This window comes from Magnolia sinica, chromosome 11 (assembly GCF_029962835.1).
Source record: "Magnolia sinica isolate HGM2019 chromosome 11, MsV1, whole genome shotgun sequence".
In the NCBI taxonomy this organism is placed as follows: Eukaryota; Viridiplantae; Streptophyta; class Magnoliopsida; order Magnoliales; family Magnoliaceae; genus Magnolia; species Magnolia sinica.
The window spans coordinates 76,504,848-76,649,026 of record NC_080583.1 but is presented as its reverse complement, the minus strand read 5'-3'; the positions used below and the strand labels follow the sequence as shown (position 1 = coordinate 76,649,026).

Genomic DNA, 144,179 nt, shown 5'->3' with positions numbered 1-144,179 from the left:
ATTCAAAAAATGAAGTAGATCCAAATCTCAGGTGGACCATAGTACAGTATATTGATGAGCTGTCGAGTACAATGAGGGCCACCTTATGCACTCATAAATATCAGACTCTGCAATGTATGTGCTGCATCCAACTCGTCCAAAAGGTGATACAAACAATGAAAAACATATATATAAAAAATCAGATCAATCCATATATCATATGGGCCACAAAATAGAAAACAATGGACGACTGCCAATCTGTTTTGGAATAAATGATGAGCAGATGGGGATTATTTTTGAATTGGATGATCTTATCCGTGATTTTTACCTGTTGGATGGGTTGGATTTCATATGCACAAGATAAATAGATAATTTGCATTGGTTGGACGCCAACACTATCGTCCAACTGGTTGTGCGGGAGACCGTATAAAATACGATTTTAGCATATTGTTCCGCAACTGCAACTAAATTATAGTTTATATTAGGACAAAACAGCTCCCGACAGAGGCACACATATTCCCTCATTTCAAAGATTGAAAAATAAAATAAAAAATAAAAATCTAAACACACTCGTCAGGTGGGACCTACCTTAGATGGGTCATGTCCATCCAACCCTTGGAATGTGCACATGTATTGTATGATCTAATAGAACGGTCAGGATTGCATGATCAGTGTGGTGATAATGATTAGAGCTTAGATGAGGATATTAGCTTCATATTCTAGGTGTATATTCATCCCGAGAAATATTTGTCGAGTGGATGATTAATTTGGAATATTGAAAAGTAAAATTTGGACGGCTTATTTCTCAAATCCAAAATTCAAAGGTTAGGATCATCCATGAAGCGTGATTATAAGGTCAGCTCCCTGTAAGCCAGTGATGAGAGGTTGGGATTATAATATGTTAAAAAGGATTATGTGGATTTCCCGCTAAAGTCACTGCAAGTTCCTACCATGTATGCCCGTTGTGATGTCTGTGAGAAATCTCTTATGTTCTGTTCTTCTGTCAAGAAATCATATCTCTCAAGTGTAGGACATGAAAAAAAATAAAAATGAGACTGATCCAAAACTCAAATGGACCAAACCAGATGAAAAACTCAAATAGACAAAACCAGATGAAAAATTAGGAAAGTAATATCTAAACTGATATAAAACTTTTGTAGTCATAAGAATATGTTAGCAATGGTCATTAAATCATTACTATTTCCTGTCTTGTGGATCGCTCTAGTTTTCAATCCCTCTCATTTTTTATCAAATGTTTTAAAATAAGCTTGCAAATCAGATGAACGAGTGTATTTCACACAAACATCGTAGCGAGCCCCACTTAGCATACCATCGCAGAAACTTCCATTGGTTTACCGCAATTTTTGTTTTAGAGAGTTCCTAAAACAGGAAGCTACTTTGAGAAATCTGACTTGTTCATCAGCTTTATTAGCTTATGGTATTATGAGAGCAAAAAAAATGAGGCAGATCCCAATCGCAAGTGGGTTACACCATAGGAAAAATTGAGGATGGAGACGCAGACTATTGAAATCATCCAAGGGCTCTTCATGACGTTTAGATGCCGTCCAACTCATTTATAAGGTGATTTCCACTTGGATGAAGTGAAAACATATTATTAGCTTGAGCTAGAACTTTTGTACACCCCAATAAAATTTCAAGGATGAGAGCTCAATCCCCACGGTTACTTATCATGTGGCCTGCTTGGGCCTTGAATCTGTCTAATTTTGGATCTCATCCTAACATGAATTAGCAAGATTGATGTATGGAGTGTATTTTATATGGACATCACAGTAGGCCTTAGAGAGCTTCATATTTTAATTTTGAATTTAAGAGAGATTTCGTATCTCATCTCTTATTTAAAATCCTATAACTAGTTTCATATCTAATTTTAACTTATTATTTTATTTATTCTTAATTTATTTCTCTTTTATCTCTGTAATGCATCTCCGTATCTAGGTCGGTCGATGTGTTGAGTTAGGGCTGGTCCGAGCTTTGTCCAATCTCTGCCTACAATTCTAAACCTAAGCCTAGATCCAGCTCGATCCGTGACGGGCTGAAATTGTTTGGCCCAAGTCCAGCCTGGGACATTTACGCAAAGCCCAACCTAGAGTCCAAGCCCTGAATATCTACGTGGATAAACGATATTTTGGTGTGCCTCATGTGTGAAAGAGAGGGAGAGAATGAAAGAAAAGGGGAGAAATTCTGTTTAGAAAAGACCTATTGGGCTGGGCGGAGTTAGGTTTATGGGCTTTTAATGTGCTAATCAGGCTCCAAATTTAAGCTCAAGCTCGACCATTGGGCCTGATACACCACCCCAAACCCAGCCCAATACGGGCCAAGCCTGAAGGCTTGTTGGGACTACCTAATCCATTGACAACTATATCTATATCTCTCAATCTCCTAACGTTTCTCTCTTAAGGAAGGAATTGTAAGAGGAATTATATTGCAACCCAAACACAACCAAAAGGTGTGACAACTTAGAAAAATTCTGCGAAGGGGGAAAGAGAGAGAGGAGAAATTCTGCAAAGGGGGAAAGAGAGGGAGGAGAGAGAGAGAGATCATGAGAATCTTGTATATGGTAAAACGTTACTTAATTTGAATTCCTTTTATTTAATGTAATATGTGGCCAAACGAGTGTGATGGACAGTCCGGATTAGTCATCTGTCCATTGTACATGCTTGGATGAAGATGATCAATTATTTACACAATTAATCTATGGTTTCAGCATAGAGAATTGCTCCTTACATATGATGATAGATTTATCTGTGAAAAGTAAATTATTTATGTTTGAGGAAGGAGATTCGAGGCTTATTTAAATTGGTAAAACTCTATCTTTTGTAATTTATGCTTTCATAATGCATTACTTATCGCTTTGTGCTCTACTTTAAAAAAATAAATAAATAAAAATTCAAAAGGATTTTTTCATTTAAAATTTAGATTGTTATTATTTGAACTTGATTATACGATTGCATGTACTTTACTTGATTTGTCTCTATGTGCTTTCACGGTTTCCCAACAGCTCATCCAAGTTTTAAAATCCAAGGAGAATTTATAGCCCTGAAAAACTTGGTTGAAATTTTCTGACCCCTTTACTTGTTTCCAATATTGGGCCAACATGCTAATGGGGTCCGATTTACTTTGGGAGAACGTGTAAAAGGTTGTATTGATCTAATGGATGGATTAGATCCTCACGTATGTGTCATGGTGCACATGTGTGGAATGTACATGAGCTTGTTGCACATGCGTGTGGATTTAGCAAAACTCAAAAACATGTGATACGCAGGGTGAGATATTTGGGTTCGTTTTGTTCTCTCTCTCTCTCTCTCTCTCTCTCTCTCTCTTTAATTTTTTTTTTTTTAAATTTTTACATACACACTTAGTGTGTGGTGAAACTATCATTTCACCTTCTTGGTATGATATCTACTTATAATTTCTCTCTTTTACATGTACATGAAAAATATAATATAATTGCTATATAGGTTTAGATCAGACGAGGTGAGGACGTTAAGTTTTTGAAAGGTATGGAAATTCTTTTAATGTGTATATGGGAAATGATACTATGAGGTCCAGCTACGTGGGCCCCACCATGATATCTGTCAAACATCTGCCCCTTGATTAGTCATATGCACCATTCCATAGTGGGCTATGGGCTTAAAAATCAAGTCAATCCATGACTTCGGTGGGCCACACCACATACAACAGTTGAGAGGGGTTACCTCTCATTAAAACATTCACAATCCTCTACTAAGAACTTTTATATGTTTTAAGTATGCCTTCACATGAGTTTAGATGTATCTCCCACCGGAGTTACGGCTGCTTTTCGGTACATCCTATCATTTAAAAAGGACCCATTAAATGCACTGTGTTGATGTTCGGCACAGGTAAGGCCACACAGCTCTACCCCATAGTACCATTTCCATATATATATATATATATATATATATATATATATATATATATATATATATATATATATATACATATCATGGGAGCTTCACATGAGTTAGAGCTTCGTGGATCCCACCATGATCTATATTGGACATTCACCCCATCCATCATATGCACTTTCGTAGTAGGTCATGGGCTTAAAAATAAGTCAACAATGAACTGGCCTACACTGCAGGTAACGATTGAAAGTAGATACCCACACATTGAAACCTTTATGATTATTTATAGGGCCCAATGACATTTGATTAATTAGACATCTAGCTCATTCATTCTATTCACCTCACTTGGATGAGGGGTCACGTTAAGTTTCAACCATATCAAAAACTCAGGTGGGCCCACTAAATAAAACTTTTTTGTGATGTTTTAGGCATAAATTCACATGGTTTCAGATGGTATGACCCACCTGAGTTGAATATGACTGATTTTTGGGATATCCCATAACTTATAAGGTACCCACCAAATGCTTGGTATGTAAGAACTCTATTTAGTGGGCCTTACTGATCAATGGTCTAGATTGTCATTCAGTTGGACTAGATGATTGAGTAGACCAGTGGGTCCCACTTCAGGTGATGCATTGCACAGTCTATCTACGCAACTTTGCGTACTAGGGCTGGAATGCTATAACTGTCTTACGCAGACATCAATTTGAGTTGTACTAGGATGCTACAATGTGGAGCGTGGGGGAGAGAGAGTTATGATGGGTTTCAAACTCTCTCTCCATAGATTCTATAAAAGAGAGCTGGGTCCCCGATCCTACACCACAGCAGAAATTCTAGTCTCATCTACTGATTTGCAGAAAGAGTGTGAAGGAGAGGAAGATCCTAAGCTCTACAGGTATTCTGGTATTCTTATCCGGCTCCCATGGCGGCGTCTCAGCTAGGTAAGCTATCCGACCCCTGATCGCCATGTCCCATGCACAGACAGATCCGTGGGCTTATTCCGCATATAGATTAAGTCTCACAGTTGGTATCAGAGACAAGTGTGCATAGGTATGGATGATCGAATTCAACTATTATAGATTCAATTCGATTATTAGGGTTTTCCAAAATTGGAACTCATATCAGCAATTAGCAGATTCGAAATTAGAATCCCATATTTGCAGAAAGGGATTTTGATATTCGAATCCCACATCTAGAGATTCGGGATTTTGAACCCTTAATTAATTTTTGGGAATTTCAAATCTAGAAACCCCAAATCTGGACCATAATTAGGGTTTCCAAAAATCTCAAATCTAATATTGGGGATTTTCGAATCCTTGAATTCAGAGACCATCAATTAGGGATTTCGAGTCCCAAATTCAGTATATGGGAATTCCAGAAATCCCAAATCCTTAATTAGGAATTTTCGTAATCAAATCCCCAAATACAGATTAATTAGGGATTTTGAAATCCAGAAACCCTGAATATAGTTAATTAGGGATTTTGGACTCCAATCCCCAAATCAAGCTGCATTGGGAATTTCAGCTTTAAGGAATTCCAATTTTCAGATATCATACCCGATTCCTGATTGCGATTAGGATTTGATCCCTAAATCTATACAGTTGAAGATCAAAGTCTCATATCTGAACATCAGGGAGTTCATTGCTCCCAAGGATGTTAGTAAATCCAATTAAAGATATCATCAATCGAGGATTTGGGATTCATATCACATCTTCTTTCTTACCAAGGAACTTCTTGACGCCATTAATGGCTAACGTCCATCGATATCCTCCTCCATTGCTCTGGCAGCCATTACTGACGATTGCGATCTCTTTAGACAGTGGATGATCGACCGCCAATGCCTATCTTGTTCATCTTCCTTGTCCGCGGTCGCTGGTGGTCTCAATCCTCCGACGTCCTCTTTCTTTTTCTTCTCCCTTCCAACATCTGATCGATGAGAGAAAGAGAGAAAGAGACAGTCACATTAGGGATTTGTTTCCCCTTTTCGATCAGAGCTCGGGAAGAGTCTAGGGCATTCTGCCCTGTTGAGACGCAAAAGTCGGGATTTCTTCCGTTTTAACTATCGGGTAAGCGGACCCAATTTAAGTCTATTCGGTTCCGCCTTGTAGACCCGTGAATGGATCCGGCGGAATTATTTTTTTTTGGGTTGGGCCCAACACTCATGCTGGCCCATTCCATCATTCAGGTTCCACTCGAATATTCCGCTTGGGCCTGATACATGCGCTGGGCCCATCACTTTTATCATGGGATTTTAGATCCATTGCATTCGGTGGGCCACATCGGTACATCATTCGCATATAATCCTCAACAGGCCCACATATTATCCATAAGTTCAGTTTACAATGAGCATGTAGTCTGGTTCACTCTTTAGATAGATAATTAATGACATATTAAGATTATGCACTGATCCGTCCATCTTATAGCCACCCATGGATAGATCTGCACATCAAACTATAAATGTAAGATACTAACTATCTGTCATGTGAATATCAGAGGTCAGACTAGTTATGCTCATTATATATGCACTGATCACATTAAAGTTCTAATTCGGCCCTATAATTGGCCCATCACCCATCATTGGAGTTGATATGGACCATTGGATTATATAATGTGAAAAGTATCCACATGTTTCACTTTAAGATTCCTATATTTTCCAATAATCAATACCAACTATCTTGTGTGCCATATTAGACTAATTAAGATATAATCCATTGAGAGGCAGGATTATAATTGCAATCCTAAGTCTATATTTGTAATGTTGGATTCGGTTGTTTTAGCCACCATAGTGACCTCAATCGATGAAAATTTTACAAGTACAGACTTATGACATTGGGATAAGGAGGATTGCATACAGTTGCGTTCACATTTTCATGCGTACGGTAACGAAAACACAAACGATTACCGTTTAGCAAACACGTGAACAAGTGAAGTAAAAGGTGCTGGTGATGTAAAGCTGAAAGACTCATCTCACCCACAGGTATTGAGTGTCTCAGTTTTACATGACTGACATCACTTAGCTTCATATTCAGGAGGATTACTAGCATGTCATTATTACCACCGACAGGAGGAATGATGATGATGTAACAGATTCTCACCAGGATGTGATGGTTGGGCCCATCTTCATCCTAGATGATTTAGTTGATGTCTCCCTTAACAACTGAATTGATTTAATTTGTCTGATATTCTTTGTTTATAATCACGAAATTGATTTTTGAAACTATGAACTAATGTGAGTATATATGTATCTCCTTTATTTCAGTCTCAATTCCAACCAATCAGAATCAAGTCCCCGCCCTTAATGGATCCAGTTACGCTCAATGGAAGAACGCCATTGAAGTTGTACTGGGCTGTCTTCAATTAGATCTTGCCCTGATAACACCTGAACCGCCACAACTATCTGATAATGCCACTGAAGCTGAATATAATCGATGGGTGGCATGGTTTAGATCAAATAATATATGCCCTGAAAGTCATTAAGTATTCAATTTCTAAATCGATGAGGGGTGCCATGCCTAAAATAGATAAGGCTAAAGTTTTCCGACCGAAATGAGAAAACGATTCAAGAAATCGAATAAAGCTGAGATCGAAAAGGCAATATTCGTGAATACATTGTAGAGCAGATCAAAGTTGTTTCTAAGATCCACGCTCTAGGGCTTGTACTCACTGATGATCAACTGATTCATTTGATCATGAACAACCTACCTCTCCAATTCGGCACGTTCCTGGTAAACTATAACACTCTGAAGGACATGTGGACATTGGATGAACTCATCACTCGGTGCGTCCAAGAAGAAGACAGGATTAGACAGATGGTAAAAGTTCAAAATGTTAATATGGTGACTTCAGGAAAAGGGCATGGGCAAGGGAATAAAGGTAAAAGGAAAAGAAAACAAGGTTCTAATAAAGGATTCTCTGGTCCTCCATTTGGAAACCATGATAATCAATCTGGAAATGGATCTAAACGCAAACAGGTTACAGGCAAACCGTGCTTATTTTGCAAAAAGGCGAGTCATCTAAAGAAAGACTGTGAAGGTTTTAAGAATTGGCTCATAAAGAAAGGTAATCATTCTGTTCTTGTCTGTTTTGAATCTAATCTGACCAATGTGTCAGCGGATTCCTGGTGGATAGATTCAGGAACTACTATTCACATATGCACTTCTATGCAGGAATTACTACAGGCCAGGCCACCAACTGATGCGGAGCGCTCAGTATACGTATGCAATGGGGTCAAAGTTGACGTGGAGGCAATATGAGTCTATAGGCTTAAGTTGAAGTCTGGTCATTTTTTGAATTTAGTAAATACATTCTGTGTGACGTCTATAAGACGTAATTTAGTTTCAATTTCTTGTTTGGACAAGTTGGGATATTCGTTTCACTTTAAAAATAAAAGTTTTAGCATTTACTTTAATTCGATAAAAGTTGGAACCGGCCCTTTAGTAAACAACTTATACCAGTTAGACTTGATTGCCTCTCACGTCTATAATATTAATACCTTGCATAGAAATGTAGTGGGATCCAAGCGAAGACTAGACTATGAGAATTCCTCCATATTGTGGCACAGGCGGCTATGCCATATATCTCGTGAGATACTGGACAGGCTTGTGCGAGAAAGAATTTTACATTCTCTAGACTTCTCTAACTATAAAGTGTGCATTGATTACATAAAAGGAAAACAGACCAGAACTAGAAAGAAAGGTGCAACCAAGAGTATAGGTCACCTAGAGGTGATACATAAGGACATTTGTGGACCATTCCCTACAGCTTCATGGAGTGGACACAAATATTTTATCACATTTATAGATGACTACTCTCGTTTCGAGTACCTCTACCTTAGCAATAAGCAATCAGATGCCTTGGATGCTTTTAAAATCTATAAGGCTGAAGTTGAAAATCAACTCGATAAGAGGATTAAAGTTGTCAGATTTGACCGTGGTGGTGAATACTATGACAGATATGACGAATCAGGACGTAATCCAGGGCCATTCGCTAGATATCTGCAGGATTGTAGCATTGTCACTCAGTACACTATGCCTGATACTCCAGAGCAGAATGGTGTGGCTGAGAGACGCAATCGCACCCTTATGGATATGGTGTGAAGCATGGTCAACAATTCGACACTGCCACAATTTTTGTGGAGTGATGCGATCAAAACTGCAATTCATATACTAAACAGGGTTCCTAGCAAAGTAGTAAGTAAAACTCCTTTTAAGTTGTGGAATGGGAGAAAACCAAGTCTCCGATATCTACATGTTTGAAGTTGTCCTACTGAGGCCAAAATTTATAACCTGTATGAAAAGAAGCTTGATCCTAGAACCGTAAGTTGTTTATTCATTGGATACCTAGAAAGATCAAAAGGCTATCGATTCTACTGTCCTTCCCACTCTATTAGGATTGTTGAGACTGAAAATGCTAGATTCATTGAGGATACTAAAAATAGTGGGAGCTCGATCATTAAAAATTTTGTATTTGAGGAAAAAAGGGTTGTGACCCCAGTCATAGTCACTTCGGATCATGTGGATATTAATAATGCAGATGATCCTGCAGTTACTACAGAACACCACGTAGTACCTCATATATAAACCACTGATGAGGAAAATCAAGATCAGACCCAATAAGCTGAACCATCGAGAAGATCTGAAGGAGCGAGAAAGCTTATAAATCAAGACAATTACATCGTATACTTACAGGAACACAACTTTGACATAGGGGTGGAAAAGGATCCTGAATCCTTTACACAAGTTAAACAAAGTGCTGATCCTTCTCGTTGGTGTGATGTAATGAAAGATGAGTTGAAATCCATGAGGGACAATAAAGTATGGGATCTTGTAGAGTTAAAGCCGATTAGTTGTAAATGGATATTTAAAACTAAGAGAGACTCTAAAGGTTATATTGAAATATATAAAACCAGACTTGTGGCCAAGGGTTTTAACCAATGTGAGGGCATTGACTTTAAGAAGACTTTCTCACCAGTATCTAAGAAAGACTCATTCAGGATCATAATGGCTCTTGTAGCTCATATGGATTTAGAGTTACATCAGATGGATGTAAAGACTGCATTTCTCAATGGGGATCTGAATGAGAATGTGTACATGTTGCAGCCCGAAGGTTTTGTAGCTACTGGCTCAGAACATTTGGTTTGCAAACTTAAGAAATCGATATATGGGTTGAAACAGGCATCGTGACAGTGGTACTTAAAGTTTCATAAAGTAATTTCCTCATACGGCTTTTTAGAAAACACTGCAGATGAATGTATCTACATTAAAATCAGTGAGAGTAAGTTTATTATGATGATTTTGTATGTTGATAACATTCTGCTGGCTAGCAGTGATACTAGGATGTTGAGCGACACCAAGAAATTCTTATCTCAAAGGTTTGAAATGAAAGACCTTGGTGAAGCTTCTTACGTCATCGGCATTGAGATTCGCCGTGACAGAACACTTGGACTGCTCAGCTTGTCACAGAGGGCCTATATTACTAGGGTACTCGAAAGGTATGGCATGCAAAATTGTGCTTCAAGAAAGTCGCCCATTATGAAGGGTGACAAATTTGGTTTATTTAAGTGTTCAAAGAATGATTTAGAAAAGAATCAAATAAAAGAATTTTCGTACGCATCAGTAGTAGGGAGCATCATGTATGCTCAAGTCTATACGCGACCGAATATTGCCTTTGTCATTGGAATGTTGGGAAGATATTTATCTAATCCAGGAATGCAACATTGGATAGCTGCAAAGAAAGTATTACGGTATCTTCAGAGAACGAAAGACTTCGGACTCACATACAGAAGATCTGATCAGTTAGAGTTGATCGAATATTCAGACGCAGACTTCGCAGGCTGTTTTGACACTAAGAAGTCTACTTCAGGATACATCTTCATGATGGTGGGAGGAGCTGTATCGTGGAAAAGCGTGAAATAATCTACCATAGCTTCATCCACTATGGAAGCTGAATTTATTGTCTGCCATGAGGCATCTAATCAGGCACTATGGTTACAAAGTTGCTTTTCAGGTTTGCGGGTACTGGAGCATATCCCGAAACCATTGAGAATATTTTGCGATAATTCGGCTGTTATTTCCTTCTCTAGTAACAACAAGCATTCGTCAAGGTCGAGGCATATCGACATCAAGTATCTTGTTGTAAAGGAAAGGGTTCAGAATCATCAAGTGTCTGTGGAATTCATCGGCACTAAGCAGATGATTGCAGATCCGCTCACTAAAGGGCTCTCTATCACGCCATTTCAGGAGCATGTAACATCCATGGGAGTCATTGATCCCATAGATGTTTTCAGTTAGTGGGAGTTGAGCGTACTTTGATTTTCACAGACACTTAGAGATCTCGTTTTATACAGTTTGTTTGGATGATTTTGATATAAAGATTTATTTCTACTTCTCTATATATATGCGCAAATTTTGAGTAAGTAGAACTACAGTCGTGTCTCGTTGGAGACATGTAAAAGCTTCAGGACCTCTTAAGGATAGACACATATCATCACACTAAAGTGTGTAATCCTTATACCACATTTCCTAGTTCATGATCTATGTCGTTAAGATTGAAAGTACTTGTGATCGCGCTTAGTCTCACTTCGCCTAAATTAAATGTTGTGACGACTACCTCGTTTCGATACTGACAGTCTTAATGGACCAGATTGAATAGCATTACTCATATTGTCCAACTGTTTTCATTGGTTAACCATTTGGATATTTTCTTAAAATATCAAAACTTGTTTACAAAATTATTATATATATGACTATCATTGACGTTGCTCAATGAGGCCCAAGTGGGAGAATGTAAGAACTCTATTTAGTGGGCCTTACTGATCAACGGTCTGGATTGTCATTCAGTTGGACTGGATGATTGAGTAGACCAGTGGATCCCACTTCAGGTGATGCACTGCACAGTCTATCTGCGCAGCTTTGCGTACTAGGGCTGGAATGCTATAGCTGTCTTACGCAGACAGCAATTTGAGTTGTACTAGGATGCTACAATGTGGAGCGTGGGAGAGAGAGTTGCGATGGGTTTCAAACTCTCTCTTCACAGATTCTATAAAAGAGAGCTGGGTCCCCGATCCTACACCACAGCAGAAATTCTAGTCTCATCTACTGATTTGCAGAAAGGGTGTAAAGGAGAGGAAGATCCTAAGCTCTACAGGTATTTTGGTATTCTTATCTGGCTCCCATGGCGGCGTCTCAGCTAGGTAAGCTATCCGACCCCTGATCGCCATGTCTCATGCACAGACAGATCCGTGGGCCTCTTCCGCATATAGATTAAGTCCCACATGGTATAGATACCCAACATATCACAATAGGGCCAATAAACCTTGACCTAATGGGAAGCTCCCATGAGATTAACCTCATACTACCTTCTCACGTGCACACACAACAAATGCACAATAGTGCTTCCCTATACCCATAACACATGGAAGCTACGATCACTCTTAAATGCCTGTGGACTAGATTTTGAATGACGCCACTATGAGCTGTTTTCGAAAACCACTCAAACCATTACATGTGTCATTTCATGTTAGGCCCAGTGGATCCTTGCCCTTGCTCGGGTGGTAGACTCTACCGAGTTTCAACACTCGGTCAAGGGTTCGAGTATCCATAGGTGGTGAAAAGCCCACTACAGAGTAAGTGTGTGGAGGTCTGTGTAAAAATAAAATTTAAATAAAAAAGGCTGACCAGTGATTTAAATTGGCCCCACTAAAAGAAACAGTTGGAAGAGAAACAGTCATGGTTGATCCGTGATTCAGGTGGCCACACCAAGGGGAACAGTTTGGAGGTTGGGCATTACTCTATACACTCTTGTTGATCGTTTGGTCCACCTGAATAATAGATGGAGCCAGTTTTTCAGCTCCAGGACTTAAACTGAGTCACACATCTGATAGTAGGAATGGATTTGGAAAAGACATCCCGCTGGGATCCACTACCAACATTCCTATTTACTACCTAGATCACCTTTTGTTTACGTCTAGTAAAGCTTTGTTGAGGGAACGTAACATTACTTGTGTTGAAGCAAACAAGAAAGTGTGCTCACACCACTAGTATGAAATTAAGATGGTTTTATGTGGTGGCCCACCCTATTTGGGCCATGATCACCATATGAATTGGATAATTCTCACTTTAGATTGGAGGGCCCAGCAGCTACCTTTGAGGTTTTTCCTTTTTCCTACATTAATAAATGAGTATTTGCAAATACCCACATAAAAAATTAACTTTACAAATAGCTGTATCATAATTATCAGTTATTGCAAATACTTACATTCCATTAAAATTTCACAATTTCTGTTAACAACCGTTAAATAATGCTAAAAATACTCATATTTATGAAATGACAAAAATGACTTATTAGTATAAACAGTTAAAAGCAACAACAAACCTCACTACTATATATATATATATTCACATGCACTATTGATTGTGTGCCTTATAGATGAATGGTGTGGATTGCGTGGATGAGCCCCCACAAATAATTTCCCTAAATCCTGAGAGAGAACATTTATATTTAAAACCTATTCTTCTTCACCATCTTTGACTTGTGTTATCCCTTGTTCATCTTCTTTGTTCATGCCTGTTCTTTGTGAATGAAAGAAAGAAAATTTATAGTTGGAGTGAGAGAGAGGAAAAGTAAGAAGAAAAAGCAGAAGAAGAAATGAAGAGATTGAGTAGCTGTATCTTAAGTTTTTCATTTTTCATTTTTTTCAAATGATAGGGTTTGATTATTTATTATTATTATTATTATTTAATTTTAATAGTAAAAAACTAATAAAAAAAATATATCTACAATAATGACTTAGTAATTACATATTAGCAAAGTTAACTTTTTGAGGAGAGTATCTATGCCCTATTACTATTAATTAACGTAGTTATTTGTAAAAAAATTCTTTTAAAACATATAAAGTACATGTTGACTTACAAAGCTATCTTTTAATAATAAGATAATTATTGGAATAATTGAGATATTATATTAACTTTTTATTTAAATTTAATATAACTAGTAGATTTTGCTTCTTTATGAGATATTGGAGGAAAATAAAGAAGCGGTCACTTCAAACAATCAAGTCTTGTAAGTCATAATAACCTCTTTAAAGTTGAAACTTGGGGTGGGTTGGCTCCACAGGATGCAGAATGGCCACAAGTGGGCTAACCGTGGGCTCATGTTAAGATACTCATTGCGGGAGTGATTAATGCAGAGGCAAGGATTGAATGGGATAGCAAGTGGTATGATGGGGCACAATCAGGGTGGCTATGGGGCTCATGGTAGGTTCAGTGGAGAACTTAACCTATGGGATGTAAGCCTGTGTTATGAGATAAAGGGAATAATTCGACACACTTTATTAATTAGAATATTTTTTAAAATAAGTGTTTAGTTGTCCTACATTAGAATGGAAAAAGTCTCATTATCCCGATTAATTGTGATTATTGGTTCAGCATCAGAGCAGCAGGTATCATGTTCTACATTACTCAGCAAGCATTCCAAAGTTGCTGTGAATTTTGTAACCCAACATATATTTTTAAGAACTCTTTTTAGACCATGAAATCAATTAATTTTACTATAAAATCATTTGGTTTGCTTTCCTCGTTGTGAAAGTAATGTATTTTGTTTTTGTCACAGTGTATCACAGTGTATAAAATAAATTGAAAGTAAAATTGATATTTTATATTTGTGAATGCGTGCATGTGCAAACATTATCTAGATATGAAGTCATGCTAAATTTTATTATTTGGTAGTAGTTTGTACTTCCTATGCTTGTTATATTTCTGCAAGCCTTTTAATGGATCATGATGAGTTGAGTAATCAATCAAATAAGTTTAATGTTACATCATGAATTAGAGTGATTGATCAATGTGGTCGGCCAAACTTACTTTTTGTAAATTCTTTTAATTAAATAATTGATTTTAAGATCATCATATACATAATGTGTAATCATCATATACATAATGTGTAAAATCAATGGCATTGATTTATTTTTTATTTATTGATCAATAATAATCATGGAACATGGATTGATCAAACATAAAAAACTAAACTAATGAAAAACTTAAGTCAGCCACAAGCACATGTAAAAGTTAGGATGGGACGCCCACCATTAAAAACCTTGAAGATAGTATGTGGGGCCGCCATGCTTTGCATCCATGATTTTACATTGAAAAATCAAACCATTTCAAAATCGAGGTGGGCCACAAGATGTGATTTTAGAGGTTTTAGGTATGATCTATGGTGTGTAGCCCATCCAAGGAGAATTGGAGGGGTCACACACGATGAACGGATTGGATGTCCCTAAAACATCATAGTTGACACCATATGTGAGGTTTATCCTAGATGCATTTGCATTGGACCGTCCTATATATAAATAGCATGTAAATATTATCAAGTTTTAGCTAGTTGGGTCAAGCTTTTTGCTGAACTGAGTGCAGTTTTTTCCACTCATATGAGAGGGAGAGAAGGAGAGAGAGGCGCTCCAATGCTCTCATAGCACTGTATAAGTTATAGTGCTCTTAGTTGCATTGATTCCCTTGTACAGTCCAATCAACTGATCTGAGTTGTCCCCATTAAGTCCAGAACATACATCAAGCACTCCCATCCAAAAATTTCACTGATCCATTTCGCACCTCCTTTGAAAAAGTCTGGAAATCGCCTTAAATTTACGCAGTCCATGCGTGGGCTACGTAACCCTCGAGTAGTCGAGCTAGGACCTCGACTGGTCGAAGGACCCCTTCGACCGGTCGAGCCTGACCCTCGACTAGTCGAGCAGCTTGGATCTCCAAAAAACTACTTCGAGTCGAGCGAGCCTCGACTGGTTGAACAGCGCGGTGAAACCAAGATTTAAGACATCTATTTTTCAACAATCTCCACTATGCCTTCAATCTTCAACCATGTAACTTATTGACCTCTTCTCTTATCTCTGCATCACATTATAGCTTCCTGTGCACACTCCGTCCTTCTTTTCTGCCATTGCCAAGCCCAGAGAAGTTGCACATAACTTGAACTTCTCTACAAGAACGACCTTTGTGATCATATTTGCCGGATCTAAATCCACATGTCAATCACCTTTACTCCTATTTTTTCAAAAGAAAAGACGTGGTCTTCTTACCATCTCACTACTACCCAATATTACTTATCGGGGTACTTGCTCACAACACTGATAGCCTGTGAAATAACCGATCTAATCCAGATCATGGCATACACTACCAACCGCATTCGGATAAAGCTCATGAGACATATCCTGTTTTTCCTCATCCATTTTAGGACATATCCTAAGGAAAATTTGGGGAGAGACGCATAGGGAACGCTCTTCGGCTTTGCCTGGTCCATCACATATTTGATCAATACCAACCCAAGGTATTCTACATGAGATAACCAAAGCCTACTCTTCTTTCAGTCTCAATGCCAAGAACCATCTTTGCAGCCCCCGATCCTTCATCCTAAATGTCTCACTTAATCGAGTCTTCAGTACATTGATTTCAGACACGTCATAATTGGTGATTTATATGTCATCAATTCTTGACTCACCATAAAGGAATCAAACCACTGCCTATGTGACAGTCCTGCAAACTTTTTTCTCAACCCCTTTAATTTCGAACCGCTCTAGTTGCTTCATGTAGATCTGTTCTTCACTTTCTCTTGCAAAAGTGCAAATTCCACATCCATCCTTCCAACTCAAAATCACATTGGCCAACCAGCGCCAATCACGGATCTAATAGACATCTGTTATACCGTGGGCACGAATATCTCTCAGAAGTCGATCCCTTCTCTCTGAGCATAACCGTTCACTACCAACCTCGCTCTGTATCTATGTTGTATCCTCCTGAAGATCCACCTGCATCCAACCGCTTCCTAACCCACTGGAAGCTCCACCAGCTCCCATGTGTCGATCTGGTACAACGAGTCCATCACATCACCCATAGTCACCTTCCACTTCTCAGCACCAGGCTCACCTAGAGCCATCTGAATAGAAGACGGATCCCCTGTGATATTGGAGTCGTCCATGTACCTCGCCGATATCCTGCGATTATGCTGTGTGATTCTTCTCACAGGTAGCTGCTCCACCTGGTTTATATCCCTATCCACGCGCCTCAGCCTTCATGCCCCACCCACTCATGTGACCATGCCTAACATGTCACACACGTGCAAAGGTGAAATCCGTTATAACTACTGCAGCTTCACCTTTTAAAGTGCTCCTGATCAACCTGTAAACATTATCGAGTCGTTACGCTTTCATGATTACCTGTGCCCCCTTAGATACTTTAAGGACACCATCAATACTTATGAACTAATACCTTATAGCCTCAAGTGCATCGAGAGAAATCAAGCTCTTCTTCATGTTAGGAACGTGCCTTACCCCAGTCAGGGTACGCTCTATCCCATCAAACATCTTAACACGCACTGTACCAATGACCACAACATTACCGACACTGTCATTGCCCATAAATACCTGTCTACCATCGCACTCTCTATAGCTGGTGAACTAACTCCGATAAGGAGTCATGTGAAAAGATGCCCCTGTGTCTAGAATCCACTCGCCCCTACGATTATCGTATGGCCATTTGATCGTAGACATAGACAAATCATCACCATCACATCCACTCGATCCATCTAACATGGCAGCGTTGGCCTCTCTATATGAAGCCTCAGATTCTTCTCTCTTAGATTTAGGATTTGTACAATCCTTCTTCATATGTCCTTCCATCCCACAGTTCCAGCACTTTACTTTTCCTTTGCCCTTGCCCTTGAATTTGGATCTAGAACATGAAGAACATATACCTTGTTCAGAATTCCTACCCCTTGTAAACAGTGCATCAGAAGATATCCCCATGTCGCCCTTAAGCTTTCTCATAGCCTTTCCTTGAAGGGTTGAGATAACGATGTCGATACTCAGGATTTTATTTATGGTGCACATTATGTTCTTGAATGATTCATATGATGCCGGAAGAGAATTCAGTAACATACATGCTTGTTCTTCATCTTTCATCACTTCATCCATATCCAACAATTTGCAAACCAATTTACTAAAGTTGCTAATATGAGCCTCCAGATCTCCACCCTCTGCCATCTTGAAGTTATACTACTGCCGCTTCAAGTGTATGCGATTTTCAGAGGATTTTTTCACATAAACATCATCTAACTTCACCCATAACTTAGCCACAATTTTCTCCCTTATGAGGTTGTAGAGAACCTCATCCATGAGACATAAACGGATCGATGATAAAGCTTTCTTAGCAAGAGTATTCCAATCATCACCAGTCATAGTGAAACTTGGGAGTCGAATGTATGCACGACCCCCGATTCTGGATAGGAAGGAGCAAGTCTTACGCAACAAGGTCATCCTGTTGGTCAAAGTATTATCGCCTCCACGAGCATAACCTCCCTTCCACAAGTTTCCTTTCTCTCTTTCTCTCTCTCCCACACCTTTGATAGCCCTAAACCCTTTGGCAAACCTTTGCAAAGCTTTAAGAAACTGTAACATCATGTCCAAACATAATAGTGTCCTAAGGCGTCCACATAAGATTTGCCGCAAGACCATTCGCTGAACCGCTCATGTGTGGGGTACCGCCAACAAATTAACCCAGGTTAGCCCATTAAGGTGAACCAGTCTGTTTAGGTTCGAGTTAAGTGCGGGCCGTCAAGCCAGATAACCTGTTTGTACTTGACAACAGCTAGTGTGGGCCGTGCAGTGGCCAAGATGGTCAGAAAAATCTAAAAATTGGGGAAACTACAGATCTCTCTGGGCTTGTGGTCCATCGTGGACCATAGACTCAGTAGACACCTAGAAATTAATTATCCACGCCGTCCCAACGGCACTCTCCAAATGCAACTCACCCAGCCTTAACCCAAGGGCTAGAATTGAAATCTGGCACTTATAAATAAAACTGAGATACTAGGCTTTGCAGTCATCGGATCTCTTCTACATTTATGGTGAGGGCCTAAAGTATTTTTCTACCCCTGTCCACAAAATCTGCAAATTGATCGTGAAACGGTGACCATTGATCACAAATCGGACCCATACGGTAAAACCCCGCGACCGTTTGCCTACAAACTTCGCACGGCCCTTCATCAGGCCATAAAGAACCTACCCTATAAATTTTATAACCAGGGGGCCATCAGAACCACCCCAACAGCCTGAATGGACCCCACAGGGTCATTTATAGATCAGAATCGTACGATAAAACCTCGCATCTATTCGCTCCCAAATTTTGCACAACCCCTCATCAGGCCATGAGACACCTATACACCAAATTTGATGGCCAAGGGGGTGACAAGGCTATCCTAAAGCTAAAAAGGGACCCCCACAGGGCCATTGAGGGCAATTGTTGAAACTTAAGGCCAATGGGCCTAAACCCAAGAAATAAAGCCCTAAGTCTTTTTCTCTCATATCCCCACCATTATTCCAACAACCAAGGAGAAAGGAGAGAGTAAAGAGAGAAGAGAGAGAGAGAGAGAGAGCAAGGTGTGAGGGAAGAAGGGAGATGGTGGATCACAGTTGAAGTGGGGCCCAAGATAGTTTAAGTCTTGTAAGTCCTTACCTCCTCCTGAAGGAATCCCTCACCCACAATCGGAAGAATCCCTCTCCACCGATTGGGTAGGTAGATTCCTCATCCTTTTGGAAACCCCTCTTGTTGAGGGAGGATTCGCATGACATTCTAACATGCAAATGCATTTCTCAGGATTCTGGCCAATCTACCCCAAATTCGACACTCCTAGGTCATTTCCCAAGATCTCAATGATCCATAGGTGCGGACTATTACCCTTAGGTGGCCTAGCACCAATTTTAGTATGAATCTAATGATTATGTTGTTGGATGATGTATTTGCATAATCTAGAGAAACCCTAAGCAAGACCTTACATTTTAGATCCTCGCAATCAAGATGGAATGATTATGGCATGTTTGTTGTTCCTCAACATGATTGGGCATGAATTCGGTGATTGCATGTTTGTTTATTACTTGATTCTTGTGTGATGATTCCTTATAGCTTGTATGATACATTAATCCTTATTGTATATGTGTGCTTGCATAAGTCCTTGAAGCATGTTGTTGCTAGCATTAATCCTCGTTGTATGTTTGTGCTATGAATGATGTCTAACTCTTGATCTCTGCACTAAACCACACGACACATACATGTTTATTTTGTAGTTATTAGAAATCACATTTATAGAGAAATCTAAATTTTTGGGTGGTTGTATGAGCGCATGATGTCACTTATGTTAAATGATGGATTCTGATTTGTTGGAGCGTATTGAATACCTTCGAACCCCCTGGTTGGTCAGGAAACTGAGGTAAGAAAGGGTGGTCCCGTTGGTAGGACCATCCTGTGGCGGAACTAGCGGATTTGGGTGGATGCGAACGGGCGACAGTAGTTGGACTACATGGGTCACTTGTACTTGATGTCATTCGTCACGTGCTCGCCTGAACTCGCAAGGTCTAGCCCACGTACTGACCAACCATATTTTTTAACCCTGTCTACTCATTCCTGTATGGAACTTGGAACACCCTTCAACCATTGAAGCTCATTGATAACCATTTAAAACTGATCCACTGACTTGAGAGTCGGGCATAGTGGAATGGGACACTATGTCCGATCTGTCGGCCTACACTAGGGTGACCAGCCTCCCCATAGTGACCGCGAGCGATCCCTCTTCTCCGTAATCCCCATGTGCATGAAATTGGAGATGAGGAACCCAATGGGATCAAGGATCGCGGGGTCCTGGCCTCGCATGCTGAGGGGCCTTGGCCTCGTAGCCAGTTAAGAGCATTGATATGTGGGCTGTACTATTTCCCCAATCTGCTAAATGAACGGAATTAATAAAGAACTCGGTTAACATGATCACGATTGCATCGCACTAGTTAGGTTGGCGACTTGACAGTTGAGGTCGCAATGAGGAAGTGTTGGTCATACGCGCACTCGAGAGAGTGTTGTTGCAAGGTCATGCATCATATCATAATACATGTATATGCATTAACAAGACTAGTTAGAGATCTATGAATGTATGCCTTTTATTAAATTCATAATATAATTGATGTTTGTTGTAACTTAAGACTAATAGCACCCACTGATTTGATCACTCACTCCCACTCTAGGACGATGTTTTAAAACACCAACCAGACTCTTCAGTAGTTGCAGGCGACGCTGAGTACAAAGAGCCTTGCGGCGCGAGCCTAGATGAGGAGGACAAGTTGTCCTATTTCCAGTTGATAGGCGGTTCGCCGTAGATTTCGCGGGCTTGGATCGCTGAGTAGGGGACTCAGCGCATCATTCTTTTGGACATATCATTTTTTATAATTTTGTTGGGTAATCCCTTGTGCGACCCATTGTTATATCTTTTGGACTTGTATATATTTAGTCATTTTCATTTCAGTAGACTAGTTGTGTTTGTGATTCATGTTTCAAGTAGTTCCATATTGCGCGTTAAGCTTAATTAAATGCAAAACAGTAAAAGTGGTTATAAGTAATACCTAGGAACTTAGAAGTCGAGTGCATGCACGACCTCCAATTTTCAGGGCGTTATAATTTTGCAAGGGATTAATCTATAAAATCCATCTTCACCTTTCTTAATTAAGGAACTGATCATCTTGATCTTTCATAACTCAAATTATTTTTCCTTGAGTACTTTTCAATATCATACCTAGTGTTTGCCATTATTACTAATCTATCAGATTCAGATCTGTGCCCCAACAATTGCTCTGATATCACTTGTTGGAGATTTTTCCTGTAGAATCACACAGATCTAGATTTAGGATGGCAATCCAATGGCACCAAGCAATCATAAGAGACCACAACGATTTTAACGTGGAAAACCTTTGCGGGAAAAAACCACGGCACAAAGCAACAAAAATTAACTATAAAAGCATAAATTACAAATAGAGAGGACTTATCCGATTCGAATGACTTCGAATCTCACCCTTGCTACACCCTTTAGAAACCCTAAAACTCTTTTAGGAACCCTTGAAACTCCTTTAGAAAATCTTAACATACCTTAAAATAGCCCTAGGGACCCCTATTTTTAGTTTAGGAAACTCCACTTATACATCCCCTTTGAAATAGTCTAAAAACCACCTCAAATTTACACAGTTTGCGCGCAGTCTGCATAACCATTAACTAGTTGAAAGAGGGCCTCAACTGGTCGAGCACCACGGGACTCCAAAAAACTTCACTGCTGGACTTCAAGTCGGGATGTCCCTAAAACATTACAGTTGACCCCATACGTTGATCTACACGTGAGGCTTATCCTAGATGCATTTTCACTGGACCGTCCTGTATACATAACATGTAAATATTACCAAGTTTTAGCTAGTTGGGTAATCTGTTTTCTGAGCCGAGTTGAGTTTTTTCCACTTGTTGCCGAGTTTGAGCAGTCTGTAAACATACGAGAGAGACGTGCTCCAATGATCTCAGAGCACTGTATGAGTTATAGTGCTCCTAGTTGCATTGATTCCCTTATAATGTCCGTTCAACTGATCTGAACTGTCCATTAAGTCCAGAACATACATCAAGCACTCCCATCCAAAAATTTCACTGATCAGATGTTCCAATTCATCCTTGATTTGGCATTTTTTTTACTTTTCCAAGCCATGGATGGGATGGTTATGATTATTGCCTAACAAAAGTGATTCTTTAGGGTCACAAACAATCCATTATAAGCCCTAAAAAATAGATGGATCAAATTGCTAGCTAATTGGACTTATTTTTGTATAAATGATCATTAACCGTCCACATTAAAGGCCATTGATCAAATGGTTAATATTTGTCAAATCAGTGCAATATTTTCATGGTAGTCCATGAAATATGCGTTTGACCTGATGAACAGTACGTCTAGATTAATGGATTGGAGAAGTATAGAGAGCACTTGAGTATTTCTATTAAAAAAAAAGAAAAAAAAGAGGAAGTAACAATAGCCACAATATTTTATTCACGCTTAGCAATCTCTTACATCAAAGGCGCAACACCCACTTCAGGAATGCATACAGATATGAGCCGTTGGTTTCTCTGTCTCCCTAGTTCTAAGGTGGGCGACAGAAGGTACATATAACATTCCATGTCACTGAAAAAGAAAAGGATAGAATTAATAAACCATGACTGAAAAACCTAAGTATCTTTAAACTACGCATGTATGATGACTAAGAAGTGCTCACATCTGGCTATAAATCCTTCATTTTTTGTATGATGGTGGCCCACTTGATTATTAGACCAGGCCTGGCCTGAACACTGGGTTAGATTTGAAGCCCAAGCCCCGCCTAGAGCCGAGTTTAAGGGCCCATGCCCTAGCCCTATAAGGTTGGGCCATAGACATTTACTTAAACTGATCAATGGTCTATAAAATCTCCGTAAAATCCCAAAACAGACTTGCCCATTTGAGCCTGGCGTTTGTAGATGTGCCGGACCCAAGCCAAGCCAAACCAAAATTTTGAATGGGAAGGGATGGAACAGTTCAAAATCAGGGCCGAAAGAATTTTAAAGAATTTTTAAAAGAGTAGGAGTTGGATATGTTAAAAAAGAATTTTAAAAAGAGAGATAAGAATAGAAAGAGGAGCTTAAACTCTAGTCTTCAACAAAACCCATTAAAGCTTGTTTGTATTTATTGAAGTATAAACAAGGAAAGCAGTTTCTTTTATTAAAAATGACATTTTCATTGTTTATTTTTGTAAATATTTTAGAAAAGCCTTTTTCATTTATCGAAAACTATCCCTTATTTATTTTCTTTGCACAAACTCGATATAATTGATAGAAATGAGAGGAAATGACTCCGTTTTTGTGAAGAACCATATTAGCACTAGGGCGTCAATGGGCCACGCTCGGGCCTATTCATCAAAATTTTGAATAGGCCCAGCACAACAGCCCAACTCCAAACGGTTCAAAATCCGGGTCGAGACCAAACCCAGCCCTAGCCCATTGACAACCCTAATTAAGATATGTCATCAACCATCTTCTAAAATACTCTACATGTGCAACCATCTATCTCCAAATGCCCCACATGTGTCATTGTAACACATGTAGCATGTATCACCATCTATCTTAAAGCACCACACATGTGTCATTGTTCCGTACATTCAATATGTGATATCATAGTGACCCACGTTTGTATTACAAATCCCAATATGCCATTAGGGTTGTCAATGGGCAGGACTTGGGGTATGTCTCAGCCTGGATTTTGGACTATTTCGGGTTGGCCCTATTCAAAATTTTTATTTTTTATGCACGAGCTTGACCAATTGACATCCCTATATGCCATGTTCAACATGTGTCATCGTCATCTTCAAATATGCTACATGTGCCACGTGCTATTGAGCCACCTGTGCCACAAAATTTCAATCCATCTTTAAGTGCTTCATATTCACAGCACGTGTTACTGTGTGCCAATGTGAAATGGTGCATGGGCTATATACTAATTGGAATTAGATCAAGTAAACTGTGGAACTATTTTGTGTGGCCCACCATGTTTTATGACTCAGATTTGGTAGTGACCCCTCCAGTATTAAGTTGGCACAGGTTAATGTCGGAAAAGCTCAGTGCGCCCCACTATGATATTTATGTTTTATCCATGCCATCCATCCATTTGCCAGCTCATTTTAGAGCGGGAACTAAAAAATGAGGCAGATCCAAGTCTCAAGTGGACCACACCACAGGAAATAGTGGTGATTGAAGGGGGCCACAAAAGTTTTGGAAATAGTAGTGACCTGTGACCCCTCCAGTATTAAGTTGTGTGGCCTAATCTATAGATTGGATGGCAAATAAACATTACAGTGAGCCCTAGAAAGTTTTTAATAGTCGGCATTCAATCACCACCGTTTCTTGTGGTCTGGTCCACATGAGACTTGGATCTGCCTTATTTTTGGGCTCATAACCTAAAATGAGCTAGCAAAATCGATGGACCGGGTGGATAAAAAACAGACATTATGGGGGGCCCTACAAAGCACTAACCAATCCGAGTTCATGCTTTATATACATTCCATCCATTCATGAAATGAGATTCATCAAGATCAATGGAGACCTAAAAATTCACGTTTCAGGCCATTCAAAAACTTAGGTGATCTTGCATGCGGATTGACATGATTTTTTTATTTTTTTTTTCTGCAAAGAGAATATGAGGGGGCATACACGATGGATGGGGTGAAATTTCATGCACACATCATGATGGGCGGCCCCACACACCTCTAACAAATATGGTTATATTAGAATAGATAGCTCAAATTGTTTGTCGGGCCTATTTCTTCGTAATAATATAGACTGTTCATTTTATGGGCCATTGATCATATGGTTACAAATGTTGTCTCTGTGAATTTTACATGGTCTCCCATGACGTGTGTTGTACATAAAGGACGGTTCAGATGGACTGGATGGATTATAAAAGTGTCAAACATGAGCACTAGATGGAGTTGTAATATTTTATTTTCTTGTGACAGCATGAGCTTTGCTAAGCCCACACGCGTGTGCAGTAAAGCTTATGTAGATGTCACACATGTGCCAGCATGGCATGGTAGATTCAAGATCCAATCCATCCATCAAAAAGACAAAACTATATTGATGCCGTAACCCAAGAATCAGGTTGATCCAATGGTCAGGTGGGCCACAGGTTGAAAACAAACGTACAGCCCTGAAAAACTTGGGTGAAGTTTTCTAACCCCTCTACTTGTTTCCACTACTGGGCCAACATGCTGATTGGATGAGAGAACGCATCCCTTTTATAGGAAAGGAAGGAGAAATCGGATGAGATAGGATGAAACCATATTATCCTGGCCAAATCCCTATCTCTTATCATATTTCAAATTCAAAGTTGAATTTGAAATCTCAACCGAATGAAAAAGAAGGCCGGAGAAAGCCTAAACATGTGGGACCCACCCACTAGTGATTGCTCACCAGTGGGCCCCACTGGCCTACGTCCAACATCTCCCACTCAATCACATTGTGGGATAGGCACAAAAGATTTGTCCATCTAACTTGCCTAATAACAATCAAAAACCAAACATCGCGATCAAAAGAATCAGAGGCGTGGGACCAGCTGGATCACCATAATCTTCTCACAGGTGCTTAAGTACTAAGTGACCACCTGACTAGTACTCAATAACCCAAGCTTTGCAATGCCTGTCCTAGTCCGCATGACCACACCGGATGGAGTTAACTCCCGACCTGGAGTACTCGGCCAACATACGCACTTATCCAACTTATCGAGTTATTCTGAAAACTTGATTTTTCACAAACTTTTACTAAAATCGATTTAAAGCAATACTTATATATATGCTTTTAAGAAAAAATATTCTTTGCAAAAGTCTATTAAAAACAACTCGATACTGCAGACGGATAAGTTTTCAAGTGCGTATTTATAGTTCTAGAAACTTGGTGTAGCTGTCACGGGATCTTCCCCATGCAGATGTGTAATTTGGAATTAATCAAGCTGCTTTCCTAGCGTAACTGAGTCTGGCCAATCAAGGACCTTTCGTCATAGTACACTAAAGTAGCAACACTCAATCTCATCCTCATATACACAAGATGAGGGTAGCTAAGGACACAAAGAGTCACCTACGGGACTGGCTACTCGCACGTTGTAATGATTAGATCAAATCAAAACAATCTGTAGGTCGTCGTAAAGTAGACAATACTAGGTGAATGTCGGGTCTACAATACACAGGTCATTTTACATAAGGTACGACTCATCTCATAACCTCATAACCTGGCTTTAATTTCAGGCCATAACATTGATCGCATATAACGGAATGGTGCGATTATGTTATTCGACTTTATCAGTCTCATCTTCAATCTTTATAAGATTGTAGGCGGATACGACTCACTCATATCCTCATCCTTTATTATTCACAATAAAGGGAAGTTCATACCTCAATGTATAAACATAGCCCCAAATGTACCTCTCTTGTACATTCAAGGTTGGTCAACCCGTGCGAGTGGGTGACCGGCCTGCCGACAAAAATAGAAATCCTACATGATTTCAAGGTAAATGTTGATGATCTTCTTACCTAGTTATATTAGTGTTCAATACTGAATAAAAAGGAATATAATATTCATTAATGAAATATCAAAGGTACTACAAAACAAGTACATCAGTCAAGCTTTCCTCAATCCCATCTGCCTGACGTGAACCTGAAATAGATCTCTAGCTATAGGTTTCGTCATGGGATCAGCCATCATCTCCTTAGTAGGAATGTAGCTGAGGGCGACCTTCTTATCTCTCACTTGATCACGGACGTAATGATACTTGATCTCAATGTGCTTAGATTTCTGGTGGTGTTTAGGGTCCTTTGCCAAGTCAATGGCAGAAGTATTGTCTATCTTCAGCGATATAGGCTGAGAACACTCGGTACAATAGCCAGACTCAATAGAAATCTACGAACCCATACACACTCCTGAACCGCAACACAACATGCAATGTACTCGGCCTCCATAGATGAAAGAGCTGTGGATGTTTGTTTCTTACTCGACCATGAGATAGCTCCTCCTCCGAGTAAGAATACATACCCTGAAGTAGACTTTCCCTCGTCGGCGTCATTACCCCAAGCAGCATCAGAATATCCTTTGAGCTCGAGGCTTGTGCCTTCATAACACAACATTAGGTCTTTTGTTCCTCTGAGATAGCGGAATATACGTTTGACGGCTTGCCAATGAGACTATCCCGAGTTACTCTGATAACGGCTAACTATGTTAACTGCATAGCTAATATCTGGTCTGGTGCAAAGCATAGCATACATTAAGCTCCCTATTGCACTTACATAAAGTACTGAGGACATACCCAATTTCTCGGCTTCAGTCTGGGGACACGATTTCCTGTCTAGCTTGGTAGCTTTATCCATAGGGGTTTCAACAGATTTTGAATTTTCCATCCTGAACCGCTCTAAGATCTTTTGTATATAGGTTGCTTGAGACAAGCCTAAAAATTTCTTAAGGCGATCCTTGATAATTTTTACCCCAAAAATAAAGTTGGCTTCACCGAGGTCTTTCATCTCAAAGTTCGAGAATAGTCAATCTTTAGTCAATATCAACAATTGCATGTCATTACCAGCTAACAGGATATCGTCTACATATAGAGATAGTATCAGAAAAGATCTTCCAGACCGTTTCATGTATACACAATGATCTTCTTCACTCATCGTGAATCCAAAAGTGGTGATGGCCAAGTGGAACCTCATGTACCACTGTCTTGAAGATTGCTTCAACCCATAGATAGATTTTAACAACTTGCAGACTTTCTTTGGATGCTTTTTGTCCACATAACCCATGGGTTGTTGCATGTATATCTCTTCATCCAAGTCACCATTTAAGAATGCGGTCTTTACATCCATCTGATATAACTCTAAGTTTAAACTTGCGACAATGGACAAGATCATGCGGATTGAGGAGAACTTTGCAACAGGTGAAAAGGTCTCCTCGTAATCAATGCCTTCTTGTTGTGTAAAACCTTTAGCAACTAATCGTGCTTTATACTTGTCCACTGTACCATCTGCCTTTCTTTTGATCTTAAGTACCCATTTATTACCTATCGCTTTGCGATTGGAAGACAGATCAACAAGTTCCCAGACTTTATTCTTCTCCATGGAGGCGATCTCTTCGTCCATAGCATTTACCCAATCGGCCGAGTTAGAAGATAATAATGCATCCTGATATGAATCAGGTTCATCATCATCAACTGCAACGCAAGAGAATGTTTGCCCCTCAATATCGAAGTATCTTCGGGGAATCAATCCTCTTTCGCTTCGACGTAACTCAGGAGCCTGCTGAGATGTCCTCCCACCGTCCTGACGAACGATAGGAGCATCATCATCGTGAGAAGCAGAACTCCCACTCTCCTGAGATACATCGGGTATTTCAAAAAGTTCTATTGGAACCTTTTGCTTCATTCGGCTTGGGTATCTATCTTCAACGAAGGTCACGTCTCGGGATTCTATCTCAATCCATCGTCCATGGTTCTCATAAACTAGAACGTATCCCTTTGAATGCATAGGGTACCTAATGAACACGCATTCAATGGTTTTACTATCAAGTTTACCTCTATGTTGAGTAGGTAGCAAAACATATCCCAAAGATCCCCAAGGGCGTAGGTTGGCTAAAGAAGGAGTCCTCCCAGACCACATCTCATATGGAGTCTTAGGAATGGTTTTGGATGGGACTCTATTAAGGACGTAGACGGTTGTTAACAGTGCGTCTCTCCAGAATGTGGTAGAGAGATTGGCTTGTGCCATCATCGATCTAACCATGTCCAATAGTGTCCTATTCCTTCTCTCTGCAACACCGTTTTGTTGTGGAGTGTAAGCCATTGTGTACTGCCGAACAATTCCAACGTTTTCACAATATGATTTAATAGCCCAAGAATCAGGTTGATCCAATGGTTAGGTGAGCCACAGATTGAAAACAAATGTACAACCCTGAAAAAGTTGGCTGAATTTTTCTAACCCTTCTTGTTTCCAATATTGGGCCAACATGCTGATTGGATCAGATTTACTTTGAGAGAACATGTAAAAGGTTGTACTGATCTAATAGATGGATTAGATCCTAACTTATGTGCCATGGTGCACATGTGTGGAATGTACATGAGCTTGCTGCACACGCATGTGGATTAAGCAAAACTCGAAAGCATGTCATACGCATGGAACTGAGATATTTGGGTTTTTGTTTTTATAGATTTATACATACACACTTACTGTCTGGTGAAACTATCATTTCACCTTCTCGGTATGATATCTACTTATAATTTCTCTTTTTTACAAGTACATTCAGGTAAAATTGTGTCTTTTATATATATATATATATATATATATATATATAAGTTCACATTATGGGAGCTTCACATGAGGTCAAGATCTATGGGTCCCACCATGATCTATTTTGGACATGCACCATCCATCATATGCACTTCCATGGTGGGGGCCATGAGCTTAAAAATAAGTCAAATAATGATTTGAGTGGGCTACACTACAGACACCCACCCATTGAAACCTTTATGATTGTTTATATGGTCAACACAGACATCCGGGCCATATATTATATGCGTCTCAATTGAGCGAGAGGTCACAATAGTTAACTTTCAACCATATCAAAAACTTAAATGGGCCCACCAAATGATTTGTATTTTTTTTAATAAATGTTTTAGGCATAAATTCACATGGTTTTAAATGGTATGGCCCACTCAAGTTCCGAATATGACTGATTTTTGGGATATCCCATGACTTAAGAGGGTACCCACCAAATAGATCACAATAAGCTCATGAACCTTGAACTAATGGGAACCTCCCATGAGGTTGACCTGATATTACCTTCTGGTACGCACACACAACACATGCTACTCTATAACCATAACACATGGGAGCTACGTTCCCTCTTAAAAGCATGTGGACTTGATTTTGAATGGGCCCGGTACGATGGATTTTCAAAAGCCACTCGGACCATTACATGTGCCATTTCATGGTAGAGCCGGTGCAAAAAAAGAAAACAAAAAAAAAAAAAAAAAAAAAAACCTAGGCTGACAAATGATTTAGGTTGGCCCATTAAAAGAAACAGTTGGGAGAGAAATGGAAATGGTTGATCCATGATTCAGGTGGCCACACTAAGGGAAACAGTTTGGAGGGTGGTTGTTGCTCTGTACATTATTTTTGATCGTGTGGTCCACCTGAATAATAGATGGAACTAGTTTTTCAGCTCCAGGACTTAAACTGGGTCACACATCTGATGGCAGGAATGGATTTGGAAAAGACATCCCGGTGGGATCCACTACCAACATACCCATTTCGCCCATAGATCACCTTTTGTTTACTGCTAGTAAAGCTTTGTTGATGGAACGTACCATTACTCGTTGTTGACGCATACAAGAAAGTCTGTGTCCCCTAATCTCTAATTGTGCTCACACCACTTGTATAAAATTAAGATGGTGTTATGTGGTGGCCCACTCCATTTGGGCCATGATCACTATATGAATTGGACAACTCACGTTGGATTGGAGGGACCAGCAGCTATCTTCGAAGTTTTTGCTTTTTCCCACATTAATAAATGAGTATTTGCAAATACCCACATAAAAAAATTAACTTTACAAATAGCTATATGATAATTATCAGTTATTGCAAATACTTACATTCCATTAACTATTCAAAATTTCTGTTAGCAACAGTTAAATAGTTACTCATATAAATCACGAAAATGCCTTATTAGTATAAACAGTTAGAAGCAACAACAAACCTTACTAATATATATATATATATATATATATATATATATATATATAGAGAGAGAGAGAGAGAGAGAGAGAGAGAGAGAGAGAGAGAGAGAGCTGAATGCTCGGCTGCGCACTAGTTCGCACTAAACCTGTGCAAACTTTTATGAGAACTCATCATACGTGATGTGACTCCAAAATCCTAATGGTCCACATGAAGAAGCACCTCATGAAATCCTTCCAGCCCAATTTTTACTTTGAACCAAAACTTTGGTGGGCCATGAAAAATGAAAACAGTTTCCTCCCTCAATTTGCATTAATTCGAGCCACCAGAATTTTAAATCAGGGTGAAAATTTGTCCCTTGGGGTTTCATGGGATTCCACATCCTATGGACCATTAGGAGTAGAAGTCAATGACACATGTGCAAAGGTGCTTACACCAAAACCCACCCCCTCTCTCTCCCTCTCCCTCCCTCTATATATATATATATATAACGCACTATTGATTGTGTGCCTTCTACATGAATGGTGTGGATTGCATGGATGAGCTCTAGAAATAATTTCTATAAATTCCGAGAGAGAATATTTACATTTAAAACCTATTCTTCTTCACCATCTTTGCCTTGTGTTCTTCCTTATTTATCTTCTTTGTTCATGTTTGTTCCTGGTGAATGAAAGAAAGAGAAGTTGTAGTTGGAGGGAGGGAGGGAGGAAGTGGAAAAGTCAGAAAAAAAAAAAAGAAGAAGAAGAAGAAGGAGAAATGAAAGTAGTTATTTTTTGAGTTTTTCATTTTTTTTTTTTTCCAAATGATAGGTTTTTCTTATTTATTTATTTATTTTTAATATTAGTTAGTTTTAATAGCAAAAAACTAATAAATAAATATGTACTTACAATAATGACATATTAGCAAAGTTAACTTTTTGACGTGGGTATTTGCAAATGAACTATAACTGAGGTAGGTATTTTTAAAAAAAAAAATTAAATTAAAACTTATAAAGTAGATATTACCTTACAAAGCTATCTTTTAATAATAAGATATTTACTGGAATAATTGACATCTCATAGTGACTTTTTATTTAAATTTAATATAACTTGTAGATTTTGGATCTATATGAGACATGGATCGGAGGAAAACCAAAAAGCCACGAGTTCAAAGAAAAATCAATTCAAACTTCTAAATCATAAGAATCTATTTAAAGTTGTACAATATGATGCAGTTGCATCTCCACATTGGGATGGGCAACCTATGAAGTGGGATCCGTAAAATGTAGAATGGCTAAAGGTTGGGGCTATTCGTGGCTCGTGTTTGAGACTCCTCGTTGGAGGTGATTAATGCAGGGATATTTTCATACTGAGCTCGAGTGGAGTGGCATGTGAGATGCATGATCATACTTTGGGTGGGCCCCGCCATTGTGAGGCAAAGTGACTTGTGTGAGGAAGAATGCACGTGATGTGGGGCCCACTGCAGGTTCGGTTGAGGACTTAACTCATGAGATGGGAGTCTAGGTTATGACATAAAGGGATTGTTTCACCACACTATCAATTGAAGCTTTTATATTAATTGGTTAGTTATCATACATCAATGGGAGGTATCACGTTCCAGATTCCTCGTGGTTAGTTGTTGTGCATCAGAGCGGGAGGTCTCATGTTCCAGGTTCCTCACTGGTCATTTTCATGCTTTTGTCGATACTCGAAAGAAAGTATTCAAAATTTGTTGTCAATTTTAGAAACCAACATATATTTTTAAGAACTCTATTTGGTCAATGAATTAAATTAATATTTTATATTCATCAAATTTTTTTTGTGGCCAATTAAAGGTGTGAAATAGCATGGTTTTTAAATAAACGAAACTTTGCCATATAAATTGCATATACATAGAATAAACAAGTTTAATGTGAAATACAATTTAATATCTAAAGTTTACAATTTTTTCATAAATCTAAAACATTGTCATAGATAAGAGAGAAGTTGAGATGATTTATCTCTATGACACTATGTATGGTGTGACCATTGGACATGTTTTCATATATCTAAAACATTGTCATGTATAAAAGGTAAGTTGTGATGGCTTAACACCCAGATCCATAGCTCAAGTGGTAGACTGAGTGAAAGATACCTCGTTTCAACACTGAGGTCTTGGTATCGATTCCCTAGAGGGGGTGGCTAACAGTGAAGTGTGAATTGACAATGGATGTACTAACAAGCTAACAAAAAAAAAGAAGTTGTGATGGCTTATCTTTGGGCCACTATATGTGGTGTAACTATTGTACATATGATGTTTCTCTACAATGAAATATTGTCCCCACACTTATATGATGAGTTTCTACCATGAAATATTGTCCCCACACTTGTAAGTGTGTGCATGGGCACACATTTCTAGATCTGAAGTCATGCTAAATATTATTATTTGGTAGTAGTTTGTACTACACCCATATTCTTGATCCATGTCATTAACGCTATTGGTATTCGTGACTATGATTCATCACACTTTGAAAAGTATAAATATTGTGTTGACTATTTTGATACAGTATCAGTGGTTTTGATGGACCAGATCTGACAAGAATTGCTCATAATTATACAATGACATTACTTTGAAATTTAGTAGGCATCCATTAGAAACTTTCAAAATCAAATACATTTTATAAAAGAAAATTTTCAAATAAAATAAAATGTTTTATTTTCTTCTAGAGATCAGTGTAGCCTAAGTGAGAGAATGTCATACTCTCATTAGGTGGGCCACACGTGATCACCAGTATAGATATGACTGTTTGATTATTCATATCGAGCGATTCAATGGGCCCCACTACAGTTGTGATCATTATAAATAGGTTTGGGGCGGGACACTTGAACCATGGTCCCTATACACGGTTATTAAGTTGGATATAAAAACCTACAGTGTGGAGATTCTAAAAGGAAAAAGTGTGATGGGTAAGCTTCTTTAACACTCTTTTCTATAAATACATGTCTTAGTCTCCTCACCCACGTAAAAGAGAGAAAACCCCGAGTCCCATTGAATGTTCTCCTAAGAGTATAAGGTGTGAAAGACCAAGATCCCTTCTCAGTGATAACATGGTATCAAGAATGTCTTCCCAAGCAGGTACGCTTTTAAGATTAAAGCATAGAATCTCTCTACTATTGATGCATAAACGATCCATTAATTCCATAATATACAATTCACAATCATTTCAAAATTGAGGTGGGCCACAAGATTTGATTTTAGAGGTTTTAGGCATGATCTATGGTATATAGCCCATCCAAGTTTTGGAATCCGAGGAGAAGTGGAGGGGTCACACATGATGAACAGATTTGGATGTCCCTAAAACATTACAGTTGACCCCATACGTTGATCTACACGTGAGGCTTATCCTAGATGCATTTTCATTGGACCGTCCTGTATACATAACATGTAAATATTACCAAGTTTTAGTTAGTTGGGTAATCTTTTTCTGAGCTGAGTGGAGTTTTTTCCACTCGTTGCCGAGTTTGAGCAGACTGTAAACAAATGAGAGAGACGTGCTCCAATGATCTCAGAGCACTGTATGAATTATAGTGCTCCTAGTTGCATTGATTCCCTTGTACAGTCCAATCAACTGATCTGAACTGTCCATTAAGTCCAGAACATACATCAAGCACTCCCATCCAAAAATTTCACTGATCAGATGCTCCAATTCATCCTTTATTTGGCCTTTTATTTTCTATAGCCATCCTTTTTCCAAGCCATGGATGGCATGGTTATGATTTCCTAACAAAAGTGATTCTTTAGGATCACAAACAATCCATTATGATCCCTAAAAAATAGATGGATCGAATTGCTAATTGGACTTATTTTTGTGTAAATGATCATTGACCATCCACATTAAAGGCCATTGATCAAATGGTTAATATTTGTCCATTCAGTGCAATATTTTCATGGTAGTCCATGAAATGTGTGTAGGACCTAATGAACAGTCTAGATCAATGGATTGGAGAAGTATAGAGAGCACTTGAGTATTTCTCAAAAGGGAGGAAGTAACAATAGCCACAATCTTTTATTCAAGTTTAGCAATCTCTTACATTAAAGGCCCAACACCCACTTCAGGAGTGCACACAGATATGAGCCGTTGGTTTCTCTGTCTCCCTAGTTCGAAGGTGGGCCACGGAAGGTACAGATAACATTCCATGTCACTGAAAAAGAAAAAGATTCAATTAATAAACCATGACTGAAAAAACTAAGTAAAAATGATTGTTTTTGTAGGAGCTATGAAACAGTACGCTCAAGTAATAGTTCATACGTGAGACCCAAATGGGCCCACCTATGATCATGTGAGAGTAATGGGTAGGATTGTTCCTCTCTAGATTGGATCATGTACCCGTCATTTAAAGGATCTCTGCCCATTTAATTTCCAACTTTTTAGTCCTCAAGAATCCTCCAATCAGCAACTAAGATCAATGAATATTTTGTTTTTATCAGTAGGCCCAATAGATGAAAGGTCCAGATCTCATAATAGTGGTGACTATTCATGTTGTTGAGTAGAGCTGTACACGAACCAAGTTAGCTTGGTTAACTCGCTTGGCTCGACTCGGAAAAGCTCGATTCCACTTGGTTCGAAAATGGGTTCCAGCCGGAGTCAGAGCTAAATTTTTAAGCTCGTACAAATTTCGAACCGAGTTTGAGCTAGACCAATCTCGAATTGACTCAACTCGGAACTTGACTTCGTTCGATTCAACTCACCTCATGGGAACTTCCCATGAGGTTGAGCTGTGTGGGCACCACAGTGATGTGTGTCAAACATCAACACCATGCATTTGATGAGTCCCCTTTAGGTTATAGGATATCTCAAAAATCAGCCATATATGGAATTCAGGTGGGCCATACGATCTAAAACCATGTGAAGATATGCCTAAAACATATAATAGCACTTGGTGGGCCCACCTGAGTTTTGGATGCTAAGTTTCACACCTCATCCAAGTGGGACACACACAATGGATGGGATGGATTTGTGAACCACATCTTGGTGGGCCCAATAAATGATTATGAATATTTTAATGGGAGGGTAGCCCCTCTCAACTGTTGTATGTGGTGTGGCCCACCCAAGTCATGGATTGAATTGATTTTTAAAAGCATGGCCCACCATAGAGTAGTGCATCTAACTGATGGGGTAAATGTTCGACACACATCACGGTGGGGTCCACACAGCTTGACCTCATGGGAACCTCATGGGAAGTTCCCATGAGGCAGACCTCATAGTACCATTTCCCTTATATATTATATATATTATATATTATATATTATACATTATATACATTAAAAACCCTCAAATTTAAACTCGAACTCAGCTTGTAGGCTCGAATTCGAACTCGGCTAAAAAAGATCGAGCTCAAGCTCGGCTCGAACTTAGCTCGAGCTAACCCGACTTACGACCAAACCGAGCTGAGCTGGCCAATCAAGGTTGAGGATTGAGCCGAGCCGAGTTTGAGCTGGGGTAGCCAGCTGGCCGAGCCAAGCCGTGTTGGGCCAAGCTCTACTCGTGTACAGATCTAGTGTTGAGTCCCCCTCTATTCTCAGTACTGACTCATGGTGCCGAACCAGATTAGACTCAATCGAGTTGACTCGGACGAGTTGCATCTGACTCACCTAAGTTGTCAATCCATAATCAAATCACAAAAGAAAATAATCAAGAACTTTCAACTATCAATGAACTTACTCAAAGCTTGAGTGAATCTTCTGCCATCAGCTGATATAAATCGGCTCGGTTTCGCACTCTTTGCTGGTCCACATTTGTATCCAGGTCCCGGCGCCATGATCGTGAAGCTCTGTGGAAGTCGCACCGTCGTGTTTGTGGTCCCCTCGGCACCAACTGAAATCTGGAATGCACTCAGCGCATTCGCTGGATCATGGTCCCATGAATCAAGTACACCTCCTTTGCAGCAATTTGCAACTTGCATGTTATAAGGCGTCGTCGGTAGTAAATCCACTACCTGTGGATCGATTTTGCAGGAATGTGGGATGTTCCCTTTGAATTTGGAGCAATCACCCTGCTCAGTAGTCTGCGCCCCGATCATGGACCAGATTACCTCCCTCCTGGGCCATGTCCATCCAAGCGTCCATCCCGGCTTCTGGATTTGACGGTGATGCTGGAAGTTGTAGATGGATACGACGGCCTGAAACCGACACAAGTTGATAATTTTTACTGTATTTGGTTACACCCCAAATCAATGTTTTTTTTCTTCACATAAATGTAGCCCATGTGATGACCAGAGTGGACCGCCTGATGAACGGCCCACTTCTTATCCCGTGCTTCACATCAGACCTGAAGCTATTTGAATTGAGATTTCGGCAGAATTTTCCAAAAATGGGAGTTGGATCGATGGCAAATCAAATTCCAAAAAGCCAATTACACCATTGAAAAATGAGTAGACCAAACAAGATGGTACTTGTATTTTATACCATCTATGATTTCCTGAATAGCTGTTTTTGTGATTTACAAAAACAGTTTCAAAATTTCACATTTCCTATCTCGATTAGTGAATGTGAATCAACACAGGCAGTACATACGACACCTTCTTCTCTCTGTCACCGTACAAATTTTAAAAATGAATCTGCGTTTGGATCAACTATTGAATTGAATTGCAATTTCATTCCTTTCAAGTCCAATTTGAATGTAACATAATTGCAATTTCAGGCCATTTCCACTCTATCGAACTGATAATCACAATTCAATCAATTAGCGCAGCCAAACACGGCCATCTGGAATACATGTCTACATTGTAACAAAATCCAGTTCGTATTCTAATTTGGTATTATATGATCTATACTCAGGGATATGCAAGCACTCTTCAACCCCAAACCCCAACTAAGATATCAATGTAGAACCCTCAATGGTATGGGCCCCACAGTGGATGGACCATGCCCCAAAATGAGAAATTAGGTGGAATGGATAGATATTGGGAAATCAGGACTTATGAGCGTATTGGTTGTTAGATATTTGTATATACATCTAACAACCCATAAATGTGGGACCCACTATATAAGTGGTTCTGATCATGGAAATGTGATAATTAGTGTGAATTAGTATAGTTATTGTGTTTGGGAAGGTGTATTTGGATTGAATTGGAATACAATATAGAACAAATACACCAAAAGCCTTTTGTTTTGAAAACATATCAATACTGCGATTTCAATTTACATCAATTCCAATTCGTATGGAATCCAATACATATCAAATGCACTCCCAAACGACCATTTGTATATACATCTAACAACCCATAAATGTGGGACCCACTATATGAGTGGTTCTGATCATGGAAAGGTGATAATTAGTGTGAAATAATATAGTTATTGCGTTTGGGAAAGTGTATTTGGTGTGAATTGGAATCCAATTTAGAATAAATACACCAAAAGTCTTTTGTTTTGAAAACATATCAAGACTGTGATTTCAATTCACATTAATTCCAATTCGTATGGAATCCAATACATAGCAAAAGCACACTCCAAAACAACCATTTGTATATACATCCAACAACCCATAAATGTGGGACCCACTATATGAGTGGTTCTGATCATGGAAAGGTGATAATTAGTGTGAATTAGTATGGTTATTGTGTTTTAGCAAAGTGTATTTGGAGTGAATTGGAATCCAATTTAAAACAAATACACCAAAAGCCTTTTGTTTTGAAAATGTATCAAGACTATGATTTTAATTCACATCAATTCCAATTCGTATGAAATCCAATAGATATCAAATGCACGCTCCCAAACAACCCCTTATATCGTTGAGAGAATTTTGCGATGACCTTACCACATAGCCGTCTGGGGTCCATTGTATTACATCCCATTTCACTGTAATGTTTCCACTCCTATCTTTTGAATGGTAAGCTTCTGTGATAAGAAAACACAGTGCAAATTAAGTCAAACAGATTCTTCATTTGGGACACTACAAATTCTACAATTTGCATGGATTTTCAGCTTTATACAAGAGGTCCATGGTCCAATAATCCAAACCATTGATATTCAAGTCCCACTCTGGATGGCCCATGCACAAAATTCTACCCATGGATTTCTCATATCAGAGGATTTCCATTCCTTGACCATCTACAGTGCAACCAAAGAATTACCAACGGTTCTGATCGACTAATCACAAGCCAAACTTGTATTTTCATTGAAGAGGAAGAAAATCTTTTATAGAGAAGATACAAGCTTAATGTTAGAATTAGCTGTATAAATCACAAAATCTAATTAAAAATTATCAAATCTAATTTAACAGACTATATACAATCTAATAAATTGGAGTGAAATGCATATATTATAAATGATCACATACAACCATAGTATTGTAAGCTTACACATGCTACACCATTTTTCTGGCAAATGTATCACATTTTCAGAACATCCAAGCTAGCCCAATAAGGAAGATCATCATATAGTGGACCACTAATCAAGTCTGCTTATTGGGTCAGCTTATTTTTGTGCAAGTTGATGTGTAGCATGATTTAGGGTTACCATGCTTTGGTTGTGTGTGACGGAGAGTGAGGAGTACCAGTTTGGGTAGAAGTGAAGGAGAGAAGCAATAAGAGAAACAGAACGTTGAAATTGGTGAGCTTTGAATGAAAGAAATCCATTGGGTTTGATGGTTTGTGTATTTTCATTTCCTCTTCTTCTTTTAAAGACCTCGCTAGACTCTGTGTTAGTTTTCCACCGTTTAAAAAAGACAAGGTCTGATGCTACAGTCCACTGATGGATGACTTCCAATATCTTAACTGCGTGTGACATCCAACCCTTCCAATAGATTGGACCCACCATGAGGATCAGCTAGTGCAAAAAATCAGCCATATGTATTCATCAGGTAGGCCCCACCATAGAAAATAATGTTTATTGATAAATAATAAAGTACAAGTGTGGTCACCTAGCTAACTTGATATATTAAAAAAATAAAATTTTCCTAAGGTAATAATCGTAGTGGGTCCAACCTACTTAAAAGTTTAGATGTCGCACACACATGAAAGGTTGGAGGTTATTCACTTGGCGTACTGTATATACAGTCCAACAGAGTCTAGACGATGGCCCTTTAAGTTTATATATATATATATATATATATATATATATATATATATATATATATATATATATATATATATATATATATAATTTTTTTAAAAGACCCACGTGAAATAGTTGTCCAACTAAAATTGCAATTAGATGATAGTATTAATCATCTCTTTTTTCTTTCTTTTTTTTTTACTTTGAATTTAGATCACTTACTACTTCACTTTTAACCATCTATTCGATAGTGATTAATTAGATGGTTGGGATTGCTTCATCCACAATGAGACCCACAGTTTGGATGGTCTGGATGGTTGCTCATGAGCATGTCCAGAGAAGACGATGAGTCAACATCATGTATTAAATAGTTTTAAACTCACAGAGAGTCTGGGTTTCAAGAAGGAGCTGGAAATTGAATTGAGATCCAGTAGGAAGGATTCAAAGTCAAACTTTGACTATGGTATGCAGCTGGAAATGTTCATATGCAACTTATTGTATGTAAGCTTTCACATAGGATTAGGAATATAAGATGTTGTTAATATCCTGGGGAACATCTGAACCATGAAAAAAGTGGGCCAGTAACATGAAAATCACTTGAAATGACAATCAAAACAGCCCACTAATTAATTAGATGGGCCATTTAAATACATTGAATCAGACCATTGGTTGTCTATCCAGCTAGCCTGATGAACGGATGATCTTGATTTTCACCTTGGATAACCTTTATAGTGAGGCCTACCTTTCTAATGGCTTGGATGTTGTGCACAAGTGATACATTGGTGAGAAAGACGATGCTGCCGACACTGATGCAAACATGAGAAAGACAATGCTGCCGACACTGGTGACTTGTTAGCAATTTTGAGTGGATAAGGTGTTAACCTTACCGTGGAGCCCACCTTGATGATATGTTGTATATCTAATCCGACCATCTGTTTTTCGAGCCCATTTTAATGCATGGTCTAAAAAATTAAGCAGATCCAAATCTCAGGTGGACCACACCATAGGAAGCGGGGTTTACTTAATACCCACCATTAAAAACTTCCCACGGCCCACCATAAGAAGATCTATAATGTTTATTTTCCATCCAACCTGTTGATGAGCTCAAGCTGATCTGGATGAAGGGAAAAATACAAACATCAGCTTGATCCAAAACTTGTGACCAACAAAAAGTTTTAAATGGTCTTTCATCACTTTTTTCAGTAGTGTGGTCCACCTGAGATTTAAATCTACATAATTTTTGGCATAAAGTCCTAAAACGAACTGAAAATACAGATGCGTGGCATGGATATAAAAAAAGCCATCAAAGTTCCAAAAAAATCATCAGAATAGGTCTCAATATCGTTTTCAACTAATATAAACATATTTTGTAATTCTCCTGGCACAAAATACAGGGTAATTATTATTTAATTCAATTTTTTTTTTACTTATAAAATATACAAAATCTTAAAAATAAAATTCATTTTTTAATAATATAAATAAAAATAATTGTTATAAAAATTAAAATTTCTCCTCTTTAGTTGATGGATTTGTCTAAATAAAATATTATATAAAATATGTTGTTTTACATAAAATGCTCACGAGGTTGGATCTTCTAAAGAATTTCTAAAAATGCTTACGTTGACCCTAATTCACTTGATTGTAATAGTTATTTACATGCATGTAAACGTTAGAAACATGCATGATCTTGTTCTCTTACATAATTTGATTGCTATGTGGGGTCCATTGTATTGTGTGTGCGCTATCCTAACCGCACATCAAGTGAGTCTCAGTCCCACAATGAGATGACTTAAAAATCAGGTTTATACAATCATTATGTTGAACACTCAATAGAAAATAATAAATTTTACCAAAAACTTCCAAGTGAACCTGGTGGCCCACGTTGATGGTTAGATCTCAACCTTTTGTTTGAGGCATCCCACTTTTTCGATGGGGCAACTATTATGGATGAGTTGATTTTGTACACAAATATAGAGGGCCCCATAATCAAAGTTATAGGAAAGGCTTTATTTTATTTTATTTATATATATTTTTAAAAAAAAAAGAAAAAAAATCGGCTATCACCGTTTTGTTAGCTCATTTGAGGACTTGAAATAACAAAAAAAAAAAAAAGAGCAGATGGGCCTCATTAAAGGAAAAGGTGGGTAAGGAAATTTTTTACCATTGAAAGCTTCCTAGGTCAAAAGTGATGTTTAGCGAGCCATCCATGCCATTCATAACGTCATTCCTATAGGGATGCACTGAAAACAAAAATATTAGCTTGATTCAAAACTTCCGTGGCCCCACAAATATTTCAACTGTGGATGTTCAATCCTCACGTTTTCGGCCCACTTGAGTATTGTATTCAGCTAATTTTTGGCTCCATACTCTAAAATGATCTCACAAAACAGATGGACAGGTTAGATTTCTCACAAACATCACAATGGGGCCCACCTAGGTTCCTAGCACAGGAACTCCCTGTCAAAGATCATACAACCATAGGATGCCAAGATTAGTATTCTACATCTCCACCATATACTGGCATATGTCTAAAATGGTTAGATTGGCATTGTAGTGGGCCACCAGAGTATGGGAACTTCCTTCAAATTGGACGGTTGACAATTATTTGCTCCCATGTGCAAACCATAAATGCAAAGAATACCGTTATCTGGCACTTTATAACTTTTTACCATTTATTTATGTGGTCCACTAAATAGATGTTATTGTCAACCCAATCTTTTGCTAAAAAGCAATCTCGTCCTTGCAGGCCGGCTGCTAAAATACAAAAAACTGCAGCTGGGCTTTGATTTGCAGTGAATAGGTGGGCCACCCACATGATATCAGCTGTTTTGGTTGCTTGGATGTGGGAATGGGACCGATTAAAGCCGGCCATAGCTGGGCCCCATTATGATCATTGATTTAATCATCTGGGAGAAAAAAAAAAATGCATGGCCCACCTTTGGCCTTATTTTCTATAGCCATCCTTTTCTGAAGTCATGGATTTGATGGTTATGATTTCCTAAGAAAAGTGATTTTTTAAAATCATGATTTCTAATCCATCATGATGGTTATTGATTAAATGGATAAGATTGGTCAGATTAAATTCTTGATTAGACCTATTTTTGAGTAAGTGATTTTCACAACCATATGAAGGTCATTGATTAAAGGGGATTGGTCAGACTAGTGTGATGTTTTCATAATAGCTCAAGAAATGTGTGATGGACCTAATGAACAGTCTGGATCAATGGATCAAACCATCTAATCTAAGTGTCCCAATGCAACTCTCATAGAATTTCTCAAATAGATGATAGATGGTCTCGCTTTTAATTCTAGAAATAATAGAAGATCGAGTGTGTGACGTTGAGTCACCGGTCATTGTGATTGATGACTCGACGAGTCTTGTCAACTTGGAACTGGGTTGCACCCGTGAAGAATTGAAATCCTGACAAGCTGGGTTGAGTGGGCTGAGCTTTGAGTTAAGACTTATATCAACCAGTTTTCTAATTGATGTAAAGCTCTTGTAGCAAAGATAGACGAGAGAAGGGTTTCTACTTGATGTAAAGCGGGTCGCAGGTATTTTCATAGCAAAGACAGACCAGAGAAAGCTATCTAATTGCTGTAAAGTGGGTCACAAGCACTTTCATGGCAAAGATAGACCAAAGAAGGCCCGAAAAGAAGCAAAAATGAACCAGATTGTCAAAACCTTAAATTAGTTGTATTTCGCAACCAGGGATGAGTTTTTCAACATATCATATATGATTTTGGGTAGGAGGACCTACCAACCTCACTATGTTGGGTTGCTCATGCCGGATTTGCAAGATTCCATCAAATTGACAATCAAAAGTCCATTTAGTTTCATTTTTACTATAAATAATAAATTTTACTATAAATAGGAGCAGTGATCGACATTAAAATAGCTTAGAAAAGTTAGGAGAATGATATGATTGAACCAAATTAGACACTATTTTTGGCCCGAAACCACTAAAAGTCTTATAGGAATATAGATCGTTATAAATAGTAAGTTTATTATTTATAGTCAAAACAGGGTGTTTGAGTTGAAGTCTTAAGTCCAAAGCTTCTCTTAAGTTTGAGTTATTTATTTAAAGAGTTATATTTTTTTTTTATCACCAATTATTTTGAATTTATTAAGAATTATTCCTGCTTTCATCCATCGTGGATTCGAGGAAGCTCTCTGAGGAGTCTAATATAGAGTAATTATCTCCTGCTGAAGCCGGTGATTGACCTCATCATGTACCACTCGTGACTCGGAATTAAATCTTGTCGAGTTGAGTTGACTCAGCTGAGCTTTGAATTGAGTCTCACACCCATGAACTGACTCAAACTTGAAATCTTGTCAAATTGAGTTGACTCAGCTGGCTTTGAGTTGTACTTGGAACTATGGAAAACTTCTCATGTATGCATACTTGGAACTATGGAAAACTTCTCATGTATGCATGGATCTCTGTTCAAACTACACATCCAAATGGTTAATCAGTTTCTTTATAACCGTCCGTTTTTCTTGTCCACATGTGACCGACCTGAAGAATGGCCACAGATAAGAAATATTTCAATAGGTGGCCAACGAATAATGGATTGGAAACGGTTCCAATTCAACTAATATTTTGTAGCTTGGATCTTCCAATCTGGGGCCGAATTTTGGTGCATTCGCCATCTAAGGTGAGCTCCATCATATCAACGTCATGGATCATTGAATCATGGGCCCACTTGCTAAAGCTGAAAACCCCAATTTATTGTGCGATATCCCCCTCCAAGCATTGTGTAATACATACAAAGATATAGGAAGAAGTTCCATAGTAAATACCACCACCCAAAATTTTAGTCCTCAGTCCTTCTGCATGCATATGAGGCCCACCACCCCTCATGATCAGAACCGTTCATAATGTGGTCTCCTCCACAGATGGCTTATAAAGCGAAGAAAGTTACCAGTAATGCCTTCAAAAGGACAGATAAAACTGAGAAGGCCAACAACCGATGACTGGACGGTCAGGATCATCAAATCGGTAAAATTTTCACAGAACAAGATATACCTTACAGCACCCATAGAATGAACGGTTCTGATCACTGAGGAAGGGCCCATGTGGGGGCAGAAGCACCTACAAACTCCAACTTCAGGTGGGTCCCACCTATCAGATATCAACCCTTGGATTTCAAATCTGCCAATCTCCTGCTCAGCTCTTCCTCAGAAACGGCCACCCCTTTCTCCTTCAATCCAAGAGCCTGATTCCCAGCCTGTGGAAGCTTCACAGAAACCTCCAGCCCATAATCGTCGGCCACCTGCTGCATCAGGGACCCCACCTCCCCTTCAGGTGTGGACAGCGACGTCGTCCCGGCCATCGCCTTCTCGGTGAAGCTAGACTGCACTTCCATGTTCACGAACACCTTCTCGAATCGATCCATCGTCTGCGACACCTTCTCCATGTTACCGACCGATAGGGACCCCTCGAGTGCCTTCACGATCCCGCCCATCGACTTCCCGACGGCCTGGAAGCTGCCCTGGCTCCCGAGGCGGGCCACGACTGCATCGAGGCGGGACGCAAACCGTAGGTAGTTGAGCTGCTCGTTCCGCTTGCGGATGGCATTCTGCGCGTAGATCCGTGCTCCGTCCATGTTCCCCTTCTCGATTGCCTTCTTCACCTTGGCCTTCTCAGACTTCTCCTCCTGCTCGCATTTCTTCGCCTGGCGGACAAGCGATTTGGAAGTGAGCTTGAGGTGGAAGATCTGCTCCATCAGCTTCTCCTTCCCCATTTGAGATGAGAAGATGGTTATGATCTGAGATGAGAAAGCCTCAATCTCCAATATGTGATTCTTGCAAAGGGGAGAGAAATGGAAGGGCAATTCAAAATTTCATATCACAACTAGCCGTTATGTGTTAGGCCAGACGGGAACTTTTGGAGGCGTGAAGACAATTTGAAGTTGCTAATAGCCGTTGGGAACCCAATGCTGGCAATTCGAATTTTCAAATCACAACTAGCCGTTATGGGTTAGGCCAGATGGGGATTTTTGGAGGTCGTGAAGGCAATTTGAAGTTGCTAGTAGCCGTTGGGAACCCAACGGTAACAAACAAAACATTTAAAAAAAAAAAAAAAAAAGATCCGAATGAATTGGCGTTCTCAATCAGGGTAATCAAGCACTTTATCTGTGTACACCTGGCTCAAAATCATGAAATCTAGACCGCTCATCTGTTGGGTCCTACCTTGGATCGGCTGTGCACCAATAATCACAAGGGTCCCAGGATCTTAACTGCCGGTTGTAGGATTTCCTTCTTTCCCGTTGAATGTGAGCCACTGGTTGGTTGGACTATCTCTAACGGCTCTATCCAATCAGCGGAAGGGACGCAGCTCAGAAATGGTGGGGAGTAGCAGATGTGCAGTCCAGATTCATACTTGTGTGGCACGTGTGTACCGAGATAGAGCCCTTGATTAGGGTATACTCATGTGATAGTTTACCACCATATTCGTGACAGGTAGCACCACGCTATCCAGACAAACCAAAATTTTGTGGGTGCTATTGATGGAACATCTACTAAATCACATTGATGAAGCAAATCCTAACCATGTAATTTGATAATGCCAAATGGATGGTTAAAAGTAAAATTGCGAGTGGACCAAATTCCGAGGGCAAATCAGATGGTTAATAATATCTTTCCTGGTGCAAATTTTCAGCTATGCTCCATCTACAGTTGAGTAAGGAGTCACCACCATTCTTAAAACTGTGGTAAACTTATCATAAGAGTATAGACCTTGGCATGTTTGGATATAACTAATTCCATAGAAACCAATTTTCCCCTTGATGTGATAGTTTGAAAATGTTTGAATGGTAGAGGAAAGGTAGGTTTTCACAGAGCTCTCATTACACTTTTCTAAGGTTTGTATTCTTTTACTATATATAAAAAATCAGACGATCGTTGTCTCATAAATATAAGATTTTCAATTACAATCCAAATAAGACTCCTAAAAACAAAATCCATGCTTCAATAATACTCATGAAAATAGTCATTCCCTTATATCATTATCCTTTCTTTTTTTTCCCTTAGAATACATGCATCCAAACATGGCCTTAATGGTCGATTGCTTACCAAAAATCTTAAAACATAAAGATAGAGTGTCAGAAAGGCTTCCTAACGAATTTGGAAATTGTTTTTGGGCAGCAGGTGGGTACGCAGAGAGAGATGAGGGGTGATGAATTTCAAGTATCGCTTGGCTTTATAACATTTCCAAAATACGAGTCAGAGGAGAATAAATTCGCCAAGAATTTTCTCCCCAGCTTTTACCAAGGAGTCATAAAATGGCTCTTTACATGAAATGGATTCCCACAAGAATTCGCTTCCAGCCATCTTCTAGAGCCTACAAACGTGAGAAACCACCCTTATTAACAGATTTTGTTTCCATGGGGGCTACTTTCCAAGTAGCCAAACAACCCGTAAGATGAAAGTGATATCAACCTATACTTTTCAGGGACACAATGGTAATGTGTAAGCTCAAAACATTAGGAAAAAAAAACTTCGATACTCTGAAAACTGTGATGGATGATACTCTGAAAACTGTGATGGATGATACTCTGAAAACTGTGATGGATGATACACAGGCGCTTAGAAATTATGCATGTAATACACATAATTCAAATGAAACCATCAATATTATGTGTACCAGTTTAGATATGTCATAACCCAAAAATTAAGCTTATTTGATTGTCTGACTATCATATTGGTGGACATTTATTGGACACAAACAAGTGTTTTCATGCGACCAATCTGAGTTTTTGAACTTTTTAACTTGACCACAATGGTTTCCATGATTTAGTTGGTTTGAATTAATACATGCCACTTGTACTACATCTATGCCACTGCATATCAAGCATCACACAACAGATGAGAGTATTAACTAACTCCCTGTTAATAAAATTCACCCCTTACTCATGCCTCAGTGGTAGGCTGACAAGAGTTTCAACACTAGGTCATGGGTTTGAGTACCCATCATGGTATAAAAAAGCCACACGTGCGATTTCATGAGTGTGTGCGTGCGCAGATGAGTGAGGGTGCATGTGCTAAAAATAATAATTAATAAATAAAAATAAATAAAATCACCCCCTTAATAATTCATTAAAACAAGATTGAAGGGACCAAGGCCATTGAATTGGGGTGACAACCTGTTGATATGTTGATAATCCTCGGAGACACGTAGTTGATGGATCAGGCCATAGATTGGGAATGTGACATCTTCTTCTTTCTTTCATTCGAAGTAAAGCAATGCTCCCATGGTGGGGCCCCTCGGTGAGGTGCATGAGAGGAGGAAAGAGAGAGGAAGTGGGTGGGCCACCAATCATGCATACACCACATGAACACATGGGGGAGAGAAGAGGAGGTTCTATTGTCAGTCCAGGTTGTCATTTTGGCAAGGTCAAACTACAAAGAGGCCTATCGTGCAACCGTTGGCGCCATACCCGAGGATCATAAAATTCCTTTCTATTTTGAAATAGATCGGAGGATGAAGAGGTGTAAATCCTTACCTTAAAAAAGTCACAACCATGGTAAGCAAAATACCATACTAAAAAGAAGGCATGGGAAATGTTCACATTTTGGTGAGTGTTTGTTTCATCAAAGCTTTTTCTTGACTTCCATCAAGTCAAGTTTTTCTCTGATCTTTATCATATTCTTTTTAGTCATATGACCAAATTGAGTTTTTCTCAAGTCATGATCAGAGCTATTCAAGTCGAGTCATTTTATTTTTTTTTAGTGTTTAAGAGATGATATAAAGGTAATAGTTTAGAACTTTTATATGCATGAGTAACAATGTATATAGGTAATTATTTAGTCGGCTGATATGATTCTTTACCTCTCAGGCCTTTCCTTTCAAGTAATCCCTATATAAATTGATCCATCTCCACTAAAATTCCCCACCAACTACTCCATTCTATCAATGGATGCGACCACCAACTTCTGTTTTTTAAATCACCTACAAAAGTTAAGAAAACGTGGTTGATTCAATTTGCCCAAAAAAATGAGTCATTTCTTCTTCTTCTTCTTCTTCTTCTTTTTGAAGCTCACAGAGTTCCATACGTTGAAGTCTTAAAAAATATGGAGTTCAAAAAGGAGTTTGGACAAATGGCTAGCGTCGTGGGTTTTGTTCCCCACCACTCCTCGTGATTTACCCAATGCACATGGTTTGCGGGTGATTGCGTGCATCCGCAGGGATTAATCCTGCCTTAAAAGGGGGTGGGGACACCCTGTTGTTATCAAAAAAAAAGAAAAAGAGGAGAGAGTTTCCTTTTAATTTCAACGGATTCTTGGAACCCTGAAGATGACTTAAATTAAAATATGAAAGGAAAAAAAAAATGAGGAATTATACGATCCATAAATACTAGGGTTTCCAGTATGTACAAGTGGGATCACGGTTTGGTGATCCAGGCCATTGGTTGGTGGGCCTCAATGTTGATGGACCATGCCCTGCAGCCCTTTGGATAGAACAATCCAAACGTTTTCAATTTGTCACCTGCACATGGATGGTGAAGATACAACAAAGGAGTAAGGACCACATTCAACTGAAAAAGGGCACAATATTGGTGGCTGGGATCTTCCAATCGAGGAGATCTTTTAGACATGGTCCATCCATTCCACGGTGGGTCCCAACAGATCAAATGATCTGGAACGCTGAACCTGAGAACACTTCTGCATATTCCCAGGCCATGGACCATGTCATGAGGCATAAGACAATTGCTTACCAAATCATCAATGAGTTTTTCTCTGCTTCAACAATGCATCACAGACCCTTGCAGCATCCAAATTATCCTTGACATTATGCACCCTGATGATGTTAGCGCCAGCCAAAATCCCAGCCGCAACGGCTGCGACGGTAGCAGGATCTCTCTCCAAAGCATCTGGTCGATCACAGATCTCACCCAAAAACCCCTTCCTCGATGGCCCGATCAACATGGGTGCATGAGAAGCAGCAAAGCTCTTTGAAGCAAGCTCTCTTCGGATTGCTGGTAATCCCATGAGAATTTCCAAGTTGTGTTCGGTTTTCTTCGAAAATCCAATCCCGGGATCGATGATAATCCTCCAAGCAGGGACACCCGACAGTTCAGCATCCCGCACCCGCTCATATAACTCAGAAGCTACTCGCTTGCACACATCTTCGTAGATCAAATTCTCAGTATTTTGCATCGTCGATGGGTCCCCACGCATGTGCATTGCAACATAAGGGACCCCGAGTCCCGCAACTGTCTTAAGCATGTCAGGATCTAAATGCCCACCAGAAATGTCATTGACAATGTGGGCCCCTTTACTCACTGCCTCTTTTGCAACTTCTGAGTAGAAAGTATCGACGGACAAGAGCTTTCCTTCAATGCCAGGAATCTGAAGAACAGCCTCTAAAATGGGAACTAGTCTATTCAATTCTTCTTCTGGAGAAATCCTAGATGCTGCGGGCCTAGTTGATTGTGCACCAATATCGATAATGTCCACTCCTTCTGAGATCAACAACTTGACCTGAGAAACTGCAGCTTCTACCAACTGAAACTTTCCCCCGTCGCTGAAACTATCAGGTGTCAGATTGAGGACACCCATGACATGGGTTTTCTGCGACCAGTCCACCAAGCGACCGCTGACTGGTAAAACCCGTCTTAGCCCTTCTCTCCTGACTAGGGACTCACCCCCAAGCTTCTCCCATAAGCCAAAGATCCCGCCATTTTGTTCAGTAAAAGAATGCCAGCTCGCAGCAGTATCATTATCTATGGTGGACCCCAAAAGATCTACGAGAGGAGCCATCACGAACGATCTTTCCCATATGCATTCATGTGGGACACAAAGAGTCTCTGAGTTGATCTTGAACTTCCCATAGAACAAAATATCTAAATCCATCGGTCGTGGACCATATCTTATACCATCCGTTCGACCCAAATCCTTCTCGATTTGCTTGAGTACTCTCAGCAATTCATGGGGCCCAAGTTTTGTAATAGCTCTAACAGCAGAATTGAGAAATAAGGGCTGATCAGTCACGTAGGCGGGCTCAGTCTCGTACAAGCAACCATGTCTAATGATGCGGATGCCCCATTTCTTCATTAAGGAAAGAGCTTCATTGAAATTGTGAAGTCTGTTACCCACATTGCTGCCCAAAGCAATCACTACTTCGTGTTCGGGTGAATGAACCTCCACCGAGGGATCGGCCGGTGTGTGAAGAGAAGAAAAACCCGTCGCTGCATGGATTCAAGTAGTGGAAAGTCCATAAGTTCAAGTATACAGTGACAAAGGAAATATTTGAACAGGATATTCTGCTTGTTTGAAACATAGTTCTAAAACTCAGTAAGTCTACTCAAAACTCAGCCAATTATACCCGACTCGATGGGCTCTCGACCAAGTCTCATGGAAACTCACAAAGTGGTGTGACTTGCTTAAATCTCAACAAGAATTGCCAAGTCAGCTCGGAAGATTGGCCGACTCAAGATGACTCCAAATGACTCAACCGAGTCACTCACCCAGTCAGCTGAGTTTTGTTTTAAAACAAAAGATGTTTGGGGCAAGAATCAAAGAGGCGACCTTAACTGTAAAAGCAACAACATGTTACCACTGCACTACAATGTATAGTTGTTTGTTGTTTGGGTAAATTATTTTATCCATTTCCAACTGTTCTCAATGCATTAAATAATAAACATTCAATTATTAAAAGGATCGAGTTGAGTTGATTAAAGACTCAGTCAAGACTTCGAGTTGACCCGAACAGGCCAGACAACAAGTCGAGCTGAGTTTTCAAGTTTTTGAACTATAATTTGCAACTACGGATAGTTGCAGAACAAATGGTACATGAAGTGCATATCAAAACAACTGTACTGTGCATGTGGCACTTTAGTATCAGATCAGGACCCTCGGTTTGGTCGGCCACGACATGGACAGGCCAAATCATAAAAAAGCAAGCAATCAGGCTTTGTAGTCATCTAACGATTAGCCTAAAAATGAGATGGCTGAATATAAAATAATAATAATAATAATAATAATAATAATAATAATAATAATAATAAAAGAGCAACAGACCACAACCAATGGGCAAAAACTCACAACAACTGGATGGTTAGAGTCACTCGATCATGATCTTATGCCTAGAGTGCATCAGTGTGTAGACCCACCAGATCAACACTTCAGTCACTATACATGGATGTCGACAGTGGGAGAGGCCACGTGTCATAATAGCATTTCACTACTTACAGTTTTACAAGCTAAGCCATAAGAGAACTGAAATTACCTCTAGAAATGTTCAGCTTATCAACTCCTTTAAAACCATGTTTAGTACCGGCAATTATATGCTTGAATATTTTCATGACAAAAACAGTTATTCTCAACCCTAAGAGAAATCCAGTTGAAACTTGAAACGCGGCTTCTTTCTTGATGAGAACTCTTCCAATTACAATTCAACAGAGACCAGGCAGGTGAAGTGCCCAGGACAAGCAACACATGTCATCCATGATCATAGAAAAAACAAACAGGCAGGTCACCACAATGAGGAAGCTAGCCTGCAAAAATCCAAACATCCATCAATGCGCTGGATATGAAAACTGTAGCTTCCAAATGCATTTTCTTTAAAGGCTGGTGTCCCCAGATCAATCTCTCCCACTCATAGTAAGCAAAACACCATACGGCAAAAAACAGGTACAGGAACTGTCCAGGTTTAATTCAATCTCAATCAATAAAAAAGACAGTAAAAAATTCGGTCAAAGAAAAAAAGAAACACCAAAAGTTCAAAGAACAAAAAGTTCATGTTTATTTATTTATTTATTTATTTTGAGAAGTTCATATTTAATACGGTTCTGATTTAATAAAACGGAATGAAAAAAAAAAAAAAAGAAGGCTATATATGAATAAATGTATGTGTTATCTAAATAAGGTTAAAATGGAAAACTTCAATTATGCATTAGTTGATATTATTCTTTGCCTCTCTTTAATCCTTCCTTTTCAATTATTTCTCATATAAATCGACCTATCACTACTAAAATCTTCCACCATTTACCTAATTGTATCAATGGTGACAATGGTGACGACCATGATCTCGGTGGTCTTGTGAGTGGTTGATAAACTGTGATTGCAGTTTTCTTTAGGAAGTCCCATAGCTGTAAGGCTTACTTACTTAATAGACAAAGCAAAGCAAAGAAAATGGTGGATACTTCCACTATATGGGTAGAAGGTGACGACCCTAATGAATTGATGGCAGAAGGCGGCTGAGAAATTAGCTACATCAGCGCCCAATCATACTCAAAATCAGAGTTTGATCGACCTCTGTTTTGGTTGCCCAAAAGTTTTTATTTTTTTGCCTATCTTCCAAAATACACGAAGTTTTATACATGTAGTAAATTATACAAGGGTTTTTTTTTTTTTCTGAAACACAGAGTTTAACGTGGAGTTTTGCTAACTATGGTCCCGCTTAGCTTCGGTCAAGTATTATATCAGCAATAAATAGCAACCTGAACTTTCTATGTGCATATGAAGATATTATTTGCAAAACTGTAGGGGAATTATCTAGCGCTGAATGCTAGTATCTTAGTTGTGATCCGTATATACATTGAGTACACCAACACATGTGAGGAGCCTTGTCAATCCACATACAAGCACATTTGCTAGTATAGAACATGTGAACAAGATCCATGATTTTCCATCCTGTGCGTCGGTGTTTCGATCTTCTCCCAAAATCAGGGTATGACAAGTGGATCACAATGTACAAAAATAAATGAACGGGAAGAAAACAAGTGTTTTAGCTCTCTCCGTTTTGTACATTGCAGCCCACCAAAGGAGAAAAGAAACCGATCTAACCAATGTGGCCCACCTAATGTAAAGCACAGATCTCGCACTTGTTGTGACATATTGGAAACCATGCCCTGCATATGGATGGGCATGGCTCTACATGCATGTGACATTAGCAAACCCCTTGACTTCATGAGGCAGTCCCATAATTTATTTATTTAAAAAATAAAAAAATAAAAAAACATCGTTTAAAAAAAAATAACGAGTAATATGTGATGCTTCTGAAAAGTTCAAATAATTTGCAAATCATCATCTTAGCCTTTCTCCCACAATTTGGGATCGGCTTTTGAATGGTAGACCGGAGAAATAAAACAGTTGCCAAACGGAAATCAACCTTCATCTTGTACCCAAACTATCAAACTACCATGGCAGAGGCTCACATTGAAAACATTCAGATTCCAAGGTGGAATAACATACATATAATTCAATACAACAGATTTTTTAGCCAAAATTCAATTTGCAAATAATCAAATAACTCACAAATAATATGAGAATTATTTGCAAATAATGTACAGATTATTTGTAATTGTACATGAATTATGCAATGGTTCGAAAAAGTCCAAAAAAAAAAGAAGAAGAAGAAGAAGAAGAAGAAGAAGAAAGAAACTTGAGAAAAATAAAATAAAATAAAAAAATCTTTCTTATTATTTTTAAAAAAGATTGTACATATAATTTCCCAGAATTTGCCAAATATGAACATTGTAACAACAGACAGCCCATGAATCACATACCACAAACCGAAGCAAGACATAATTGAATTGAAAACACGTAAAGATACAGCAAAAGCATCTATTCACCACAGGATTAATCCAGACAAAACCCATTTCTAAAAAAAAAAATTTTAAAAAAAAAATCATGCTTACTTAGAATAGATACCAAGAAACTTATTTTGATTGACATCTACTCTTGTATACATCAATATGCAGAAAACCCATTTCATCCAGCAGACTTTACTTATAAAAATACACTCTTTATTGCTATCTACTGCACAAAAGAAAAAAAAAAAAAAAAAAGCATACAACCACAAAATAAAATAAGAAAAAATGGAGTTGAGTGATATAAAAATAATCAAATTGCAAACATGTAATGATATAGCACAAGCATCTATTCATCGCAGGATTTTTTATTTTTATTTTTTTTATAAAGGGTATTAATCGCAGGATTGATCCAGAGAAACCCAATTCTCAATTCCCATGTTAATACGAAAATCATTCTGAGTAAAAATATATACCAAAAATGCATTTTTATGGCATCTACTCTTGTATACATCAATATGCAGAAAACCAATTTCATGGAACTGATTTTAGTGCTTTAAAAAAAAAAAAAAAATCATCTTTTGGGCGGAAAGAAATGCACTTCTATTGCTATCTACTGCATACATAAGGAATAAAATAAAATAAAAAAGATGGGAGTTGGGTGATATGAAAATACCCTTCGCCGGAAAACCCAGATGAGATACCAGAAAGTAGACTCTCGATGGACGGAAATCTGATGCAACGGCCGGATTTTTCTGAAGCTGGGGTTTTGAGGTTGTTGTGGGCAGTGAGGTGGGTGGGTTTATCTCTAGTGCTTATGGTAGGGGTTTTGCGGGTGCGAGTTAGCGTGTAACCACAGTTACAAGAAGCACGTGTAACCAAAGCTCTGTGTGAAATCTACTCCGTCCATCATTTTATAAAGATCATTTTAATCTTTGAACCAAAAATATAGGCACATAAATATCTTGATTGTATCACACCATAGGAAAAAAGTAGGGATTGAACGCTCACCATTGAAACCTTATTGGAGCCCGCCGTAATCTTTACATGTCATCTAACCCGTTCATATAGTAATCCCCGCTATGATGTGGGAAAGAGAATGTCATTCTGATCCCATGCTTCTCCGGGCCCCGATAAAGTTCCAATGGTGGGCGTTGTTTTCTGTGGTGTGGCCCGTTTGAATATGAGATCTGCGTCGTATTTCTACTGACATTCTAAAATAATCTTACGAAAATGATGTACGGAGTGGATTTCACACAGGTGTCATGGTGACCCTCACAGAGCTTTCCGTTACACGGCCTCGTGTAACAGGGGTTACACGGAACGCAACTCGCGTCTGGGCTTTACCAAGGAGAAATTTACCACTGTACGACCCATTTATGGGGCATTTACGTTTCTAAACCCACTTCTTTTTACCTCACCAGAATAACCGCAGATGTACGGACAACCTTTCTAGGTCGAAATTGCCCGCTGCTTTTTCCTTCAAGCGGATCGGCTGGTGCAGTGGTGCTCGAAGACGAGCGCTGACGCTCCTCGAACTCCGAGTTATACGATCGGTTCGGAAGAGATCAAAGTTACGTGGCCCCACAGTTATGTATTTATTATATCCACAACGTTCATCCATGTTTCGAGATCATTTTGGAGCATTATCAAAATAAAAAATAAAAATAATATCCAAAGATCAACCGGACCACGTCACAAAGAGCAGTGGAAAATTGATTTTCCACGTTGAAACTTTTGTATGGCCTACCATAACATTTATTTTCCATCCAATCTATTCATAAGGTCACAAAGACGGAGGAAAAACAAATTTCATAATGATCCAAAACTTCTGTGACCCCGAAAAAGGTTTTAATGGTAGACATTTGATCCTCCACTGCCTTTTCCAGTGTGGTCCACTTGATAGCTAGATCTGTCTTATTTTTCGTCTCAAGCTTTAATACGAGTTCACCAAATAGATGGATAATTTGGATATGACACATACCTCATAATGGGACCCATAAAAATCAGTAGGGATTACAACAGAAAAAAATAAAAAAACAGAAGCTAGCGACCAAGTTGGGAGCTGGGCCTGAGGCTACGGATTATAACGTAGTGCTATGCACTTTTTTACATTTTTCTCTAATACATATTTATATAAATATGTATATATAAGCGTATAAAAAAAAATTCTCTCTTTTTTTTTCATTCTTTCTTTATTCATTTAACAAGAATATCTTCTAAACCAAAATTAGTTACTTGGCATACCAAATATGATTTTGGGGTAGGAGAAGCTACTTTAGCCAACCAACCTGATTATTTTCCAAGATTCCATCAAGTCGATGGTCGAAAATCCATTTCATTCACTTCGCGGTCAATTTCATTCACTTCAGGGTCAACTCAATTCCAATTCCCTTCACTTCACAGTGAATTGCATGCATTTCGCAATCAATTCCCTTCACATCATGGTCAATTCTCTTCACTTCACGGTCAATTCCATGCATTTCACAGCCAATTCCCTTCACTTCACGGTCAATTTCGTGCATTTCACAGTCAATTCGCTTCACTTGATGGTTAATTCCATGCATTTCACGGTCAATTCCAACGATTCCCCTTCACTTCATGGTCAATTCCATGCATTTCTATAACGCCCTAAAAATTGAGAGTCGTGGATACACTCAACTCCTAAGTTTCCGGGTATCACTTATAACCAATTTTACTGTTTTACGTTTAGTCAGGTTTAAGGAGCAGTATGGAATTACTTGAAACATGAATCACAATCACAACTAGTCTACCGAAATGGAAATTGCTAAATGTATACAAGTCCAAAAGATATAACAATGGGTCGCACAAGGCGTTGCCCAACAAAAATACAAAAACAAAAAAAAAATGATGTCCAGAAGAATGATGCGCTGAGTCCCCTACTCAACGATCCAAGTTCGCCCGCGAAATCTACGATGAACCACCCATCAACTGGAAATAAGACAACTCATCCTCCTCATCAAGGCTCGCGCCGTAAGGCTCCTCGTACTCAGTGTCACCTGCAACTACTAAAGAGTCTGGTTGGTGTTTTAAAACACCATCCCAGAGTGGGAGTGAGTGATCAACTCAGTGAGTACTATTAGCCTTAAGTTACAACAAGCATCAATTCTATGATGAATTTAATAAAAGGCAGACATTCATAAATTCCTAACTAATCTTGTTAATGCATATGCATGGAATATGATATGATGTATGACCTCGCACAACACTCCCTCGAGCAACTTCATCTAATGATCGCGCATGTCCAACACTCTCTCATTGCGACCTCAGCTGTCGAGTCGCCAACCTAACTAATGCGATGTAATTGTGATAGTGTTAACTCAGTTTTTAATTAGTTCTATTCATCCAGTAGATTGAAAAAACTAGTACACCCCACGTATCATTGCCCTCAACTGGTTGTGAGGTCAAGGCCCCTCAACGTGCGAGGCCACGACCCCATGATCCTTGATCCTATCGGGTTCTCCATCCCCAATTTCAAGCACATGGGGAGTACTGAGAAGAGGGATCGCTCGTGGTCACTACGGGGAGGCTCGTCACCCCATCTTAGGCCAACAGCTCGGACATAGTATCCCATTCTACCATACCCGACTCTCGAGTATCAATAAGCTTCAGTGGTTGAAGGGTGTTCCAGGTTCCATACAGGCGTGACCAAACAGGGTTAACAAATATGATTAGTCAGTAAGTGGACTAGACCGTGTGAGTTCAGGCAAGTACGTGTCGGACAACATTGAGTACAAGTGACCCATGTAGTCCAACTACTGTCGCCCATTCGCATCCGCCCAAACACGCTGGTTTAGCCGCAGGATGGTCATACCGACGGGATCACCTTCTCTCACCTCAGTTTCCCAACCAACCCAAGGGTTTGATGGTATTCAACAACACTTCAACAAATCAGAATTCATCATCTAACACAAGTAACGTTATGCACTCATATATCGAACACAAAAAATTAGATTTTTCTATAAACGCAATTTCTAATAATATTACGAAATAAAAGTGTGTGTGTGTGTGTGTGTGTGTGTGTGTGTGTGTGTGTGTGTGTGTGTTGTGTGAGGTTAGTGAAGAGGCCAAGAATTATATGTATATCTCATAGCACAAAAATGCAATAAGGGTTAATGTTTCATACATGTTACAAGGAAACATTATACAAGAATCAAGTATGAGATGAATCATGCAATCACTAAGTTCATGCCTCATCATGTGAGGAACAAGAACAATACATAACCATTTCATGTCATTGGGAGGATCTGTCATATAGGGTTTTGGTTAGGTTCTCTCTGAATTTTTCAAATACATCACCAGACATTCATAATCATTAAATTCACACTAAAATTGATGTTAGGCCACCTAAGAATAATAGTCTGCACCTATGGATCGTCAAAGCTTGAGGAAAACCTAGAAATGTCAAACTCGTGGGTCGATTGGCCGAAATCCCGAGTCAAATGCATTTGCATGTTAGGATTTCATGCAAACCTTAGCTCAATATAAAGGATTTCCAAAAAAATGAGTGATTACCTTTCCGACTGGTTGGAAGTTGTGTTTGGAGTTGTGGATGTGAGGAAAGGGGAGAGATTTGCTAAGGTTTCAAGTTTCCTTGGGCTCCTTCACCAACAACACCCTCCTTCACTCTCTTCTTTCTCCTTTCTCTCTCCTCTCGCCCTTTGTTGCTGGATTTTTAGTGTGGGAGTGGGTGGAAGAGTGGGTTTGGGATTTTATTTCCTAGGTTTTGGCCAAATGGCCCTAAGTTCTAAATATCTCCCTACAATGGCCCTCTAGGACCCCCTTTTGGCTTTGGGGTAGACTTGTCACCCCTTTTGCTACCAAATTTGGTGTGTAGGTGTCTCATGACCTGATGAGGGGCTGTGCAAAATTTGAAGACAAATGGACGCGGGGTTTTATCGTATGGTTTCGATCTTTAAATGGCCCTGTGGGGTCCATTCTGGCCGTTGAGGCGGTTCTGATGGCCCCGTGGCTATGAAATTTATAGGATGAGTGCTTCATGGCCTGATGAAGGGCCGTACAAAATTTGAAGGCAAACGGACGTGGGGTTTTACTGTACGGGTTCGATTTACAATCAACGGTCACCGTTTCACGATCGGGTTCCAGATTCTGTGAACGGGCATAGAAAAATACTTTAAAGCTTCACCGTAAATGTAGAAGAGATCCGACGGCTACGAAGCCTAATATCTCAGTTTTATTTAAAAGTGCCAGATTTCAATTCTAGCCTTTGGGTCAAGGCTGGGGTGAGTTACGTTTGGCAAGTGCCGTTGGGACGACGTGGATAATTAATTTCTAGGCGTCTACTGAGTCCGTGGTTCGCGATGGACCACAAGCCCAGTGAGATCTGCGGTTTCCTCAATTTTTAGATTTTTCTGACCTTCCTTGGCCGTTGCACGACCCGCACAGGCTGTTGCCAAGTACAAACGGCCTATTAAGCTTAATGGCCCGCATTCGGTCCGATCATAACCAGACCGGTCCACCTTAATGGGCTAACCTTGGGTGGTACCTCACATACAAGTAGTTTAAGCGAATGGTCCTGCGACAAATCCTACGTGGACGTCTCAGGACACTGTTTCGATTGAACAGGACGTTACAATTTCACAGTCAATTCCCTTCACTTTACAATCATTTCCATGCATTTCACGGTCAATTCTGGCGATTCCGCTTCACTTCACAGTCCTTTCTATGCATTTCACGGTCAATTCCCTGCACTTTACGGTCATTTCCATGCATTTCACGATCAATTCCCTTCACTTCACGGTCACTTCCGGCGATTCTGCTTCACTTCACGGTCCTTTCCATGCATTTCACGGTCAATTCCCTTCACTTCACGGTCATTTCCATGCATTTCACGGTCAATTCCGGCGATTCCGCTTCACTTCACGGTCAATTCTCTTCACTTCACGATCATTTCCGTGCATTTTTTTCTAAACAAACAAGCTAAAATATAGGATTACTACTCCATTACAAGTGGTATCCATTACAAGTCGTATTTGGGGCGGTTCTGATGGCCTCGTGGCTATGAAATTTATAGGATAGGTGCTCCATGGCCCGATGAAGGGCCGTACAAAATTTGAAGGCAAACGGACGTGGGGTTTTACTGTACGGGTTCGATTTGCAATCAATGGTCATCGTTTCACGATCGGGTTTCAGATTCTGTGGACGGGTATAGAAAAATACTTTAGGCCTTCACCGTAAATGTAGAAGAGATCCGACGGCTGCAAAGCTTAATATCTTAGCTTTATTTAAAAGTACCAAATTTCAATTCTAGCATTTGGGTCAAAGCTGGGGTGATTTGCGTTTGGCAAGTGCCGTTGGGATGGCGTGGATAATTAATTTCTAGGCGTCTGCTGAGTCCGTGGTCCACGATGGACCACAAGCCCAGTGAGATCTGCAGTTTTCCCAATTTTTAGATTTTTCTAACCTTCCTTGGCCGTTGCACGACCCGCACGGGCTGTTGCGAAGTATAAATGGCATATCAGGCTTAACGGCCCGCATTCGGTCCGATCATAACCAGACCGGTCCACCTTAATGGGCTAACCTTGGGTGGTATCCCACATACGAGTAGTTTAAGTGAACGGTCCTACGACAAATCCTACATGGACGTCTCACGACACTGTTTCGGTTGAACAGAACGTTACAATTTCACAGTCAATTCCCTTCACTTCACAATCATTTCCATGCATTTCACGGTCAATTCTGGCGATTCCGCTTCACTTCACAGTCCTTTCTATGCATTTCACGGTCAATTCCCTTCACTTTACGGTCATTTCCATGCATTTCATGGTCAATTCCCTTCACTTCACGATCACTTCCGGCGATTCTGCTTCACTTCACGGTCCTTTCCATGCATTTCACGATCAATTCCCTTCACTTCACGATCATTTCCATGCATTTCACGGTCAATTCCGGCGATTCCGCTTCACTTCATTGTCATTTCCATGCATTTCAAGGTCAATTCCCTTCACTTTACGGTCATTTCCATGCATTACATGGTCAATTCCCTTCACTTCACGGTCATTTCCATGCATTTCACGGTCAATTCCGGCGATTCCGCTTCACTTCACTGTCATTTCCATGCATTTCAAGGTCAATTCCCTTCACTTCACGGTCATTTTCATGCATTTCACGGTCAATTCCCTTCACTTCATGGTCATTTTCATGCATTTCACGGTCAATTCCCTTCACTTCACGGTCATTTCCATGCATTTCATGGTCAATTCCCTTCACTTCACGGTCATTTTCATGCATTTCATGGTCAATTACGACGATTCCCCTTCACTTCACGGTCATTTCCATGCATTTCACGGTTAATTATGACGATTCCCCTTCACTTCACGGTCATTTCCATGCATTTCACGGTCAATTCCGGCGATTCCACTTCACTTTACGGTCATTTCCATGCATTTCACGGTCAATTCCCTTCACTTCACGGTCAATTCCATGCATTTCACAGTCAATTACGGCGACTCCCCTTCACTTCACGGTCATTCCATGCATTTCATGGTCAATTCCCTTTATTTCATGGTCAATTCTATGCATTTCATGGTCAATTCCCTTCACTTCACGGTCAATTACGGCGATTCCCCTTCACCTCACGGTCATTCCATGCATTTCATGGTCAATTCCCTTCATTTAATGGTCAATTCCATGCATTTCATAGTCAATTCGAAATGACCGTGAAGTGAAGCGGAAATGCTGGAATTGACCGTGAAATGCATGGAAATGACCGTGAAGTGAAGGGAATTGACCGTGAAATGCATGGAATTGACCATGAAGTGAAGGAAAATTGTCAGAATTGATCGTGAAATGCATGGAATTGATCGTCAAGTGAAGCGAATTGATCGTGAAATTCACGGAATTGACAGTGAAGTGAGGGGAATTGACTATGAAATACACGGAATTGACCATAAAGTGAAGGGAATTGACCATGAAGTGAAGAGAATTGATCGTGAAATGCATAGAATTGACCGTGACGTGAAGGGAATTGATCGCGAAATGCATGGAATTCACCGTGAAGTGAATTGAGTTGACCGTGAAGTGAATGAAATGGATTTTTGACTATCGACCTGATGGAATCTTAGAAAATAATCAGATTGGTTGGCTAAAGTAGCTTTTCCTACCCCAAAATCATATGTGATACACCAAGTAACTAATTTTGGTTTAGAAGATATTCTTATTAAATGAATAAATAAAGAAATGAAAAAAAAAAAAAAACAGAAATTTTTTTATATGCTTATATATACATATTTATATAAATATGTACTAGAGAAAAATGTAGTTAGCATAAACTTCTCTATGTAAAAATAAAAATAAAAAAGAGAAAAAAGTGTATATCACTATGCTTATAATCCGTAGCTATAGGCAGCTTTGATCGGTTGACCTCGACTCGCTAGTGCCCCTTCTGCTACGGTAATACCTACGGTTATAATCCGTAGCCATAGGCAGCGCCAGCTTTACACAAAGCTGAAAAAGTAGGGGCATTTTCGACCTTTGACAAGTCCTCCGTACAGATGGGGCTTATTCTGTTGGGGTAAAAAGAAGTTGGCTTAGAAAGGTCAATGTGTCGTACAGTGGTAAAATTCTTTTTACCAAGCCCACACACGTGTAACAACTGCCAACGCCACACGCAAGCACACGTGCCGAGGTGGAACGTGTGTGGGATTTGGTGCGTCCATCTTGTGGGCCACTCACTGTTTGGAGTCTTAAATGTCAGGCCGTTTCTTTCTTCGGGCAGGAGATAGACCAAAGTTTACCTCATAAAACGGATGGCCAGAACGATATTGTTTAGCCGTCCATTTGTTTTGTATACTGTGGTCCACAGGATGACTGCAGCCACTGATTTATTTGGCGAGAGGATGTAAGTTGTGTGCCCCACCTTGTGAAAAGATCAGATCTGACACATGTGTGACAGACAGGCACGTGTGCTAGTGCAGATGCTAGGTATTTAACATACAGGTTTGCTCTTCCAATGACAAAGATTCTTCATTTGATAGGGCTCTTTTTTATCAGAGATACAGGTTTGCTCTTCCAATGACAAAGATTCTTCATTTGATAGGGCTCTTTTTTATCAGAGATGCCCTAAAAGCCTCTCAAATTGAATATTTTTCCACCCATTGATTAATCAGAGGTCACATTAGCAAAACTTTACAAGGGTTGAAATACTTTAAATTTAGAGTTTTTTTTATTTTTTATTTTATTGTCATTTAACCATGCAAAGTGAGACTTGACTCTCAATTTCATTTGGGATGTATGGGAGCAAACCACCTTAAACTTTTACTTGTAAAAGTTTCATACATATTGATTTGTCCCAACAAAGGCACATGTATTGTTTAATTATTGCTATTATAATCCATTCTTATTTGTAGTACATGTATTGTTTAATTACTGCTATTATAATCCATTCTAATTAAAACAAATAATTCGCATGTGGGGCCAAGTGGAGCCAAGTGCTTGCCCCACATCTCCACATTTGGCAAGGTTATCCAATCGTGAAGACAAGATGCCCTATAAATCAAGTCGGGGCGGCTCTAAGAGGTAGGCAGGTGAGGCAATCGCCTAAAGCTCCCCAATTATGAAGGCCTTATATTATAGCAAAATTAAAATTTCTTAATTATAAAGGTTCTATATTATAGCAAAATTAAAATTAAGAAAAAGAAAAAAAAGTTTAAAATTTTTAAAATAAAACTTATTGAAAGGCTTACAAAATAAGAACATTTAAAAATTAGTTTACAAATTTAAAATCGAAAATAAAAAACAAATCCTATAAACTAGCACTATCAATAATAATAGTCTAACTCTACCATCTCTTTTCAAAATAATAGCATCATTTCCAATAAATTCTTCTCCTAAAACCTAGGACTACAACTACCTACTTTATTACTAATTAAGTTCTTAAAAAATTAATACTCTAATTGAAATACTTAATCTAATAAAATAACTAGAATGTTTTTCAAATTGTTTTATTGCATATAGAATATTACTTACCATACCTGTTACAGTTGCATCTACAGAAGAAGTTTTTCAAAACTAAAGATCATAAAATATTATTTACGAACAATTGTGTCTCAAGATAGATTAAACGGTTTATCAATTTTATCTATCGAAACTGATTTATTCAGTAAACTTGAATACAAAAGTTTAATTTGTAATTTTGCATTTAGAAAGGCAAGAAGCAAATTTATGGTTTAATTTTGAATTTATTATTATTATTTTTATTTTTTAAACTAAAAAGCTTCATTTTTATGACTTGCCTAAGGCCCCCAAAAATGTTGAGCCGCCCTTGGATGGGATGCCTCTAAAATGAGGTCCATTAAATAATGAAAAATGCCTACCTCATGTGAATGTGGATGTTTTTTAGATGGTTGTTCATGCCATCCATGCACACTAGTGAGGAGACTCAAATATAGAGTTGTACATGAGTTGAACCGAGTCGAGCCTATCACTACTCAGCTCAACTCGTCCAGTAACTAATCGCAGCTCGAACTCAACTCAGCTTGGTTTGGTCAGCAGCTTGGGTCAATTCGAGCAGAGTTTGAGCATATATAGTATTTTCTCAAACACATAAAATGCATCTTCAAGTTCTCACATAATGCAAAACAGTAGCAATAGTTTACAGGTATTTCATCAAACACTTGGCAGGTAGTATTAGTTTTATAACATAAAGATTTTTTTGTTTGTAATGATTTGTTTCATATCCATTCCTTCCCCGCCACCCACCAATCCAGCAGACAATGTATGCACCCAAAACAACACTTCATTGAGTCATTTCGTCAAATACTCGATGAGCAACGTCAATATCAAAATAACCAAGTCATCGAGCCAATTTGATCTGAGTCAATTTGAGTTCAAGTTCGATCCGAGTCAAGTCGAGCTCGAGCAAGGTCGAACTCGGCTCGAAATTTTTTTGAGCTCTAAAAACACCACCGTGAGTTCTAGGAAGGTTTCAACAATGGAAGTCAGTATCCCCACTGTTTCCTATGGTGTGGTTTGCTTGAGCTTTGGATATACTTGAATTTTGGGGCTAATGCCCTAAAATGAACAGGTAAAATGGATGGATGGTGTGGATAAGACACATACATCATGGGTGGGCCCCAAAAGAGTTTGTTTAGCCTATTGAGTTAAGCACTATGCAATCCGGCCTCTTATATCCTATCCTAAATGTCTAAATGTCAGGCCTATTCACTCTTGAGGCAGGTGGTGGGCCAAATTTTGCAACATTAACGGATGGCTAGATGCAACAAAATTTGAATCACATCTTAAAATGACACGGCGAAACTGGTAGATGGAGTGGATGTCACATGGACATCATATGGATATCATAGAGTTTTGGGTTACATGAGCTTGATGTCACAAGTTACAGACAACTCACGTCCTTTTAGCGAAAGGATGCTCTGCCTTGTGGAAATAATATCTCCAGCACATGTGTGACCGTAGACACCCCACCTAAAAATATAGATAATACTTTTCACAAGCACAACAAATTATTGAAATCAACATCAAATCCACCCAACGAAGCATCGTAAGCGGAAACAAAAGAGGGTTAACCAACTGACAATCTGGATTGGCCAAACATGACAGTCATGAATCAGATTTCCACCAGCCATGTAGCAGTGATTTGGGCGAAGAGATCACGAGGCCCGCTGTTTTTTTTTTTTTTTTTGTTTGCTTGTTAGTACACCCCACTGTCAGTAGACACTACTCGGTTAGCCACCCTCACTAGGGTTCGATACCAAGACCTCAGTGTTGAAACGATGTATCTTTCACTCAGTCTACCACTTGAGGTGGCCAAATGCCCTGAAAATTGTGAAATATGCACAGCCACAATTCGATTCATGTCGGTCCTCCAATGACCACTTATCACCAAAACAGGCTAGTATCACCCAAATCATCTTGAAAACATGTAGATATGCCACGTCAGCAATCGATGGGAATCGAATTCCCACCGGTCATATCCATAAATATCGAGCCAACTTCCCTCATTTAAAACATTTATAAACAACGACCAACAAATAACAACAAACGAGAATTGAGAGGAGAGCTCTTACCTTGCCGAAAGCAGGGTTGATGAGATATTTCAAGAGGCTCCGGAGGGTTCTGCAAGTTTGATGTACTTCTTTTCCTCTAACAGTCTTTTTGTCGCTGACATGCTACCAATTTCCAACGGGTTCAACGATCAATGGAGCAGAGATAGAATTAGGGACACCTGGCTATCTCTCTTAGTTTGTTTTCTCTCTTTTTATTCTCACATCTCCATAGTTCACGCCAGCATCCTACACACAACACATAAGCACTACGTCTTCATTTCCTTCTATTTTCTTTCTTTTCTTTTTTCCAGTGTTTGTTTGGTTAGACCCAGGATGTAGTAGCTTCAAAAACTCTCTCGAATCCCTAAAAAACTCAAAATCTCGTGAAGTAGAGATCATACTTTGTGCGGGTAGAAAATTGTGCCTAATCCCTTCCTTTTCCATTACAAAGGCCCTGACCTAAAATCTTCAGTTGTAAACGAACCACATGAGTCACTCGAATTAAGAGATCTTCGTATCTTTAATTTTGTAAGGGCCTGTTTGGCCGGGTGGATTGGAAGGGATTGAATGGTACTAGGATGGATGGCATGGATTTCTAGGTAATGATGGTGTTGTCAGCGAATTGTCTTGGATTGCTCTATCCCTGGATTGCTATATCCAGTCTGTTTGGCACACCCGGCCAATCCTAGGATTAAATCTTTCCATCCCTTCCAATCCCTCAAACCAAATAGGTCCCAGGCAAATTTGAACGGATTAGGGTGGATTGGATGGGATTTAAAGGTAATGATGGTGTTGTCAGTGGATTGTTTTAAGATTCATGGGATTGGATTAGATCACCGACTCTGTTTGGCACACCCGGCCAATCCCGAGATTTAACTTCTAATCCCTTCCAATACCATCCAATCCCTTCCAATCCGACCCGCCAAACGGGCCCTAAGCGATTCTATGATTTCTAGCTGCCTATAGTTTTTGAGCTTTTATTAGCTAGTGGTGACTCTAAAACTATACATTGTTTTATATGAGTCAGTACCCCCTCTTTTGTAACACAACAAAAAATTTCAAGAGTAGAGAAGTTGAGGCGTAGAGTCCAAGCTTGCCTGCATGGGGCTGTGCTCCACCATTACATGTGGGCATGCATGCTTGCACGCAAACACCATGTCATTTACATACACGCGAAAGTCACACGTATCTGGAACTAGGCTTTTATTTGTTTGTGTTAATGTTCTTTGATATACATTGATACACCATATCTAACAACCAGAACTTTTAGAGCAAGTTGTTATTTGACATGGTAACAGGGCCAACACATATGCCTTCAGTCCAAGCCCGATCCCAGCAAACTGAAGCTTGGCCCTTTTGTGCTTGTCTATAATGGTAAGAAACAAACTAAGAGTTTCCATTGTCAAAACATGATGGGCTTTTATGCCAACCTGAGCTTGGCTCAAATAATAGATTGGCTTTAATTTTAGGTCTAAGTCTTAACCCCTGGGCCTGATATACCAGCCCAAGCCTAGCATGCAGTGGGCTAAGCCCAATCTAGACAGGTTAGCAACTTGATCCATTGACAACCCTAGGGGACGGCTTCAATGGCCACGGGTTGCCACAAGTGTTCTGTGTAAATTTTGTAGAAATGAGAATTGAATGCCCCAATATGGGTATATCCATGTATATATGCGCAGAGTAATAAAAGGGAGAAACCATGGAAGAAAAATAAGAGAAGATGGAGAAAGCAGAATGCCCAATGACATGCAAAAATGAGAAATCAGATGTCTCAATATAGGTAGATCTATATATATTTATAGAATCATAGAATACAAATTATAGAAATACCCAGAGACATGATTACAATAAATGTACAAATACAGTATATTAACATTTTTATGGTAGTAAGGTTTTGAAGGGAGGATAATTTATAATCAGGTCTAGTGTCATAGTTCATGCACATGAAAATGTACATGTGCCTGTTTGGTTACGTGACCTTTGAACCTAATGCTTAGATTACTTGATGGCCCGCTTTGGTAAACCATGTAAATAAAACACAAGAAGATTTACATTGCGAAGATTGAAGGAATTACAATTGAAATCTTAAACAATTAGATTTTGTAAACAAAATCAAAGGATTTGGTCTATTTGAGTAGGCATTTATGGATGGACCATTCTGTTATACTGATTGTTGTTGTCAAACACTATCTCAATAAGCATATATGAGGTCTTGTATACATTTAGAACACTGGTACATGGAAACATTGGGTATGTTTGGCACATGTGGGTCACTTAAAGATACATGGCGGCACATTTGGACCACTTGAAAATTCATAATGGAAAATGATGCATGTACATATGGGTATTGGCATATATGAGATACTGAAAACTAAGAGATGCAGAAGATTTTCTGTGTATTTGAGATAACCCAATGGGGTTGAATATATAGAGATTACAACCGTCTATACAAGGAAAGAAGTAAACGCAGTATCTCCTATCTATAGAAATAAGACATACAAGGTAACAAGATATACAAGGTATGTGAGGTGTCTAACATCCCCCCTCAAACTAATGCTGGTCATCGACAAGTAATAGTTTTCCAACAAGAAACGAGTGACGTGCAGATGTAAGGGATTTGGTGAGAATGTCAGCAATCTGATCATGGGATGCCACATGTGGAAGAGAAATGAGCCTAGACTGAAATTTCTCACGAATAAAGTGACAGTCAACTTCAATATGCTTCGTTCGTTCATGAAAAACTGGGTTAGAGGCAATCTGAATAGCACTGAGATTATCGACATGGAGTGGAGTAGGATTCGGTAGAGGAATGCCCAAGTCTGAAATAAGTCCACGTAACCAGACAAGCTCACTACACGCAGCGAACATCACCCGATACTCGGCTTCTGTACTTGATTTGGAAACAGTGGCCTGCTTCTTACACTTCCAAGAGATGAGAGAAGTGCCGAGAAAAACACAGTAGCCAGTAGTAGATCTTCGCGTGAGAGCGCATCCGGCCCAATCAGCATCCGAGTAAGCACGAAGGTCTAGAGTCGCCGTGGAGGAGAAGAACAGAGATCGATCTAGAGTTCCACGAAGGTACCGTAGGATGCGCAACACCGCAGTCATATGAAGAGTCCGAGGAGCAAAAACATTATCCCCACTGTTTCCTATGGTGTGGTTTACTTGAGCTTTGGATATACTTGAATTTTGGGGCTAATGCCCTAAAATGAACAGGTAAAATGGATGGATGGTGTGGATAAGACACATACATCATGGGTGGGCCCCAAAAGAGTTTGTTTAGCCTATTGAGTTAAGCACTATGCAATCCGGCCTCTTATATCCTATCCTAAATGTCTAAATGTCAGGCTTATTCACTCTTGAGGCAGGTGGTGGGCCAAATTTTGCAACATTAACGGATGGCTAGATGCAACAAAATTTGGATCACATCTTAAAATGACACGGTGAAACTGGTAGATGGAGTGGATGTCACATGGACATCATATGGATACCATAGAGTTTTGGGTTACATGAGCTTCATGTCACAAGTTACAGACAACTCACGTCCTTTTAGCAAAAGGATGCTCTGCCTTGTGGAAATAATATCTCCAGCACATGTGTGACCGTAGACACCCCACCTAAAAATATAGATAATACTTTTCACAATCACAATAAATTATTGAAATCAACATCAAATCGGCCCAACGAAGCATCGTAAGTGGAAACAAAGTGCACTAGAGGGTTAACCAACTGACAATCTGGATTGGCCAAACATGACAGTCATGAATCAGATTTCCACCAGCCATGTAGCAGTGATTTGGGCAAAGAGATCATGAGGCCCGCTGTTTTTTTTTTTGTTAGCTTGTTAGTACACCCCACTGTCAGTTGACACGACTCCGTTAGCCACCCTCACTGGGGATCGATACTAAGACCTGATACTAAGACCTCAGTGTTGAAACGATGTATCTTTCACTCAGTCTACCACTTGAGGTGGCCAAATGCCCTGAAAATTGTGAAATATGCACAGCCACAATTCGATTCATGTTGGTCCTCAAATGGCCACTTACCACCAACACAGCTAGTATCACCCTAATCATCTTGAAAACATGTAGATGTGCCATGTCAGCAATCGATGGGACTCGAATTCCCACCGGTCATATCCATAAATATCGAGCCAACTTCCCTCATTTAAAACATTTATAAACAACGACCAACAAGTAACAACAAACGAGAATTGAGAGGAGAGCTCTTACCTTGCCGAAAGCAGGGTTGATGAGATATTTCAAGAGGCTCCGGGGCGTTCTGCAAGTTTGTACTTCTTTTCCTCTAACAGTCTTTTCCTCGCTGACATGCTACCAATTTCCAACGGGTTCAACGATCAATGGAGCAGAGATAGAATTAGGGACACCTGGCTATCTCTCTTAGTTTGTTTTCTCTCTTTCTATTCTCACATCTCCATGGTTCACGCCAGCATCCTACACACAACACATAAGCACTACGTCTTCATTTCCTTCTATTTTCTTTCTTTTCTTTTTTCCAGTGTTTGTTTGGTTAGACCCAGGATGTAGTAGCTTCAAAAACTCTCTCGAATCCCTAAAAAACTCAAAATCTCATGAAGTAGAGATCATACTTTGTGCGGATAGAAAATTGTGCCTAATCCCTTCCTTTTCCATCACGGAGGCCTTGACCTAAAATCTTCAGTTGAAAACCAACCGCATGAGTCACTCGAATTGAGAGATCTTTGTATCTTTAATTTTGTAAGGGCCCGTTTGGCAGGGTGGATTGGAAGGGGTTGAATGGTACTAGGGTGGATGGCATGGATTTCTAGGTAATGATGGTGTTGTCAGTAAACTGTCTTGGATTGCTCATCCCTGGATTGCTATATCCAGTCTGTTTGGCACACCCGGCCAATCCTAGGATTAAATCTTTCCATCCCTTTCAATCCCTCAAACCAAACACGTCCCAGGCAAATTTGAACGGATTAGGGTGGATTGGATGGGATTTAAAGGTAATGATGGTGTTGTCAGTGGATTGTTTTAAGATTCCTGGGATTGGATCAGATCACCGACTCTGTTTGGCACACCCAGCCAATCCCGAGATTTAACTTCCAATCCCTTCCAATACCATCCAATCCCTTCCAATCCGACCCGCCAAACGGGCCCTAAGTGATTCTATGATTTCTAGCTGCTGATGGTTTTTGAACTTTTATTGGCTAGTGGTGACTCCAAAAATATACATTGTTCTATATGAGTCAATACCCCCCTTTTTGTAACACAACGAAAAATTTCAAGAGTAGAGAAGCTGAGGCATAAAGTCCAAGCTTGCCTACATGGGGCTGCGTTCCACCACACGTGTCCTGAACTAAGGCTTTTATTTGTTTGTGTTAATGTCCTTCCATCATCTAACAACCAGAGCTTTTAGAGCAAGTTGTTATTTGACATGGTAACAGGGGCAATACATATGCCTTCAGTCCAAGCCCGATCCCAGCAAACTTAAGCTTGGCCCTTTTGTGCTTCTCTATAATGGTAAGAAACAAACTAAGAGTTTCCATTGTTAAAACATGATGGGCTTTTATACCAACCTGAGCTTGGCTCAAATAATAGATTGGCTTTAATTTTAGGTCTACTCTCAACCCCCGGGCTTGATATACCAGCCCAAGCCTAGCATGAAGTGGCCTAAGCCCAATCTAGACAGGTTTGCAACTTGATCCATTGACAACCCTAGGGGACGGCTTCAATGGCCACGGGTTGCCACAAGTGTTCTGTGTAAATTTTGTAGAAATGAGAATTGAATGCCCCAATATGGGTATATCCATGTATATATGCGCAGAGTAATAAAAGGGAGAAACCATGGAAGAAAAATAAGAGAAGATGGAGAAAGCAGAATGCCCAATGACATGCAAAAATGAGAAATCAGATGTCTCAATATAGGTAGATCTATATATATTTATAGAATCATAGAATACAAATTATAGAAATACCCAGAGACATGATTACAATAAATGTACAAATACAGTATATTAACATTTTTATGGTAGTAAGGTTTTGAAGGGAGGATAATTTATAATCAGGCCTAGTGTCATAGTTCATGCACATGAAAATGTACATGTGCCTGTTTGGTTATGTGACCTTTGAACCTAATGCTTAGACTACTTTATGGCCCGCTTTGGTAAACCATGTAAATAAAACACAAGAAGATTTACATTGCGAAGATTGAAGGAATTACAATTGAAATCTTAAACAATTAGATTTTGTAAACAAAATCAAAGGATTTGGTCTATTTGAGTAGGCATTTATGGATGGACCATTCTGTTATACTGATTGTTGTTGTCAAACACTATCTCAATAAGCATATATGAGGTCTTGTATACATTTAGAACACTGATACATGGAAACATTGGGTATGTTTGGCACATGTGGGTCACTTGAAGATACATGGCAGCACATTTGGACCACTTGAAAATTCATAATGGAAAGTGATGCATGTACATATCGGTATTGGCATATATGAGATACTTGGGGGTTGAATGCTACATATGCTAGATATGTGGAGGTGCTTGAATATGTACAATTTCACTTGCAATGCATTGGCACATGTGACTCGTGCGGCAAAGTGACACATATATCATACACACAAAATATAATTATATTTTTGTATTTTTTATTTTTTAGTTTTTAAAAAAAATGTTACAACCAAATTTATATTCAAATTGTCTTATGTAAAGTAAAAGTTATTTAACTACAACCCCCTCTTTGTTTTAATTGGAGCAGGTAAATTATCCCATGGTGCCACTATCAGATAAGATTTTCCAATCATAACTTTTTGGATAACCAAACGGCCCTTTAGCTCAAATTGAACTGTCTGACTCAATGACATGTAATGCACTTAGACTGAAAAACCTACATAGTTAGGATTCATCAACACATGTCCACTAATCTAAGGTTGTAGTCTATAAATCAATATGGTTGTGGGATTATCTTCCAAGGTGCATCCTGCTTATTTGAATGGTTGGGGAGGTGTTTACTATTATCCCATAAATAAAATGAAGTTGTTTGGACTTCTTTTACCTTGTTACAGTGTGTGTGTAAATTTTGTAGAAATGAGAATTGAATGCCCCAATATGGGTATATCCATGTATATATGCGCAGAGTAATAAAAGGGAGAAACCATGGAAGAAAAATAAGAGAAGATGGAGAAAGCAGAATGCCCAATGACATGCAAAAATGAGAAATCAGATGTCTCAATATAGGTAGATCTATATATATTTATAGAATCATAGAATACAAATTATAGAAATACCCAGAGACATGATTACAATAAATGTACAAATACAGTATATTAACATTTTTATGGTAGTAAGGTTTTGAAGGGAGGATAATTTATAATCAGGCCTAGTGTCATAGTTCATGCACATGAAAATGTACATGTGCCTGTTTGGTTATGTGACCTTTGAACCTAATGCTTAGACTACTTTATGGCCCGCTTTGGTAAACCATGTAAATAAAACACAAGAAGATTTACATTGCGAAGATTGAAGGAATTACAATTGAAATCTTAAACAATTAGATTTTGTAAACAAAATCAAAGGATTTGGTCTATTTGAGTAGGCATTTATGGATGGACCATTCTGTTATACTGATTGTTGTTGTCAAACACTATCTCAATAAGCATATATGAGGTCTTGTATACATTTAGAACACTGATACATGGAAACATTGGGTATGTTTGGCACATGTGGGTCACTTGAAGATACATGGCAGCACATTTGGACCACTTGAAAATTCATAATGGAAAGTGATGCATGTACATATCGGTATTGGCATATATGAGATACTTGGGGGTTGAATGCTACATATGCTAGATATGTGGAGGTGCTTGAATATGTACAATTTCACTTGCAATGCATTGGCACATGTGACTCGTGCGGCAAAGTGACACATATATCATACACACAAAATATAATTATATTTTTGTATTTTTTATTTTTTAGTTTTTAAAAAAAATGTTACAACCAAATTTATATTCAAATTGTCTTATGTAAAGTAAAAGTTATTTAACTACAACCCCCTCTTTGTTTTAATTGGAGCAGGTAAATTATCCCATGGTGCCACTATCAGATAAGATTTTCCAATCATAACTTTTTGGATAACCAAACGGCCCTTTAGCTCAAATTGAACTGTCTGACTCAATGACATGTAATGCACTTAGACTGAAAAACCTACATAGTTAGGATTCATCAACACATGTCCACTAATCTAAGGTTGTAGTCTATAAATCAATATGGTTGTGGGATTATCTTCCAAGGTGCATCCTGCTTATTTGAATGGTTGGGGAGGTGTTTACTATTATCCCATAAATAAAATGAAGTTGTTTGGACTTCTTTTACCTTGTTACAGTGTGAATTTATTGCAGTCGAACACCGCCTCCCACATCCAGTCATCCATTCAAGCAGATCTACAAACATTTTGTGTGTGTAATTGATAATTCCCAATTCCATCAAACCTATTGTGTAACAAAATAAAGAAAATAAATTAGAGAAAAAATGCACCAACTCAAAACTACAAAACACAAGGGATAAGATTTATGTAGTTCACCACAACAAAGCTACACCCATGGGCAAAGCGACAAGCAAATGAATTTACTATCCTTGAAGAAAAATTAGAATTTGATATAGAGAAAATACACACTCACCAATCTGACGAATATGCATAGAATCGCCTCTCCTTCAACCACCACTGTCATCATAAACAACCGTACAATTTCATTTCATACCATTGTCATTGCAGTTGGAAAACACCTGATTTACCATCGACAGATGCACACTTGACACTATAGTTTAAATGAATGGAAGAGAAACCCTTTTAGAGAAATCTTTAGCTTGATAAATCTGGGCCAAAAGAAGCTTCTTTTTTTTTCCTTTCTTTGCACTCTCTACTCCCTTTCCTCATGCAAGAAAACTCTCACAATATTCGGTTCCCCCCTTTTATCTCCATATAACCGGTCCTCTATAAAAATAATTTATGAATAAAATGTGTAAAATATCTTCCAAAGGTATATACATGCATTAGACCATTACTCCAACATTACAACTTACAACAAGCTAAAAAAGTATAAACATGGGACATGATTCTCATACGAGATATTAAGGGGGTGTTTGAATCGTAAGTTACTTAAAATAAGCTACTTAAAGACATACCTAGCTTATCTTGATTTCTACTTACTAAATTGAAATAATTCAGTAACTTTATTTTAAAAAAAAAAAAACTACTTATAATTAATTATAAACCAAACTTACTTATCTAAAATAAATTATCTATTGCTATAAGTAGAAAAAGTAACTTATTTGGTGGTATCCAAATGTGCCTTAACTGAATTATTATATGGGGCTCATTGCATCAGACCTTTTCAATCCATGGTGAACAGTTCCTATCCAATGGCTTGATGTAATTATAGGTTGGCTCACATATAAATTCACACTGTGATAAGATATATCATTTTATCTTTGGAGCTTTGAAGTCTTCTCCCATGTTCTTATAAGAGTCAGAAAAAAGGGAAGAGAGGATTTCTCTTTCTCTTTAAGGGAAAGTTTTCTCCAAGGTTTTTTTTTTTCTCATAATTGGCAAAGTGTAGAAAAGAGGTATGATGGTTTTCCTAAATGTTAGGTAGCAGCTCGGAGAGGAGGTGGAATGGTATTCCTATGAATTTTCTTACTGTATGAGAAGAGATGAGAGGCGTTTATTTTCTGTTCACTAATGTGAGCAATGCTTTTCTTATATCTTGTATACTTTTTATTTACTAATTAAATAATTTACCATTACTTCCCTATAAATGTATTTTCAACTAGACGGATTATTTATTTATTTATTTATATATATATATATATATATATATATATATATATATATATATATATATATATATATATATATATATATTTCTTGTGTCCTATTCTCTACCCATTTTCACCTTCTCATTCTCTAATCTTTCACATTGTCTTCACACAATCACCCACCCATCAGTTGAAGTGCTTCTACAAGTTGGAGCTAAGTTCATTTCTTGAGCTGGTGATGAAGAAGAATCCCAAGTGGGCCGACTTATGACTCAGGTGGATCCACACCATCTCTTGGATCCGGTGGACCACTGGGAAAATAGTCCACCTTGTCATGAATGCAGCAGGGTGGTATTGATGTAATTGTAAGGTTATGCTAGTGATATTTTAGTCATTCAGTGGTATTATAATGTCGTACATTTGCAAAAATGGGACCATAGCCTCTAAAACCCAAGAGCCATTGTGCAGTAACTTAACACTACATAGTAAACTGTGTGGGGCCCACCATGATATATGCGTTCTATCCATGCCGTCAATCTGTTTTTCCAGCTCATTTTAGACATTAGCCTACGCTTGAAGCATATCTTGAGGAGCTCAAGTGGACCACACCAAAGGAAACAGTGGGAATTGAATGCTCACCGTTGAAATTCTTATTGGGGCTACAGAAGTTTTGGATTAATCTGATATTTGTTTTTTCCCTTCATCTATGACCTTGTGACCTTATGAACAGCTTGGATGACAAATAACCATCACTGTGGGCCTTAGGAAGGTTTCAACGGTGGACGTCATTATCCACACTTTTTTTTCTGTGGTGTGGTCCACTTGAGATTTGGATATATTTCAATTTTTGGCTCACTCCTAAAATGAGGTGGAAAAACGGACGGACGGCGTGGATAATGACACATACATACGGTGGGTCCCACAGATTTACTCGGCGCGCTATAGCGGGGTGAGTCAGTACTCTATCCGCTGTCCTAAAACCCCTCCGTCTCATCTTTTCCTTTCTGCAACTCCTGCAAGGCTTTGAATGGAAGAGAGAAGAAATCTCAATCCGCGGAGCTGCAGAGAGCTCTATTGAAGCTCCTTCAATGGCATCCCTCTCTTTTATACACCCTCTTCAAATACCCAGGTCTTAATTCTCTCCTTCTCCCTCTCCCTCTCTGTCTCTCTCTTGCCTGTTCTAGCTCTGCTTTTCTTCTTCTGCTGCTGTTTTTTTACATCCTTTTTTAGAGAAAAATGCTATCTTTTTCATGTCTGAGAGACTTCTGGAAGAGATTGAAATCTTGGGTTTTATTCATTCGTCTCCCAAGTCGTAAATCCAAGAGTTTTTTCTTTTATTACATCTTTGTGAGAGAATATAATGGCATCTTTTTATGTTTAAGAGACAGTTTGAAGTTATTAAAATCATGGGTTTTTATGGTTCTACCTCTTCACGGCAAATATGCTATCTTTTCATGTTTACTGTTGGAAGTGACTGAAATCGCGGTTTTTGTTCATTTGTCTCAAAATTCGTAAAGCCGGAAGGTTTTTCAATCTGTTTGTGGAGCTTTTCATTTCAAAGCTCATAAATGCAAGAGATTTTATTTATTTATTATTATTATTATTTTATCTGTGTTGTGGAAAAATGCTGGCTTTTCATGTTTTTTTTTTTTTTTACACACGCACACACACCCCACACACTCACGCTGGTGGAATTTCACCACCTATAGGTACTCGAACGCTTTTCATGTTTAACGACTGTTGGAAGTGATTAAAATCATGGTTTTGTCCACTCATCTCCAAACTTGTAAATGCAAGAGGTTTTCATTCTTTTGATGGGAAAAGTGCAATCTTTTCATGTTTAAAAGACTGTTCGAAGCGATAATCAAATCAACTATAAATTTGTAATCCAATATATATATATATATATATATATATATATATATATACTCTTTATGGAAAAATACTCTCTTTTATGTTTAAGCGACTGTTGGAATTGATTAAAAATCATGGGTTATATATGTTTTACTATAATTTTGTTGTAAAAGAAATGCTTTCTTTTCATGTTTAGGAGACTGATGGAAGTAATCGAACTTGCTGGTTTTGTCCATTCATCTCCAAATTCATAAATCCAATAGATTTTTGGATCTCTTTGTGGAAAATACTATCTTTTCATGTTTAAGCAATTGTCCGGTTTTGTCCATTCATCTCCAAATTCATAAATCCAATAGATTGTTGGATCTCTTTGTGGAAAATGCTGTCTTTTCATGTTTAAGCAATTGTCCGAAGCGATTAAAATCATGGTTTTGCCAGTGCATCTCCAAATTCATGAGTGCAAGAGAATTTTTTTTCTGTCTTTGTGGGAAATGCCATCTTTTCATGTTTAAGAGACTGTTGGAATTCAAGAAAATCATGGGTTTATTGAATCATCTCCAATTTAAAAATCCAAGAGATGTTTCCTTCTTTATGGAAAAGATACTATCTTTTTCATGTTCCAGTGACTGTTGAGACTTGGGAGTGATTAGAATCATGGGCTTCATCTTTTCATCTACAAAGGCACTAATCCAATGGATGTTCAGACTAGGGAGTGATTAGAATCGGTGGTTTCATTCGTTCATCTCCAAAGTCATAAATCCAATGGATGATCCAATAAACCCATGATTGTCATCTGTTCATCTAAAAAGTCATAAACCCACGTCCTATAGGGTGAGATCGTTGATCATTGAATGGGCCTCTTTTGCTCCCTAGCTGAGGGATTGTAATTTTGATTTTCTTGGGTGGCTTTTGGGTCGGCCTCTTTGCATCCCTAGTTGCTTGTAGCTTGTTTTTTCTCAAAAAAGTTTTCATTATCCTTTAAAAAAAAAAGAATGTTAGGACATGGGAGTGATTAGAATCATGGGTTTCATCCATTCATTTCCAAAGTCCTAAATCCAAGAGATGTTTCCTTCTCCTCGTGGAGAAGCACACTAATCCGAGTCACTGTTGTGAGTCATTAGAATTATGGATTTTATCCATCCATCCCCAAGTCTAACATTCAAGAGTTTTTTCCCTCTTTATAGAAAAAATTATCCTTTTATGCTTTTAGTGTCTGTGGCAAGTGATTAGGATCAGTGCTTTGGTCAATTCATCTCCAGTGTCATAAATTGAAGAGACTTCTCTAGCTCTTTGTGGAATAAATGTTATATTTTCGTGTTATGTGAGTATTCTGACTTGTTAGTGATTAGAATCATGAGTTGTATTCATTCTCTTATATATTAAAAGACTTTCCATCTCTTTTTTTGAGTTTTTATGGAAAAAAGATCCTTTTTTTTTTTCCTTTTCTTTTCTAATTTGAGGGACTGCTGGATATGATCAGAATTGCTGTTTTCATCCATTCATTTCCAAAGACATAAGTGAAGGGATTTTTCCATCTAACTGTGAAGAGAAATCTTTTCACATTTATGCAATTGTGGAATGAGTTTTTTTTTTTTCTTTTCTTTTTCAAACATTCACTCCCATCTTAGTAAATTCTAGAGATTATTTCCATCTCATGGATGAAAGTACTCTCTTCACATTTTAGTGACTTTGGGGCATGTTTAGAATTGCAATTATGCATTTGTCCCAAATGCCATAAATTCAAGAGATGTTTCTATCACTCCTGGAAAAAAAAAAAGGCTAATTTTTTTTATTTTTTATTTTTATTTTTTTTAAAATTTTTAAGAGACTGCTGGAGGTTATTAGAATCATGGGTTTTATCCATTTATTTCCAAAGTCATAAATCCACAAGATGTTTTTCTTGTAGCTTTGGAGGAAAGCTTCTTCTTTTCTTTTTTTTTTTTCCCCCATTTTTAAGTGATTGTTTGAAGCAATTATAATCATGGGTTTTATGCATTCATCTCTAATTCACAGATTCAAAGAGGCCTTTCCATCTCTTTGCATTATTTCTTTTTACATGCGTGATTGTTCTTCTTACGAATACAATGTTTGTGATAGAATATTTTCAGCAAGTTCGATCTTAAATCAGGATTCTGACAAATCCAAATCCCACCAGAGGATCGATATAAGACTGCATTCATGGTTCCTTTCGGACATTATAAATGGAATATGATGCCCTTTGGTCTGAAAAATGCTCCTTCTGAATTCCAGCGAATCATGAATGACATTTGTTGAGCAGCAGCCTCCCCACATCAAATCAATTTTCACATCTTCTGAATCAAGCGCCAAATCAAGAAACAACCTCTCAATATGTCCCACGTGGAGAGCATTTGTTATTCAGCCTAGATTCAGAACTTTCAAAATTATCTCCTGAATCCTGATCAATTAATCCAGAAATTATTCCCACCAAAAATGCACTTTGCCCCAAAAGCCTCAAACCTATCTAAAAAATTCTATGAAGCTATCCTCCTTCAATATCAAAGTGTTTTCATTGACCATACCCATCAAGCAAATAATTCAGATGATTTAGCCTATTCAAAACTCAAAATTGCTAAGGTAATTCTCCCAACAGAATAGGGAATACCCCTCTTCCAACACAAATTTATCCTTCATCCATCAGGGAAAGAATTCTCCTATGAATATTATTATTATTATATGGACACCTGGGAAAACGTCCTCCTTCAAAACTCCAGTAAAACACATTTGTGGTTTCTGAGTTTTAATTCCCACGTTAATCAAGTTCTAAGTGGTGGACTCTCTTTAAAGCCCCATTTAAAATCATTCCGAAACCTATTCTTGACCAGCTTCAATTCCCCCCAATGCAGTCTCCAAATAGCCCTCACTCTAATCAGCTTATAATCAAGTTCTTTATTAAGCACCAAATTCCCTGGATTCTTCAATGGAAATACTAAATTAAGTCAAGTCCTACTATGCTTTCTCCCGCCTCATTCAGAATTACCTACACCAAATGGTGGTATAAATAAAAACTTTCAGCTTCAGCCAGCATAAAGCCTCCTCCACCAAAATCCTTTAAAGAAGCTGCCCTCACTGAACTTTCTACTCAAATCCCAGAATTAATCAAGCAAATTACTGAACTCAAAAAGGCAATCTCCCTCCTTGAAGAGCAAAGCCTTGCTGGATCCTTGAAGAGCGCCTCTCTTAGTGATCAAGAACTTGCCGACAAATGTGATGATATCCTCTCAGAACCTGAAATGTTCTGATAAGTTATCAAGTCAAAAAGCCACCATCAAGCACCCACAAGCCGTTAAGATGTTATCAGGCTCCAACAAGCCAACAAGCCACATCACATAAAGCAAAAGCATCACTGTAGTAATAAGTTCCACATTGCACTAAGGACAACTACAACAAATCAAGGTAAGCTTCTGAATTTCAACCTACTTCAAGTCCACAAATCAAGACAAGCTTCCGGATTTCAACTTGCTTCAAGTCCACAGAATGCACCAGAAATGAAGAAAAATTGTAATGGAATGTAAATGAAGTCTCGCATATAAATTAAAATTGAGTCCCAAATGTAAGGTTAAGTCTTGGATAGCAAGACCAGTTGTGTCCTAGAGAGTCTTTGCTTGTAGGATTTCTTCCTGAGCATGAGTGTTACTGGTGGTCGTGTTATCTTTTCTCTCATTTGTTGCTAATGTAACTAACATTAAGGCAGGCGAAGTACCAGCAATGAGAATTCACCCCAAATGCCTCACCATCATTGTCACCACCACCATCATCTATGCCTTATCCAACTAACTGGTGTCAGTTACATGAATCCTGTTCCACCATTCCACTCTATCACAGACCATATCCTCGGTTAAACCATGTTTCTCAAGTGTTTTCTTTCTGCCTCCACCCACATCCTTCTCGGCCTTCCCACTCCAACTTGAAGGATGCCTTCTTAAAATCCCAAGCCCGAATGATCAAAGAAAAGAAAAGAAACCTGCAAGTTCACAACGTCCCTAAACAGCTAATATCAAATTATGAGTACTCAGAAAGATCAAAAATCAATGACCTCAAAGCCCAATGTCTATTTGCTCGATTCTTTAGTTGTCTTCTACTCTCATGACAGTTTGACAGACGCAATGTTACATTTTTGCTCTGATTCCTCATGCCATGTCTTAAAATTGCACAAGACCATTTAAGAAGGTAACAGAGTAAAATTTATGTGATCCAACATGCTTCTGGTGGAGATTTGTGTGATTGGCCATAAGGAGATGGATTAAAAAAAAAATCATCTGGCCATGCATGTTCGACAAGGTCTACTCTCATAGAGCTGCTGACATAAACTATCTTACCAGCCCAACCGTTTTGGATGGGGGTTTACTAAACCTGCATGCCTGTATATCTACATCCCGCCACATGTATGGACTTGGCACAAATGTTTGGATCCAAGCTGTAGGAGATCCACTGTGTAGATGACTAGATGCTCTGGTCCAAAATCTGGCTGGGGGCACTCATTAGGTCAACCACACATGCATTGGATGGCTAAAATGATTTGGCCAAGTTCCTTTTGTCAGCCCATTTGTGTCGCATGCTGCGCTCCACCTGATGAGTGGGCTGGCCTGATTTTTGGGCCCATGCACCCATGTGACGGACAGCTCTACAAGCTAGCTTGGCATCTCTGACAGTGCTTAGAGGGGCTGGGATATACATGCGTATCTAACTAGCTAAAGAGAGCATGAGACAAAAGGAGATTACACATCTAATTTCTCTGTTTCCTATTACTGTTTAACTGAGTCTGTATTGGTATACTGCATTAGAAATGGAGCTTGTTATGCATCGAACACTTTCTTTTCCTTTTCGTTTTCCAACTAAAGTTTCTAAATACAGGTTTTCACCTTAGGAAGATTTCTGATTTTTCTGATTTGACCAGACAGTGCCTTGAGTTTTTCTTAAACTCCCATAATATGCTTTTCAGGGGATGAAATGACCAAATTGCCCTTGTCTTCTTCTTCTTCTTCTTCTTCTTCTTCTTCTTTTTCCATAAAAAAGTGACGGAATTGAGCATTATGGGCCTAAATGGTGTGTGTGTGACGTCCAAGCTGTCCCCAACAGGCATGCATGATCATGATGACCAGATGATAAAAAATCAAGCCGATCCAATGTCAGGTCAGTCAAATGTGAATTTGAAGGTTTTTGGGTGGTGAACTTTTGATTTTTTATGGTGTGGCCCACCTGATGATTGGATCAGCATGATTTTTTTTTGGAGGATTGGCCTGATTTGTTGTTCATCTGATCATCATGGTGCAGTGTGCTTGTTGGGAGTTTTGAACGCACACAAGCACCACTTGGGCCCCACAATCCTCAACTTGACCCCCTTTTGAAGAAAAAAAGTAGACTAGGGCAATTTGGTCATTGCACATCCTGAAAAAGCACATTTTGGTAGTTCAAAAAAAGTTGAAAGGCATTTTTTGGTAAAATCAGGATTCTAGAGGAACAGGTGGTAAAAGCCCTTCTAAATATAACTGTAAATTCCTGCTGCAACATAACATATTGGAACTCAAACCCATGAAAATTAGACTAGAAATACCTTGCGGCTTATTCTTTTGTAATGGTTACTTCTATGACCCAGGCGGCAGTCAAATTGCTCGATTTTTGTCTCATCAGACCTTATGCAATTTCGGGATTTAAGATTGCCAAAGAAGTGGGGTATAAGAGCAGTCTCCAAGAAAAGTGCTGCTCAATCCGGAGTGGAAGATTCATCAAATGACAACGGTGCTGCTGTGGAGAAAGCACCCAAGAGTGCAAAACGAGCTACTAAGCGTAGTAAGAAGGTGGTTTCAGGAACTCCGGTGGAGAATGATGTACCGGAGGTGGTTAATGGGGTCACACAAGAGGAAAGTGGAATAGTAGTGGCATCGGGTGAAGATTCTAAGAAGGTTCCAAGAAGAAGCCAAAAGAAAGGTACTACACATCTACACTGCCAATGTCTTTTTATTGGTAGCATCAGTATTTTGTATTCTTTCATCCATTAGTGGTTGGGTTGCAATTATTCAGTTCTCACAATGTTTAATCAAGCATTTCTTTTGGCCCAATAAACTATGTATGTGGGCCCACCTTTTGGTAATCCATGAGGTTGGACATACCCCACTCCCTTCTGATGATCTTTACAGTCAACGGGGCCCCTGTTAAATACGGTTCATCGTCTGATTGTCAATTTTTGGTGATGGTTAGGATCATCTGATGTAGGTGCCCAATCCCATGATGGGACTAACTAGATTGATATATCAGGTCAGGGAAAGGTGGATCCCACTAGTACCACTGCGAATTGAAGAAGAAAACTTTCTTTTCTTTTTCTTTTTTAATTAAGTCAAGAATCATATAATTTAATACCTGCTCAAAGGCCTCAAGTCCATGAACTTAACATTGGTTGGAAAATGGTTCTGGAGGTTTGGGGATGAAGAGTGGGCCCTTTGGAGAAGGGTAATCAAATGTAAATATGTTTCTTTGTATGGGGAGTGGTCGACTAGAGATTCATATATGTATAGGGCTTTGGCTCTTTGGAAAGGAGTTCACTATATGAAAGCAGCTTTCTTGGAAGGTGTGGGATTCTTGATAGGCAATGGTGAAAAAATAAGGTTTTGGGAAGATAGTTGGGTACAATCTTCCCCTCTTAAAAGATAATTTTCCTATCATCTTCTGGTTGGCACTCATCCCGATGACATGGTGGCGCATTGCTTTTCCTGTATTGGAGTGGCAATAGTTTGGGAGCCACCTTGCGGGCACTTCTTGCAAGATGAGGAAGTGATTAAATATGCCTCCCTTCTTGAGCGCATTCACCTCTTCGCTTTGATTTCCTCCGAGCTGGATAAAATGGTGGAAGATTGATAAATCAGGCTCCTTCGCAATGAAATCCTTTTACTCCCTTGTGAGGGGAGGTGAGCATCACAAGGAGTCAGAAAGCACAAGATGTGTTTGGCACCTCAACGTTCCCCCTAAGATTGTGGCTTTTGGTTGGTTGGTGGGAAGGAAGAAAGTTCTAACAATTGATTACCTTCGAAAGAGATCTATTGTGCTCCCAAACATATGCATTTTATGTATGCATGACGAGGAAATCGTGGACCATTTGTTTGTGCATTGCTCTTTCCTAACCCCAAATAGGGCTGATATGTTGGGTCACTTTCAATTGAGGTGGGTCGTCCCAAACTCAGTGGGCAGCCTCTTATCCTCTTGGAATAGGGTGGGCTTAGGAAAAGCTAGAATGGTGCTCTAGAGAATGGCACTCCTAGCTATTTGGTGGGCTGTTTGGGAAGAGAAAAATGATAGTAAACTGGTGCTTTAACAATGATGGTAAACTGGTGGATCACATATCCCAAAGGGCTAGATTGTTGGTTATTGAATGGGCTTCTTGTGTCTCCTCTTTAAAGGATTGTAAATTGAGTTTCCTTTAGTGTGCGGTCGCTTTCTTGGCACCCCCTTGTTGTTGCTGCTCTTCTTTCTTTTGCTTTTTAATAAAATTTGGAGCAATGCTCACACACAACTGGTTGTACATCCAACTAGTTGGTGTGTGGGGCCCACCATGATGTTTGTATGACATCTTGCCCGTCCATTAAGATTATCTCATCATGAAAATAAGATGCCCCAAAAATCAGGTCGATCCAACTATTAGGTGGGGTACACATTAGAAAACCATGAAACTACACCTAAGAACTCTTCATTCACATGGAGCATCACATTTTCATGGTTGGATTGTCCTGATTTTCGGCGCATCCTATTTTTGTGGTGGGGCAACCTTGCCGTATAGACGAGATGTCATACAAACACCATAGTGGCCCACGCATTTCAACTAGTTGGACGTACAACTAGTTGCATGTGAGCATTTCTCTCTCTCTCTCTCTCTCTCTCTCTCTCTCTCTCTCTCTCTCTCACACACACACACACACACACACACACACACAATTTGATACCTCTCTACCATATCATGTTATATTATTTTCCCGATTCACAGCTACTTCTTCGCTTGACGTGGATGGAGAGGGCACTCCCAAGAAGGTCACTCGGAGGAGGAGGACCAGAAAGATGGTCGACGGTTTTGGGGACCAAAGCGGTAGTGAGGAACTCAGTGGTCACGAAGAGCCAAATATCATTAAGAACATCGAAGATGAAAAGAAAGATCTACAATTCGAACAAGGTGGAGAGGATGATATTAGCTTCACCTATGGTTGGCCACCTCTAGTGTGCTGCTTTGGAGCAGCCCAACATTCTTTCATACCTTCCGGACGGCCTGCCAACAGGCTGATCAACCACGACATCCATGAAACAAAGAAAGATATGTTGTGGTCCCCGCCTAAGTTTGTGAGGGCACCTGGGGGGTCATCCTCAAGCGTTGCTCTCGCTCTTGCGAGTTTGGGTGGTCGGGTCACGTTGATGGGGAAACTAGGGGATGATGAGTACGGCCAAGCATTACTCTATCATTTGAATGTGAATAATGTCCAGACTCGATCAGTCAAAGTCGATGGCTCGAGATTTACAGCACTATCTTACATGAAAATTACGAGAAGGGGTGGCTTCAAATTAACTTGTGTCAAACCTAGTGCAGAGGATTGTTTGTTGAGTTCTGAGATCAACATCGATGTGTTGAAGGAGGTAATGATATTTCTGTGGAAATTTTCGGTTTCTGCACAATTGTTGGAAATAAAAGGATTCTGGACCCAAGGACATGAGTTGTATACTTTGGGTTTTCATTTTGTATTGGCTCCATGGTTCAGTGATCCAGACGATTGGTGTGGCAGGCCATACTGTGGATGAAGCATGGCATGAAAGTCTCTTCTACAGGACAACCATAACCATTTAATTTGTAGCCTGAAAATAGATGGTTAAGAAGAGAAATGCACAACGTCACACATTCCATTGAAGAGGCCTAGTATTAGTGGCTAGGTTCTCCACTCTGGCAGATTTTCAATGCATGGTCCATCGTTACAGTGGGGTCCAATGCACCAATGGTCCAGATTTTCAAACCACTATCTCCACTTGTACAAACTGAAACCGATTGAAATTTAAGCTTGACATTGTCAATTGAGGACGGCCCCTTGGTAGAACTTGTGTGAACCATCCGTCGTAATCGCATTTCTTCAAGTAATTAGTCATTGCTTTGTTAATTCCACATGCAGTGGTACATGCGGCACCCATGCCTGCCTGGCACCCATGAGGCGTTTGAGCTGTCCACATGATGGGAAGCTCCAAGCTGATGACATGACACAAAAAACTGGCCACCGATGAGGTGGGCACACATATATGATGAATGTGGACATTTAACAAATCCCTTTAAATTGTCCATTATTTTCATGTAGGCACGGCCCACCTGATCAGCAGTCTGGCCTGATGTTTGCACATAGTCATCTTCAGGACCCACCTTATACATGGCTAAGATGGCCACATGTCAGTTTGTCATGTGTGCGATGTATAAAGGTGCATGAGGGGTTGGCAAACCTCCTACTTTCAAAAGATTCCTGGCCGTGCCCCTAAAAGAAACCACTTGTGGTCCTAATCCACCTGCGATTCTACGTGCAGGCGAAGATGTTCTACTTCAATTCGTCATCGCTGCTCGATGAAAACATGAGATCCACGACGATGCAGGCCATCGAGATTTCCAAGAAATTTGGTGGGGTGATATTCTTCGACTTAAACCTTCCATTCCCGCTGTGGCATTCTAATGAAGAAACTAAGGCATTTATCGACCACGCATGGAATTCTGCCGATATTATTGAGGTTACAAAGCAAGAACTGGAGTTCCTATGTGGCATCAAACCCTCCGAAACGTTCGATACCAAAGACAACGACAGGTCAAAGTTCGTCCATTACAAACCGGATGTGATCAAACCGTTGTGGCATGAAAATCTCAAGGTCTTGTTTGTGACCAACGGGACTTCTAAACTACACTACTACACGGACAAGGTCAATGGCGCGGTACTTGGAATGGAGGATGCACCCATTACTCCTTTCACGTGTGACATGTCAGCATCAGGAGATGCTATTGTTGCAGGTAGATATTCTGGTACTTTGTCATTTTCTTATTCTTTTCCTTCTTCTTCTTCTTTTTTGATTGCCAACAAATGGGAATATTTATACTCATACAACGTGGCAGCTTTTGGACATTTTTGCCCCTGCAATTAGTTTTCCTAGGGTGAATAACTTTGAATAGTAAAGGATGTGGCAAGACATTCTAAATCAAGTCAGGGGTATTTTTTTGGAATTGAAAATTGTGGCTGATGTCTGATGTAAGGTTCAGATTTCACCCACAAAAAGCCTTCAAATAGTTTGGATTTTACTGAAAAAACCTTCCCGCCAACACTACATCTTCCCGGTAGCCTGCAAAAAGCCAACAACACCTCTCTTTGCAAGTGCTTCCTCCAAATCTACGCCCTCTTATTTCTCCCTTGCATGCGTTTCATGAAGTGTGTTACAAAACTTCACTTTTCTATAGGTGCTGCCTGTGTACAGTGATCAGGATGATTTGGTGGTTCACCACCACATTGATGGGATGCATGACATAAAGCAAGGCGATCTAATCCGGTTAGCGATCGGATAAGTGGCCTGAGAAGAGCTTGATTAGCTCAAAAAGGGCAATGGTTCATACTAAACTAGAAAAACATAACTCAAAGGAGTGGTCAGAGTTGTCTAATCACTATGATTTCTGGCATAGAGGCCATACAGTGGTGACCGACCAGATGAATGGTCGTGATCAACTATGTTACCACATGTATGGTGGGTAGGTACTTCATTTAAAAGAATATCCATTAACTATGCATTTATGATTAAGTGAGCAACTATTAACGAAGTTTTCGTAGCCACGGGCATCACAAAAGAAGATGGATTTATTTGTGGGCCATGGAATTTGATGGGTTTTATTTGTGGCCCCAGCCCACATTATTTTTAATGGGTTTTACTTATGGTTTCATAAAGACATTGTCCTGGCCTTTGTTATATTGCCCTTAATAGTGGTAATGGGCCCCAAGGATTACATCATGTAACACTATTACAAGGTTGATGTAGAGCGGGTCGTAGACACTTTCATGGCCAAGATGGTCCAGAGAAGGCCCGATCGAAGGCGGAAGTGATCAAGACCGTCAGAACCCTATAGTAGGCATATCACGCAAATCGAAATGAGTTATTCGACGTGCAATATATGATTTTGGGGTAGGAGAAGCTACTTTAGCCAACCAACCATGCTATGCCGGGTTACCCATGCCGAATTTGCAAGATTTCAACAGATCGACGGTCGAAAGTCCATTTTAATTTCATTTTTACTATTTATAATAAGCTTTAGTTCGATCATAACTCTTGATCCTTTGAGCTTTAGGAGTCGTGCCCAACATGAAAAGGGCTTAGAAAATTTAGGAGAATAACGTGGTTAGGCCAAATTGGACACTTACTATTTTTGGCCGAAAACCATGAAGTCTAGTAGAAATCATGACCGTCTATAAATAGTAAGTTTACTATTTAAAGTCACGTTTTCTAGGGAGTTTGAGTTGGAGTTTGATTCTGAAACTTCTTCCTAAGTTTGATATCACTATTTAAAGGATTGTAAATTCGTTTTTATCATCAATCAATTTATTTCCGAATTTATTAGAATTTATTTCTATTTTCTTTTTTTTCCTCGTGGATTCGAGGAATCTCTGTGAGGAGTCCAGAGAAGCTCCGTGGATTCAGAGTAGTTATCCCTGAGGAAGACGGTGTTAGAAAATAATCTGTTGGATACACCGAAAATAAAAAATAAAATAAAATATGAATTTCGTTTCACTAGGCTGAATCACATAAAACGATATGTTGTCCTTGAAGCGTGATTCGCCCCCTTATCAATTGCTGATGGGTTACAGGCGAATTGCTTCCAGGATAAGACAAGCCTGTCTGAAACCGGCGTGCAACAATCATGATGGGTCCACTTTGGAATAGTTTAACGCAATAGATCTGTTCTGGCAGAATCAGACAATGGAAATGTTCACGGTATTCTAAAAAGGAGATCTGGAGTATCTGATGGGAGAGATGGTGTTGAGATGATTGATTTTGGACCAGAATGGTCTAGTTTATATAGGCACCAGGTAGTGGACTGTTGCTAGGTGGCTATCAATGGTTCAGAACGTTTAAAAAACGTTTCTGACCGTTGACCATTAATTCCAGCCGTTTCTGGTCGTCGGATCACAAGATCTGACCGTTGGATCATCATGGCCTGTCCGTTTTTGGACCGTTGTGGCTTTTAAGGCAGCTAGCTGTTTTCAGAAACTGCTGAATGTTTCAGATTTATGATCCGACCGTTCTCAGTCGCCTATAAAGCCCTGGCTCATTTCAGACCTATCTCACCTACGCTCTTTACCAGACCCATCGCACCGAAGTGCAAAGTGCGCCAATTAGCGCCACTCAGCCACACTGCCCACGCCCGAGTGCACACGCGCGTGCGTGTGTTCTAATGCTACGCACTGGAACACGCAACCCGAGCATCTCCATCTCCAAAACATCCAAGTAAGAATACTACCCACACATCCACATATAAACCCCAAAAACTTTTCTACCATTTCCAATGTACGACTAAAAGCACACACCGCACTTTTTAATTTGAAATTCCCGAAAACCATTTTGGCGGCAAAATCCCGAAATTTTGAAATTTTGAATATTTTCAAAAAACCACAAATTCCAACAATTAACAATCTTAAAGTGTGATTATGGACACCGAAAGCGTTGCATCAGTCAAACTGATGAACCAGGATCTGATCCGATTGGACCGATTCGATGGTTCAAATTTCACTTGGTGGCAGGACAAGCTGAAATTCCTGTTAACTACTCTGAAGATCTTCTACATCCTGGACCCGACTCTCCAGCCTCTGCCTGAAGCGAAGGACACCGACACTCCAGAACAGGTCGCTACTAGGATCAAGCGACAAGAAGATGAACTGTTGTGTCGTGGCCATATTCTTAACGCTCTATCTAATCGGTTATACGATTTGTACACAGGGACCACATCAGCTAAAGAAATCTGAAGCGCGCTGGAATACAAATACAAGGCTAAAGAGGAAGGTACACAGAAATTCCTCATTGCCTGGTATTTTGACTTCACGATGATAGACAATATGCCGCTGCTGGGCCAAATCGATGAATTACAATTAATTGTAAACAAAATAAAGGCTTTAAAAATAGACTTACTTGAATCCTTTCAAGTCGGAGCTATTATCGCAAAATTGCCTCCGAGCTGGAAAGACTACAGGAAGAAGCTACTGCATAAATCTGAAGAATTCACCGTGGAACAAATATAAAAGCATCTTCGTATTGAAGAAGAATCCCGTAATCGATACAAGAAGGATGACGCTAATGGTGCATCCTCATTCAAGGTGAATGCAGTAGAAAGACCATCCCAAAATAATAACCATGAGAAATCTAATTCCCTTAAACTTAACAAAGATCAAGGGAAATTCAAGAAAACCCAAAAGAAGAAAAACGGCAAACCCAATGGATCTTGCTATGTCTGTAGCAAGACCGAACATTTTGCCCGAGTCTGTAGGGACCCCAAAAAGCCTAAAAAAGAGGCTAATGCTGTAGACGATGATATCATAGCAATGGTCATAGAAGTGAACTTAGTTCAAGAGAAAATTTAGTTGGTGGTATGATACAGGTGCCATAGTCCATATATGCAACGATCGATCTGCCTTCAAAACCCATAAAGACGTGACCAATGGTCAAGAGGTTCAAATGGGAAATGAAGGTCGATCGAAAGTTACAGGCAAAGGAATTGTGGAATTACTCTTTACCTATGGAAAGAATGTAATCCTGTCCAACGTATTGCATGTCCCAGACATAAGGAGGAATTTAGTCTCAGGGAATCTCTTAAGCAAACCTAGGATTAAGTTGTGTTTGAATCGGGCAAGCTGATCTTGTTTAAGAATGAGAACTTTGTGGGTAAAGGTTATGCTTGTAATGGGATGATTAAATTTTCTTTGAATGAGAAGAATTCTTCTGCTTACATGATTGAGTTTGTTATGCCATGGCATGGTAGACTAGCCCATATTGGCCACAATACTATAAAACTCATGGCTAAGAACGGCCTAATATCATACAATGATAGTGATAAAGATAATGTGAATCATGCATACGGTCTAAAATAACTAAGAAATCATTTCCTAGTGTTGAGAGATTATCTCAAATATTAGACCTAGTGCATACTGACATATGTGAACTAAATGGCGTTCTTACCCGTGGAGGGAAGAGATACTTCATAACATTTATAGATGATTGTTCAAGATATGTAGATGTATATCTGTTAAAATCAAAAGATGAAGCATTTAATGCATTCAAAATCTATAAATCCGAAATAGAAAATCAATTAGCTAAAAAGATTAAAATCCTTTGTAGTGACCGAGGAGGAGAATATTTCTCTAATGAATTTTCTACCTATTGTGAAGAACACGGCATAATACATCAGTGTACAACACCCTATACACCACAACAAAATGATGTAGCAGAGAAAAAATAGGACATTAGTTGAAATGGTCAACTCAATGCTAATACAAGCACAGTTGCCATTAAACCTATGGGGAGAAGCACTGTTAGCCGCATGTCATGTTTTAAATAGAATTTCATTTAAGAAAACCAAGACTTCTCCATACGAAATATGGAAAAGAAGAAAACCAAACATAGGTTATCTTAGAGTGTAGGGGTGTCTTGCATACTGCAGAACTCCAGAACCTAAAAGAACTAAGTTAGAACCAAGAGCTATCAGGTGCGTCCTTGTAGGATATGCACAACATAGTAAGGCCTATAGACTTCTAGACTTAAACTCTAATGTAATCATGGAGTCTAGAGATGTAGAGTGCTTTGAGAAGTCTGTATTCACGGAGAAAAAGAATACTGGGATTCAATCTCCTAATGAAACCATAAAAGAAACACAACTAGAAGTAGAAACACCAAGTGAACCTCGTAGGAGTCAAAGAGTAAGAGTAGAGAAGAGTTTTGATCCTGATCAAATAGACTCTCAGCGACTCTCTTTTCATCTAATTGAGGGTAATAGAGAGAAGGTCATTAAGAAAATACTTATGATTTTAACTATAGAAGATGAACCTAAAACCTTTAGTGAAGCTATGACTTCAAGAGACTCCGCTTTTTGGAAAGAGGCCATTAATGATGAAATGGATTCAATTATATCTAACCAAACATGGGAACTGGTAGATCTACCTGCAAGTTCTAAACCAATAGGTTATAAGTGGGTATTTAAGAAAAAATATCACACTGATGGTACAATTCAAACCTTTAAGGTAAGATTAGTTGTTAAGAGTTTCCGACAGAAAAAAGGAATCGATTATTTTGACACACATTCACCAGTGGCTAGAATAACATCGATTAGGATCTTATTCGCTCTAGCATCTATACATCATCTTCATATCCATCAAATGGACGTGAAGACAACATTCTTGAATGGTGACCTCGATGAGGAGGTATACATGGAGCAACTAGAAGGGTTTGTTCTACCTGGCAATATAAAAAAAGTGTGTAGACTTGTTAAGTCTTTGTATGGATTAAAGCAAGCACCAAAACATTGGCATGATAAATTTGATTCTAAAGCTCTGTCTTATGATTTTGCACATAATATTGTTGATAAATGCATATACTCAAAAGTGTGTAATGATTATATTGTAATCATATGCTTGTATGTAGATGATATGTTAATAATCAGTAACAAAATGGAAGATGTAACTGTAACAAAGAAGTTTCTCTCTTTAGTTTTTAAAATGAAGGATCTTGGATAAGTAGATACTATATTAGGTATCAAAGTTAAAAAAAAACATAGTGGGGGTTTTGCATTGTGTCAGTCTCATTATATTGAGAAAATACTAAATAAGTTAAATCACTTGAAAATCAAAGAGGCAAAAACCCCATTTGATCTAAGTATTAAGTTAAAAGAAAACAGTGGAAGAGCAAGTGCACAACTAGAGTATGCTAGTGTTATAGGCAGTCTTATGTATGCAATGCAATGCACAAGACTGGATATAGCATACGCTGTAAGTAAACTAAGCAGGTTTATGAGTAATTTAAGTGTTGAACACCGGAAAGCTATAAGTAGAGTTCTAGGTTATTTAAAAGAAATCAAAGAACTAGGGCTATTTTACTTAGAATTTCCAGCAGTGTTGGAAGGATATACCGATGCAAGTTGGATATCGAGTGCGGGGGACAACAAGTCCACTACAGGGTGAATATTCACCTTAGGAGGTGCAGCTGTATTTTCGAGATCCAAGAAACAAACTTGCACAACGCACTCAACAATGAAATCTGAGTTCATAGCTTTAGCTGCTACAGGCAAAGAGGCTGAGTGGTTAAGGTATCTTCTATTAGAAATCTCATTCTATGCGAAGCCTATATCGGATGTTTCACTTCATTGTGATAGTGAAGCCACTATAGCAAGAGCCTATAGCGGTACATATAATGGGAAGTCCAGACACATAAGTTTGAGACATGATTATATAAGGCAATTGATTTAAGATGGAATCATTGCGATCTCATTTGTGAAGTCAAGTAATAACTTAGCTGATCATTTTATTAAACCTCTGACGAGAGAGGTACTAAGGACAACATCTAGAGGGATGAGGTTGAAACTCTTTAATCAAAGTTCCACCAGTGAAAGAAATCCAACCCAAAATTAGAAAATCTCTAAAGATTGGGTTCAATGGGTAACAACAAATCACTGATAAGTGAAAAGTTTCAGCACTAAATCTAAATAGCCTCATCCAGGATGAAAGTGTTAGCCGTTATAAAAAGGGTTGAGTATTAAAACTCTTAATGAAATCTAGTCCAATAGGACAAGTGTTTTAAGTAATGGAAACACTGGAAGGATTTCACCTATGTGAGCGTAGAAGTGGTGCCGCTTCTCATGAGAGTTAGAGTTATCTCGGGATCGTTCATGAAACAGGATAAACACATGACCATTAAAATTGCTAAGCGAGTAATATGGAGGAACACATAACGCATAAGCTGTTATGTGTGTGGTATTTTCATTTATGTCATATAGGAATAACTGGTTCAATGCTGCGGCAACCAGAAATTTCGAAATAACTTTAAAATACTTAAACTAAGGAAAGATTCAAATCGCAAGATATCTTTCTTTATACATAATAACTATTATTCTATCTCTGACAGAGATTTTTCTATTTGTTTTTTTAAAAAAAAGTGGGGGATTGTTGAAATTTGTGGTTTTTTGAAAATATTCAAAATTTCAAAATTTCGGGATTTTACCGCCAAAACGGTTTTTGGGAATTTCAAATTAAAAAGTGCAGTGTGTGCTTTTAGTCCCACATCGGAAATGGTAGAAAAGTTTTTAAGGTTTATATGTGGATGTGTGAGTATTATTCTTACTTGGATGTTTTGGAGATGGAGATGCTCAGGTTGCATGTTCTAATGCGTACTGGAACACGTGCGTGCGCGCTCGGGCGTATGTGAGGGCGTGGGCAGTGTGGCTGTAGTGGTGCTAGTTGGCGCACTTTGCACTTCGGTGTGATCGCGGTGCGGTGGGTCTGGTAAAGAGCCTAGGTGCGATGGGTCTGAAATGAGTCAAGGCTTTATAGGCGACTGAGAACAGTCGGATCATAAATCCGAAACATTCAGCAGTTTCTGAAAACGGTTAGCTTCCTTGAAAGCCACAATGGTCCGAAAACAAACAGGGCCATGATGATCCAACGGTCAGATCTTGTGATTCGACGACTAGAAACGATTGGAATTAATGGTCAACAGTCAGAAACGTTTTTCAAACGTTTTAAACCATTGATAGCCACTAGCAACGGTCCACTACCCGGTGCCTATATAAACTGGACCATTCCGGTCCAAAATCAATCATCTCAACACCATCTCTCCCATCAGATACTCCAGATCTCCTTTTTAGAATACTGTGAACATTTCTACTGTCTGATTTTGCTAGAACAGATCTACTGCATTAAACTATTCCAAAGTAGACCCATCGTGATTGTTGCACGCCAGATCCAGACAGGCTTGTCTTATCCTGGAAGCAATTCGCTTGTAACCCATCAGCAATTGATAAGGGCGCGAATCACGCTTTAAGGACAGCTTATCGTTTTACGTGATTCAGCCTAGTGAAACGAAATTCATGTTTTATTTTATTTTTTAATTTTCGGTGTATCCAACAGATTATTTTCTAACAGACGGTGATCGACCTCATAATATCCATCCCTATGTCAAAGGTTTATATGGTGGTTGATTTCATTAAAAGAAAAGTTGTTACTCCACTATAAATAACAACCTGTCTAGAACAGAGAATGTTCTTAGCTGTCTGAATGTTTGTAATGGGCTGATGTATTGGCTTTTCCAGCTTTTTTCCATGTTTTTTAGGAGAACTAATCACATTTTATGTGCACTGTTTGTATAACATTTTATTTTAGCATCCAACATTTTCATTTCCACTGGCATGTCACTTGTGCATAGCATCCAAACCGTGCGTAAGGTGCGTCAAATCATAAAGATTACCTGGGACGAAGACCAGGATGGTCCATTCATCAGGTGGGCTAAACTGTTGAAAGCAATGTACTGCCGATGGTCTGGAAGAAGGTATGTCTGTGGCCCACATGATGAGTGGATTGTTCCAGTTCTCTCTATAGGTGATGGTACATGGAATCGTCCACCCTTTTAATGGCTCAGATGTTCCACCGAAGTGACACATACTACGTCGTATGTTATCAGTTCTCCTTTTGAGACAATCTTATGACAGCTGTGCATGCATACAAAATAAATAAATAAATTTTCTGATACTGACTTCTGCTTTGATCTGTTTCAGCTATCATGAGGATGTTAACAGTCCAGCCGCATCTGGCCACTGATGAAGGGTACCTAAAACACATGATCAAGTATGCCATCAGCTGCGGAGTTACAGACCAATGGCTAGTGGGCCGCACCCTTGGTTTTCCTCCCAAAGGAGAAACGGAAGGCATGGCTACAGAGGCAAATGGTGTAAGATCAATTACAGAGAAGGAATTTCGCACATTGTCAGCTGTAAGTTAATCTCGATGTTTTGCTCCATTCCTGTAGTTTACCGCTTTTTTGTATGCATTTCTCAGGCTAGAATTTCTCCCTCTTCAAGGAAAAGAAAATGAGCTTTTTTTTCTCAATCCTTTACAGAAATGTTTTGTGTTACATCGTTTTAGAATCCAAGACCGGACCAGAAGGTCTGACCAGTTTGGACCATGGTTCAGAAACCTGAAAACTCAACTCAACTCAATGTTCCGCAGGGTTGGATTGACTCAAAGACTCGACTTGATATTAAATTATTATAAATGGAAAATATTAGGGGTAGCGATAGATATTTAAATAGTGAGATCCCTTGTGATCATCATCATCTAAGATTTATCCCAATCAATTGGGGTTGGCTACACGAATCTTGTTCCACCATTCTACTCTAATACCACTTTGACACAAGACAGCTAACCATTCTTTCTAAAAGCTCGAACTGATAGTGTGTGGTGAATCAATCCCTTTATCTCATAGCCCACATCCCATGGGTTAGGTCATCAGCCGAACCCCCCTCATGGGCCCCACATCACATGGGTTCCGCTTCACACGGGTGGGACCTACCTCACAAGAGTCACTTGCCTCTTACGGGCCGCCTACCTTGAGTTAGCCCCTGCATCTCACAGGCCACCCCACTCGAGTCCGGTGTGAAAATGCTCCTACATAACTGGTCTTATAGCTATCCTATAAAATTTCCATTTTACTTTGAGTGGTAGACAATGATCACATAAAACTCGATACATCTCCATTTCTTCCACCCAGCCTGAATTCTATGGGCAACATCCTTCTCTAGCTCCCCACTCTCATGAATTACTGGCGCAACATATTGAAAGGGGTCATTTTGGGGAACTTGTCAGCAATCTTAAATAATTCTTTGTTTTCTCTCCTATCGTTTATAAAATTGCACTTCATATACTGTTTTAGTATGGCTAATTTTAAGTCCTTTAGATTCTAAAACATCCCTTAGTAAATCTAGCTTTCTGTTTACACCCTCCCTCGTCTTGTGAATCAAAACTATATCATTTGTAAACAACATATACAACGGGATCTCTTCCCGTAAATGCCCCGTTAACTCGTTCATAACCAATGAGAAAAGGTACGGGCTCCCTAGTGATCCTCACATCTGTTGTTGCTCCCTCATGCAAATCCTTAATTATGTCAATATATCCTCTTGAGATTCATTTTTTTCTCAACACCAACCAGATTAATTCTTTACGGATCCATCTTTCAAAAAAAAAATCTCTACAGATCCTATCGTATGCTTTCTTTAAATTGATGAAGACCAAACAGAGATCCTTCCTCTCCCAATATTTCTCCATCAATTGTCTAAGTAGGAAAATAACTTAAGTGATAGATCCCCTGGGCATGATACCAAATTGATTTTTGGATACAGTTAGATCTTGTATAAGTGAACATAAACCGTTCACTTGAAGCAACAACATTATTGGGGTTGCGGGAACAGAATCTCACTCCCATCATATTTTATTTTTACTAAAATCCCGCTGCTTAAACTTGAGGGACCCGATTCGAGTCATGCTGAGTTGAATCGAGTCACCGAGTTTTAGAACTATGGTTTGGACTGGAACAGGTCACCAAAATGGGCCAGGCTACCTTAAAACTGGTCGGTTAAGGGGTAAATGCGTCATCTATCAGTGCTTGAACTGATAGCTACTTGAAGACCAAGCATTCAAACCACTACACTAAAAGCAGATTAGCTGTTAATTCTCTATTTTTCTTTTTCTATTCTTTTTTTGGTTTTTTTAATTGAAGAAGATAACCAGGTAAAAATAGGCCAAGCAGGTCTGAATCTGACTGTCTAGACGGAACTGTAACAAGAACTAATCATGATGTGTGTTTTAAAACACCGCAACTCATGTGTCTCTTGTTATATGTTTCTCAGCCGTAAGGTAGGACAGTATCCTCCAATACTTAGTTTGTACAAGTGGGACCCACATTGGTGGTGCCCCAATGTAGATTGGACCATATCCGGAAAAACTCCACGGTAGGACAATGTTCCTCATTGGATCGGTGACCTGCGAGTAGTATGCTTTGTGTAATACTATTAGGGCCCATTTGGACACCTTCAAAACCTCTGTTTGTAGAGGAAGATTGAAACAAGGGTTTTGCAGTTGTTTGGAAACCTACTGGACAAAACGGGTGCTAAAAAACTGACTCAGAGAAAACCAATTGGATTAGTTTTCAGTGAGTCAACAAAAATGTCACTTTTGCAGGGAAAAAAGCCTTTTTGGTGGAAGTTGCGTCCAAACAGGCCCTCAAGCACATTTACTCAGAAGAAAGGCTGTGTGTTAAATCAGCCGTCATGTTTAGGGCCCATTTGGACACACTTCCTCAATATGGGATTTTCAAGAAAAAAGGGGTTTCAAGCTCTCTTTTTTCATTTGGCTTTGCTAAAACCAATCAGACTGAATCCATGTTTTAGTGCCTATTTTATTGAGCGGTAGAGGAGATGGGGTTTGCAAAGTGCATCCAAATGCATAACAGAATCAATCATGGTTGAATCAAAACGGCATTTCAGTGCCAAAAGCCCCTTCAGAGGGTGCGTCCAAACGGGCCCTTATGACATTCAATGGGGTTCATTTGTTTCCAGCAGGGTTGTCATTGTACTACCGTGGCCCTCATTTTTTACATATATCATGCGCGACAGGCATCTACCAAATAGGACCTTAGGTTCTCCAAGCCAATTCAAACATATACTTCCAAACATGATATAAAGTCTCTGATTTTACCTCCCCAAAAAAATGCATTGATTAATGTAAAATCCATGGGTTAGGACCTCGGCCGAACCCTCCTCGTGCCCCCCCCCCCCCCCTCTCCCAAAACCTGGTGTGAAAATGTTCCCGCATTAATCACCCCCGGTGAGGAGTCTCGAACACAAGACCTCCCGATTTGATACCAATTCTGCTTTGATATCAATTTGATGTAGGACAATTAACCACTTGCTCTAAAAGCTTGAACTAATATAGCATGGTGAATTAATCCATTTATCTCATAGCCCAGGTTACAAATCCATGGGTTAGGTCTTTGGCCGAATCCTCCTCATGGGCCTCAAATCCATGGGTTCCGCCCTACACGAGCCACCCATCTCACACGAGCCTCAAATCCATGGGTTATGCAAGCCATCCACCCCAAGTGTGCCCCTGCATCCCACGAGCCACCCCACTTGAACCCCAGCGTGAAAATGACCCCACATTAGTTGGATGCCATAATGAGGGCATGGGAAATGGGAAATGTTTGTGTTTGATTCAGTTTTGATAGTTGAAAAGACAAGAGAGAGAGAGAGAGAGAGAGAGAGAGAGAGAGGGAAATGCCAAATTTTGGATAATAGAAAGTTTAGGTCTAATATGGTTTGAAAAAATGGCCATATTTGTACATGTGTGCAGATATCATATATAATTAAGAGAGGAATGCTCAAATTTTAGCCCGACCCAAAACTCTAGTAGGCCATAGTAAAGGGAGGCAAATCAAGGGGGGAATCTGTTTCCCTTTGCTATTGCCCACCAGAGTTTTGGATTGGGCTAAAAGTTGGGCCTTGGGGGTTTCATTGGGTGCCGCCTCATACGTGACCATTCGGATTTTGTGCCCATGGCATGTGCCTGTTTCCCTTTGATAGGGCCCACCAAAGTTTTGGATCAGGCTAAAAGTTGGGCCCTGGGGTTTCATTGGTTGTTGCATCATGTGGACCGTTTGGATTTTGTGCCCATGACATGTGTGCAAAGTTATGCACAAGTTCTCACCTAAAAAGGTGGGTGAGCAATAACCAAATGGTGTTCTTTACCCTCTCTCAAATCCTTCCATTTTTAAGATCATTCTCTTATTTATTTATTTATTTTCGTAAAATTAATTTTTTTAATTAAAAAAAAAATGTGTTGTGCTTTTTTCACCCATCTTCTGAAATATAATGAGTTGTAAACGTTTAATAAATTGTGCAATTTTTATTTTTTTTATTTCCTTTCTTTTCACATACGGACTTCAAAACTAGGCGTGTCAACGGCACGTTCGGCACATGTATGAAAATAATGTACAATCCAAATGACATGCAAGGTTCCTTAGCCCATCCCGCTGGGGGAATCCAATCAATCCGGACCGTCCATTTGCTAAATCAATCATTTCAACGTCGGCCTGGGAAAATCACACTGATCATATAATCAGAATCGTATACAAATTGACTTGAATTTTTTGTTCTTTTTACAACCACCCACTGTCCAGGCTACGGATGGGATGGTTAGGATTGTCTGACACAATCAGATACTTTTAGACCCATGGATGGGATCCAACAAATACATGTCCTAAACTGTCAACTGGACCTCTTCTCATATAGATGATCCCAACCATCCATCTAATAGGTTATATAGATGGGATAGTTAAAGCCATCTGATCATTGTGAAATTTGCATGGTTTTTCATGAAATGCATTGTGGATCTAATGGACAGCTAGATCGATCTAGATGGACTATCCAAGCGTACCGATGCAACTAGAAGCCCTACACCTTGTGGTGCTGTGGATCATTTCTCAACAAAGCCACACCAAAATCCCATTTTTCATATGAACAATGAAAACCCATTTCTCCCCACCTTGATTTCCCAATAACACAAACACTTTCTTTTCTTCACATCTACAGCTCTAAAAGGGGCCCACAAAAACCACCATGGGGACCTTTTAAGCCCTTCTTGCAGGTGGGGCCCACCCTTATTCAATTTTTCCCCTTGAAAACACAAAATCAAAACTCTCCCACCCTAACTAGGGAAAAAAAGGGAATGCTTTTCTGTTATCAAATACCCTTCCAACTACAACATACACAAGACATGCACAAAAGGCTTGAGTGGGCCCACTCAAAGAGTCTGAGATGCATCCACCTTTGATGCAGCTGACCTATCCAAAAACCACACCAACTTCCCATTAGTGGGCCGCACCATCCGGGCCGGCAATGTGCAGTCAGACCCCACATCGCTGACTGCCGAATGGATGGCCTCCGCCTTGCTACTGCCCGTTGCCACTATGGCCACATGGGATGCCGAGTTGATGACGGGCAGGGTGAACGTGATCCGCTCAGGCGGGGGCTTCGGGGAGTCGGTGATGAATGTGACCCACTCGTCCTTCTCATCAAGGGCCGCATGGTGTGGGAAGAGCGACGCGACGTGCCCATCGGGGCCCATGCCAAGCAGGATAAGGTCGAACTTGGGGCAGTCGCTGGTCTCAGAGACGCTGACCGTCCGGGTCTTCACTAGCTGGCGAAGGACGAACTCGTACTCGCTTGCGGCCTCCTCTGCTGACAGAGAATCTTTGATCGAATACACATGGCCTGGGACCACCGGGACCTGAAATTCTATATATTCATTATCTATAATACACCAAGAAAAACACATTATGAATACATTAGAGGGAAAGATTGCTAATTCCTTCTATGCATGGCATGAATGGCTGCGAGATCCAAGCCATCCACGAGGCGGGTCCCACAGCAGGCGGGCTATCTCTTCTTTAACTGTGGCCCACCTAATCAATGGCTGGGGACCATAGAGACCCAAAAATGTTTAGCATTCACATAGATCAAGTCAACAGTACTGAAATAGAAGGCTGAAGCAGTTAAGGTGTTCTTTGAGTTTCTACTCTGTACTTTATCATATCATCCTAGTTGAAGGTACTGGAAAGGATTATGTTTGATAATTTCATGAAGGCAGATGGCACACCACATGTATAAGGTGCAGATTGTTTTTCCATTGGACACTACAGTGGGTGGACCATAGCTGGATGATCTTAGATGATCTTAGTGTTAGCGTATGTACCTTGAAAATCCAATGTTGATCCGGACCGTTGACTATGATGACCATGGGTTCTAAGTGGATATGTTATTAATGCCATAATTAATATGTAGATTTACCTTAACCATTTATGTATTCATGGGTTAAAAGAGGGTTTCGTCTGTTTGGATAATGGATTACCGGAGTAATGTAGTGTAAACTCACAACATTACTCTTTTGCTTTGATTGGATATCGCTTGCTGTCAAATCATGGTAATCCTTTGGAAGGAATCCCGAAGTGTGTTGACATGGCATGCTTTCGTGGGCCCAATCATAATTTATGTGCTATATCCACACCATCCATCCCTCTTGCATGATCATTTAATGAAATGGGGCAAAAAATGAGGCAGGTCCAAAGAAGACATGGACCACACAATAGCTAGCACGGGGATTAAATGCCTCCCATTGAAAACTTGTTGGGGTCATGGAGATGTTGGATCAAGCTCATTTTTGGGGACGCCCTAAAATGATTTTGCAAAATGGATGCACAATTTGGATATAACATATACAACACATTTAATGAAATGGGACAAAAAATGAGGCAGGTCCAAAGAAGACATGGACCACACAATAGCTAGCATGGGAATTAAATGCCTGCCATTGAAAAATGAAAACTTCTGAGGTCATGGAGATGTTGGATCAAGCTCATTTTTGGGGACACCCCCTAAAATGATTTTGCAAAATGGATGGACAACGCAGATATAACACATAACACATTTAATGAAATGGGACAAAAAATGAGGCAGGTCCAAAGAAGACATGGACCACACAATAGCTAGCATGGGGATTAAATGCTTGCCATTGAAAACTTCTCGGGGTCATGGAGATGTTGGATCAAGCTCATTTTTTCGGGATGCCCTAAGATGATTTTGCTAAATGGATGGACAATGTGGATATTACGCATTAATGGAATCACATCCAAGTGTTTCTAGCTAGCAAAATTACTTTACATGTGGAAAGCGGAGATACCATGCTAGTATTGCATACCATCACCATTTTGCTTTCCTTTGGACTACCGTAGGCTTACCACACATTACTGTCGAAATCACTAATCCAAACACACCCTTAGTGTAATGTGCTATGTCCATCCTCACGAGGTCACTTTGGTAGCTCCACATGTGGATGTGGTTGAGTACATGCATTACGATTGAATTGACGTCCATATGATCCAACAAGAGATCCATTGGTTGGCTAAAACACTATTGTGGCTTAAGATCTTAGGGATCAAACCATCCATCGGGTTGTTTTTAGCTGGGCCCCACATTTAAATGGATTTGAATATTTAATAAACATTTTCAACAGTTGACCTCTTGTTTTAATATTTAAAAGGCTTTCATCGTGCTAGATCGATATCTAATGGTTGAGATCTTGTGGTCCATCCATTGATTTGCATGGATATAAGACCAAGGGTGGATGACCACAGTTAGTGGAGGGATTTAGTCAATTTCGCTACGTGGATGGGCAGGGTCACAGACTTTGATGTATTAGGGCATGTAAAAGCCTGTAGAGATGGTGTACCTCAACCGATTCATCCCTAAAATGCTTTCTTAAAATCCTATCCCAAAGGGAGAGAGCCTTGGACAAGCACACAGGCGAGGGAGCCTTGGACAAGCACACAGGCACGCCGACGCCCACACAAAGTTCAACCGGTTGGACTATATCTCATGTCCAACCAGGATGGAAATTCACGATTAATTAATGTTAATAAATGCAGCGGAAGAAGGAAAAGCGGTCCCTAACTTGAGTGGACTACACCGTGGTGTTTGTGCAATCTACCCCGACCACCATGTGTATCATTCCATGTTAAGCGTGGGACCCAAAAATCATCCTCATCCGTGATTGAGGTGGACCACACAATTAGAAATAGGGTACAGGTCAAACCTCACCCTCCAAACTATTCCCCTTGGCACATCCCACCTAATCACTAATGAGCCTATGTTTAGACCCCAGACACTAAGTTTTAGGGTAGCATCTAGCAGTTGGAGTGGGATTCGATATAATAATCACAATGGGCCCTATAAAAATCATGGGTGGACATCTCTCTCCCAGTCATTTCCATTGTTGTGGCCCACTTAAATCATAGGTTAGCATGAATTTTTATTTTTATTTTTTGGATCTGGGCCAAAAATGGGATTACATACTAATGGTCGATGTGGATCTCACATGCACATCAATGTGGACCCTTTCAAAAATGAAGGGAGAAAAAATGAGGTCTAAGGTCCAACTTGAGATAACTTCCAACCTTCTTGTATATGCAACATCCAACCCATGTAATAGGTTGACCACATCATGATCATATCACCTTTTGAAAAACTTAGTAACAGCCACTCATAGAGTGGATCATACTTGTGTTTAGCCATTTACCATTGTTTGGACATTGGTTTATATATGTGTGGCCTGGTTATGTGTAGATAGGACTGAACATTGCACTCGGCAATCCTCATAGTGGGGCCCACTTGCTGGAAGGGTTAGATGCCACATGCGCTTAATACTTTAGAAGTCATCATATGGGTGTACTATAGCTTATGGTCCAACAAGTTGGACTAAAAACTACTTTTTGGGGGGGAATAGATAGCTTTTCCAGCCTGCAGGATACAAACGCCCAAACCTTGATTTTTTACGGGGTCCACCATGATTTGTATGTGAGATTCATACCGACCATTAGATGTGTAATCCCAGTTTAGGCCCATACCAAAAAAATCAGGCTGACTTATGATTCAAGTGAGCCACAATAATAAAAACAGTTGAGAGAAAGACGTCCACCCTTGATTTTTATAGGGTTCATCAAGATTATTATATTGAATCCATTCCAACCATTGGATGCCACACTAAAACACAGTCTTGGGGGCAAAAAAATCATGCCCATTAGTGATTTATGTGGCCTGCATGAAAATAGTTTGCAAGGTGACCTTTGACCTATACATTGTTTCTAATTGTGTGATGTACCTCAATCACAAATGAGGCTGATTTTTGGATCTTGTGCTTAAAAAGGAGTGACGCACATGGTGGTCAAGGTGGATTGCACATAAACACCACAATGGGGTCCACCTAACCTAGGGACCCCTTTTCCTTCTCTACCTCTGCATTTATTTAACACTAATTAATTCTGAGTCAGCCACCACCACCTTAGCCAAGGTCTTCAAGCCTTCACAGAAGTCCATGCAATTCCTAATATTGGAAGATCATTGTTGTCGTCATCCCCATACCTTGTCCTAGTTATTTGGATTGGCATTATGGAATTTTGCCAATAATTCCTGTGAGAGACCCAATCATTGGAAGGTCAGCAAACCTCCATATCCCTTCTAATTAGCTTGATTTGAAGTCCTTTTTTAACTCTACCTAGCATCCTCTTTTTTAACCCTCCTTCACGAAGCCCTCTAGTCTTCATTGCATATGACACAACCATCACAATCTACCCTTCCTCATTCTATCACTTATAGTTGTTAGATGTGTGTGCCTTAAAAAGCCAATGATACTTCTTTCAATGGACCTTGTTTATAAATGATTGCTCAAGATGATAGGAATATGCTTTCATCCTCATCAAAGCCTTATCCTAAAATTGGGGTCGGCCACATGAATCTTGTTCCTCCATTTCACTCCATCAAGGGTCATTCCTTCAATTAGACCCTAGGTCATCGAGTCTTTTCTTACTACCTCCATCCAAGTCCTTTTGGGCCTTCCACTTGTCCTTTTAAAGCCTTCAACTTGTACCAACTCACTACTCCTTAAGTCCTAACCAGTGTGATTCTTGGTCTCCGTTGCACATGACCAAACCATCTAACTTTACTTCTCATCTCATTACCTATGGTGTTGCTCCTAAGTTCCCTAGAATGCATTCATTTCTAGTTTTATCCTTCCTAGTCTTGCCACTCATCCATCTCAACATCTTCATTTCAGCTACACTCATCCCCAACATTCTGTCCCGTAATGCGTTGCTGGTCTTATAGCCATCCTATACAATTTCCCTTTCAGTTTGAGTGGTAGACAATGATTGCATAAAATAGAGGCACATCTCCATTTCTTCCACCTAGCTTGAATTCTATGGGCAACAACCTTCTCAATCTCTCCACTCTCATGAACGATTGACCCAATGTATCAAAAGTAGTCATTCGGGAAACTTCTTAATCAACAATCTTAACTAAATCCTCTTAGGGCCTGTTTGAATTTTCAAATCCAAGGGAAATAACCCGAAATAGGTAATGATGATGATTTCCCACTGTTTGAAAAAGTGGCGGTTTACCACGTCACTTCCGTCTGAAAATTCAGAGGGATTTCGAGTTGCTTCTTTAGGAAGCTTCCAGGTTCCGCAAGATTTCATACTCCATTCTGTGTAAATACACCTTGTGATGGATGTGATGTGTACAACTAGTAGGTGGTTGCAGGAGTATCGACGCTGGATCACCGTGATCAGCAAGATTACATGGCCCACAGTCATTTATAATGGCCAATGATCACTTAATCCCCTGTTGTGGCCCACTTCAGATTTAAATTTACTGCAATTTTTTACTAATATCCTAAAATGGTCTGGCAAAACAGATGGATGGTGTGGATATAATACACACACATCAAGACATGATCCCCAGTCAGGGATCCTGCCCTAAAATGAATTTTGAAAAAAAAAAATATTTATGGCATGAATGTAGTACACATTACGCTGGACCCCACAATCAATACTGCAAACTAAGAGACTGCTCAGTGGATCACTGATCGTGGGGCACATTGTAATATTGCTGTAGTACACACACATCACGCTGGACCCCACAATCAACACTGCGAACTAGGAGACTGCTCAGTGGATCACTGATCGTGGGGCACATTGTAATATTGCTGCTATAAATCCACAATGACCATCTGTTCTGATTGCTAATATTTGGGCTCGTGGAAAAAAACTTGAATAAGATCCAAATCCTAGGTGGACCACACCCACATGATTTAGTGGTTAATCATTATCCACCATTAATAATCGGTAGTGAATACACAATAGACTGTTGAAGTTCCTATGTGATGTGCTGCACTTGGAAATTCAAACAGTTGGAAATAGCAATTATCACCTATTTCACCATCCTGTCAAAAAATCAAACAATAGGAAAGTGGAATGATGAGTTCTGACATTCCTGCCATTTACTTGTTGTAAATAATAAATGCTTAATTCCTCTACATTCTCCTCAGAATTGAAAAATCAAACAGCCCCTTATTCACTCCCATTGTTTCTAAAATTGCACTCCATATATTCTCTATTCATCCAACTAATTTAACATCCTTTAGATTCTAAAGCATCCCTCCATAAATCAACCTTTGTGACTATACCATCTACAAACAACACATACCATGGGATTTCTTCCTGCAAATGCCTCATTGGCTTGACCATAACTAATGCAAAAAAGGTATGGGCTCAATGCCAACCCATGGTGCAATCCTATGGTAACTAGGAACTCACTTGTCTCTCCACTAGTGGTCCCCACACTTACTACCGCTCTCTCATACATATCCTTAATCATTATATCCTCTTGAAACTCCTTTCTTTCCCAATGGCCACCAGATTTACTCTCTAGGGACCCTAAAATATGTTTTCTCTAAGTCAGCAAAGACCATGTGGAGATCCTTCCTCTTAGTCTTTGCTTAATCACTCTCTCCCAAAGTTTTATAGTGTGGCTCTTAAGTTTGATCCCACAATAGTAAGTGCAACTCTATATGCCTTCTTCATTCTTATAAATAGGTACCATGGTACTTTTCCCTTATAAATGGAATATGCTTTGTTTTTCATTATTAAGTGTGTGTGGAACTTATGAATGATATGTTTAGTGGGTTATGGGGGCTCCTTCATGGAATCCCTCTTGTGGGTCCATAGGGAAAGAATTGAAGTGGACACAACAGCCGTCATGGCTAAGGGAGAGTTGTGGCACCATAGTTCTTAATTACTTCATCACATTAGGGTAACACCAGATCAATTGGTTATCCTATGTGATGAGAAACCAATGACGAGTTGAGATGGATTAATCTCCATCATCGGTCATCTTGTTGCATATTCCCTTCACCACATGGAACCATGAATGGTCACTTATTTACGGGTTCTTGTGGAAGGCTGGATTGGACATTTGCATTGAAGGATCACATCGACTGTCCTAAAGATCCATCATACTTGAAATGGATTGACTTGATCATGTGCTAGCTTCAAGGTATTCCATAACGGTAACAGTGGCCGTATTAGCCACTGCCATTACCATTACAACACGGGCCGTAACGGCTGTTACGAATTTTTCTTTTTTCTTTTAAAACTATTTTGGCCTGTAACGAATTGTTACATCCATTACAAGACCATTAAGGGGTTGTTACGGGCCAATTTATCCATAACACATAACAATTACCACCATTACCATTTATAATTGCCGTTACGGCCGTTACATGATCGTTTTTCAATACCTAGGCTAGCTTTGACTAATCCTTAGACCTAAGGTTATGGAAGGACTTCATGGTCCTAGTGTGGTGTGTCTAAACACATTTTTTGAGATTACATTAGAGGCCGACATAGAGGTTGTTGGGTGCACACATTAGGATGCGGTTGAAGCCTTACATGCACCAACATGGAGCCCGCTAGTCTTCCTAGGATTTGGTTGTGTATAGATCTTGTTGATCAGATTGTCCATCAAGTGTTTTATAGTTGCTAGAGCTCTCAAATGTTTTCAAAAGGTTTCTCGACCGTTTTTAACCATTAGATCTTTTTCACCAATTAAAGCGTAGTCTTCCTAGGATTTGGTTGTGTATAGATCATGTTGATCAGATTGTCCATCAAGTGTTTTATAGTTGTTAGAGCCTTCAAATGTTTTCAAAAGGTTTCTCAATCGTTTTTAACCATTAGATCTTTTTCACCAATTAAAGCGTTTCAATTAAGCTTGATGGATAACCGACAATTAGATCTTCTAGTTGTCCACCTCCTGTGCTTGCATGAGAATTTGGCCAAGGATGGACGCCATAGATAGTGGAAGGATTTAGGTCAATGCGTACACGGATAAGGCAAGACCAAAGAATTTGGATGATGTAGGGTAGATCAAAGTTTGTAAAGGTCAGGGCCATCATATAGTACTCCCTAAAACCCCAAACTCCTATAAATAGATCCTATCCCACATAAGACACCTATGTGCCCCACAAATTGACCAACAAAGCTTTGACTCGCGAGTCACGATGCCTCGTATGGATGCGGAGTTGGGAAATGAGGAAGGGTGGTGTAGCATCATGTCTAAGTAGTCTTATGAGCCCTTTGGGGGAAAGGAAAAGCAGGTGCTTTCAGAATAAATGTGGGATAGTGTTGGAGGTGTTCAAAAGGGTAAAGTTGTATGTATTGGGAAAGGCCTTGGATAATTGTATTTTGTCTTGTTTGGGTTGTAGATGCGGTTTGTTTTTTCTTTAGGTTGTAGTTGCTGTTGTTTTCACCTTAGATTTTTTTATTTTTTTTTAGAATTTCTCTTTAAGAAATTTTTGTTACCTTTATCTTTCCAAAAAAAAAAAAAAAAACACGCATTACCTTTCAAGAAGAAGGAAAAAAAAAAACCACCATCCCTCATAGGTACTCTATAACACTAACATGCAACAATGAGTTGCTCCCGTGAGGACCCTTGTGCATTAACTCATAGTAGGACGCAAACCATCTTGACCAATCCTTTGACCTGCATGCAGCTCTTTGCCCGATTGAATACACATCTCCCTCCCTATGCAATGCCACCTTAATGGCCCACATGACCATGAGTTCCTCAACTTTTTTTTTTTTTGAAAGATAACTGGATTAATATTGAAAAGAGGGGGAAAACAAAGACAAAGGAAACAGAGAGCTCCTGCTGAGGTGGCAGGCAGCACTAAGCACCAAAAAAAGAAAAATCAAAACCCTTAAGAGAGCGGATGCTAATCGCCCATTCTATTAAAAGGTCCTTAGCCTTAGCTGAAATCGCCTCCGCAGATCTAGAATAATTATCAAAGCATCTAGCATTTCTTTCAACCCAAACTGACCACCAGATTGCAAGGATGGACATTCTCCATATACATTTCCTTCTTTTCTCCAAACTGACCCCATGCCATGCTGAAAGCAGACTGTCTGTCGAGCCCACAATACACCAAGAGATTCTGAACCGCTTGAAGAATTCTGACCAGATTTTAGATATGAACTGGCAGTGGGTAAGCAGATGATCTATCGTTTCTTCCTCCTTCATGCAGCAAAGGCAAACATTAACAATCTGCATACCGCTTTTTTTCAGATTGTCCATGGTAAGGATTCTCTTCCTATCAACCAACCAGCCAAAGCAAACAATCTTGGGGGGCGCCTGATACTTCCAGATGAAATTGGAAGTCTGATTTATAGCTGGGGGGTTGAGGGTTAAGGGAATGACGGTAGAGGGATTTTACAGAGAAAGATCTCGTTTTTTCCCATCTCCACACCAATGAGTCTTCGTTACTTGGATTGAGCGTGGTTCAGTTGATACTTGCTAACAGATCGGTGAATTCAGACACTTCCCAATCTTGGAGATTCCTTCTACAGACCACGTTCCAGACATATTTTCCCGAGGAATAAGAGAATCAATCAGCAACAGAGGCCGATTTGTTGCACGCCAGTCTAAAAATGTTCGGGAATCGCTCGTTGAGAGGAGCGTCACCCTCCCACAGGTCCTCCCAGAATTTGATATTAGCACCATGACCTACTTCAAATCTGATCCCTTTAAGGACAGCTTTCTTCGAGCTTAGGATGCCCCTCCAGATATGAGACGCCCTGTAAAGAGACGATTCTTTAGTCCACCAGCCCCCTCCTGTGATTCCATATTTACTTTTGATGATAATGTTCCAGAGATTATCGCCCTTTGTCGCCAGCCTCCAAATCCATTTCCCTAGAAGAGCTTGATTCATCTTCTTGAGATCTTTCACCCCCGCTCCGCCCTCCCTGAGAGGTTTGCAAACTTCCTTCCAATCCAATAGATGGAATTTCTTTGAGCCTTCCTTACCGCACCATAGGAAGTTGCGTCTGAGTTTATCTATCGAGTCCCGGACAGAAGCCGGACATCTAAATAGAGACATGAAGTAGAGGGGCAGATTAGAGAGGGCCGCTTTGATTAGCATAAGCCTGCCTCCCATGGAGAGGAAGCGGCATTTCCACCTTGAGAGGTAAAGCTCAAACCTGGCAATAATCTTATCCCATAGAGACTTTGGGGGCTTTCCAACACAAAGGGGGAGGCCAACAAAAGAAGACGGAAGAGAGGCAGGGACATGGTGCAGAGTTCCCGCAAATGCATCAATCTCGCCCACTTCCAAATTCACCCCGAAAATCTTGGATTTTTCAAGATAAACCCTCAACCTCAACACCGCCTCAAAACATCTAATCGTGGTGCGAAGATTATTGATCTTTACCTGCAAAGCTTCTGAAAAGATGAGGGTATCGTCAACGAACTCAATGTGGGAAATCGGACAAGATAAATCGTTGATGCTTATACCAGTGAGGATGCCTTCGGCTTGGCCTTTGTGAAGCATTATTGATAGAGCTTCACCCACCATGAGAAAGAGAAAAGGGGATAGAGGGTCACCTTGCCGTAGACCTTTAGAACTTTTAAAGAAACCTTTAACCCGATCGATGGCAGGAGTCGAGGCACTCGTTAGCAATGATTGCACCATCAATTATCTGTCTCCCTAGGATGAAAGCGTTTTGGTTGGCTGAGATGATTTTCCCCATCACTGACTTAATACGGGATGCTAGAACTTTGGCAAGAATTTTGTATGGGGCTCCAATTAGACTGATGGGTTTGAAATCTTTGAAGGTGGTCACGCCCACCACTTTGGGAATAAGGGCTATGAAGGAAGCTCCCATGCCTGTTGACAGTTTGCCCCTTTCGAAGAAGTCGTGAAAAAATTCCATAATATCAGGATGGATCACGTCCCAAAACCTGAGGAAGAATGATAGGGGGAAACCATCTAGGCCTGGAGACTTGTCGCCACTCAACTCCACTACTGCTTTCCTCACTTCTTCCACCTGAAAAGGGGATTCGAGTAATCTGGAGTCTGCCTCTGAGATGTTGTCCATGTGAAGGAGGTCCAAGCGCGGTCTCTTCCAAGCTTCAGCTGATAGGAGAGAGCTAAAGAACTAAACGGCCTTCTCTGCAATGACATTTTTATCTTCAATCTGCTCTCCATCTATGGCAATGTTGGTGATCTTGTTGTATCTAGCCCGCATACTCGCGATGTTGTGGAAGTAGGCCGTATTCTTGTCTCCCTCCCTAATCCATTTGTCTTTGGACTTCTACTTCCAGGAGATTTCTTTCTCTAGGACTCTAGCTAAGATGGATTGGATGAGTTCAATTCTTTTGATCTACACAGCATAGGTCATTGGCTCTTGCTCTGAGGAGTCGTCGATATTTTGCAGGTCTGAGAGCATGCCTTCCAATTCAGCCTCTCTAATGCAGAGCTCTGTCTTCTTCCACTGCTTTAGTTTCCCTTTAAGGAGGCTGAGTTTTGATAGAAGTCTGAATCCTGCATTCCCTTCCACCTACAATTCAGACCACCAAACAGAAATCATCTTTGAAAAGTCGTCAATGTTAAACCAAGAAGAGTCAAACCAAAAGGGTTTTGGGCCCCAATTGTCCTCCTCTGATGATAGAAAGATCGGACAGTGGTCTGAAGTTGTTCTCGGCAGAACGGCTTGATGAATCAACGGAAAGATTTCCAACCAATCCGGAGAGATTAAGAATCTGTCCAGCCTTAACATAATAGGAGAGGCTCTCCCATTAGTCCACGTAAAGTTGGCCCCAGAGATTGGCAGGTCCACGAGCTCTTGACTTCGATCCAGTCTGAAAAAGCTTTCATCGCTGGGAGAGCCTTTCTGGGTCTGGAGTGCTCCTCAGCTGTTCTGCAAGTGTTAAAATCTCCCGCTATGCAACAGGGGCCTGAAAATATCCGTCTTAAAGAGGACAATTCCTCCCAAAATTGAGCTCTACATGCTTCAAGGTTAGGCCCATACACAGCGATAAAGAGGAATTCACTACCATTCGATGTATCCTGCAAGACAACAGATACAGAGAATTGTCCTACCCATGAATTGAGCAGTCCATAGAGAGGATCTCCAGGCCACCAAGACGCCTCCTGCACTCCCCTGCGCCTCGAGAGCAACCCATTTGGCATCTAGGGCCTTCCATAAAGAGGACATCAGTCTGTCGATAAAGTGGGGGATCTTAGATTCCTGGAAGCAAACAATATCTGGACTCTTTCTACTAACGGAATCTTTGATTAGCCTTCTTTTCTGCTTGGACCCCGCCCCTCTGATGTTCCAGGAGATGATCTTCATTGAGGAACCGAGCTTCCCCGAGTCACTTGCCTGCCTAATTTGTCGAAGTTGTCATACATGGAGATGAGAGGAGACCCCAACCGAGTGAGCTCCCGGCTGCTAATAGATCTGGATAACCGCTTGGATGGAGATCTGTGCATTGGAAGGAGTCTGCCTCTATTCTCAATACATTGGAAGAGGGCTATATAATCTTCCAAACAATCTCCGAAAGACAGCCCTAATGATCTCCCTACATGGCCGACAGCGTCCCTGATCCATTTTTTCCTTTGGATGGTTTGAATGAGGATGGATCTGGAGGCGTCTTCAACTCGATTCTTGTCCGTGACTTCCTCTTGGTCCTGGGTGGGGGGGTTGACTCTCATCTGCAGCGGTTCTGCCTCTATGATTTCTTCATCAATGCCTTCTTGAAACAGCGTAATAGGGCCTAGTTGGGTCCAGTCTCGAGGGGAAGTGGCATGGGAAGAAAGAGGGGAGTCGGGGAGGGAAGTCTGCTTCATCGAAGGGGATGTGTCCTCCGATTCTTCATAATCTGAGTTTCCCTCTGCTAAATTTAGGTCGAGGTCACTTCTCATCACCATGTAGCTAGGAGAGGGTGTTCCCTGTAGCTTATCGTTGAAGGATGGAGGGATCCGACGAACCGTCTTCGAGAATTTGGGGGTGTTTTTTAAGGTTGTGGGGAGGTAATGTTTTTTTTTTTTTTAATTTTATTATTATTATTTTATTTTATTTTTTTTTTTTTTGGGGGGTGTTGGTTTTACTGTTTAGGAGCGTGAGGTTTTGAGGTTTGGGAGCATTGAGATTTTGATCGGGAGGGGTATTCGGATCCGGGTTCGGGTCCATGCTGAGGTCTTTAGACCCATCGTGTTGTTTGGGTAAGCGAGATGGGGCCACGTGTCTTCTTGCGAGACACCCTACACTCTCCTTATAGCCGTCCATATGGATGGGAGCTGCGATCAGAGTACGTGTCACTCTCGAAGGCCCTCTCTAATGTCTTTGTGCGTCTCGAGGGGTGCAGAAATTGAGACAACGCAGCTGCGATTCTGTGCGGTCAACGTGTGTACACTGGGACGACTATTCTAGAGAGGGAACAATTGTGACCTGCGCACGAAATTGTGGAGTTTCACTGGAGCACCGAAATTGTGCTCCTTCATGCTCCCTGGATCCCACAGAAGGAGGGTCTCTGGTTCTCCAGATGCCACCCCACCTGGGGATGCAACTGTCTTTCACCTCTCTTTGCACCAGGAGGAGGATGGGTCTATTGTCAGCTTGGATATGGATTGGGCAGGAGGGGTTGGGAAGAGGATCCCCTTTCTTTCTTCTTACGCAGACTCTAATGACTGCCATTTCCTCCCCTACTTTTGTCTTCAGATCCAGCTCGATGAGAGATCCCAGGAGTTTCGCAGTGGCGATGAAGAACTCCTTGTACCATGGCTCCGTAGGGATTCCGCAGAATAGAATCCACACTTCATCCCAAACATGGAGAACTCGTCCCAGCTAAGAACCTTTGATACAGGACCTTTGGCATGGATGGATCCAGCCACAATCAATAGTTCCTGATTAATTCTCGGACTAACCTTGACCCATAACTCATTGAAACCGATCGGTTTTATATTGTATTTTCCTAGTTTGATTCCACAACACTCGTCGATCCAATCCCGGACCTGCTCGATCGAAGCCCCTTCCTTAACTATCATCACCACCGTGTCACGCAACTCCGCTCTTTGACGATTCAATCTCTCTGGGTCGATGATAATTACGTTATTGCTTGAGTTACCAGCAGATTCGACGCAGATTGAATCTGTCAACTTGGTTGAGGCCTTCTTAGGAGAGCGGGGGTCAACGTCGACTGATTTTGATTTCTGTGTGGTTGGGATTCAAAAGGGCGTCTCTGAAAGAGACACCTCCATACTTTTGTTGAGCCTTCAGTTGGGGGTTGGCCTGTTGAGCAATATGAGCCTTCTGACTAGTCTGATAGCTTTTGCTTTTGGCGTGGGGGATATCTGGGCCAAATCTCGCTCTCTGAACTAACAAGGGCACCCCTGCAAATTTCTCTCCATGTAACATTTCTATCGCTCTGGCTAGCTCTTCTTCTGAGCTCATCTTCACTAATGTAAAGCCCCTGTAATCAGGGTATCCCAAATCGGTTACGTATCAGCCGTAACAGCCGATACGTAAAAGAAACGGCATCCACCATTACGCGATTCGGCCCCGAAACGGGGCACCTTTGTTTTTTGGGTTTGTAATGGCCGTTACGGGACCGTAACAAACGTTACGGTCCATAACCCAAGAAAAATTAAAAAAAAAAAAAAAAACATTTTATTCTTCTTCTTCTTCTTATCATGGGGTTGCAGCGCTGCTGCTGCTGCTGCCTGCAGCGGCAGCAGTTGCTGCCCTCTCTCTCTCTCTCGGTTCGGTCCCCTCTCTTCTTTCCCTCTTTTCTTTTCTCTCTCTTCTTTTCTTTTTCCAGAAAAAATGAATGGAATGGCGTGGCTGTTTCACAGCAGCCACGTAGTTTTCTTTTTTCCTTTTTTTTTTTATAATCTGCAGTGCACGCTCACTATTTTATTACATGGGGTGGGGCCCACCTTGATTTATGAATGGTAAATCCATGCCATCCATAATTTTTCAAGTTCATTTTAAAGCATGATCCTTGAAATTAAGGGATCAAAATCTCAATTGGACCACGCAGTTGGGATTGAATGCCCACCGTTAAAATCTTCTTAAGGCCCATTTTGTGATCCACCTAAGATTTGGATCAGCCTCATTTTTTAGTCCATGCCCTGAAATAAGTAGGCAAAAAGGATGGACCAAATGGATATACAATAAATGCATTGAGGTGGGCCCCGCTTTTAAAGGCATGCTCACTACTGGTCCACTGAAGATTTAAATCTACCTGGATTTTTGGACCATGACTTAAAATGAGTTGGCAAAATGGATTGACAGCATGGATATACAAATATATCGAGGTGGCCCGCCTGGCCCACTAGTGGTCCACCTAAGATCTAGATTTACCTCTTTTTTTTTCCAATACCCTTAAATGAGTTGACAAAACGGATGGATGACATGTATATATATTACATAATCGAGTGAACCCCATGTACATGGCCCTAAAAATTTATACATGAGGTATATATCAACTCAAAATTAACCAATTAAATTTTGGGACCATTGTTGCTAAGTCACAATTCCAAAATTAAATTGTTTGAACAATTTTCACTATTAGTTTGTAGACACTTGTTTTTTGAAATAGGACCATTTGATATTTTTCATTTTTCATTGTCCAATAAATGTCCACCAATCCATTAGTGGGATAAGTGCCAATAGATTGCATTAATTTGAGGCTAGTTTAGGGCATCAAATGATTCCCTAATCAGCTCCGAATTGACAATACTATTTACCCCAATTTAATTTAAATTTTTTTTAAAGATCTATTGAGGAAAATGATATCAAATTGTTAGGTATATAAATTACATAATAGGATACAAAAGTCCCTAAATCTATATATTGAATTGAAATGTATGCGAGTCACGAAGTATGCAATGCACTAGCACAATAAATAAAAGGAAAACTTGAAAACATAAGAAGTTTTGGTATTACATTCATTTAGTAAATATCAACCACTAAAATAATATGGAAAAACGGATGGACCGCGTGGATAGACCAGATGCATTCTCGGTGGGCCCAAAAGCGTGTACTCAGTACGAAAAGAGCGTACCGAGTAACCAAGTACGCATTCCCATTCACGCCCGCGGCCCTCCCGATCCCCAATTTGCGATAAAAACCCCAAATTCCCTCACCCCTTCTGAAATTTTCAAAATTTCATTCCTTCCCAGCGGTTTCTCCAAGATTTTCAACCCGAAAGTCTCTCTCCCTCATCCCAAATCAAATAAAATCTCTATTTTCAAACAAGATCTCGGCCCGCAAGCGGTTTCCACAACTTGGAGAGGATTTTTCAACGGTAAAAAAGAAGAAGATATTTTTAGGGTTGAATCTTATCGAAAATGCCGATCTGCACTCAACAGCAGTTGAACTCGCGTCTTCCTCCAAATTCGGGTGAAAAAATGGGTATCTCTTATGTTTTTTGTGATTTTTTCGCTGACAACCCCCCCTTTTATCGATAAAAGTGGGTTGTTGGCTACAGTTCCCACCCGTGGTTGGTGGGAACAACGATATATCGTCTTGATCTTGAAAATACCGATAATATCAGCGAGATTTTGGCAAAATCTGGAAAGGAAACGAAATATTGGGGTTTCGGTGTCACCAGTGCAGTGACACCGAAATTATCGGCGATATTTCGATAATATCGCCGACAATTTGAACACTGCTCACAGTTCACCGCTGTCGTTGTCTCACCGATAATTCTGGTTCTTTCCCTTTATTCCTCTCTACCTTCTCATCGTTTGCCTTGCTTTTCTTCCTCATTTCGTTTTCATCACCACCTCCACATCCACATAGCTCGTTTCGCCCTTCACATCGCTGTCGTTATCTCACCGTCGTCGTTGTCTCACCACCGTTGTCTCGCTGCCATTGTCTCACCACGATTTCCTCAACTAACCTAGTAGCAATACCATTCAAGCATAAAGCTAGAGGCCCCAACCTACACATTGGGCTTCTGTGCCTCCTAAAGCCAGCTTGCCATGCTAACTCCTAACCTTGCATGGAACATTAGCCATTGTCAATATCTACATGAGACCCTCGCTCTCCTAGAGAACCCAAAGAAGCCAAATGCAACACTTGCCCCATTCGTGTGGACAAGTAACTCAACTGAGTCCCTACCCCAAACGCTATCTTCATCAAGCCATATATCTTACTAAAGTACTACACCAGCATAATAATCTTAACACAATGCACTCTCCTCCTATGAGGACCTGCATGACAAACCGAACTGAAAGACAACAAGAATGCCAACTCTCTCATCCATTGTAACCCATAAGGTCCCTAACGATACAAAACCAACCTTTGGTTAATGCCTCAACAAAAAGCATGTCACCATCCCAAACCATACCACTTCGTAGCAAGCAAGTCCGACAGGGCTCCTCCATACCGATTGGCCCCACATGGGGCTCTACCCCAATGCAATTGGGTTCTTCTTGCACCAAAGTAATAATCCCCGATTACAAGACAAAACCCTTCACCATACCTCAACCACAAGGAGTGTCCAAATGTGCCAAAAAAATCATATTGGTTGTACTTTCAACTAAATGTAAAAAGATCGCTTTGCCCTTAACCATGTCAATGGGCATAAATGATGGCCAATAAACATGCCAACCAGGCCAAACATGTTTCGTTATTACAACCCATATGGCCTTGAAAAACTCCCCCAATTGATAGTTTTGACATCCTCGTTGATACCAAGCAATCCTCCATATGACCCAACTCCAAAGTGCAATTGACCTACCATTATTATGCTTCATCTTCACCATCTGCTTCCACCTCCTCACACAATGGTCCTTCGACTACACTTTCACCATTTGCCATAGTCCTCCTAGTATTACACAAGCACTTCCATGTTCTCTTATACCAACACATTTAACTCACATGCTCAACCAAGAAACACTTTCATGCCCTGCACTAGAGCCACCAGACCTTGATGTTTGACCCTAGTAACTCAATAATATCCCACATGTCATCCCCCTAAGCTAAAGTCCACAATTTTCTACCATGCACATGGCTCTAACCATGCAAACTATTGCAACATGCTAGTTACTTGAATGAACATAGTACCAACTATCCCAACACCCAATTCCAACACTTTAGTCCACCAAAAGCAAGTACAAATCCTTCGAATGCTTCTGATTATTTTCAAATAGATGACAAAATGGACCAACCCAACATGAATTTCAAGAAAATCCTCTAAATCTCCTCCTTCAGATCCCAACCTTGGAATGAACTTCAAAAAAGCTACCAATCTAAACTTTAAACCACATCTCCACTCCTGCAAGCACCCCTTGGAATATTCGCCCTGAAATCTTGGCCTAACGTTGTCCTTCACTCTGTGAATGAACCCCATTTCAAAGCCTCTCAGATTCAAAATGGTCATGAGACACCACTTGAGTCCTTCCCCATGAAATATATGATGTTGTGATCCCAAGGCGCTCTCAACCTCTAGGTCACAAATCCCTCCAGCATGCACTAATGCCTCGAACTAACAAACAATACAAGTACACCATGCATCTGACACCAGGTAATGAACTTAATGCCCAAGTTTATTGATGTGCCTTCACACCTCTTCGCCCAAGTGCTCTACTCGGTTCCACACCCTTCTTCACCTAAGGCATGTTTGTTTCACCGATTTCCCCAATAATATAAAGGAAATGTGTCATCATTATGATTTTACCATTGCCAAACCAAACATGAGAATCGTTGGTCAAATGCAAATGTATTCAAGAGACAAGTAAAGGAATTTGTAATCATTGCACTTTTTCATGTAATTATCATGAAAATCCTAAATCCAAACAACGAAATCGGTGTATTTTAGTGATGATTTGGCATTAAAGTAATGTAAAAATGTCATAATTATGATTTTACCACTAACATACCAAACGCAAGAATCATCAGTCAAATGCAAATGTTATTAGGAGACAACTAATTTGTAATCATTGAACATTTCCTTTAGGGCATGTTTGTTTCACCAATTACCACAGTAATGTAAAGGAAATGGGCGGTGATTATATACTACTTTACCCATCTCCTAACAACTGCATTTGATCGTCAATTCCCTTGTTTGGCCTATACGCCGTAAAATCATAATGATGACATTTTTACATTACTTCAATGTCAAATCATCACCAAAATAAATTGATGTCATTGTTTAGATTAAAGATTTTCATGGTGATACCATGAAAAAGTGAAATGATTACAAATTCCTTTACTTGTCTCGTAAATACATATGCGTTTAATCAATGATTCCCTTATTTGATTTGGCAATAGTAAAATCTTAATAATGACACATTTCCTTTACATTACCGGGGAATTGGCGAAACAAACAGGCCATTACATTATTGTAAAAATTGATGAAACAAACATGCCCTTAGCAAATTTACCTTTCCTAGTACCTTGTCTCTTTTTCAACTCCTCACCCCAAGTGCCGGACATTAGTACCTCGGTCTCAAACACATTCACCAAGGTTCTAGCAATGCACTAGTCCCTTAATGCAACACAATTGCAACATCTTATCCTTAACCCCTTGACCATACAACCAAGACCAAAGATACCTCCACACATGAATGCAATAACACAAAAACAACTAAGCTAAGTAATGGTATCCTCAAGCATAACAATTACACATTTAAACGATATCTTCAATTCCACCTCCTCTAAGGCAAGATCATCCTTTATTAGTCATCAACCCTCAACATCCACATAGAGAGCTAGCAAAGAAGCTCAAGCTGCTTTAGCGTCTTTGGGCTAGGCATCTCAATGATCACCATAGCTTTAGAAGGATCTACCATAATACCCTGATTGTGCACCATAAAACCAAGAATCTACTCACAAGGACACCAAAGGCACACTTGAGTGGATTCATCTTCAACCCACACCAATTCCATATTTCAAATGCTCAGTGCGAAACCTCAACATGACCCAGTTCTTAGACTTCACCATTGCATCATCCACGTCTTCCATGATGCCTTCAAATCTATCATGACGTACGGTTGTCATCGCACACTGATACGTAGCGCCGACTAGATCCATAAAGATCTTATTGTAAACACTATAGCTCATTCCATGAACAAGATCTTAAACCCTAGTGTGTTATCAATTAACACGTCCATGTTCAACAGAGGAAAGTCATCCTTCAGACAAGCCTTGTTTAAGTTGCAAAGAAAACTCAACACATTCACAGATCTAGCTATCCTTCTTCTTCACTAGAAGTTTGAAGCACATTAGTTCACCATGTAGGATGGAGTATAGGCTCAATAAAACAAGCACATTAGATACTTTGCTTCTTATCCTTCATCACGAAGAACACTATTTATAAGGTGGCAAGTAAGGATATATATATATATATATATATATATATATATATTAAATGGGTAAGGAAGGATAGTTAGCTCATGGCCAATACCTGTTCGACATGTGGAATTTTGGAACCTATGAGAAGGCAATATGTGGAGCCATGAGTGACATGTCACAACAAGGTGAAGTGACCTAATGAGGTGTGAATGCCAAGGGTCCAGCAAATGAGGAAGCATACATGTCCCTACGAGGTGCCCATCTGGGTGGCCCCAAGCTTCATGAGATGGGTCTCATGCACCAGGTCCATGCATGCACCCATGCAATGAACCTCCAAGTTGTACCAACCTTGCTACAGGTGCTAGTAAACGATTATGGTGTCACGCCAAAACGGTAGAGATGCGGTAGGTCATAGCACTAGAACTGTAGCATCCTCAATACAAGAGTCTGGGAGCAATGATTTCAAGGCAAGCACAAGTCACAAGAGCTCACTCAAAAAAAAGATATGGCAATGGACCAACGAGCCAAAATGATAGTGAGGATGATGATCAAGGCATCCAATGAAAGCTCATGTACTTGAAAGGGTCATAGAGCTACATGTTTCTTAGTAAGAACCTTCATTGTAATCATCTGGGCCATAAAGAAGGTATAAATGCCTAGAAGGTACCTTGCGGGAGTCACAAGAACAAGAGGTTAGTGACTGCAACCAACAAGGTCTGGGGCTAGGCACATGAACAACATGAGCTTGGAATGTAGCATGGTAGACACCGTCTGAAGAGGACAGGTTGGGTGGAGAGCAACCTTAGCATCCATCTCAACACAAGCATCCTCAATAAGATCTCATCACAAGCAACCTCAACATAAATAATGCCAATGAGACCTCGGTGCATGAGACCTCACAGACCTCAACACAAAAAACCTCAACGCAAGCAACCTCCATAAACCTTAGTGCAAGCAACCCCCGGTGCAAGCAACCTCAATGCACCTTGGTGGAAAGTGCCTAGTTGTGAGGCTTCCACATTAAGTGAACATGCCTTCTCACACGGGAGTGAGTAGCTACAAAGGCGCAATGCCAGGCTAGGTGAGTACAAACACACCTTCATAAAAACTATGTCAAAGAGCCTAAACAATAACCAATCAACCTGCCAACTAGTATAGGTGGGCATGTGTGGTGCATGCACATGCATGCGTCTCGTAATTGACCGTTCCGTGTGTGCATTTGTGTGCATGTGTGTGCATGTGCTAGGAGTGCATGTGGGCATGCCTATGCATTTGTGTGTATGATCAATACTAAATATCAATTTATATAGCCCAATAGTGACATCAAGTTCATTTCCTGCCAAATGTTGCAAGAGATGAGTTTCTCTCAAATAGGAATAACAGGATCAAGGTTACATGGATTGTGAGTCACTCTGGTATGTGGTATGGGAATGGGCTTGTTGCATGCCTTAACAGGATCAAGGTTACATGGATTGTGAGTCACTCTGGTATGTGGCATGGGAATGGGCTTGTTGCATGCCTCTTCCTCCAATACGTGATACTCTAGGCTACGATCATGCGGGTCACTCTAGTACATGCACTTAAGTATATGCAATATAGTTTTATCTACATTTTTTAGTACTGCAATTTATATATGAGATGATGGATGCAATTATTATAGAACTCGCACACATATTATTATATTACATGCATGCTGTTTGCATGAATCCAAGTATAAATCTCTATAATCAATAAATTTAAATTACAACTTAATCAACACTTAAGAGTATGGAACTATAATTTCAGGACTGGAAAAATAGCAATCCAGATCGCAAATTTCACATAATCCGGATTGTGCGATTTGGAACAGAAAACATAGGGGCATTGGTGCCACCTGTAAGGTGAATGTGTCACCGCTTAAGAAATGGGAAAAATATGCATGGTAGTTTACCCTATAAACAAAAATCAATGGAAAATGTATGAATTGAGGTTACATACCTTTGAAAGAAGGCCATCCTTAGCTAGCTTATAATTGCTATCTATGTGTTTCTTTGCCACAACACGTTCAGCAGCCCAAAATATATACCATTTTGCCCAGTCAACAGTCTTATTATAAGGAACTTCACAGAGTTTCCTGATTCAATCAAGATACTCAATCCAAAATCCACATTTAGAGATAGTCAAAACATGGGAAAGAAAAAATACATACCCCATCAAGCTAATGAGAGATCCACCAGATAAGGCAATGGCAAAAAATCCCCTCTCCTTCACTGACATCTCTGATAATTCTGCGATGAAATCAGCTAAATCAGTGGCAAGCTCATCCAAGCTGTCATGAATTCTCAATTCCCCTCTATTCTTGGGACCATCAGAATCAGCCATGTTTCTACAAGCCACAATTCCTATATGAAAGACCAACGCAAGAAAAGTTCGATTAAATAACAAAAACAAAAATGACCCAATAAATCAACTAAGAAATTGTTAAGGGGGAAAACCTAATAAGTCAACTTTGAAATTGTGCATTTAGTTAAGGGGAAATGATTTAAAATGGAACCCCATAGCACAGAAAGTAAAATTTTGAAAATTGAATGTAGAAAACATGGATATCTTGCTAAAGATTTAAAAACTCGAATCTCAAACCATATGGGGATTTCTTATCCATAAAAAGGAAACAATCTGTATATCATGATTTGGATTGATGAACCACAAAAGCAAGCCAAAAAAAGTTATACTAGAAAAAAACAGCTGCAAATTGCTCATGGACATGAGTATAATACCGAAAATTTGAAACCCATGTCATAAAACAATCTGGAGATTTTATACCAAAAGAAAGAAAATACTCACCCCAATCTTCGACAATCTAAGATTCCCATAATGAAATCAAAAGAAAACCCTGGCAAGAAAATAAAATAAAATCCATATTCTAAACAAAGAGCCATCCTATGAGTTGAAACAAAATAAACGTAAAAGAAGTTAAAACTCAAAGCGTGTTTCAACTCAAATCAGTTAGGGATTGAGAAATATGTGGCTGCGCCAACTAGGTACGAAAGAAAGGAAGAAAGAAATGGAAAAAAGAAGAAGAAAAAACTGAGAGAATTTATATTGCATGAGAAAAGGAAAATAGCAAAACAAGAAACTGAACTCACTCTCAAAGTGTAAGATTTTGGCAACAAAATATAAAATGATAGCACTAAATTTAGAGAGAAGGATGAAGCAAAAGAACCAAACTAGAGAAACCCACCATCTGAATCTCACACAATTTAAGATTCCTGAAAAGAGATTAATAGGAAAATTCGAGAAAGCAGAGCAGAAACAGCCATATGGCTGCAACTACAACAAACAAAAATCCCACAAAAAACAAAAGAATCCAAGTCGTTCAAGTTAAAGAACACCCTTAGAAATCAAAACCCATATCAAATCAATATAAATTTGATTAGAAATATGCATATTACAAAAAAATAATAATAATAAGAATAATATTGATGAAAACTCAGATCTGAATCCTCCAACATCCACATTCCACTGGACTCGTTCCCTCACAATCCAACGAATGGAATGGAAAGCCAATACGTTAGAGATCAAAAATAAAAACCAATCTCGAAAGAGACTGCAATTGGGCAGAAATCTGTTCAGATTACATTCTTAAAAGAAAGAAAGAAAACAGCACCCGAAAAAAAAGAAGAAGAAGAAGAAGAAGAATAAGAAGAAAAGAAAAGAAGAAAGAAAGAAACCCCCTCAATCAACCCAATCTTTCGGTTCAAAAGCCAAATCAGAAGCCACGCCAGATGAAAATAGCAAAATGGGTGTCAACATGTCTATTACCCCAAAACACAAAACAACCAGATCTTAAACCTTCTTAATTTCACATTCATTTAAAAAGAAGGATTGTAACCCAACTCATTTACAGAGAAGATAAGATTCCTGCAACAAAACAAGCACCCATCTTTTAGTGACAATGCAATGCGAGCATCAATTCCATGGAAACAACCCAAATCTTTCAGGTAGAAAAAGAGAACTATAAAAAAATCAAAACCCATGTTTAATCCATCACAAATTGGGCAGCAACACAGATTAAAAACCCATATAGCAAAACAGACTCATATTCCAGGAAAAAAAAAAAAAGACATTAAAGAAAATGAGAGAGAAAAAAAATAAAAATAAAAAATCAATCACTCGCAATCTAAGATTCTGGCATAAAAAATAATAATAATAATAATAATAATAATAAAGCAACCATCTTTTACAGCAGTACGATTCAATAGGGTAATGATTCTACTAAAGCATAATCAAAATCTTACATTCACAGAAGAGAACTGAAAAAAAAAAAAAAAAATCAAATCAAATCCCACTCAAACCAGTCACAAATTCAGCAGCAAGCCTGGTTTTACACCCAAGAATAAATAAAGGTCCATATCAAAAGATAGATTCACATTCCATTAAAGAAGAAAGAAACAAAACAAAAAAAAAAAAAGAACAGAAGAAAATCAGAGTCAATCACTTACTATCTGACAATCTGGAAACAAAAATAAATACCAACCAGTCAATGACACTAATACAAACAAAAAACGATCCTAACCAAAATCCAAATCTTATCAAAGACTCAGATTGCAAACAGATTCACATTCCATTACAAAGAAAAGGAAAATGGTACAATTTAAAAATAATAATAATAAATAAAATCAATCCCAACACTAAAACAAACACGCATCTTTAAACACCACCACAATCCAAACTATCAACAATCCTACAAATGAAAAATACAAATCTCTGATATTTTTTAAAAAGAAAAAACCAATTTCTAATCAATCACAAAATGACCACAAACAAGGGTTTTAAACCAAAAGATCAAAGATCCACATCCCAAAACAGATTCACATTCCAAAAGGAAAAAAAAAACAACTCAAATCAACACAAACTGAGCAGAAACATAAGCTTTATACCAAATTTTCCCAAAAAAAAAAAAAAAAAACCCAAATCCCAAAACAGATTCGCTTCCAAAATAAACACAAAACAGGGGTGGGGGAAAAATCAAATCAATCGACACTGAGCAGAAGCAAGGGTTTCACAGCAAAAGATCAAAGACCGACAACCCAAAACAGATTCACATTCTAAAGAAACTGAAAAGAACACAACTAAAATCACTCATAATCAAAACCTCTGGCACCAAAACAATGGAAAACAGACAGCAGGAAGAAGAATAGGAAAGGAAACCAAAAACAGAGACTTACAATGAGGAAAGGAAAGAGAAGAGATGGATGGCAGAAACGAGAAAGAGAAGAACCGAATCTGAAGAAAATACGAGATTGGTATCATTGAAATAGTGTTATTCTAATATAATCCAAACATTAAAAATTAATATTCCACTACATCACATAAGTTTTTTTTCTTCTCTCTTTAAACCTTTACACCTGCCTATACATGTCTCTCTCTCTCTCTCTCTCTTTCTCTCTCTCTCTAAATGGATAAAAGCTAAAATCCGTTTCTTCAATCTCCTCTGCTAAATTTCAGTTCACTCGAGATCCTCTCCCCCTCTCTCTCTCGAGAGAGAACGGGAGTATGGTAGAGCCATCTGGCCGCAGTACATGGGACGCAACTTTGTGGATTCCTGATTGTGGGGCCCACCTTGATGTATGTGTATTATATCCACGCCGTCCATCCGTTTTTCCAGCTTGCTTTAGAGGATTATTCCAAAAATTAAACAGACCCAAATCTCAGGTGGGCCACACCACAGGAAACAGTCGTGATTGAACGCCTACCGTTAGAAACTTATGGATGGTTGGATCAAGATGATATTTGGGTGGTCCCGTCAACAGGTTGGATGGAAAGTAAACATTACGGTGGGCCCCAAGAAGTTTTTAGTGGTGGGCATTCAATCACCACCGCTTCCTGTGGTGTGGTCCACCAGAGATCTGGATCTGCTTCATTCAAATGAGCTGACAAAACGGATGGACGGCGTGGATATAAAACATATACATCAGGTGGCCCCACAGGCGGGGTTCCAGGCAGCTTCCCACTACACGTAGAAGATGAATTCTCAATCAAAGCCGTTGATTTGCTTGTTCCCACTACAGATTAAAGAACGGTAGAAAACCAAATGAAGTGAAGGAAAGTTGAGGAAAGCGATGGATGCGATTGTTTAATAGGTCTGAATTTTGAAAGCAAAGAGATCCATGTTGGGAAACATTAGATGGACGGTTCTGATTTATCTATAAGACTTCAACGTGTTCTGTGAAGAGATAGATTTATCATACTTCTGTTCTACCGAGCTCTGCCGTATCATCACTCATCACTCCTTTTAAAAAAATAAAAAAATAAAAAATGGGACCCACCACCTGAATAAAGGCATCGACCACCTGTTTCGTTCAGGTGATGACACGTGTACGATTCTGGTGCCATCTTAATGGCCCACATTGGATGATTTATGAGAAAGCTCCCATGTTGGTTTTTCACCACTTGAAAATTAGTGGTGACTCTTCAACCGTACACATGGCATAGTTTTCTCACAATCCAGACCGTCTAAATCTCTGATCAATCTGAAACATAAAACCAAAATTTTCTCCAAGAAGAAATACCAATAATCTGATTTTTTTCTCTAATGTGCTATTAATAGCCATTAACCAAATGACTAGAATTTCTTGATCAGTGTAATTTTAGAAATATGGTCCATCCACCGTGGGACCCACAATTTGGATGGTCTGGATATTTGTATATCAGTGCCACATGCGACGAGTATGAATCACCACCACTTTTAAAACGGTACAAAACTAACATAAGTGTCTGCGAAAGATGCATTCGGTGGGGGAGATAATACGACAGAACCGTCTCCATCGTCGAATAATGGAGCATCATATCCAACTTACACGTGGCAGGGCAAAATTATATCTGAACCGTACATCTTGTAGAAGCGGATTGGCTGGTGTACCACACCCCAGCGAGTTCTGTGGGTCCCATCATGAGGTATGTCTTATATCCAAACCGTCCATTCATTTGATGAGCTTGTCTTAAGGCCTGAGCCTAAAAATAAGACAGATCTAAATATCAAGTGGACCACACTTCAAAAAGCAGTGCAGGATTGAACGTCTACCATTGAAACCCTTTTGGGGGTCACAGAAGTTTTGGATTGATATGATATTTGTTTTTTCCCCTTATGAACAGATTGGATGGAAACTAAACGTTACAGTGGGCCCTACAAATTTTTTAACGGTGAAAATCATTATCCGCTGCTATTTATGGTGTGGTGCATTTGAAATTTATATATCATTCATTTTTTGGCTCATGATCTAAAATGATCTCGAAAAATTTATGAACGGTTTGGATGTGATAAATACATCATTTTGGGCCCATTTAACTTTGATCTACTTTGAACCGTTGGTACAACTTGGAGCTCGAGCTGGTGTGTGGTACACCAGCCATTCCGCTTCCATATCTTGTTGGTTTCATCATCGGAGCGTCCGATTGATGGCCTTAATATGGATGTAGAAGGTAAAAATGATCAACGGTTGACAGTCAGTGGGCTTAAGATAAGGAATGGCTAAGATTGTGATCGACCGGTGTCACAAAATCTCTATGAACCAACGATGTCCGTGCAACATCCAATCCGTCCATCAGTTTTAGGGCATGAGCGAAGAAATGGGGCAGATCCAAAACTCAAGTGGGCCATGTGAACAAAATTTCTGTGGGCCTAAGAAGGCCTCAACGGTGGACGATCAATCTCCAAAGTTTACTGCGGAATGTCACACCTGAGTCTTGGATCTACTCTATTTTTTTAGCTCAGGTACTAATAAGATGTGGGCCAGAGGATGAACGGGTGGACATGACACAGACATTACGGTGGACCCCACAGGCGATGGAGGAAATATTCGTCCGTGGAAAGCGACTCTGTCGTATAATGATGGATGCACGTGCCTGATGTGGGGCCACTTTGATTTATGTGTCTTATCCACGCCGTTCATCCTCTTTTTCCACCAATTTAAGCCATTAATTTAAAATTGAATCATATATAAAGCTCAAGTGGACCTCACTGCATGAAAAAGTGGGAATTGAACACCTACCATTGAATACTTCTTGGGACCGTAGAAGTTTTGGATCAACGTTATGTTTATTTGTAACCATTCATCCATGTCTACCTAACTTTATGAGCAGGTTGGATGATAAATAAATATTACTGTGGGCCCCAAGAAGGTTTAAATGGTGGACGTCACTATCCCCACTTGTCCAGTGGTGCTGTCCACTTGATATTTGGATATTCTTTAATTTTGGATTTATGCCCAAAGGTGATCCGAAAAAACGGATGGACGGCGTGGAAATATGATTCATAAGTTACAGTGGACCTCACAGAGTTTACTCAGCACGACAGCGTACTGAGTTTTCAGTACGCAATCCGCGTCCCATGATAGAGACCGCTATCTCATTTCAACACAGCTCAGGTGCTAAAGTGCAAGGCGGGTGTACTTCTTTCCTGCACACGCATTCAAGTATGTCCACACGCCAGCAGCTGTGGTGGGGTAGGTGGCTTTTTCAAGCCGTCCCTATCAGAATTCATTTTAGAGCATATCCATGAGGGAAGCGGATTGGCTGGTGTACCTCACATCAGCCACATAGCTGCTGAATTGACGTCAGTCAGTTATGTGGACCTGATCACGAGGTATGTCTTATATCCTAACTGTCTATCCATTTGGCTAGCTCGTCTTAATGCTTTGTACGAAAATTAAGACAAATATAACTATTAATTGGACCACATTGTAAAAAGCAGTGTGAGATTGAACCTCTACCATTGAAACCTTTTTGGGGTCACAGAAATTTTGAATTAGTGTGAAATTTTTTTTCCTCTTCGTTTAAGTCTTTTTAACCTTATAAACTGATTGGATGGAAAACAAACATCATGGTAGCCTTACAAATTTTTTACCAGTGAAAATTATTATCTCCGCTGCAATTTGTGGGGTGATCCAGATGAACTTTGGATATGATTGATTTTTATGGATAATGCTCTAAAATGTTCTCTAAAAATAGATGAACAGTGTAGATATAGTAAATACATTATGTGGGGTCTATGTAACTTTGATCTCCTTTGAACCGTTCGTACAACTCGGAGCTCGAGGAGCGTCCGTTCTCGTCTTCGCACGATCGCCAGATGAATGGCTCCCATCTTACACACGTGTGACTCGTGCGAAGTGTAACGTTGTCCGTTCATTTTTACAGCTAATTTTAGAGCGCGATCCCACGAATGAGGCATATCCAAATCTCAAGGGTACTACACAGCAGGAAAACAACAGTAATTGACCACCTACCATTGAAAACTTCTTATGGCCCACTGTAATTTTTATTTCCCATCCAACGTGTTGATTAGGTAAAACAGACCTGGATGACGGAAAACACAAAAATCAGCTCGATCCAAAACTTTTGTCGTCCGAGGTTTATTTAACGGTGCATTCATTCATCACTTTTTCTGTGGTCTGGTCCACCTGAGATTGAGTTCCACCTAATTTTTAAGATCATGACATAAAATGAGCAAAAAAAAAAGTGGATGGATGATGTTGCTAAAACACATACATCATTGTAGGGCCCACATAGCAGCTTTTATGCAATCCACATCCAAAAGAAGAGATTTTTCGATATAATGCCTTACTTTTAAGCCACCCACCTTCACGGGCACCTCTAAACTTACCTTCCCAAACTATGTCTCTGCTGTACGGGCGTACTTTTACCATACTAAGATGCCCCTGTTTTATCATAAACGTAATTTCGAAAGTTACTGTTCCCCTTACACTGTTTCACCATATTAGTAAAACCACCATTTTCTGATTCCTTTTATCCTCTATTTAATTGTCCACCCTAGTAGAAAAACTCATATTTTCTGATTTCTTCTATCCTCTTTGTGATTGTCCACCTTAGTAGAAAAACTCCAAATTTCTGATTTCTTCTCTCTCTTTATGATTGTCTACCCTAGCAGAAAAATCCTCATTTTTTTATTTCTTCTCTCCTCTCCTCTTTGAATGAAGACCGAGTGAAATAGACCGAGGACTAACTAAAATTGACTACGAACTGACTAAAATCAACCGTGAACTGAGTGAAATCAGAAAATTGGGGGTTTTCACTAAGTTCGTGGTCAAATTCATGATGTTCGCGGTCAATTTAGCTTAGTTCATGGTCAATTTAACTCAATTCGCAGTCAATTTAACTCAGTTGAAGACGTCAATTTCAAGTAGTTATCGGTCAATTTCACTTCGTCGTTGAACAATTTCACGATGTTCGCGATCAATTCCAGTCAGCTCGCGATCAATCTCACTCAGTTCGTGGTGAATTTCATTCACTTCGCAGTCAAGTTCACTCACTTCATGGTGAATTTCACTCATTCCATGGTCAAGTTCACTCACTTCGCGGTGAAGTTCGGTCACTTTGCGGTGAATTTTATTCACTTCGCGGTTAAGTTCATTCACTTCGCGCTCAAGTTCACTCATTTCGTGGTGAATTTTGCTCACTTCATGGTGAATTTCACTCCGCGGTCAAGTTCGCTCACTTCACAATGAAGTTTACTCACTTCGCAGTGAATTTCATTCACTTCGCGGTCAAGTTTATTCACTTCGTGTTTAAGTTCACTCACTTCGCGGTGAAGTTCACTCACTTTGCAGTGAATTTCATTCACATCGCAGTGAATTTCATTCACTTCACAGTTATTAGACCATCGAAAACCGAAAATGAGTATCTGCGTAGGATGATGATGTTCATGCCTATCAATATTAAATTATTAAAAAGTATTGTAAGGCCCCTATCCTAGACCGTACCGTTCCATAGGCTTCCGCGGTCCTCCCGGTCGAATTCCGGCGACTCGCAATCTGTTATCGGTATTTGTGCGTGATCCTGAGTCGTGTCCCGTATATCAGAGTCGGCGCGACCCGAGACTTGTACCCTTACGACAGCGCTATCATCACGGTTCCGATGCCGCGTCTCACGCGCCGAGGCGATACCCAAATCAGGAGATGTGGGCCCGCGTTCAGTTATAGGAAAATGCCACGCATTATAAATCCCAAGAGAATCTCTCACATCAATCACCTCACTTGTCAAAAGTACACCCATCACTCAACCCATTACTCTTCCCATTCCCAAGTACAAAAACTAACCCCAAAAAGTCAACTTTCTCATCACCTCACCATCCCTCTCTCCCATCACTCCCTTACATCACACCTCTCTCTCTCATTTCCTCCCAAGCAACCCACGTACATGGCTCTCCATGGGAGAAGCTTTGTGTGGCCCACTTTCTATCTCCCATCTCCACCATCCAAGTTTCATCTCAACCGTTGAAATTGTCCCTTTGGAGCTCTAGCATGCTTTGGCGAAAGAAGGATAAGAAGATCAAAGGTGGGTGATCTTTATTTTAACTTTTTGTGATTTAAGGGCCCACATTTGGTGAGACCCATCTTGATGTATGCAACGTATAGGGAGGACCCATAGTGGCGGGGTCCCTCCCCTTCTCCATCCGTCTCTCTCTCTCTCTCTCTCTCTCTCTCTCTCTCTCTCTCTCTCCCTCCTTGTGTGATGGCCCACCTGATGAGTGTGTTGCATCCACACCGTCCATCAGTTTGATGGTGCTAGACGTGGGCCCTGCTGTATGTACATCCATGCTGTCCACGCTGGATAGGGACCTGCCTTGAAGTATGTGCTTATTCTGCAGCATCTGGCTAGGACGGTGCTGCTCGTGGGACAGTGGGACCCACCAAACCGTCCAGCATCTGGATGTGGCCCCACTTTGATGTTTGTGTTATATCCAGACCGTCCAGGGTCTGGACGTGGCACCCACCTGATGCATGTACTGTATTCATACCATCCAGCCATTTTGAGATGTCAGGTAGGACCCACGTGATGTATGTGTGAGTCACGTGTGATGTAAGTGTTTTATCCCAGCCAACCGAGATGCTCTAGCACTGCTTCCTAAGAGCAGCGTGTCTACCGATTTCACCATGGCAGCTTAATCGAAATAATAATAGGCCATATGATGTTCAATCGTTGAGATTGAAAGATTCAATGCAATATATTTTAGGAAACGTTAGAATCGATGAATAAAGACTTGTTCAAATGAATATTTGAACTTCAATAATCCTTAGTATCCCCCAAGTAGGATTCGAACCTACGACCAGTTAGTTAACAGCCAACCGCTCTACCATTGAGCTACTGAGGAACAACGGGAGATTAGATCTCATAGAGTTCAACTCCCGTTCTCAACCCATGACCAATATGAGCCCGAAGCTTCCTTCGTAACTCCTGGAACTTCTTCGTAGTGGCTCCGTTCCATGCCTCATTTCATAGGGAACCTCAAAGTGGCTCTATTTCATTATATTCCATACATATCCCAATTCCATTCATTTAATATCCCTTTCGTGTCATTGACATAAGAGATGTCATTCAATCGAAGAAGATGGTATCATTGACATAAGAGATGTCATTTCTAGTATATTTGTTTCTATATATGGAAAGTTAAGAAATCATCATATAATAATCGAGAAATTGCAATAGAAAAAAGGGAGGTTTGTGATGATTTTGAAATCTTTTCTACTAGGTAATCTATTATCCTTATGCATGAAGATAATAAATTTGGTCGTTATGGTCGGACTCTGTTATGGATTCACCGTTTTGGATTTCCAAAAACCCTTGAATATTTTTCGATATAATCAACTCACGTTGTCACTAATTGACCCTTAATGCTCGTAGTGAGCCTATACCCAGGCGATACCAATAAAGAACCACACAAATTTGATTAATCAACCGTAGAAAGCCAACGAATCTGCCCGATCACTTAAGCATCAAGTATAACCTCGTGATTTATTCACATAGAAACTCAAATCTAGCCGACCTATCACTGATTAATCAAGACGACCACAACTAAATTAAATATCTACCCAAAGCCGAGACAAGTAGGGGTCGGATCGTAATTAACAAACCAAAGTGACCCAATTATTTGATTAGTGTATGAACCAACGGATTAAAGTGATAATAACTGGATCGCCATTTTCACTAATTGTGAATAAGCCATACTATGAACATAGTTAATCCAAACTATAATCATCACGCACAAGAAATCTTGCTACCTAATTCATTCCTAAAATACCTTGATTTTCCAAATAAGCTCTGGACCGCTCGTTAGTGGGTCATTAGTTCCAAAACTATAAAATAATATCTGTCTTACTGGGCTCAAAGTCCATCGCGGGAGCCAAACCCGGGTAGTGTATAGGATCGCTCAACTTGAGCCGAAGGTCAAATGCATGAGAAGTGCAAATATCCTAGGGAAAAACCTGAAACTTAAGTGATTTAAGTTGTATACTCTTTCGCGAAGTTGAGAATTTCGGACAGTCGGTTTACGGTTAAACTTAACACGTAAAGTTATGATGATTCCCTGCACACTTTCGTATAACCGTAGCCCCGATTGATTGTTGTTAACCATTGATCTGACACATGTCCCCCACGGCCGATTTGCGTGTCAAATCGTGTCAATGTTTTATCTTAGCATAGATCCCTTGGTAGTGGACCTACCCCATGGTGTGGATGAACCTACAGACCTTCTTGGGCCCCGTTAGTTAGAAATGACCTCCCTTATAGCATATATGACAGATAAAGTGGCCTTAAGGTCATTTGTGCACCATCTGGAGCTATAAATAGCTCTCAAATTTCACCCCTTTCTCCCCACCAAATTTAGCAACCCTAGATTGGGAGAAGGAAAAGGGAGAAGAGAGAAAGGGAGGAGAGAGATCTAAGGTGTGGTTGTTAGAAGAGTTTGCCCCTCCAAGCCCAACTACTACCACTTTCACTGTCGAGACTACTCCAGCGATGATTAAGGGTAAGATTTCGAACATTCCTTGTAAATGTAAGTCTTCAAATGGGTTTTCCCCAACCCTAACGAACTCATGTACTTGTGTAGGTGGCTAACGATGTCACGCCCCGAACTCGGAAACCGGGCTCACAAAATTTTCGATCGCCGAATCTGGTGCCGACAGCCTCCGTAGTACCTCATTCTCGGCTCCTAGCGTTCATATGCCAGATTCCGATCCTGGGATCCTACAAGAAAGATTTTTTTTTTTCAATGTACATTTAACTCATAATAAGCATAATCACAAGTATACCCAAATTACAAAGACAACATCATCATCACATATCCACTAATATAAACATTTGAATACAATGCTGAAAGGAAAATACATAAATAAAAAAAATTAAGCTCCAGAGGACTGCTACAGGCTCCAAGCTCAACACTGCTGCAACTATCATCATCTGCACGCATCCATCGTGCATAAGCTTATAGAAAGCTTAGAGGGTGGTGTAAGTGTGTGCACAAGGTAAGTGCCAAGTATTCAATACAATGCCATTATCATACAAACTGGAAATACTGGTAATCCATAAATCGTACAATATCGGGATAAGCAAAGATACTAGCAAGATCATGAATTATCGGAATAAGCAGAAATACTAACAAGAGCAGGAATTATCAGAGTAAACAGAAATACTCACAAAATCATAGATCATACGATAACAGAATAAGCGGAGATACGAACAAGTCCATGAGCCAATCAATATCAGAATGCGCAGTATATAACAGCTATGCAATGGGGTATATAATTCCTTATGTGTTCACAGATACGTCAGCCATATCTATACCATATAAATGCAGAAGCACAGTAACCCAAGATGTCGTATACCGTGGATGTAATGCAATATGCGGTGCGAATGGAACGAACATGCTGGAGTGTGAAGTCGGGATGGTAGTACGTAGTATCGCGGGCTATGGGGTCCATCACAAGGGACTTCTATCCAAACCAGTCCCATACCTAAATTTGGATAGTCAGACTCAATGTGGTAAACTCCTGATCTCAGGTTAGTCGCGCGCCCCAACCGAAATCCTGGCCATTGTGAAGGCACACGTAACAACTAGTTGCGTACCACCAACCCGAGTAGATAGTGAATGAATGAATGCATGAATGAATATGCAACTCCTGCTCACTAAATCCACATATCAGTATAGTTCATCTCTGGGATCATCACCGGGGTTTAGTACACTCCAAATGGCACTGCCGCTCTCCTAGCCGCACAGTCCAAGTGAGCGTAAGAAACCTCACTATCCGCCTGGCCAATAGTCTGTCAATACCTATCCGGCACGTCGATAGTGAACCCATTCACGAGCTGGTCAAACTCAGCCTAGTATTGCCCCCTACCCTCAGGCGGGTAAGGCCACACCCCCTCCCAACCGACCACGACACAGTGGGAGACGCGGCCTCCTGGTATTCGGCACCCGGGCGCTCATGCATCCACTTGGTCTCGACGTTGGGGCATCTCTTGGCCACGGAGGTTTAGGGATTTTCACCCAGGGACATCTATGATGCCCGTATGCTAGAACCAAATATTTCCGGTGTCCCATTTGGCCATCCACGATATGCCTGTGGAGGCTACGACCCTGATGTCGCTAGGGCGTAAAGTAATCATAATGCGAGATGCATGAGTCATACAATTCAGTCATGCATCAATCCTGCGCACACCGCGTGCTCATGTGAGATAACCTCCGCCTATCAGGGAGTCTCATAACATGCTCAATGACATATGCAATGATCAACCACATCTCATAACAAACATGCAGATGATGCGTATGGGCATGTATCATGATGCTATGCTGTCACATACTCATAATCGGTATCAATAACCGGCATCGACCATCAATCACAACAATGTGGACATTTAACCAACATTGTCCCCCAAGGTATGGCCCACATAAAACCAAACATATAATGGGCCCGCAGCCTTACATAAAGGCCTAATATACAACACAATGAGCATTACTCAAGGGTCACATATAAGCAATAAGTGGGCCCTGCTCATGGGCCTCAAATACATGACATATGGGCCCTGCACATGAGTCTCGAATACATCAAATAGGTCATGCATCATGGGCCTAATACACATCACAATTGGCCTTATTACATAGAACTCCTATTCATATTAGGCCTTAAACACGGGCTGCATATACATTACGCAGACCAAATACACATCTCATTGGACCTCAACTACGGGTCGCATATACATCAAACAGGTCTCGACAAACGAAATCAGCCTTAATAATCGGATTCGACGCTCGGAACCGGCCTCGATACTCGGCCTTGGCAATCAGAATCGGCCTCAATAAATCGGCCTATACAATAAGTATCAATGAGAATGAGTCTAACTAGGCTTAAGGAAATGTCACCATGTGGGCGTTTAACCATCATTACCCAAAAATGTGGACATTCGACCAACACTGCTCCCAAGCAGTGGTCCGCATAGAGTTAATCATAAGGTGGGCCCAAATATCCAATAAGTGACCTTAATTAGTCATCACAGGTGAGCCTTACACATGAAGCACATGGGCCTACACATCATGGCGGTTGGTACATTGGGCCGTACCAATGGGCTCATATACAATAAGTGGGCCGCATCAATGAGTCGTACAATGCACAATAGGTAGGACCTGCACATGCAGCAAATAGGTCCCACTAGATGGTTAGTGAGGACATAGAATTCATACATCTAGTGGGTCACACATCCCACGGACGGTGTGAATAAAACATACATCGAGGCTAGTCCTCTATGACCTGGACGGTTAGGGTGGAACATATGAGGTGGGCTCTGATCAAAACGAATATGGGCCTAGATAGACTATATGCTACAGGTGCGGGCCTATTAATGGGCCCTAGGGAGAGAATGACAATGCGGACATTAAACCAACATCATCCTTACAATGTGGACATCAAACCACCATTGCTCCCAAGGTATAGTCCACTATAAAATCAACATAAATACCATGGTGGAATCACACTACAATGGGCCTTATGTACGTCCTATTGGGCCTTGACCCATGGGCCTCCAGTACATCAAATGGGCCTCATACATGGGTCTCGTATATACTTATCAAGGTGGGCCTCATTATATGGGCCGCACCAAAAATCATTTCAATAGTTGTAGGTATAACATGTGTATTGCTCCACTCATGGCCCACATATGATGATCAGCACTGTCCAAACATATCCATATAAATCGGCGCCAATCAAACATTGTCCTGCACTATCTCAACATTATGGACGGTGTGGATACAAAATACGTACATCTAGGCGGGTCGCACAAGTGGACGGTATGGGTGAAGGACACAGCATGGTGGGCCTATACAGTGTAGGTGGGCCCAACACATGTAGCAAGCGGGCCCTGCGCCATCAAGATGGGCAGACAGTGCGGATATAAAATACATACATCGGGGGAAAGTCCCACCATCCAGCGAGCTAAATGGTGTGGATATACAATACATCTATCATGGCGAAATCACACATTGAAATGGGCCTTATATACATCATATTGGGCCTCGACCCATGGGCCCTAAATACATCTAATGGGCCGCATCACACGGGTCTCAAATACATAACAAGGTGAGCCTTAACAATGGGCCATAAATATGGTAAGTGGGCCACACCACATGGGCCACATGTACATCAAATGAGCCACACTCAAATATAAGTGGTGATAATGATTTCCACTACTAAAATTTCCAAGGCCCGCCATAACATTTATTTCCCATCCAATCAAATCATAAGATCTCAAGGATTTCGAAGGTAGCCGTTCGATCCTCACCATGCACTATGGTCCACCTGATAAATAAATCTGTGTTATTTTCGTCCCAAACTTAAAAAAATCATTTCCCAAAAAAAAAAGGTTGGACGGTTGGATGAAACACATGCATCATGGTGGGTCCCATAGGGATGGAAGGTATATATAAGTCACATATTCCATGATGGAGGTCCACAATTATGGACACAACACATACATAAATGGGTCTTAAGTAAGACCCACCAAAATATTTACTTTCCACCCAACCTAGGGCCCAACATACTGTCCATCCAAATGGGGCCAACATGATGTTTATTTTCCATCCAAACTGGTCATAGGGTCACATGGGCCTAGGGCCCACTGTAATATTTATTTGCATCCAACCTGTTGATAAGGTCATATAGACCTGGGGCCCACTACAGTATTTATTTATTTATTTTTATTTTTATTTTTTCCAACCTTGTGATAGGGTCACATGATCATGGGACCCACTGAAATGTTTACTTGCATCCAATCTGTTGATAAAGTCGCATGGGCCAGGGGCCCACTGCAATATTTACTTGCCATACAACCTGTTTATAAGGTCACGTGGGTCTGGGTCTAGGCCTGGGCCCACCGTGATATTTATTTCCCACCCAACTTGTTGATTGGGTCACATGGATAGGGAGCCCACTGTGGTGTGGTTCACAAATCCAGTCCACCCATTATCTGTGTCCCACCTGGCTGAGGGTCCAAACCAAGTTTCAGCCTCATCCAAATTTCAGGTAGGCCCCACCAAATATTTTTGTATGTTTTAGGCATGTCTTCACATGATTTTAGATGATATGGCCCACCTAAGTTCCGTATACGGCTGATTTTTGGGTAAGCCATAGCCGGGAGGGAGACCCGCAAAATGCACGGTTCTGATGTTCACACACATCACGGTGGGACCCACGGCTGGGACCCGTGATCCTTGCCCGTTTGGCGTCCGCTCGGCAGAGACGCTACTGGCGTCAGCGGCAGCAGCAGGCGCTGCTGCCAAATCTCTCTTTCTTTTTTTTTTTAATTTCCTGTGGTTTTTCATATATAGGGCCTGGATTTGAAAAATCCAACCCGTCTATTGTGTTCTACAGCCTCAAACCAACCTAATGAGACCAATATGGGACATATTTTTGATGCATAGAAGAATCACGGTGGGTTTTAATGGCAATACCACTATTTCCTATGGTATGGCCCGCTTGATTATCAGATCGGTCTCAAATTTCGGTTCAACGCTTAAAATAGGCTAAGGAATGGGATGGACGGTGTAGATTAGTTCTATGAATCAAGGTAGGGCCTATATGAGTGACCCACCCTAAACTTTAAAAGGCAAAGCATATATATATATTTTTAATTGATAGTACACGCCCATGCCAGAGCACACTTCACGTTAGCCACCCTCACGTCCCACGTCCAGCGTCCCTGGACGCTGGACGGCATGGAATAACATAGTGGTGGGTCCCACGCCGATGTGGCCACATTCCATCAATGTGGGTCCTCACATGAATGAGGCCCACCTGATTTAAATCAAACCGATACTTGTGTGTTTCCACCGCCATAAGGTAGGGTCCACATGACTTCGACGGTTTGGATAAAGGGTAATACATACCTCAAGGTGGGGTTCATCCAAGTGGGCCATACATCACACAAAAAAAAATGAGAAAGAGAGAGAGAGAAGCACCCACCTTAGATCTTGGACTCCTTCCACCAATGTGATCTAGAGCTCCAAAGGAACAAAATTCAATGGTTGAGATTGATTTTAGAGGGTTGGATTTAGGGGTGGAGAGCTTGCAAAAGGATTGGAAATGGAGAGCTCTAATGGACGTTGGGAGCTCTCTCTCTCTTGCTAAGAAATAAGAAAGAAAGAGGGAGGGAGAGAGATAAGAGAGAGAGAGTAATAAATGCATGTCATAATGAATGTAAGGGAGGGGGTTAGGGGTCTAGACTAGCTATAGGTGGCTAGGGGTCTAGACTAGCCATAGGTAGGTAGGAAATTATGAGGATGATGATGTCATGCATGCATAGGGTGGCGTGCCAAGCCATAGGTGGGTCCCACAAATGCGATCAAGGTTCAAATAAAGCGTGGCCTACATCTTTTGATGTACATCTCGGATTATCATACGAGACGCAGCGTTGGAACCACAGCGACGATGCGGTCGCAATGACATAGGTCTTAGGTCAAGCCGACTTGAAATTACGGGATGACACTCAAGGTCGCATGCAAATGCTATCTACGCATCGCAGGTCGCCGGAATTCGACCTGGAGGACCGCAGGAGCCTATGGAATGGTACAGGCTAGGATACGAGTCTCACAAATGATCCTTCCTTGAAAACGTAATCCTACGAACGACCCTGAGTCGAACAACTAGCAATAGGTGCGGAGCATAAGTGCTTAGGTTGCAATTTATCAATGTTACTACTCCAATTAATAATTTATGATTACGAATGTAGTATGTGCATGATAACTTACATATATTTCAATTTATGTTCAATGGATTGCAATTTGTAGTATAGCAACACTTACGTATTCGATGAAATGCCTGAATGAGTAGATTATTGATTTCGATGATTGAATGTGAATCCAATCATCTTTTATACTTGTTAACTTGATTAGATTAAGAAGTAGGACTACAAGAGTAATCTGGTTAGTCGGCAAATTCCTGGATATGGGCTGACCAAATTAAGTTAGTCACCCTGGACACATTCGATTGATCCGGGTCGAACATAGACGAACAATAGTGGCTAGGCCACGCAGGGTGCTTACACACTCCATGCCGGTTAAGCCGATGTTCGCCCGTATTAATCGAAATTATCCAAAGAACTGGCTAACCCTATATATGTTCACCATGTATTATCACAACTATTTGAATGTGGGACACCCGCTTACCATTTGTAAAGGTCTACTACTAACCATTAGCATCGTGATCCTTAAGACTCGTGAGCCGAGCATGGTGGTATGGGACATCGTGTCTGTGCTGTCGGCCTACGCTGGGGTGACGAGCCTCCCCGTAGTGACTGCGAGCATTATTTTTACAACTTACTTTTCGTATGTATCCAGCTGGGAGTGACTAACTAGGACGGATCAGGGATTACAAGCGTAAGACTGTTGTGGTTGTCCCACATCTAATGATTCATTTGAGATTGATGACAAAAGGAGAGGTGTCCTAGCTTCCCCAAACTTCTAGATGAATAAACATAATTAATCACTCGGCTAACGTAATCATTCACCGCATTGCATTAGTATAGAATGTGGCATAACAGGCGTTGAAGTCGCGTGTTGAGGGAGTGTTGGATGGTGAGGGCATGCATCATTTCATAAACCCCATTATTTGTATTAATAAGAATAATTAGGAAGTGTTTGTTTTACATTACTTTATTATTCCTTTGTTGATAGACTTGATAACATATATAACTCATGCTTTATAGAATCACTGAGTTGATCACTCACTCCCACTCTAGGACGGTGTTTTAAAACACCAACCAAACGTTAATGTAGATGCAGGGACTGTCGAGGCCGTTGTGCTAGAGCAGACATTCTTAAATGAGGAGTAGTTCTCCTACTTTCAACTCTTGGACTGGCCGATGTAGGCCGCACACTTCTAGAGGGGAGAGCTGGGCATACGGGCTTAGATGACATCGCATTTCTACACTTTTGTCATTTTTTTTGGAATTGTATGTTAAACTCAATTGTGGACCCATACTCTATATGAAATTACACTAAATATGTTTTGACTTACACATTTGCTTTAATCACTTTAAATCTGGAGTATGATACACTATTTAGTATAATTCTATACATGCTCAAACGCCTAAAGGTAGAAGTAACCAGGAATCGGCTTTCACAGAACATAAGTGATGTCTGGAATCTCGGGAGTTGAGCTTTGCTCGACCCTGAAAATTCAGGGCATTACAAGTTGGCATCAGAGCATGAGTTTGGAATTAAACTAGATCATGGGCTGTGGACTCACTTCAATGCATTCACTGACATAGATGGGGGCACTAAGACGTAGCGACGCTAAACTTTAGGATCAAGTCCTTATTCATCTCGAGTAATTGGGCTATAATATAGGAATTAGATCTTAGAGAAAATTAAACTGAGGGATGATAGTTGAGAAAATGATAGGGCTAAAATCTTGGAATTTGAAAGTAATTCAACCTTAGGTCGGATGGAAATTTATAGATACGGTGTACGCAACCCGGCATAGCGGGTT

At 40.0% G+C, this 144,179-nt stretch overlaps 5 protein-coding genes and 1 non-coding gene across 12 annotated transcripts; 1 reads left to right on the top strand and 5 right to left on the bottom strand.

The window, feature by feature from the left end:
• Positions 1-35,010: 35,010 nt before the first annotated feature.
• LOC131219403 (protein COBRA-like) lies at positions 35,011-39,629 on the bottom strand. Its single transcript, XM_058214519.1, has 4 exons — positions 39,518-39,629; positions 38,780-38,859; positions 36,686-37,142; positions 35,011-35,165 (listed from the first exon to the last, which is right to left on the bottom strand). The coding sequence occupies exons 1-4, from the start codon at positions 39,624-39,626 to the stop codon at positions 35,119-35,121; spliced, it is 693 nt and encodes a 230-aa protein (XP_058070502.1). The 5' UTR covers positions 39,627-39,629; the 3' UTR covers positions 35,011-35,118.
• A 4,959-nt stretch (positions 39,630-44,588) lies between these two features.
• LOC131219402 (ESCRT-related protein CHMP1-like) lies at positions 44,589-45,771 on the bottom strand. The gene has a single exon (XM_058214518.1). The coding sequence runs from the start codon at positions 45,760-45,762 to the stop codon at positions 45,151-45,153; it is 612 nt and encodes a 203-aa protein (XP_058070501.1). The 5' UTR covers positions 45,763-45,771; the 3' UTR covers positions 44,589-45,150.
• Positions 45,558-55,368, bottom strand: LOC131219400 (folate synthesis bifunctional protein, mitochondrial-like). 6 transcript variants are annotated; one of them, XR_009158166.1, is made up of 5 exons: positions 55,229-55,367; positions 52,248-52,515; positions 49,735-51,207; positions 48,849-48,968; positions 45,558-45,693 (listed from the first exon to the last, which is right to left on the bottom strand). XR_009158166.1 is itself a non-coding variant. In XM_058214515.1 (4 exons), exons 2-3 carry the CDS (start codon positions 52,321-52,323, stop codon positions 49,742-49,744), a joined length of 1,542 nt encoding a protein of 513 aa, XP_058070498.1. In that variant the 5' UTR covers positions 52,324-52,515; positions 55,229-55,367; the 3' UTR covers positions 45,559-45,693; positions 49,735-49,741. The 6 variants fall into 6 exon arrangements, 5 of the variants coding, with proteins under 5 accessions (XP_058070498.1, XP_058070497.1, XP_058070499.1 ...); XM_058214515.1 differs by lacking the exon at positions 48,849-48,968 and having other exon boundaries at positions 45,559-45,693; XM_058214514.1 differs by lacking the exons at positions 45,558-45,693; positions 48,849-48,968 and adding an exon at positions 49,349-49,505.
• A 22,016-nt stretch (positions 55,369-77,384) lies between these two features.
• On the top strand, positions 77,385-97,384 carry LOC131219399 (fructokinase-like 2, chloroplastic). The gene is made up of 5 exons (XM_058214512.1): positions 77,385-77,536; positions 83,876-84,207; positions 86,252-86,889; positions 87,814-88,285; positions 97,061-97,384. Exons 1-5 carry the CDS (start codon positions 77,496-77,498, stop codon positions 97,282-97,284), a joined length of 1,707 nt encoding a protein of 568 aa, XP_058070495.1. The 5' UTR covers positions 77,385-77,495; the 3' UTR covers positions 97,285-97,384.
• Positions 97,385-101,779: 4,395 nt separating this feature from the next.
• Positions 101,780-127,881, bottom strand: LOC131219398 (probable 6-phosphogluconolactonase 2). Of its 2 annotated transcripts, XM_058214511.1 has the most exons (5): positions 127,575-127,881; positions 126,169-126,267; positions 124,556-124,748; positions 124,345-124,480; positions 101,780-102,626 (listed from the first exon to the last, which is right to left on the bottom strand). In XM_058214511.1, the coding sequence occupies exons 3-5, from the start codon at positions 124,726-124,728 to the stop codon at positions 102,141-102,143; spliced, it is 795 nt and encodes a 264-aa protein (XP_058070494.1). In that variant the 5' UTR covers positions 124,729-124,748; positions 126,169-126,267; positions 127,575-127,881; the 3' UTR covers positions 101,780-102,140. The 2 variants fall into 2 exon arrangements, with proteins under 2 accessions (XP_058070494.1, XP_058070493.1); XM_058214510.1 differs by lacking the exon at positions 126,169-126,267 and having other exon boundaries at positions 127,575-127,880.
• Positions 127,882-134,446: 6,565 nt separating this feature from the next.
• On the bottom strand, positions 134,447-134,518 carry TRNAN-GUU (transfer RNA asparagine (anticodon GUU)). The gene has a single exon. It is a non-coding gene; the product is annotated as a tRNA-Asn (tRNA).
• Positions 134,519-144,179: the final 9,661 nt, after the last annotated feature.

Coding starts and splice junctions, on each gene's coding strand:
- LOC131219402 (XM_058214518.1), bottom strand. CDS start 45,762: ATGGGGAAGGAGAAGCTGATGGAGCAGATCTTCCACCTCAAGCTCACT.
- LOC131219400 (XM_058214517.1), bottom strand. CDS start 52,323: ATGAAAATATTCAAGCATATAATTGCCGGTACTAAACATGGTTTTAAA. Junction 51,208..52,247: donor TAAGCTGAACATTTCTAGAG/GTAATTTCAGTT, acceptor GAATCCATGCAG/CGACGGGTTTTTCTTCTCTT.
- LOC131219399 (XM_058214512.1), top strand. CDS start 77,496: ATGGCATCCCTCTCTTTTATACACCCTCTTCAAATACCCAG. Junction 77,537..83,875: donor CACCCTCTTCAAATACCCAG/GTCTTAATTCTC, acceptor TCTATGACCCAG/GCGGCAGTCAAATTGCTCGA. Junction 84,208..86,251: donor AAGAAGAAGCCAAAAGAAAG/GTACTACACATC, acceptor CCCGATTCACAG/CTACTTCTTCGCTTGACGTG.
- LOC131219403 (XM_058214519.1), bottom strand. CDS start 39,626: ATGAAAATACACAAACCATCAAACCCAATGGATTTCTTTCATTCAAAG. Junction 37,143..38,779: donor GGACCCCAGACGGCTATGTG/GTAAGGTCATCG, acceptor TGTCGGTTTCAG/GCCGTCGTATCCATCTACAA. Junction 35,166..36,685: donor AAGATTCACTCAAGCTTTGA/GTAAGTTCATTG, acceptor TTTCTTTTTCAG/TGACATGGAATGTTATCTGT.
- LOC131219398 (XM_058214511.1), bottom strand. CDS start 124,728: ATGGCTGATTCTGATGGTCCCAAGAATAGAGGGGAATTGAGAATTCAT. Junction 124,481..124,555: donor TCTCTCATTAGCTTGATGGG/GTATGTATTTTT, acceptor TGATTGAATCAG/GAAACTCTGTGAAGTTCCTT. Junction 102,627..124,344: donor AGGATGGCCTTCTTTCAAAG/GTATGTAACCTC, acceptor ATAGAATTTCAG/GTCCCGGTGGTCCCAGGCCA.